Source organism: Opisthocomus hoazin, chromosome W, assembly GCF_030867145.1.
Source record: "Opisthocomus hoazin isolate bOpiHoa1 chromosome W, bOpiHoa1.hap1, whole genome shotgun sequence".
Classification (NCBI taxonomy): Eukaryota; Metazoa; Chordata; class Aves; order Opisthocomiformes; family Opisthocomidae; genus Opisthocomus; species Opisthocomus hoazin.
Genome location: NC_134453.1, coordinates 42,119,717 through 42,263,359, shown reverse-complemented (window position 1 = coordinate 42,263,359; position 143,643 = coordinate 42,119,717). Strand labels below are relative to the sequence as shown.

Below are 143,643 nucleotides of genomic sequence, written 5' to 3'. Positions count from 1 at the left end.
TCAGGCATCTCAACTGCACCACTCAGCTTGGTGTCATCTGCAAACTTGCTGAGGGTGCACTCAATACCACTGTCTATACCGTTGATGAAGATGTGTGGGGTCAAATTCTAATTTATTATCCTATTCAAAAGTTCAAAATCCTGCAATGTTAATGATGTTAACTATGGATCACATTAATGACGTTACCTTCAATCACAGAAAAAGTGAGCTGAACCTGAGCAGAAAGCTTGCAGAAGCCTTGACATACCTCTAACAATATGAGCTCTGAACATGCTGTTCAAGCCTATCTGAGGATGAGTTTCACCTTCATTAGGATCAGATTTTATTCCGTTACTGTTCTTTAACTGATATTTTGTAAAGAAGTTTCTCTTGCCTTTTAATGTTCTTTTCTTGTAACATTCTCTACATTTAACTGCTAATAAGATAACTGAGAGCTGAAAAGTTTCTCTTTGGGTATTCAGCCATGACTTCTCCATTTCTCCAGAATCCTCAGAAATTGTCACTTTGAAGGTTATGTCACTGGTATTCTAACAAACTGCTGGGAAATTGAGATTTTTCACAGCAGCCAAAGGGAAGTAGGTGCATAAATCTTCCTGAAATTCATTGGAAGCTGACAATTGCACTACAGCAAAAGTTAAAATGGAAACTTTGGTCAGGAGTTCTCATGATGGCTGTGGACTGTAATGATTACATAACCATGTGCTTCTTTTTGACTCGGATTATGACACTCTTTCTTTACTTACAAGTCTTATTCTTATTTTCAATCATGGTGCAAGCATCAGGGAGTCTGTTTATGGAACAAATATCTGACATGCCTTAAAACAAAATTGTTTTTTTATGTTCTTCTTATCAGTATTGTTGTTGTTACTGTTCGCTTCCTTTGCTGTTCTGTTAAACTGTCCTTATGCTGACCCATGAATTTTGCCTTTTTCTTCTGATACCCCTCCCCACTCACCCAGAGGGGGAGGGGCGATAGAGCGACGGCATGGTCCTTTTTTGCCGGCCAGGGCTAAACCACGACAGTACCAAACAGATCTGAACTGAGGTGTCCTTAACTTAAAGTGCCCATTTCTCTTCACACTCAACCGGTACATGCTCTTAGATGTTCAATTACATATAGCTAATAACCTATATGGCCTCTGTGGTGTGTATGGCAGGTCCTAGAGAATGAAGTAGGGCTGGTCCTTGTCCAAAATGTTGAGTGAAATCATGTAGCTGATGAGCAGCGATCACGGAACCTGGAAAATCATGAATTTCGTAAAAGTCCCGAAAAAGACCAAACTCCCAGCCAAGAGAGGCTTTGAACTCATGGAAAAGAGAAAGAGCTGAAAGATTCCTGCCCTCCGGCCAATCCAGTTCATAAACTGAGCATGACATTTATATATTCGATTGACCAGCTTGGGCTAGCTGTCTGGCTATGCTCCCTCCCACCTCCTGCACACCTGCTCATGAGCTGAATATGAGAAACTGGAAAAAAGTCCTTTATTTCATAGCAAAAACTGAAAACATCAGTGTTAGCAACATTCTTCTCATACTAAATCCAAAACACAGCAGCTACAGGGAGGAAAATTAACTCTATCCCAGCCGAAACCAGGACAATAGGTTGTTAGTCCCACCTATAGTCTAGAACCTGGAGACAAGTAGAAGTTGAGAGAGGCCCAATACATTGTATTTTGTAAAGGGAACGACAACTTTTGAAAGAACTCCTGTGGACGAAATTTTCTGGGAAAGAGCTGAGGGAAGTTGAGGTAAGAGCAAATCATGTAAGCACTTCTTGCAAAATGATTTTCCATTAGGCAGCAGCATGTCTTTCTTTTCCCTTTAAATATTGCATCATTCTTAAACAGTAGCTTTTTAACTCCGAAGGGAGTTCTCATGCTATGAAAGCTTTAATGTCAAGCTGTACTCTTAGTTCCAAATTGTTAGTCATTGTTAATTTGAAGTTATTTTTACTTTAGTAACCAAACCAACAAAGACAGGAAAGAAATGTAATTTTGTGTATCCTCCAAGACTGATCCTGCATGCTGTGTAAAAGTCTTCCTACCAGCACGCTGATTCATAGCTGTAGTGCTTGGAGGAAAAATGCTAGCAGGAGAGGATGTCATGTTACTATTGATATTAAACCTGAATCCTGCAGTGTATGGCACCTTTTTCCTTAAGAAGACATTCTTCTGTTTCAATAATAGTATCATGAACTAATACAAGAACTGGAAAGCAAGCAGAAAAAAGCTTATTCATTTGTATCCCCCAGAAAGGTGATTATTCCCATTTTAAAAAAAATGTTTTACCAGGACTTTGGGATATCCTATGCCTTTGTTACACGACAAAGACTTAACAATTTTCATGTGTTGAGATGTCACTGATGTATTTCTAAACACCTTGTAGTCCTTGATGCCTCCTACTTGGTCTCTTGAGGAAGCGAAGAATTATTATTTCCTTTTATGAATAAGGTAATAGAAGTGCAACAGTATTAAATGATTCATCCAGAATCTGTCACAGATGTGAGAATGGATTTGAGTCTCATTTCAGTGTTTGCTCAGTCTGCTATCCTTCCTTCTTTAGGTGTTCATGTGACTCTCTTAGTCATAACCATGGCCCATTATTTACTGGGAGAACATTAAATACAATGGTAAGCTTTCACTGCTGTGCTTGCAATCCTATCTGCAGCACTGAAAACCAAAGAATAAATTTAATTTGGAAAAGGCTGCAGAGAACAGTGGTACTGACTAGTCTCTTTTCATTAGCCAAGTGCCGAGTTTCAGCATCCATGCAGGGACAGGAATGACTCTCACACATTGATACAATGCACAGCCGATTCCTCTTTATTGGTCTGCTTGCATGGTTATATACATTTTTCATATCTGCACACGCGATCACGCTTATTCGGATAGGCTACAGACATAAATCACGCGCTGTTCACGCACCTCATATTCCCTTATGATTGGTAACTATGCACTAACGCCAATAGCAACAGACTGCCTCCATGTCCTTGAACACATCTTGTTTTGGCTAACCCACATCATGTTTATTCTTAGCTGTCCTTTCCAGCAGCCTGTCCAGCTATGCTAGCTGTTTTGCTTAAGCGGCCTAGTCATGCTAACTCTCAAGCTACATCAACCCCAACATCTCCCCCTTTTTCTTTTCAAAAAAAGCTAAGCAATCTTATCATTGCCTTAAAAACATTTGCTCAACTGGTGTTAGTTGCATCACAAAAATTTTCTTCACAGTTGTCTCTAGTGCCTTTTGTGTTATGCGTATTATACACAGAACCAATATAATCACTGCTTCCTCTACATCTCCCCCTTTTTTATTTAATGAACTTAAAGCAAGTGCTACATTGACACACCCAAGCATCACTATTAGCTTTATGGTCCAGTAACAGCCCCGCTACAGTGCAATACTAAAAACAAACAGAAGAACACAAATGCTAATAAAAAGATATATAGATGTGAAGTGCATACTATAACCTGTATTCATATTAATCACCTAGGCTAAAATCAATGTATCTAAGGGTATAACTCATTAACTATATACAATACCTGCAGAACTCACCAAACCAAAGACGCAAAGGCAGTTACTTAGTACAGACAAATCCATTAGATCGCAGAAACCAAATAAATCCATCAGAACACAGAAATACAAACACTATGACAACAAACACATAAAATCACACATTTATAGTCGCGACCGCACATGCACAAGCACACCAAGTTTTCAACTTAAATCCAAATATTGCAAAGACTTATGAACAGACAAGGACTTACAATAACATTCAACACTTAACAGACAAATTCCCAAGCCTCAGTTTCAGGAAGAGTACTCTCTTTTCAGTTCTGTTTTAGGAAGGGCACTTTCACTTCTCCCCAGGGATATAGCCCATTGCTGTGAAGCTTTCACTACAATTAGCAAGCAGGCAACAAAAAATAATACTGGAAGAATGCCTTTGTTTTATTAATAGTTCCTGCTCATAAACTTTTTGGTCCAGGGATCAGAGGTTCTCCCCCAGAATCCCTCGGTGCTGGATGGAGGTCCTGCAATCTCTCGGACCGTTGATGTTCAAGAGCAGCGTCCTACCTGGGTACCCAAAATCTATTACCAGAAAGCAGCAAAATAATTAACTCTCCTGTCCTGGGTTCGGCCAGGACAGGGTTAATTTTCACCAGAATCCAGGAAGGGGCACAGCTGGGTGGGCTGGCCCAACCCCAACCTGGCCAAACAGAGCAAGGTATTCCATACCATGTGCCGTCATGCTGGGTTCCGGTGGGGGGGGCGGCACGGCGGGAACTCACTCGCGGCTCGGGAGCGCGCGGCACCGGTCCTGTTCGGGAGAACGGCTCTGTGGGGTCGTGCGGTTCGTGTCGTGTTTTCTCCTTATCTGTATCGTTATTGTTCCTGTTCCCTTTTGTTTGCTGTTCTGTTAAAGTGCCCTTATCCCGACCCACCAGTTTTCTGCCTGTTTATTCCCATTCTCCTCCGCACCCCGCCGGGGGGAGGGGCGGCCGCGTGGCGCTTTTGTTGCCAGCGGCAGCCGAAACCAAAACATTAATTTGGCGCCCAGGCGTGGGGCGGGGATAACGGCAGGGCTGAGCAGAGGGTGTTAAAACTTCTTTCTTAGATTTTGTTAAATTTTGTTATATGCATTTTTCTGTGTTAGTTAAATAGTCGCTGGTAAAAATGTTTCTGACTTTGTTCAGATGGCTCTGGTATCTCAAACCTTACTTGCAGTATGTATTCACTGCTGTGCTGTTCATTACCTCGGGGAAAAGGATCAGGATGATGATTTTGCTGTACTGTATGATACCAACATATGACATGATAACATCACTGTGCATGAAATTAGGCTTGTATTTGCATGTGGCACTGCGGTCTTTTCCATACCTCGGATCCTATGTCTTAGAATTGGTTAATAATCAAACCCAATCTGTGGGGAAAACTGGAGGGGATACCTTCCCCCACTCTTTCGCCCCCCCCTCTCTTCTTCAGGCTGGTCCTAACGGCTGGGATGCTCAGGCCAGCACTCTCCTTTTGTTATGCCTCCTGAATGGGTTGCAGGTTTTGTTTAGGGTTAAACAAGTAGTTAAGAACATCGTGCAGAGACCTGCCCCAGGGCCGGATAGCTGTGAGTGGCTGGGTGTGTGGGACAGCATGGGCAGGTGTCTAGAGCTATGGGCACCCCCGGTGTGTTTTAAACTCACCCCTGAACAAATACAGAATCTGGACAATCTGGTAAAATATCTGCAAAAAAGTGTGCTGCCACTCTGGGAACTCCAGAGAGACACAAATCACCGCAATGTGCTGGGGTCTGGCCCATGCCTACCGAGCCATGTTCAACCTGATTCAGTGCCCTAAAGGGGAAAGGGGGGGGGATGAAGCGGCAGGCACTGTGACTGGCACTGCCCCCGCAGCCGGCCCTGCAGCCCCTCCAGCCCAGCAGGCAGTCACAGCCTCCCCCGACCGACACCACGGCTGCTGCAGCCACTGGCGTGGTCCCGGCTCCCCCGGCGGGCACGGCAGCAGCTCCAGCCCCAACTCCAGCCACAGGCACAGTGACTGAGCCCAATGACCAACCTGTGCCGGTAGCAGTCGCCCCTGTAAAACTAAAGAAAGATGCAAAGAGAGCAGATCGCTCCGGGAGGGATGACGATGAGCCAGGGTCATCGCAGGAGACAGTGACAGAGATCATCACCCGGTCCCTGTCCCTGGGCGAGCTGCGAGACATGCTCAAAGATTTCAGCCGCCACCCAGGCAAACACATTGTCACCTGGTTGCTGTGGTGCTGGGATAATGGGGCCAGCAGCTTGGAGTTAGAGGGCAAGGAAGTCAAGCAGCTGGGATCCCTAGCCAGGGTTGGGGGCATTGACAAGGCCATTGGGAAAAAGGAACAAGTCCTCAGCCTCTGGAGGAGACTTCTGTCAGGCGTGAGGGAGAGGTACCCCTTCAGTGAGGATGTTGTATGCTATCCTGGCAAGTAAACCAATATGGAAAGGGGTATTCAGTACTTGAGGGAATTAGCTGTGTGGGAGCTGGTTTATAATGAACCAGACGATGAGCAGTTACCCACAGACCCAGATGAAGTCCAGTGCACAGCATCTATGTGGAGGAAGTTTGTGCGGCGCGCACCCTCCTCATATGCCAACTCACTGGCAGTTGTAAACTGGAAAGGTAAAGAGGCACCAACAGTGGATGAGGTGGTTGTCCGACTCCGGCAATATGAGGAAAGTCTCTCTTCCTCCCTTGTCTCAGCTGTGGAGAAACTGGCCCGGGAGGTCCAGCAAATGTAAGATAGTAGGTCCTACTCCCCACCTGTACGGGCCATCATCTCAGCTATTAGGGGCAAGCATTTCTCTGCTCAGGAGAGAGAACACAGAGGCTACACACCACGGGGCACCCTGTGGTTCTACCTGCGTGACCACGGAGAGGACATGAGGAAGTGGGATGGAAAACCCACCTCAAGTCTAGAGGCATGAGTGTGTGAGTTGCGAGGTAAAATAGTCACCAAAGGGGATTCTCTTAGGAAAAATGCCACTCCAGTTTCCAGCAGCCAGCTCTGCAGACCAGGTAGACAGTTTGATCTTCATTCCGATCCTCTGGAAGGGACCTCCAAGTCATTCTTACAGCAAGTGAGCAGCAAATTCTCTGACCAGGATTAGAGGGGCCCTGCCTCCGGCCAGGTGGAGGAAAGGGACAACCGGGTTTATTGGACGGTGTGGATTCGGTGGCCTGGCACGTCAGATCCACAAGAGTATAAAGCTCTAGTGGACACTGGTGCACAGTGTACTTTAATGCCATCAGATTTCAAAGGGTCAGAGTCTGTTTGTATTTCGGGAGTGACAGGGGGGTCCCAAGAGCTGAGTGTACTGGAGGCTGAAGTGAGCCTCACTGGGCAGGAGTGGCAGAAGCACCCCATTGTAACTGGCCCCGAGGCTCCGTGCATCCTTGGGATAGACTATCTTAGGAGAGGGTATTTCAAGGACCCAAGGGGGTATCGGTGGGCTTTTGGCATAGCTGCTGTGGAGATGGAAGAAATTAAACAGCTGTCCATTTTGCCTGGTCTCTCGGAGGATCCTTCCGTTGTGGGGTTGCTGAGGGTTGAAGAACAACAGGTGCACATCGCAACCACAACAGTGCACCGGCGACAGTATCGTACCAACAGAGACTCCCTTCTCCCCATTCATCAGCTGATCCGCCAGCTGGAGAGTCAAGGAGTGATCAGCAAAACTCGCTCACCCTTTAATAGTCCCATATGGCCAGTGAGAAAATCTACTGGAGAGTGGAGACTGACAATAGACTACCGTGGCCTGAATGAAGTCACACCATCGCTGAGTGCTGCTGTGCCAGACATGCTAGAACTTCAATATCAACTGGAGTCAAAGGCAGCCAAGTGGTATGCTACAATTGACATGGCTAATGCATTCTTCTCCATCCCTTTGGCAGCAGAGTGCAGGCCACAGTTTGCTTTCACCTGGAGGGGCATCCAGTACACCTGGAATCGACTGCCCCAGGGGTGGAAACACAGTCCCACCATTTGCCATGGACTCATCCAGACTGCACTGGAAAAGGGTGAAGCTCCAGAACATCTGCAGTACATCGATGACATCACTGTATGGGGTGACAGAGCAGAGGAAGTTTTTGAGAAAGGGGAGAAAATAGTTCAGATCCTTCTGAAAGCCAGTTTCGCCATTAAGTGAAGTAAAGTCAAGGGACCTGTGCAAGAGATCCAGTTTTTGGGGATAAAATGGCAGGATGGGTGCCGTCAAATCCCAATGGATGTCATCAACAAAAGAGCAGCTATGTCTCCACCAACCAGCAAAAAGGAAGCACAGAACTTAGGTGTTGTGGGTTTTTGGAGGATGCACATCCCAAATTACAGCCAGATTGTAAGTCCTCTGCACCACGTGACCCGGAAGAAGAATGGTTTTGAATGGGGCCCTGAGCAACGACAGGCATTTGAACATTGAACAAATTAAACGGGAGATAGTTCATGCCGTAGCCCTTGGTCCAGTCCGGTCAGGGCAAGATGTTAAAATCATGCTCTACACCGCAGCTGGGGAGAATGGCCCAACCTGGAGTCTCTGGCAGAAAGCACCAGGGGAGACTCGAGGTCGACCCCTGGGGTTCTGGAGTCTGGGATACAAAGGATCCGAGGCCCGCTATACTCCCACTGAAAAAGAGACCATGGACACCATTGCACAGGTTATCCATGAATGTGAGACATGCGCTGCAATCAAGCAAGCCAAGCGGGTAAAGCCTCAGTGGTATGGAGGACGATGGCTAAAATATAAATATGGGGAGGCTTGGCAGATTGGCTGCATCACACTGCCACAAACCCGCCAAGGCAAGCGCTATGTGCTCACAATGGTGGAGGCAACCACCAGATGGCTGGAAACCTACCCTGTGCCCCATGCCGCTGCCCGGAATACCATCCTGGGCCTGGAAAATCAAGTCCTGTGGTGACATGGCACTCCCGAACGAATTGAGTCGGACAACGGGACTCATTTTCGTAACAGCCTCATAGACACCTGGGCCAAAGAACACGGTATCGAGTGGGTGTATCACATCCCCTACCATGCACCAGCCTCTGGAAAGATCGAGCGGTACAATGGGCTGTTCAAAACCACTTTGAGAGCAATGGGGGGTGGGACTTTCAAAAATTGGGATACCCATTTACCAAAGGCCACCTGGTTGGTTAACACCAGAGGGTCCACCAACCGGGCTGGTCCTGCCCAGTCAAAACCTCAGCGCCCTGTAGAAGGGGATAAAGTCCCCGTAGTGCACATGCGGAACATGTTAGGGAAGACAGTTTGGGTTAGTCCTGCCTCGGGCAAAGGCAAAGGCAAGCCCGTCCGCGGGATTACTTTTGCTCAAGGACCTGGGTGTACCTGGTGGGTAATGTGGAAGGATGGGGAAGCGCGATGTGTACCTCATGGGGATTTGATTTTGGGTGAGAATAGTCCATAAATAAATTGTATAAAGTTAATTGTTAAATATCCCTGTCACTGTCTGTTATCACTGTTATAATTGTTATGTGTTGTACCAGTAGTAGCATAGTAAGAATCGTCCAGATTAAAGAAGGATGGACTTTTTTGATGAACACCTAGCAGAGCACAGCGATGATGGAACTGGACCTGGTTTTCAACAACTGGCACCCAGCAACTTCATCAAGATCAACATCTCCTGCAGACTGTGAACTCCGGATGCGGCAAGTGACCGCCCATCACCACACATCACCTCTCCTGCCACGGAAGACCCTTACGACAGATGGAGCCTGAAGTCATGGATTAAATGAACTCAACGGACACTTTAGAGGGATGATCCATAGACTAAGGGAATGATATCTGGAGACAGGAGAAGTGGTGGTGATCACCTGGACAATGGGTGATCTGGGCATGACGTAGATGGTATGGAATAAGGGGTGGATAATGTCCTGGGTTTGGCCAGGACAGGGTTAATTTTCACCAGAATCCAGGAAGGGGCACAGCTGGGTGGGCTGGCCCAACCCCAACCTGGCCAAACAGAGCAGGGTATTCCATACCATGTGCCGTCATGCTGGGTTCCGGTGGGGGGAGGCGGCGCGGTGGGAACTCACTCGCGGCTCGGGAGCGTGCGGCACTGGTCCTGTTCGGGAGAACGGCTCTGTGGGGTCGTGCGTTTCGTGTCGTGTTTTCTCCTTATCTGTATCGTTATTGTTCCTGTTCCCTTTTGTTTGCTGTTCTGTTAAACTGCCCTTATCCCAACCCACCGGTTTGCTGCCTGTTTCTTTCCGTTCTCCTCCACACCCCCGCAGGGGGAGGGGCAGCCGCGTGTCGCTTTTGTTGCCGGCGGCAGCCGAAACCAAAACATCTCCAGAACTTAACCCCAGAGCCCTAGAAAGCAGGCACTCTCGAGAACTCATTAGCATACATTAATACCATAATCAGCTAGAACAGTTTGCAGCGATAAGGATACAAGGAATTCTACTGCAGTAATTGAATTATACACACTTTTTCCAACCAAGTCCTTGAATGCCAGGAAGATGGTTCTTGCCGCGCCGCTTCTGGGCTGGCTGGGACAGGCCGGCGCGCTGGGATTGGGGGTGGGGGCGGGGGCGGGGGGCTTCCGGGCTGTGCCGCGCCACCAGTAGCCCGGGGGGGGCCATGTGCCCCACCAGGTATAAGGTTCGCTGACCCGTCTGGTGTGGTGGTTGCTGGCGCTGCGGGCTGTGCTGTGTTGGAGGGACTGCGCGGTTTTATGCTGGAATTCACCCTGCTTTGATCCCAGGTCAGGTATGACAATTGCTGTAGAGGGACCCTGTTGTACACTTTCAGTGTGCTGGATTTTGCACCCCACTTCCCATTTCTCTGGATTTAAAGGATCGTCAGGTTCTGGCGGATTTACCTCCCGCATTTCTTGTGTTGGGTTAGGAATTTCATCGTATGTAGGGTTAAATTTCAAAAGACTGCAGCTCTGTCCTTGCTTTGGAGATAACAGTAGAGGAGTAGCAGCCGCTTCTAAGATAGTTTCTGCGAGTTTTAGAACATTTAAAGCTGTATGCACTGTTTTCCAAGTAATGATTTCCTCAGGGATTTTAAGCTGCAAGACTTTGTTCTTTCAAAATTCTCTGTAGAATCTTTTAATGGAGCTTTCATTCCTTTCAGCTGATCATGCTTTTGACAGCTCGAAAAACAGGGGCTAATAATCACTCCTCTTTGTTGCCGACCTGCACAGAGTCCTCGATTCTCTGCCACACAGCCAAGTCAAACAACCGATCTGTCTTTGCTATCAGATTTCATCGGCGGTACCACAATAATAGTCCCGATATCTCTCCTTCAGTTAACTTCACGTTGGCTCGATCTGCCAATTCCGGCAGGCTTTTCTGCGCCGCCTTTTCCAACACTGATTCCTTCAGTTAACTTCACGTTGGCTCAGTCCGCCAATTCTGGCAGGCTTTTCTGCTCCACCTTTTCCAACACTGATACAGTGGAACCCATACTGCCGATATTCACGCCCCCCCAGCGTGCCGTGGGTCCGCTACCGCCTCTCTCGGGCAGCCCAGCTTACCTCGCCGGTCGACAGTCCCCTGCCTTCTTCGGCTGCGGTATCACGTCGGGGTCACCACAATGCCGAGTTTCAGCATCCATGCAGGGACAGGAATGACTCTCACACATTGATACAATGCACAGCCGATTCCTCTTTATTGGTCTGCTTGCATGGTTATATACATTTTTCATATCTGCACACGCGATCACGCTTATTCGGATAGGCTACAGACATAAATCACGTGCTGTTCACACACCCCATATTCCCTTATGATTGGTAACTATGCACTAACGCCAATAGCAACAGACTGCCTCCATGTCCTTGAACACATCTTGTTTTGGCTAACCCACATCATGTTTATTCTTAGCTGTCCTTTCCAGCGGCCTGTCCAGCTATGCTAACTGTTTTGCTTAAGTGGCCTAGTCATGCTAACTCTCAAACTACATCGACCCGAACAGCCAAGAATAAACAGCACAAGAAAACCCCAAACAGACAAGATAATTAAGGAAATGTGAATTACCTTTTAAAAACCTTTCAATTCAATAATTTAGTGTATTGCAAGGAATATAAAAAAAAATAACTTTGTTTCTTTGAAAAATCTTTATTTATTTAAACCTGACACTAATTCTGATTTTTTTTCAGGCAGAAGATGTCGTCAATCCTAAAAGTAGGTGGCAAAAAGGCCTACAGGAGAGAATCAAAGCTTGTGAATTAGCACTGGAACTTTGCATTACTGAATTGTGGGAAAATCTGCAATGCTGGTGTGGCTTTATAAATGACATTATTTAGATTTTTTTTTTAATCTTAAGTTTTCATATTACATCCTATCACAATTGTACTTAGGTGACTTTTTTAGATTAGCTTTGTCTCTTCCCTATCTCAGAATTATCTCTTTAAACTTTTTTTTAGACTGAAGAGGGCATTGAAATAAATAACTTTGTGTCAAAAGCTGAACCTACATGGTTTGTTTGCATAACCGTGGCAGCCAGAAGCCTGAACCGGGATCCTGTTGTACTTGGTGCCATAAACCCCCAAAATAATCAGTTATCCTAGAGAAGTTACATACATTTTTTAAGTCTTTATGGGAGGTAATGAAATGCCTGACCTTTGAGAAAGAATATGTTTTGTGTTTGAAATTCTCCATCTGAGTGCTGTCCAAGAAAATAAATGTTTATTGCAGAAAGTTGAGCACAATGTCTTGTTTGCATCTTTTGCTTCTGCTTTAGCTGCAGCAATGTGCACAAGCAGGTTTTTAAGGCTGCATTTCTCCTGGATGAAATACAGAGCCCTGTCTATGGTATAAACCTTTTTAATATCTCATGTCATACCCAAGTCCAACAATCAATTGCTTTTTGTTAACTCAGTGCTACACAGTGCCGTGTTCCACCCACAGCTTCGAGAACTTTGCCTTTTCTCTTGCAGTCTTTATTGAGTACACAAAGGACACCAAGACATCCTGTAACTTCTGGATCACACTCAGCATGTTCCTGCATGGGTTTGCCTCCAGATCCTGGAAAGCGTGGTGTTCCCTAGCGAGCTTTGCGGCTGAGCTAGGGGAAGCCTGGCATGGTCTGCTGAGTAACCATCTAGGGATTTTAAAAGAAGCTGCAGCTTTTTGTACAGTGCTGAAAACAATCCCTTCTGCTTGTCTTGACAAACAGCTTCAGGCAGAAAAGAAGACACAGAACAGCCAGGTAGGGCAATTTCTTAATTTCTTCTTCTAGAAGAAAAGTGTAAAAATTTGTATAGGAGCCCAGATTTCAGCTTTTTCTTGTGCATTTTTTCCTTTTGCATGCTGGATTATTCTGTGTCTGTAAATGTTGATTCTCAATAATGGGTCTTGTGTCTAAGTTTTCTTTATGTAGTGCCAGCTTTACTGTGTCACTGACACACAAAGGTAGCGTGAATTGGGACCACTGCAGTGAGGCTTTAGCAAAGCTTTCCAAAGTCAGTGGGAAAGCACACATTCGTTTTACTGGCTTTGGATCTCAGTCTCTCTTCTCTCTCCATTTAAAATTTCTGAAGAGAGAGACAGGCTTCTCCTTCTCTGTGTGCTTAAATTTAAAAGTGTGGGAATCGGCTGGGCCGCGGGCGGCCTTGACGAGCTTGATGGATTAGAGCTATATCCTTGAGCTAATTATTTTGTGCACCTGTGGTTGAAAAACAGGAGGAGGAAAGGAACAAAGAAACAGGATGGGAAAATCCAACTCTTTGATAAGCATGAAGGTCCAGTGAACGGACGCATGATGACCAATCAGAAGAACAAAGGAGCTACATGCCAAAAGACTCTCACCAATGAGACTCTGGGGGGCGGGGGATAAGGGCATATAAAAATGTTATGATTGACCAATAAAGTGCTTCTGCTTCTGCTTGCTTTTGCTTGCTTTTTGACTGCCGTAACTTATTGTGGCGTGCTGCCACAAATGGTGCCCCGTGTGAGGCTGTCTCGCTGAGGCATTGACCGTGGATGGTAAGCAGTGATGGCAGAGCCCAATGAAAATGTTGGACGGATGAGAAGAGTCTGTAGTCGGCCGGCAATTTCGACACCTGGAGAGGTGAGCCGTTGGGAACGTGTGGGTGCAAATTACTGTAGAAGAAAGGTCTATCCTGAATATACTAATGTGTATACTCAAAAAGCGCGGCATTAAGTATGAAGAATGAGCGGTGCGCACACTTTTGCTATGGTGTAAGCCTAATGAGCTGCCAGCTACTGCTAAAAATGCCTTTGATATAGAGACATGGGAGGAAGCAGGAAAAAAACTGTTTGAGGCTGCTTCTAAAGGGGATCAGGTTGCAACCCAGTCTCTGATGACATAGCGATTGGTTAAAGACTCACTAGCTCAGCTGCGGGCACATAAAAAAGCAAAAGCTGCTGCTGCAAGTGCTACCGACCCCAAGCCTTGTCCTCGGCCAGTGGGGGGGGAAATAGCTGCTTATCCGGTTTATCGCGCCGACGGTGCAGCAGCAGAATGGGAACCTTTTCAGTGGGGAATCATCAAGGAATTGCGTTCAACGTGCGTGCAACATGGCTTAGGATCCCCGTATGCTCAGTCACAGAATCACAGAATCACAGAATGGTAGGGGTTGGAAGGGACCTCTGTGGGTCGTATAGTCCAACCCCCCTGCCGAAGCAGGGTCACCTACAGCAGGCTGCACAGGACCTTGTCCAGGCAGGTCTTGAATATCTCCAGAGAAGAAGACTCCACAACCTCCCTGGGCAGCCTGTTCCAGGGCTCCGTCACCCTCAGAGAGAAGAAGTTCTTCCTCATGTTCAGACAGAACTTTCTATGCTTCAGTTTGTGCCCATTGCCCCTTGTCCTGTCGCTGGGCACCACTGAAAACAGTCTGGCCCCATCCTCCTGACACCCACCCTTCAGATATTTATAAGCATTTATTAGGTCCCCTCGCACCCTTCTCTTCTTCAGGCTGAACAAGCCCAGATCCCTCAGCCTCTCCTCGTAGGAGAGATGCTCCAGTCCCCTCACCATCCTCGTAGCCCTCTGCTGGACTCTCTCCAGCAGCTCCTCATCTTTCTTGAAGTGGGGAGCCCAGAACTGGACACAGTACTCCAGATGGGGCCTCACTAGGTCAGTGTAGAGGGGGTGGAGAACCTCCCTCGACCTGCTGGCCACACTCTTCTTAATGCACCCCAGGATCCCATTAGCTTTCTTGGCAGCCAGGGCATACTGTTGGCTCATGGTCAACCTGTCGTCCACCAGCACTCCCAGGTCCCTCTCCGCAGAGCTGCACTCCAGCAGGTCCGCCCCTGTTGAACCTCATCAGGTTCCTCTCTGCCCAACTTTCCCTCCTGTCCAGGTCTCGCTGAATGGCATCACAGCCTTCTGGTGTATACACCACTCCTCCCAGCTTTGTGTCATCAGCTATTACGCTCAATTTTTACTGCTGAGCTCACACCACATGATTGCAAGGGTATTGCACAAACCATCTTAAGCAGATGCTGGAGCCGTGAGCAAGGGCTGGGTCCAACACACCCTGAGCAGGAATCGGGTCTGTCCCACCCCCAGCTCACTGAAGGATGGGACAGTCAGCTACAAAGGAGCAAAAGCTCCATCAAAAGCTTTTACAGAGAGTTTTGAAAGAACAAAGTCTTGCAGCTTAAAATCCTTGAGGACATCATTACTTGGAAAACAGTGCATACAGCTTTAAATGCTCTAAAACCCGCAGAAACTTAGAAGCGGCTGCTACTGCTCCTCTGTTATCTCAAAAGCAGGGACATACAGAGCCGCATTCATTTGAAATATTTAACCCTACATATGATGAAATTCCTAATCCAACACAAGAAATGCGGGAGGTAAATCCGCCAGAACCTGACGATCCTTTTAATCCAGATAAACGGGAAGTGGGGTGCAAAACCTGGCACCCCGAAAATGTACAACAGGGTCCCTCTGCAGCAATTAGCGTACCCGACCTGAGATCAAAGCATAGTGAATTCCAGTGTAAAGCCGTGCAGTCCCTCCGACACAGCCCAGCCGCAGCGCCTGGCCGGGTCTGGCCGCAGCCCCAGCGGTCATCGCGCCGGACGGGTCAGCGAACCAGACACTGCTGGGGCCTGGGGCCCCCCGGGCCGCGCCTGCCGCGCTCCGCCCCTTCCCGCCAGTGGGCTCCCCTCGCTCGGCAACCGGCGGCGGCCGGGCCCGGCCCCCCCGTCCCCGCCCCCAGTGCGTCTGCCCGGCCCGGCTCGACATAGAAGCAGTGCGGCCAGAACCGTTTTCCCTACATTCAAGCCCTTGGTTTTTACAATTCAATTACTGCAGTAGAACGCCTTGTGGACAAACAGCTGGCATTAGGTCACCTGGTACCATCTACTAGTCCTAGATTTGTCATTCCAAAAAAGTCTGGTAAATGGGGAGCATTACAAGATCTGCGGGCTATAAATGCAGTAATGAGCCCAATAGGGCCGCTACAGCCTGGTGTCCCTAACCCAGCTATGATCCCAGAAGATTGGCCTCTTTTTGTTATTGATTTAAAGGACTGGGTTTTTTACAATTTTTTTTGCACCCTGATGATTGTGCTCATTTTGCATTTTCTGTGCCTTCAATTAACAACAGCAAACCCATGCAGCGATACCATTGGGTCATTCTGCCACAAGGCACGATGAATAGCCCCACGATTTGCCAGATAGTCGTGGATGCAGCACTGGAAGAAGTGTGACAATCTTTTAAACAGATTTACTTCTATCACTATATGGACGACATCCTCCTTGCTGCTGAACCACAAAATGTGCTGCTCACTGCTTTCACTAAATTAGAATCATCATTAAAGACCTTTGGGTTACAGATAGCCCCGGAAAAGGTGCAGACAGAGCAGCCCTGGAAGTATCCAGGATGGAAACTTTTTACTTCACAAGTGTTCCCACTACCATTGGGTATTGTTGACCAGGCCACCACACTTCATGATCTACAAAAATTACTAGGAACAATTAATTAGGTACGACCCCTTTTGGGCATTACGACTGAAGAGTTGTCCCCTCTATTTACCTTGTTGAAAGGGACTCAGATTTGTTATCTTCCAGGAGATCGACGCCAGAAGTGAAAACTGTCTTGCAGAAAGTTTCGGATAAAATTGCAACTTCCTTTGCCTCCAGAATCAATGTCAAGTTACCAATAGATTTGTATATAATTTATCCTTTTTTCCAGCCCTATGCTCTTTTAGGTCAGTGGTGTGTTAACAAGCAGGAGTTGAAGACTCTGGAATGGCTCTTTTTGTCTCATACAGCCATGAAAACATTAACCACAAAGGTAGACATGGTAGTGTCCTTAATAGCACAAGGTTGGAATCGTTGTCAGCAATTGACAGGACATGATCCTGATGCTATTTACCTGCCACTGGCTAAAGATGACTTTGTGGTATTAACTAGAGAATCCTTATCGCTGCAAGCCACTCTAGCTGGTTATTATATTAATATATGCTAATGAGTTCTCGAGAGTGCCTGCTTTCTAGGGCTCTGGGGTTAAGTTTTGGAGAGTTAATTATTTTGCTGCTTTCTGGTAATAGCGTTTGGGTACCCAGGTAGGACTCTGCTCTTGAACATCAGTGGTCCGAGGGATCACAGGACCTCCAGCCGGCACTGAGGGATTCTCGGGGAGAACCTCTGATCCCTGGACCGAAAAGTTCTGAGCAAGGACCATTAATAAGGTAAAGGCATTCTTCTAGCACTGTTTCTTGTTGCCTGCCTGCTAGTCATAGTGGAAGCGTCACAGCATTGGGCTATATCCCTGGGGAGAAGGGAAAGTGCCCTTCCTAAAACAGAATTGAAAAGAGAGTACTCTTCCTGAAACCGAGGCTTGGGAATTTGTCTGTTAAATGTTGAATATTTTTGTAAGTCCTTGTCTGTTCATAAGTCTTTGTAATATTTGGATTTATGTTGAAAACTTGGTGTGCCTGTGTGTGTGTGGTTGCGACTATCATTGTGTGCTTTTATGTGTTTGCTGTCACAGTGTTTCTGTTTATGTGATCTGATGGATTTATTTCGTTTCTGTGATCTAACGGGTTTGTCTGGACTAAGTAACTGCTTTTGTGTCTTCCGGTTTGGTGAGTTCTGCAGGTATTTATTATTTCTGGTTTTTGACTTTGGACTGTTGTATTTGGACTCTGATTTATCGGGGCTGCGGAAGCATTTGATGCAGCAGGGAATAGATGTGGTGATGTTTGCAGCCTTATGCTTTTATGTACATTAATTTTAGCCTATATATGTTAATGAGTCATGTTTCTAGATACACTGATCTTAACCTAGGTGATTAATATGGTTAGCCAATACTGAATGTTATGGATATTTGTGTGTGTGATGAGTATACCTATAACTCAAGTGCAAATTTACTGAGTTCATATTATTGATACACCGTTATTTCGACGCCTGGCATGTGGAGATGCATCCCCTCCAATTGGCAATAATGATATGTTGTGGTCAGGTGGTGCTTGGATCCCACCATCCACGCAGGAAGAAAATTGGATGCAAGTTAATCAATCTACACCCATATGTTAGATAACAGATTTGCTATCAATATGTATCATTCTCAGGCTAATTTGACCCTTCTTTATACCCAGCAGGTTATGGTATGCACTTCACCTCTATATGTCTTTTCATTAGCATTTGTGTTCTTGTGTTTGTTTTTAGTGTTGCACTGTAGCGGGGCTGTTACTGGACCATAATGCCGATAGTGATGCTTACTCATGTCAATGTAGCGCTTGCTTTAAATTCATTAAATAAGAACGGGGGAGATGTAGAGGAACGGGACAAAAGCAGATTGCTGTAACAATGAGAAGAGAAAAATGCTGAAGTAAACAGGACTTGTGGATGTGCTGAAGGAGCCGAGTACATGATCAGAAGTTAAAAAACAGCGGTTGTGTACTGTCAGCCAGCGCATGGGCAGCGCGTGATCAGAAACCTCATCGGCTGACCTGGCGTGTGATACGGCTACAGATCGGAAAGAAGCAGAACAGAGAACCTCATGCAAATAGCTGCCTGATCGGGACAGAAAGTTCCCAGGAACTAATGTCCGGGTACATGATCGTCTGCACAAAGCCGTGTTCACCTGGAACCACCTAACACTTCCAGCGTCTCGAGAATCACCTGCTATCCTAACTCATTTTCTGTCTTTACAGAATGCTGACATACGGCCTAAGGCAAAGGTGCTGGCATGGGATTTGCAATCAGGAGCTTGGACAGTGCCATGGGAACTATTAATGTGGGGGCGCAGGTATGCTTGTATTTCCACAGATGTAGGACCTAAATGGTTCCCAACGAAGTGCATTAGGCCGGCGCTAGACAAGCAACAGGCAACCACAAAAGACCCTGAAGTGCCTGCTGAAGCATGAGAAGACATTTTGAGTGATAACACACTGTTTGATGGGAAGTGATTGGTTTGAGACTGTAAGGAGTGGTGTATCAGGCCTCACTAGGCTGCAGGTGTCTATATGTTTAGTCTGTAAGCGCTGTTGTGGATATATTATTGCACATTGTATATTTTGTAAAAGGTATTTGATTTATTTTAATGGTAATCAACGCATTTATCTGAATCGTACCTTAACACCATTGTGCATTTGCTGTAAAAGAATCAATACCGTAAGTGAGATCTATTCAATCCACTATTTTTGCTGTAACGCAGATCGGTATACAAGATGGAAATGATAACAATCCTCTTGGGCTTCATTGGGTGTATACAAGCAATATGGGTGCCGCCATAACCAAAAACGAATGTGTAGGTCACGCTAGTGAGTCTAACAGGACCAGATTCAATTTGCCTGTCCATTGCATCTCCAGGGAACCCTTTTTCAACATGCCTTGTTGGTGTCCCTGTGGATGCATGGCCCATGCCACCAGCACTGACCAGTGTGGTCCCCCCGAACAACGGCACAGTCACTGATATGTGGGACCTATGGACGGTTCAGCTGCCATTGACACAATTAGAGCCTCAGGAGATAAAGTTATTTGACTCCATACAAATGGACTTTTGTTTGTTTTTTAACTATACAGGGAGAAATCAAACACATGCATGGAGCGTTAATACATCGAACATTATATATCGCAATGCAAGTGCTTGGTGCAACTATACCACAAGCAACATATCTAAATCAATTAATCAACCACTTGCTTTACCTCATGGAGTATTTCTCATTTGTGGGGATCGTGCTTGGCCGGCCGGCCCATCCCATCTAAAGGGAGGTCCCTGTAGTCTAGGGAGATAAACGCTTTTAACACCAAATCAGACCATGATAATTGGCCACTGAAATACACGATACCGAGGGAAAAGAGCAATTCATGCTTTTACCTCAGATTGCAAAGGCAATATCGCATTTTGGAATAGTGGTGAAATAATCTCTACATCATTTTTAGCTCCCAGGATTGCAGCCTCTCAGGCTCTAGCTACCCTGAAGAAACTGGGATGTTGGCTAACCAAGCAAACTAATGCTACTTCTCAGGCCTTAAGTAGTTTGCTTTTAGATGTTGATTTGGTTAGACACATGACTTTGCAAAATCATGCACCAATTGATTTTTTACTTTTCGCACAAGGGCATGGGTGTGAAGAATTTGACAGTATGTGTTGTATGAATCTCTCCGATCACTCAGAATCTATTCACCGTAGCCTTCAACGACAGAAAGAGGAAGTTAAAAAGCTGCAAATTGAGGATGGATGGGGTTGGATAGAAAGTCTTTTTAGTGATTGGGGAATTAGTGGTTGGCTTAAAGGTTTGATGAAGATTGGGCTAATTCTATTTTGTGTTATCTGTGGCCTCCTACTCATCATTCTGTGTTTGCTATCCTGTCTGCAAAGGGCCCTGCAGAAGATGGTAAACACTGCATTTTTGGTAGAAAAACAAAAAGGGGGAGATGTGGGAATCGGCTGGGCCACGGGCAGCCTTGACAGTCTTGATGGATTAGAGCTATATCCTTGAGCTAATTATTTTGTGCACCTGTGGTTGAAAAACAGGAGGAAAGGAACAAAGAAACAGGATGGGAAAATCCAACTCTTTGATAAGCATGAAGGTCCAGTGAACGGACGCATGATGACCAATCAGAAGAACAAAGGAGCTACATGCCAGAAGACCCTCACCAATGAGACTCTGGGGGCGGGGGACAAGGGCACATAAGAATGCTATGATTGGCCAATAAAGTGCTTCTGCTTCTGCTTCATTTTGCTTGCTTTTGCTTGCTTTTTGACTGCCGTGACTTGTTGTGGCATGCTGCCATATAAAAGGTTCTCAGAGCTCTCCCTATCCTTGTTACTGGTGATTGCATTTTAATTTAATAGTAAAGGCATGAAACATGGGAATGTCTTGCCTCTATCATAAAGGGTTTTGCATCATAACTGACTGTCTCCATAGATGTGGTCTAGCTCAAACTGGTAGATGAGACAATTAATGAGTGTTGTTTTCTGGCCTGTTATATACCAAGTGATAAATGGTCTCACTGCCTTTAAAACTGGAGGGTGCGAGACTAGAATAGAGCATTTGCACCACTTGCTTAAGATCCTTCTATAGATATCACAGGCCATTAGGTTTCACCTGGATATGCTTTTACTTAGCATGGTTATTTTTGTTTCATTAAACTAGTATGTGTACACTGTGCACAGAGGCAAGGACAACTCCTGGATGCCCAAAGACTTTATGAAGGAGATTTGTTAAGTGGGGCTATGAGGGGAAGAACCCTCTTTGTTTTAGCTAAAGTTAACTTGCTGCACTAACCTTAATGTATACCTCCGCAAATGATAAATTAGTTCAAAAATATTATTGAAAAGAAAGGTTAAGGCCATACTATTGGTGATAGAAGCACTCTCTTTATCTCTTAGTGTTACTTGATTGAAAACCGTCAGAGCAAAATAACCTGCAGTTCACATTACAGAAACAACTGTTTACTTCCTTTCAAGTGAATGGCTTATTTTTCTTAGCCATAAAAACTCTCTGTGCATCTCTATTTAGTCAAATGTGTGACACTGCATTTTAGCTTTGGTTCTAGCTGTTAGCTTATTCATGACCTACATATAAACATTACTGAAAGTCACTATTCCAGGCTTAAGCAAAAAAAACAAATGGAAGGAAGGGAGCAGTGAAGTACACCAATTTGCTGATATCTAAGTCAATCATACTATTTGCTGGGAGTATGACTCTCTTCAAGTCAGTCTGGAAACCTGCTTCCAGTTTCATTGGGAATAGTTCGTCACCATCAGACAAGACAAATCCTCAGGGTGAGAACCAACCAGTTGATTGTTTGCATTAGAGAGACTACTGTATGCTCGCTGGTGACCCAGCTTCCATGCACTCAGCGTGGCAGTGTTTAGTGTGAACAGCCATCCAGCCCCTTACACTCATGGGTCCAGTCTAGGACCTGTAAATGTTTACTTGTGCTCAACATTAACTTCAGGAGGAACAAGATTAGATTCTTGCATGCATGCAAACTGATATAGAGGTGATGATGAAAAGCTACCTGAGTCCCCGAGACTCATACGGCAGGAAAGCTCGAAGAGGTGAATTCTGCTCTACTGTCTGTAGTTGTGTCCCGATCCGATATCGGGGAGGTTTCGATGCGATCCCAGGAGACGAGATTAAGATGCAAACGCAGTCATATGCCGTGCAACCTTGTAAACTTTATTTTCAGTGAACCGGGAATCGGAGGTCTGGCGGGGACGGCAGCGGGGGGGGGGGAGAAGATGAGACAGAAAAAAAAAGAGTAAAGTCAGAAAAACCCCAGCGGGCGAGGAAAAGAAGTGCGAGGGGGAGGGGATCAGTTACCACCACCACGGATTCGACGATGTCCCGCGATGTCCGGTCGGCTCAGTCTCTGTGCAGGCGTGGAGGCCTCGGCAAGGGCAGAGCCCAGCAGCGAGGCGGCGAGGAGGAGAGCAAGAGGGCGGCGAGGAGCATGTGCTGCCCTTTTATAGGGGCATTTGCGCATGCACAGAGCATGTCCGCGTATGTGCAGTTCATGCCATGCATGCTGCCCACTTAGACAAGTCTGTTCTTGCCCATCCACGCGCTATTCTGTGCGCAAGCGCTTTCCTGCAGGTCGTTGTGGCGGTTTCTTTCCATAGGCCAGCAAGAGATGACAATGGCAATGTCGAGACAAAACCAGTTTGTAGCGGTCTTCTACAAGTTGCTGTATATATTTAAACATAATTTTATATATTTAAACTGAATTTCCCACCTCAAAAGTTTAATTACGCAGTTTTATCAGTCTTTCCAATGCCATACCGTGGCAGCACGCCACAATAAGTTACGGCAGTCACAAAGCAAGCAAAAGCAAACAGAAGCAGCAGCAGAAGCACTTTAATGGTTAATCATAACATTTTTATATCCCCTTGTCCCCCACCCCCAGAGTCTCATTGGTGAGGGTCTTTTGGCATGTAGCTCCTTTGTTCTTCTGATTGATCATCATGTGTCCGTTCACATGACCTTTACGCTTATCAAAGAGTTGGATTTTCCCATCCTGTTTCTTTGTTCCTTTCCTCCTGTTTTTCAACCACAGGTGCACAAAATAATTAGCTCATAGATATGGCTCTATTCCATCAAGACTGTCAAGGCCGCCCGCGGCCCAGCCAATTCCCACACCATACCCCAAGCAGGAGCATTGGAAGGAGGAAATGCAGATAGATCACAGTCCATTAAAGACTTTGCTTTTCCCCATATACTCCAGTGACGTACAGCAGTGCAAGATGCTTAGACTGATGGTTGGGCAATACTATGGTGAATCCAAGGTCAAAGCTGGGTGCATGCCCTGTGGACAGGGCCGATAAGTGTAATCCATAGATGACTGAGATGCCTTTTCCCTTTCCCTGACTCGCTCCAGGGGCCTGTGCAACTCCCTGCCTGCCTCCATAGGTTATTCAGTGTAATGCTTTCATCCACTGCTTCCTTCCTACTCCATTATTCATGTGATCCTGAGTTTACTGGGACTTGTAGCTACTGAGGGTTGCAATTTCTGTGGCCATCTGAACTACCTACTAGTTTAACATTAAAACCTTCGCTTCTTTTTCCCCACCCTTTGTTAAGAGCTGTTGTGTGCAATTTATACTGTTCTCATCGGGAATATTGCTAACGGTTACCCCACTTGCCATTTCACTTGGACAAATAAGATTTAGTTTACTTTTCCATCTTAAATTTACAGCTTTGGCTTTACAACAGTACAAAAAATATTAATACAGGTGCTGGGGGATTGAGAACAATGGTTTTTCTTAATTTATGCTTAGATTTATGCTAAGATTCTTATATTTAAGATATTAAGATATTTAGATTGTTATGCTTTAGATTGCTGTCTTGCATCCTAATTAAGACTGGTCTCCCTAGTATTCTCTTCTAGACCCCTCTACACTTGGTGCGGTGTCCTTGTAGATTCGGAGGAAACAGTCTCTATCTCACACCCCTTCCCCCCACCCCTCCCTTCTTCCCAGGCTCAACTTCACTCCTGATTTTCTCTACCTCCTCCCCCCGAGGAATGTAGGGGGATGGGGAATGGGGGCTGCAGTCAGTTCATCACACATTGTCTCTGCCGCTCCTTCCTCCTCACTCAAGGAGAAATCATGCCTGACCAATCTAATAGCTTTCTACGATGACATGACTGGCTGGGTAGACGAAGGGAGAGCCGTGGATGCTGTCTACCTTGAGTTCAGCAAGGCTTTCGACACAGTCTCCCATGATATCCTCCTAGGGAAGCTGAGGAAGTGTGGGCTGGATGAGTGGTCGGTGAGGTGGATTGAGAACTGGCTGAATGGCAGAACTCAGAGGGTTGTCATCAGCGGCACTGAGTCTAGTTGGAGGCTGGTAACTAGTGGTGTCCCCCAGGGGTCAGTACTGGGCCCAGCCTTGTTTAACTTCTTCATCAACGACCTGGATGAAGAGTTAGAATGTACCCTCAGCAAGTTTGCTGATGACACCAAACCGGGAGGTGTGGTAGACACACCAGAAGGCTGTGCTGCCATTCAGCGTGACCTGGACAGGCTGGAAAGCTGGGCAGAGAGGAACCTGATGAGGTTCAACAAAGGCAAATGCAGGGTCCTGCACCTGGGGAGGAACAACCCCATGCACCAGTACAGGCTTGGGGTGGACCTGCTGGAGAGCAGCTCTGCGGAGAGGGACCTGGGTGTCCTGGTGGACAACAAGTTGACCATGAGCCAGCAGTGCGCCCTGGCTGCCAAGAAAGCCAATGGCATTCTGGGATGCATCAAGAAGAGTGTGGCCAGCAGGACGAGGGAGGTTCTCCTTCCCCTCTACACTGCCCTGGTGAGGCCTCATCTGGAGTACTCTGTCCAGTTCTGGGCTCCCCAGTTCAAGAAAGATGAAGAGCCACTGGAGAGAGTCCAGCGGAGGGCTACAAGGATGGTGAGGGGACTGGAACATCTCTCCTACGAGGAGAGGCTGAGGGATCTGGGCTTGTTCAGCCTGAAGAAGAGAAGGCTGCGAGGGGACCTTATAAATGCTTATAAATATCTGAAGGGTGGGTGTCAGGAGGATGGGGCCAAGCTCTTTTCAGTGGTGCCCAGTGACAGGACAAGGGGCAATGGGCACAAACTGAAGCAGAGGAAGTTCCGTCTGAACATGAGGAAGAACTTCTTCCCTCTGAGGGTGACAGAGCACTGGAACAGGCTGCCCAGGGGGGTTGTGGAGTCTCCTTCTCTGGAGATATTCAAGACCCGCCTGGACAAGGTCCTGTGCAGCCTGCTGTAGGTGACCTTGCTTCGGCAGGAGGGTTGGACTAGATGACCCACAGAGGTCCCTTCCAACCCCTACCATTCTGTGATTCTGTGATTCTGTGACTCTCTTCCTCCACTCCAGCATGAGAGCTCACCCATGGGAGACAGTCCTCCACAAACTTCTCCAGTGTGGGTCCTTCCCATAGGCTGCAGTTCTTCACAAACTACTCCAGCTTGGGTCCCTTCCATGTGGTGCAGTCCTTCAGGAACAGACTGCTCCATCATGGGTCTCCCATGGGGTCACAAGTCCTGCCAGCAAACCTGCTGCAGAGTGGGCTGCTCTCTCCACCGGGTCACAGGCCCTGCCAGGAGCTTGCTCCAGTGCAGGCTTCCCACAGGATCACAGCCTCCTTTGGGCACATGCACCTGCTCCGGTGCATAGAGCACCTCCTCCCCCTCCTTCTTCACTGACCTTGGTGTCTGCAGAGTTGTTTCTCTCACATATTCTCACTCCTTTCTTATGGCTACTGTTGCACAGTAGGTTTTTTGCCCTTCTGAAATACGTTACCACAGAGGCGCTACCAGTGTTGCTGCTGGGCTCAGCCTTGGCCAGCGGTGGGTCCATCTTGGAGACATCTGGCATTGGCTCTATTGGACATGGGGGAAACTTCTGGCATCTTCTCACAGAAGACACCCCTGTAGCCCTCCTGCTTCCAAAACCTTGCCATGCAAACCAAATACAGGCTTAAACAAATCCCAGTTCTCTTGAGTGACACTGTAGGGAATGCAGAAGCTCTCTGTTCCATGCAGATCCAGGGATTTCATCCTTTTTACACATACTTAGTGCAGAAAACTGTGGAAGTGGCAATGGGGGGCAGGGCTACATTACTGCAGTATGAAACTACCTGTCCAGTGGGGTGGACACTGCTCCTCAGTGTCCCCTATGATTACTGTCTGGAAAACTGAAGGGCAGATCCATTGCAGCCCTGTCCTCCTTTGCCTGCTGATCTCTCCCAGCACTTTCTCTCCCATGGCAGTGGAGTTTATAGAGGGAGTACACAGACTAAGCACAACCAGGACTAAAGCATCTCTAGGAGGCTACAGGAGATTAAGCACTGTATAGCCATTATATGGCCCTTTGGATCATGTTATACCGTGCCAAAAGTGCCATTTCTCCCATGAGTGCAGCCTATTTTTCCCATATGCACAGCTCGTGGGAAGACTGTAAAACGCCTAAGCTTTTTGTTGGCTCTGCATGGGTTGGATTTCCTCTATGTGTTCAGTCATGGGGTCCCACTGAGCGACGGGTCCATCTTAGAGCCAGCTGGCACTGGCTTTATCAGACATGGGGGAAGCTTCTCATAGCTTCTCACGGAAGCCACCCCTATAGACCCCCCGCTACCAAAACCTTGCCACACAAACCCATAACACCATGTTACAAAGGGCACTTTAATCTGAGGCTCTAACAAACTGAGCTGTTGTTTTGCCCTCAGCTAGTGATTTTTTTTATTCACATAGGCATGATTAGCTTTTAACGAGCCCTCCCAAGCATCCCCCTCCCCGCGATTCCACTTTGTTCACTGAAGATGATTAGGAAATATGTGCTAAAAGCTGTGTGGACACATCTGAGGTTTGCTGCAGCGGTTGATTACTATGTCATGCAGTTGGACACGTGCAGTGTCATAGGAAAATGAAGAGACACAGACTTATAGTCACAGAATCACAGAATCACAGAATGGTAGGGGTTGGAAGGGACCTCTGTGGGTCATCTAGTCCAACCCTCCTGCCGAAGCAGGGTCACCTACAGCAGGTCGCACAGGACCTTGTCCAGGCAGGTCTTGAATATCTCCAGAGAAGGAGACTCCACAACCTCCCTGGGCAGCCTGTTCCAGGGCTCCATCACCCTCAGAGGGAAGAAATTCTTCCTCATGTTCAGAGGGAACTTCCTGTGCCTCAGTTTGTGCCCATTGCCCCTTGTCCTGTCACTGGGCACCACTGAAAAGAGCCTGACCCCATCCTCCTGACACCCACCCTTAAGATATTTACAGGCATTTATAAGGTCCCCTCGCAGCCTTCTCTTCTTCAGGCTGAACAAGCCCAGCTCCCTCAGCCTTTTCTCGTCCAAGTATGTAATCCTGAGACAGGTGTATCTCCATCAACTCTCGCTGATTTCTGTGTGCATCAAATCACGTAATGCCTCACAGAATCACAGCAAGTGTTTCAGGTACTTGGGAGACTTTTCCCCTTTCAACAGCCCTTTCCCCACCAGGGCAATGAATTTTTTTGGCCAGAGAGGAGTTCGTAAACACAAGATCCCAAATCTGGTGGGAACTGGACCTGAGATGGGATGATCTTGGGCCTCGTTCCCTGTGGAACTGAGTGCAAGCTTTATCTTCCCTTCATTGTTATTTGAGCACCTGAATCCAGATGAATGCTCTTTGACCAAAAGGTTTTTGGCTCTGCTTCATCTCCTATGGGTTGCAAAGGGGGAGACTGAGAGACACAATTTTAATTTCTGTTTTAAAACATCAGAAGGTATCATATTTGCTGATGTTGGTGCCAGGAAGATGAGATCAAGTCACCAAAGCAAGTTGCTGCTTTCCTTTTAAAGGCAAGAGGCTGCACTTTTGTGGATTTCTTATGATTTTCCCCAGAAGATCATTGTTTGTTAAGGGCCTGGAGTACTGTGCAAGGGGCTCTGATGGAGAAAGACAATTTCTAGCCATGCACCTTTCTTTCCCTGCTGCAGGTAAGTGGCACTCCACCGAATCCTGTTGAGTTATGTTATTCTGTACACACCCACTGAAACTATTTTCTGACCATTTCCATTTGGCATGTATCTTACAGCACCATGTTGGATCCCAGCTGCTGGAATAACCAGTGAGGTATGGGAACATTTCTGTATGAACCTGCAGTGCTGAAGCTGCACACTTCAGTTCAAATTGCACCCAGGGAGCTGAATGCATACTGGTTGGAATCCAGAGCATCCCTTCAAATTGAATTACTTTGAATTTCTACCAATTTATCAGAACTTTTATCAGTTCCTTGGAGGAGCAGTTAAATAAATTTGGCTGAGTAGCTCCCAACAGGCAAGGACAGCCCTAGAGTAACTGGTCACTCATAACGTTGCCTTCCTGTGTCCATTTCATTTTCTTTCTGCTAGCAGACACAACCCACTCAGGCATAGCTCGTGCTCTTGACCCTGACAACAGGGATGTGTGTTCTCGTGGATGTCAGAGGAGTGCCAGAGTTGCATTCCCTTCCAGTAAGCTTGGTTTAAACCTGCAGATCTGGTAGCCTGAGTGCCCACTGTTCCCTCAGCTTCACATGACATCCTAGTGCATGCACAGCTCTTCTTGAATACTTGTCCATTGATATTTGTTGGAAACTTGAACATTGGTGAATTTTATTATCCCTGGGAGTTAATGAAAGTTTTGGCTGGGAATCAGTGAGTTCAGTTCCTATCGAAAACAAGGTCACTGTCAAATTCCTCTAATGTCTAGGCATTGGAAAGTGTGAAAATGGGTGACTTCTCCATTTCTATCTAGCCTCTGCTTGCTGACACAAACCCACATCTTGGATTTCACTGTGTAAGATATCTGAAAACTACATGCAGTAATCCAAGTAACAAATGGCAAGATGATGATGAAAATCCCACTACTCATTCCAATGATTCATTTCCAGGCCATTTAAAATTTAAATTACCCACTGAAATTGGCTATTTGTACTGAGTGCTGTGCCTCCAGACTGCCCTGACTCAGGCAGCAAAATGCAAAGGGCTCACTTGCTTGGGGAGACATGCTGGTCTCCTGCCAACTGGGTGCCAGGCAGCTCTTCCTGCTCCTGATACTTGCTGGAGCAGAGTCTTGTAGGTTGAAAGGCTGCTGCTCACACACCCACGGTGTTGCAGTGCCTGGACCCTGCTGCGCAGACTGGGGGGGGGGGGGGGGCTGTGCTCTTGCAGTAAGTGCTAAGTGTCAGCTTGTGCAGGTCAAAAGGATGACTCCCATCCTGGAAACTCTGAGCTCATCAGGGGTGGGGCGGGAGTCGGCATCATCCTCGCGAGCCACAGCTCGCATGACTGGCATGCTGTCATGGATGGGTACACACTCTTTAGGAAAGACAGGCCAACAAGGAGAGGTGGGGGAGTTGCTCTATATGTGAGGGGGCAACTGGAATGCATTGAGCTTGGCCTGGGGGCAAATGAAGAAGGAGTTGAGAGCTTATGGGTTAGAATTAAGGGACAGCCTCATATGGGTGATGTTATTGTGGGTGTGTACTATAGGCCACCTGACCAGGAGGAGGAAGTTGATGAGGCCTTCTACAGGCAGCTGCAAGCAGCCTCACAGTCACAGGCCCTGGTTCTCATGGGGGACTTCAACCACCCTGACATCAGCTGGGAAGACACCACAGCGAGGCACACGCAGTCCAGGAGGTTCCTACAGAGCACTGATGATAACTTTCTGATGCAAGTGGTGGAGGAACCAACAAGGAAAGGCGCTCTGCTGGACCTTGTACTAAAAAACAAGGAGGGACTGGTTGAGGATGAGAAGGTTAGAGGTAGCCTCTGAAGGAAGGGGTTAAAAGGGATTTTAGTAGAAGTAGCATTATCTAATAGTTGTGGTGCATTTAAAGAGAATTGATAGTGCCTATCTGTTGTCTAAATTAACCGAAGCAGAGAGTCTTGCACCTCCATACAAAGGGGTTAGTTCCTGATAGGGGCTGGGAGTCGCCTAGAACCAGTTAAGACCGACCCTGCTGTATGGATGGGAGTCAGGAGAGAACTGAGTTTGCGCAGAAACAAAGGTCAATCAGCGGACACCGTGATGAAGAGAATGGGCCTTCATCTTGGGACCCCCGACGACCACCACTAGGAGGCACTGTGCAAGCACAGCTGGGAGGAGACTATGGAAATTACTTCTTGGAACTAATTATAATATGGAAATTATTTCTCGAACTGGTTTTGATATGCAGTGAGGATAGATGCATATGTATAGGTGTATTGGGAAATCTAATGTATATGTAATATTTGATTGTACAAATTAAAGACACACGTTGCTGTTCGGCGCGCACGACTTCGGTAGGACTACCCCCCGGGTCGCCCGGCGCCGAATAAACATACCTATTTTACAATCTTACAGATTGTGGAGTCTGCTTTCTGCACATCACCTTGGTTGCAGCGACCATGAAATGCTCGAGTTCAGGATCCTGCGTGGAGGAAGCAGGGCGATAAGCAGGATCAAAACCTTGGACCTCAGGAAGGCTAAACTTGGACTCTTCAAGGAGCTACTGGGAGGAATCCCATGGGCCAGGGCCCTAGAAGGCAGGGGGGTGCAAGGGTGCTGGTCACTTTTTAAACGTCACCTCCTCCATGCTCAGGATTGATGCATCCCCCTGAGAAAAATCTAGCAAAGGAGGCAGGAGACCCGCATGGGTGAGCAAGGAGATTCTAGCAGAGATCAGGTGGAAGAGAAAGGTCCATGGAATGTGGAAAGAGGGGCAGGCCACTTGGGAAGAATACAGGAATGTTGTCAGAACATGCAGGGATACAACAAGGAAGGCCAAAGCCCACCTGGAATTGAATCTGGCAAGGAATGTCAAAAACAACAAGAAGGGCTTCTTCAACTACATCAGCAGCAAAAGGAAGGCTAGGGACAATGTGGGGCCGCTGCTGAATGAGGTGGGAGTCCTGGTGATGGAGGATGCAGAGAAGGCAGAGCTACTGAATGCCTTCTTTGCTTCAGTCTTCAGTGCCAAGGCTGGCCCTCAGGAATCCCAGGCCCCGGAGGTAAGAGAGAAAGCCTACAGAGAGGGTGACTTTCCCTTGGTCGAGGAGGACTGCGTGAGGGATCACTTAGGCAATCTGGACGTCCACAAATCCATGGGCCCCGATGGAATGCACCCACGAGTGCTGAGGGAGCTGGCAGATGTCATTGCTGAGCCACTCTCCATCATCTTTGAGAGGTCCTGGAGGACAGGAGAGGTGCCCGAGGACTGGAGAAAGGCCAATGTCACTCCAGTCTTCAAAAAGGGCAAGAAGGAGGACCCAGGGAACTACAGGCCGGTCAGCCTCACCTCCATCCCGGGAAAGGTGATGGAGCAGCTCATCCTGGAGGTCATCATCAAGCAAGTGGAGGAAAAGAAGGTTATCAGGAGTAGTCAACATGGATTCACCAAGGGGAAATCATGCTTGACCAATCTGATAGCTTTCTACGATGGCATGACTGGCTGGGTAGATGAGGGGAGAGCCGTGAATGTTGCCTACCTCGACTTCAGCAAGGCTTTCGACACTGTCTCCCATAACATCCTCCTAGGGAAGCTCAGGAAGTGTGGGCTGGATGAGTGGTCAGTGAGGTGGACTGAGAACTGGCTGAATGGCAGAACTCAGAGGGTTGTCATCAGCGGCGCAGTGTCTAGTTGGAGGCCAGTAACTAGTGGTGTCCCCCAGGGGTCAGTACTCAGCCCAGTCTTGTTTAACTTCTTCATCAATGACCTGGATGAAGAGTTAGAGTGTACCCTCAGCAAGTTTGCTGATGACACAAAACTGGGAGGAGTGGTAGATACACCAGAAGGCTGTGCTGCCATTCAGCGAGACCTGGATAGCCTGGAGAGTTGGGCACAGAGGAACCTGATGAGGTTCAACAAGGACAGGTGCAGGGTCCTGCACCTGGGGAGGAACAACCAGTAGAGGCTTGGCGCAGACCTGCTGGAAAGTAGCTCTGCGGAGAGGGACCTGGGAGTGCTGGTGGACGACAGGTTGACCATGAGCCAACAGTGTGCCCTGGCTGCCAAGAAGGCCAATGGGATCCTGGGGTGCATTAAGAAGAGTGTCGCCAGCAGGTCGAGGGAGGTTCTGCTCCCCCTCTACTCTGCCCTAGTGAGGCCCCATCTGGAGTACTCTGTCCAGTTCTGGGCTCCCCACTTCAAGAAAGATGAGGAGCTACTGGAGAGAGTCCAGCGGAGGGCTACGAGGATGATGAAGGGACTGGAGCATCTCTCCTACGAGGAGAGGCTGAGGGAGCTGGGCTTGTTCAGCCTGAAGAAGAGAAGGCTGAGTTTAGAGAGGTCCTTATAAATGCTTATAAATATCTCAAGGGTGGGTGTCAGGAGGATGGGGCCAGACTCTTTTCAGTGGTGCCCAGTGACAGGACAAGGGGCAATGGGCACAAACTGAAGCATAGGAAGTTCCGTCTGAACATGAGGAACAACTTCTTCCCTCTGAGGGTGACAGAGCACTGGAACAGGCTGCCCAGGGAGGTTGTGGAGTCTCCCTCTCTGGAGATATTCAAGACCTGCCTGGACAAGGTCCTGTGCAGCCTGCTGTAGGTGACCCTGCTTCGGCAGGGGGATTGGACCCACAGAGGTCCCTTCCAACCCCTACCATTCTGTGATTCTGTGATTCAGTGATCTGGGGGAGGCTCAGCAGTGCATTCCTCCATGACACACCATGCTTTGAGCTTCTGGCCATCTCTCCATGTCATAGTTTTACCCCAGCCAGCAACTAAGCACCAGACAGCTGTTGACTCACTCCTCATCAGTGGGATGGGGGACAGAATCAGAAGAGTAAAAGTGAGATAACTTGTGGGTTGAGATAAAGACAGTTTAATAGGGAAAGCAAAAGCTGCACACACAAACAAAGCAAAATAAGGAATTCATTCACTACTTCCCATCGGCAGGCAGGTGTTCAGCCATCTCCAGGAAAGCAGGGCTCCATCACACATAACAGTGACTTGGGAAGACAAAACATCTTCACTCTGAATGTCCCCCCCTTCCTTCTTCTTCTCCCAGCTTTATATGCTGAATGGAATGTTGTATGGAATAGAATATCCCTTTGGTCAGTTGGGGTCAGCTGTCGCAGCTGCTTCCCCTCCCAGCCTCCTGTGCGTTCCTCACCTTCTCGTTGGCCGGCCAGTATGACAAGCTGAAAAGTCCTTGATTACTTAGCAACAACTGAAAACATCAGTATGTTATCAACATTATTTTCATCCCAAATCCAAAACACAGCACTACACCAACTACCAGGAAGAAAATTAACTCCATCCCAGACGAAACCAGGACACTCCACTATGTTCCCCTCTGCTTGGGGCAGTGCCTGTGGAGTTGAATCTTTACATCACTTGTCTGTTGTCTTTTTCCTTTCTTGCTTTGGGAGAAGAGGGTGGAGAACACAGCCTTTTGAATTGTTTAAATTGGACTTCCACATTCCCCTGTGACAGGCAGTCACTGAAATCAGGAGCATGATGCCTCCAAGCAGGCATGTGTTGAAGGCCGGCATTTCTTTGATATAGAAATATTTTGGCGGGGAAACTGTAGGACCATTTGCTGTAGTACAGAAAGACATCTTTAGCTAATCAGGTTCTCGACCTGAGTGCTACTCTGAAAGTCACCTCAAGTGCCTGTACTCTCCTGTGATTCAGTAGCTTTCATGATCTCCCACTTACTTTGACTCATCAGTCTCTGTCATGAACAGCCCTGCAGGAGAGGGCCTTTTGTAAATGTAGGGAAGAGAGGGTGGCTATGATGGGCAGGCACTGGTGTACAGGCATGAGAGCTCCACAAATAATACCAAGCCATATTTTTGCAGAACACAGAGAAGGTTGATTTCTCATACAACCAGTTAGCTGACCCAAAGTTTGCCTTCTATCATCACAGCCTGGATGAAGCTGTGAAGCTGAGTGATGTCCCAATGCATAGGTCCTTCCAGCTGCTCTCACTTTCATAGAATCATAGAATCATAGAATCATAGAATCATTAAGGTTGGAAAAGACCTCTAAGATCATCAAGTCCAGCTGTCAACCCAACACCACCATGCCTGCTAAACCATGTCCTGAAGTGCCATATCTAAACTTTTTTCTAACACCTCCAGGGATGGTGACTCCACCACTTCCCTGGGCAGCCTGTTCCAATTTCCTCTCATCCTATCACTAGTTACTTGCGAGAAGAGGCCAACACCCGCCTCACTACAACCTCCTTTCAGGTAGTTGTAGAGAGCAATAAGGCCTCCCCTCAGCCTCCTCTTCTCCAGACTAAACAGCCCCAGTTCCCTCAGCTGCTCCTCATAAGACTTTGTCACACAGAGATGCCAGAAGAGAAGAAGGAAGGCGAGGACTGTTGAAGGCACCAGACTGTGTGGTTATGCTGCACCACAGTATGTCTTGTCTCCACAGAAGCTGTTATTTGTCCTTTTGGCCCCCTGGTGATTTTCCGTAGTATATGGCTACACATAAATGAGTGTCTTTGGAGATGCCACATGGGAAGAGAATGGACCAGGACCTCCACTCCCTGCGTGTGTTCCTGTGGTGAAGCTAACACTGCTGCAACCACCACATCTCTGGAGTGTGGACATTGCAGGTGCCACAGCTTCCATGAGATGGCAGATGCCTTGCCCCAGTCTTTCTCTACTTTGCACCAAGTCCCATAAAGCATAGAGCATATAGCACCTATCCACTGGAGACTCATTAGCTCTGCTCACCCAGTGTTCCTGCAGGTACTGGATCGGTCTCCTGAAATGGCTAGAACCATTAATGGACACATATAAAGTGAAAATATTGATGAGAAAAATGCATGCAGATGTAACTAGAATAGGTTAAACCCAATGAAGTTGCCCTCTCAGTGAGATCTGTTAGATTCCAAAGAGAGTGATAAAGGCCCCCAAAAGAGTCTAGGGGGCCTCTTGCACTGGCCTAGAAAATAAGGTGAATGTGACTTGATGGAGATGTGTGGACACAAGGCTCTTTTTAGTGCTGCACCTCTGCAGATAGACAGAAAAGTAAAGGTTTAACTGCTATATAATGTCTTTCATTTTGTGTTTGTTTAGCCACAGAAACAAGGCAGAAGCCACATTACTTTTTTTCTTGCATGTCAGGTAACTTGGTGTATCAGGCACAATCTCCTGATGAGGGAGCCCTCATCATTGCTACCAGAAACTTTGGATTTGTGTTCCCTGCTCACACATCGGAGACCATCACCACTGTGGAAATGGGAGAAAAAAAATTCTACAAAGTCATGGCTATTCTTAATTTCAACAATGTTTGCAAGCGACTGTCTGTTATTGATATGTTCCCTTTGCTCCCTTTTTTCCTTCCTGACTTTTCAGGTTCTAAAGTTGACCCTCATTCTGCTGTGATGCCTTTCCCTTTGCAACGCTTTCTGAATAACATTCAATTCTGAGCACTTGAGATGGGCCACCTTGACTTTTCAATTGCACAGCAATAGTGCTAAATAAATACTTAAATTAGGCAAGTTGGAGAACATTTTAACGTCTTGACCACAATGATGGAGCAGCTTCCTGAAGACATTAAGCTCTTTACATATCTTACCTCCTTCATGACAATGTAGGAAAGGCCTTCCTTCTAATCAGTTTCAAAATTGTCAGTGAAATCTGAGGAAGTGGGAAAGGAGAAAGCAAAGACGAGTAGAGAAGCCCACTTTCCGAAAAGGAAAATGGTGAAATAATTTTAAAAATCTCATGTAGCCTTTATTAACCCTCCAATGTCCTCAGATACTTCAGAAACTGGAATATGATAACTGTAGCAGGAGAATGGTAGTACCTTTACTGGTTAGGAGCAATTGTTCTTGACTTTTGAATGCCGATGTCCTGCCTGAAGTGCTGCTTGCAGGAACCACGTAGTCTAACAGAATTTCTGCTTAGACCAATGCAATCTGAGTACAGTTGCCTGTTCTGCTACCACCAAGGAAGAGAGTAGTTACATTATCTTTTGTTATAAGCAAAGCTAATCTTGATTCCTGGGAGTTTGTCAACACTTGGCCAAGTATTGGATGCCTCTAAAAACCTTTCTTTCTTTCGATGCAAGTGCTCTGAATCCGAAGTGCCCCAGTCTTGGATATGTATCATTTCTCTTCCTCTTCCTCGTAGTATGGAGTCCAGAAGGTGACTTGACTTTGTACTGCAGGGGGGCTGACACCATTCTTTATGAACTGCTTCATTCATCCTGTGATTCTCTCAAAGAGGACACCACAGAACACCTGAATGTGTTTCCTTCTGCATGACATCTCTGCATTTGATGGTTTCCTTTTCTCCACATATGTAAATATACTTTGCATTGAGACAAAACCCAGTTTCAGAAGCAGTTTTTTTTTTTATGTGGAATGGAGAGGGAAATTAATTTATAAAGCCTTAGGTTTCAAATCAGTTGCCTAAGCATGGGCACCAGGTGCCATTTGAATCACTGTAGTGATTGTGATCTGAGAGGTCTTGGCCAGAAGAAACTGAGCAGATGCTGGGACGTACTCTCATTTGCCTCCTCTTCTTCCAGAACATATAGGGGCATGTTGACTGAACAGCAAGGAAAAAGTATCACTCAAACTTGTGGCCTTTTATATTGTCGATGGTGTGCACTGGGAGGTGGTTACTCACAGAAGTGGATGTTTTGGCCAATATTTACTCCCCCTTGTGATGCCAGATCCTGCTGGTACAGTGCAGAGCACAACGGAATAGAAAGTTTTGCCAGAGGGGCTGTGTAATAGCACAAACATCTCTTCTCACTGCCTGGGGGAGCCAGAGAAAAAGTTGCTGGCAAAGGAGAGGGCAGAACAGAGGGAGATGGGCTGTGGATGTGCCCTGTTCCTGATGTACCTTTACTTCAAGCCTGGGGGAACACCTCAGTTTTCACAAAGGGATCTCTGTTATTCCACCAAACACTGGGATCCACACCGTTAATTACACATCTGCAGAAAGCACACATACAAGGACTTGCTGGGATGTCATGACTGATAGTTATATTTTGGCCGTGGCCGGCAACAAAAGGGCCATGTGGCCGCTCTGCCGCCCCTCCCCTCACTGGAGTGGGGAAGAGAATGGAAAGAAACAGGCAGAAACTGTTTGTTTATTTAGCATAGCTTTGAGGGTCCCGTGGACACTTTCAACAATGGCTTGTGCAGTAGAAGAATGTTGTATACCTGTAACATGTTGTATACTCCAGTCCTGTAGGAAAACAGAAATTGTCCGTGAAACATTCCTTTTCTCCCGTATATGCCGTGGCTACAAGAAATCCTGAGAAAGTATCCACATTAACATGTACACAACGCAGTCGACCAAATGTTGATATATGTGTAACATCACTTTGCCACAACTCATCAGCTCGTAAACCACGAGGGTTCCCTCCTGCACACGATGGTACGGGTGTAATACATTGACAATCAGGGCATGCATGAACATTTTTTGTGGCTTGCCCCTGGGGCAAAGCAAATTGTTTATGCAAGGAAGAGGCATTTTGATGAAAGAAGTCATGAGATAATCGGGCTTGCTTGAAACTGTGTGGCAGTACTGCTGCCATTGTCAATTTATCTGCTACAACTTTTTCTTCAGTTATTGGTTTTAGTAGAGTAGTATGTAACTATATATGCATTATAAAATATACACGTACACGATTTTCTAATTTCAATAGCAAGGAAAAAAAATTGTTATTGACTTCTCTTATCATTGCATCTGCAATGCGTTGAACAGTATTCACAACATATGCAGAATCTGCGACAACATTGAGTGGTTCAGTCGAAAACAATTCAAAGATGTGCAAGGCCGCTGATAGCTTAAAAATTTGTGTGGATCCTTCAACGACTAAAATAGATGATTGCTAATCTGATGAATTTGTTTGTTTCCGAAACACTGTTCGTGCTCCTTTAATAGGAACAGAAACACATCGTTTTTTTGGCTGCAATGAAATTTGAGAGAGGGAATGTAACAGCTTATGTTGTGGAAGGGTATAACGTATGTTATTTAAATAATCAGCTAGAGCGGCTTGCAGCGATAAGGATTCACTGTTTAATGCCACAAAGTCATCTTTAGCCAGCAGCAGGCAAATAGTATCAACTTGCTGACAGTGATTCCAACCTTGTGCTATTAAGGACACTATGATGTGTACCTTTGAAGTCAATGTTTTCATGGGCATATGAGACAAAAAGATTCATTCCAGAGTCTTCAACTTCTGCGTGTTAACACACCACTGATCGAAAAGAGGGTAAGGCTGTAAAACAAAACCTTCATAAATGATATACAAATTTGTTGGCAATTTGACATTAATTCTGAAGGTTAAGGCAATTGCAATTCTGTCTGAAAACTTTTGTAAAACAGTTTTTGTTTTTGTCATTGATCTTCAGGAAAATAATAAATCTGAGTCCTTTTTAACAAAGTAAATAGAGGGGACAAATCTTCAGCTGTAAAGTCAATATTTTCACCTTTCAGCAGAGTGAATAACATCATCTAGATAGACCATCTGAACCCTGGAAAGATAATAAAGTCCAGCTGTTTGTTCACAAGGAATTCTACTGCAGTAATTGAATTGTATACATTTTTTGTAACCAAGTCCTTGAATGTCAGAAAGATGGTTTTCACCGCGCCGCTTCTGGGCTGGCTGGGATGGGCCGGCACGCTGGGATCGAGGGAAGGGGGGGTGGGGGGGGTGGGGGAGGTGGGGGGGGGGGGGAACCGTGCCGCCGGTTGCCCGGGGGGAGCCATGTGCCCCACCAGGTGTAAGGTTTGCTGACCCGTTCGATGCGGTGACTGCTGGCACGGCGGCTGTACAGCGTCTGAGGGACTGTGCAGTTTTATGATGGAATTCACCTCGTTTTGATCTCAGGTCGGGTACGCCAATTGCTGTTGAGAGACCCTGTCGTGCACTTTCGGGATGCCGGATTTTTACACCCCACTTCCCATTTCTCTGGATTCAAAGGATCGTCAGGTTCTGGCAGATTCACTTCCCGCACTTCTCATGTTCGGTAGGAATTTCGTCTTACGTAGGGTTAAATTTCAACAGACTGCTGCTCTGTCCTTGCTTTTGAGATAAGGACAGAGGAGTAGCAGCTGCTTCTAAGATAGTCTCTGTAAGTTTTTGAGCATTTAAAGCTGTATGCACTGATTTCCAAGTAATGATTTTCTCAGGGATTTTAAACTGCAAGACTTTGTTCTTTCAAACTTCACTGTAAAAAATTCTTTAATGGAGCCTTCGCTCCTTTTCTCAGTGACTGTCCCATTCTCCAGCGAGCCGGGGGGGGGAAACAGACCTGATTCCTGCTCAGGGTCTGTCAGACCCAGCCCCTGCTCACGGCTTTCTTCAGGTGGTACATTTGCAACAAAAGGACTCTTCTGAAGGACAGTGGCCACCTTTTCCTCTGCTGTTATTTCATAATAAGAGACCAGATGTCGCATCGCCTCATCTACCGCCCGTTGTATCCACGCTGATCCCCACAACAAGAACTGAGTAGGAGTTAGCAACAATCGCATTAAATTCCGACAGTCATACGGGCACATCAAGTCAGCAGAAAAAATCCAGGTAACAATTTGTCGAGTGGCCTCAGTTTTCACCCCATATTGAGATATGGTATTACGGGCCTGTTGTAAAATTTTCCAGTCATGTGGTTCCCATTTGCTTTGATCATTAACCTGTACCACAGGACAGGCTAACGCTTGTGTACCTCCCATAGTGGTGGCAACGTTCCACTGCTAAACATTTCGGAGAGGAAGCCTCATTTTCCCGGTGGGGGGGGTTGGCAACGATTGACATATGCTGGAACTGCAAGCTCATGTCTTGAAGACGCTGCAAAACTGACTGCAAAAGATCGCACGCTGTTTTTCCTTGCAATTCGCTCTGGCCGCCATCAGAGGGCGTCGGGAGTGGAGACGCCTCGCTGGAGGTTGGCACCAGTGGATAGAGAGGAGGGGCCCATGTTGCAGGCCACGCCCCAGGAGGGGCCGATGTTGTAAGCTGCGCCCCTTCTCCCTCCCCCTCTGGGGGTGGTACTAGCCGCTCCTCCCCTCTTCCAGAAGACAGTCGCACTTCCGCGCCCGACTCCTCCCCTCTCCCTGGGGGCGGTCGTACTGCCGCGTCCGGCTCGCATTTCGACTTGATCTCTCTAGCGGCAACTTCCGGTGGGCCCCCCCCCCCCCCCCCCCCCATGCCCGGACCGGAATCACACTCCGCACTCGCCCGAACCTCGGCAATTGTGTTACAGGTGATCCCAGTCATCCCTCTAACGGCAGGTAGCCCGAAAACCCGTGCTAATGTCCCAGGCTTAGGCGCGTGATCTTTCCCGGGCTCCGGAGCTAGCATCTGAGCTGCAGCACACGCCACCTCTCGTTCAGCTTTCATGGCTTTTAAGGTCTGTAATACTGTTCGCCAGAGCTCGCGGACGGCTTTAATCTCCCTTTCTTCCTTTTCCTCCACAGTTATTGTCCTTTCCCACATAGTCTCTCCTAACTCTTGCCATTCCGAGACGGAAAACAGTAGCGGGGTATCCGCAAAGTGACCCCATCGCTGCCCCAGTTTAATCAACTTCATGAGTTGGTTCGCCGTTGCGTCTATTCCTCTCTTAGAGAGCATACCGACGAGCAACGTTGCCGCAGCATCCACCTCCATGCCTGCGACCACAGCCTCCACGTTCAAATTTAGCTGCGCCAGGCAGCCCCAGTGTGGCTCGATTAATTCCTGGGAGTCGGCCGTCCGTGTCTGCCCTGAGCCTCTACGCACAGGCAGGACCCTCCCAGCCGTTGTTCCCACGCCCCCCGTCTAGCTGCTCACCGCAGTCTTAGGGATTCCTGCAGGGAAACCGTCCATCCTCTGCTACCAAATGTAGGCATGGGTTACGGATCCGTTGTAACGATGTCACCCCAATATGAGTATGATCGTTCGACAAATTCATACAGCACATGCCTTCAAAATCCTCACAGCCATGTCCCTGGGCCAGCAGTAAAAAATCAATTGCGGCTCTATTTTGCAATACTGCATGTCGTAGACTACTCTGATCTTCTAGCAGGGATTACAAGACTTTTGTGGTAACACTGGCTTGCTTCTCTGCCCAGCGTTCCATGTTCGCCACTCTACTTCTGTAGCCGTGTTCCGTGTTCGCTACTTTCAAGGTCTATCTCCGTTACCAAGCCTGGGTTGCTCAACAGCACCAAACTATGTCCCCTCTCGTCCAGCCAGGACTCCACATTGTGCAGGTCCCCTGACTTTACTTCGCTTAATGGCGAAACCGGCTTTCAGAAGGATCTGAACTATTTTCTCCCCTTTCTCAAAAACTTCCTCCGCTGTGTCACCCCATACAATGATGTCATCGATGTACTGCAGATGTTCTGGAGCTTCACCCTTTTCCAGTGCAGTCTGGATTAGTCCATGGCAAATGGTGGGACTGTGTTTCCACCCCTGGGGCAGTCGATTCCAGGTGTACTGGATGCCCCTCCAGGTGAAAGCAAACTGTGGCCTGCACTCTGCTGCCAAAGGGATGGCGAAGAATGCATTAGCAATGTCAATTGTAGCGTACCACTTGGCTGCCTTTGACTCCAGCTGATACTGAAGTTCTAGCATCTTCACTAGCGAAGCTGGTGAAGGGTCTAGAGAACAAGTGTTATGAGGAGCGGCTGAGGGAACTGGGGTTGCTTAGTCTGGAGAAAAGGAGGCTCAGGGGAGATCTTATCACTCTCTACAACCACGTGAAAGGAGGTTGTAGCCACATGGGTGTTGGTGACTTTTCCCAAGTACCAAATGATAGGACAAGAGGAAACGGCCTCAAGTTGCACCAGGGGAGGTTTAGACAGGATATTAGGAAAAATTTCTTTAGTGAAAGAGTGGTGAGGCATTGGAATATGCTGCCCAGGGAAGTGGTGGACTCACCATCCCTGGAGGTATTTAAAAGACATGTAGATGTAGCGCTTAGGGATGTGGTTTAGTGGTAGACTTGGCAGTGTTAGGTTTACGGTTGGACTCGATGACCTTAAGGGTCTTTTCCAACCTAAATGATTCTATGATTCTATGAGCTCAGAGGGTTGTCATCAGCGGCGCTGAGTCTAGTTGGAGGCCTGTAACTAGTGGTGTCCCCCAGGGGTCAGTACTTGGTCCAGTCTTCTTTAACTTCTTCATCAATGACCTGGATGAAGAGTTAGAGTGTACCCTCAGCAAGTTTGCTGATGACACAAAACTGGGAGGAGTGGTAGACACACCGGAAGGCTGTGCTGCCATTCAGCGAGACCTGGAAAGCCTGGAGAGTTGGGCACAGAGGAACCTGATGAAATCCAACAAGGACAAGTGCAGGGTCCTGCACCTGGGGAGGAACAACCCCATGCATCAGTACAGGCTTGGGGTGCACCTGCTGGAGAGGAGCTCTGGGGAGAGGGACCTGGGTGTCCTGGTGGACGACAGGTTAACCATGAGCCAGCAGTGTGCCCTGGTTGCCAAGAAGGCCAATGGGATCCTGGGGTGCATTAAGAAGAGTGTGGCCGGTAGGCCGAGGGAGGTTCTCCTTCCCCTCTACTCTGCCCTAGTGAGGCCCCATCTGGAGTACTCTGTCCAGTTCTGGGCTCCCCACTTCAAGAAAGATGAGGAACTACTGGAGAGAGTCCAGCGGAGGGCTACGAGGATGATGAGGGGACTGGAGCCACTCCTTTCAGGAAAGGCTGAGGGAGCAGGGCTTGTTCAGCCTAAAGAAGAGAAGGCTGAGCGAGAGGGGATCTTATAAATGCTTATAAATATCTGAAGGATGGGTGTCAGGAGGATGGGGCCAGACTCTTTTCAGTGGTGCCCAGAAACAGGACAAGGGCACAAAATGAAGCACAGGAAGTTCTGTCTGAACATGATGAAGAAATTCCTCACTTTGAGGGTGACGGAGCCCTGGAACAGGCTGCCCAGGGAGGTTGTGGAGTCTCCTTCTCTGGAGATATTCAAGACCCGCCTGGACAAGTTCCTGTGCAGCCTGCTCTAGGTGACCCTGCTTTGTTGGCATGGGTTACGGATCCGTTGTAACAATGTCACCCCAATACGAGTATTGATCGTTCAACCTTTATTAGTCACCAAAACAAGGTTTATATAGCAAAGCAATTACAGCATCTGATTGGTTAGACCCCCTAACCATATATAGGCAAAACTACTGCAACTCGTTGTGATTAGAGCAGAGCTGCATCTCGATGCGGAAGCAGTGCTGTGGCAGGAAACGACAGCGTGGCAGGAAGTGACAGTACGGGAAATGACACTGTGGCAGGAAACGGCGACGTGACGGTCCCCCTGCTCCAGTGTCCCGAGCTCGTCACTCTACCTTCCCAACAGGGTTCCGTGTTCGCTGCTCTCAAGGCTCACCTCTGGATCGGAACCTGGGTTGCTCAACAGCACCAAACTATGTCCCCTCTCGTCCAGCTAGGACTCCACACTGCTTTGGCAGGGGGACTGGACTAGATGATCCCCAGAGGACCCTTCCAAACCCTCAAACTTGCTGAGGGTACACTCTAACTCTTCATCCAGGTCATTGATGAAGAAGTTGAACAAGACTGGGCCGAGTATCGACCCCTGGGGGACACCACTAGTTACCGGCCTCCAAATAGACTCTGTGCCACTGATGACAACCCTCTGAGTTCTGCCATTCAGCCAGTTCTCAATCCACCTCACCGACCACTCATCCAGCCCACACTTCCTCAGCTTCCCTAGGAGGATGTTATGGGAGACAGTGTCGAAAGCCTTGCTGAACTCGAGGTAGGCAACATTCACGGCTCTCCCCTCATCTACCCAGCCAGTCATGTCATCGTAGAAAGCTATCAGATTGGTCAGGCATGATTTCCCCTTGGTGAATCCATGTTGACTACTCCTGATAACCTTCTTTTCCTCCACTTGCTTGATGATGACCTCCAGGATGAGCTGCTCCATCACCTTTCCCGGGATGGAGGTGAGGCTGACCGGCCTGTAGTTCCCTGTGTCCTCCTTCTTGCCCTTTTTGAAGACTGGAGTGACACTGGCCTTTCTCCAGTCCTCGGGCACCTCTCCTGTCCTCCAGGACCTCTCAAAGATGATGGAGAGTGGCTCAGCAATGACATCTGCCACCTCCCTCAGCACTCGTGGGTGCATTCCATCGGGGTCCATGGATTTGTGGGTGTCCAGATTGCTTAAGCGATCCCTCACACAGTCCTCCTCGACCAAGGGAAAGTCATCCTCTCTGTGGGCTGCTTCTCTTACCTCCGGGGCCTGCGATTCCTGAGGGCCTGCCTTGGCACTGAAGACTGAAGCAAAGAAGGCATTCAGTAGCTCTGCCTTCTCTGCATCCTCCATCACCAGGACTCCCACCTCATTCAGCAGCGGCCCCACATTGTCCCTAGCCTTCCTTTTGCTGCTGATGTAGTTGAAGAAGCCCTTCTTGTTGTTTCTGACATCCCTTGCCAGCTTCAATTCCATGTGGGCTTTGGCCTTCCTCGTTGCATCCCTGCATGCTCTGACAACATTCCTGTACTCTTCCCAAGTGGCCTGCCCCTCTTTCCACATTCCATGGACCTTTCTCTTCCACCTGATCTCTGATAGAATCTCCTTGTTCAACCATGCAGGTCTCCTGCCTCCTTTGCTAGGTTTCTTTCTCAGGGGGATGCATCGATCCTGAGCGTGGAGAAGTGACGTTTAAACAGCGACCAGCACTCTTGGATCCCCCTGCCTTCGAGAGCCCTGGCCCACAGGATTCCTCCCAGTAGCTCCTTGAAGAGGCCAAAGTTAGCTCTCCTGAGGTCCAAGGTTCTGATCCTGCTTATCACCCTGCTTCCTCCACACGGGATCCTGAACTTCACCATTTCATGGTCACTGCAGCCGAGGCTACCTCCAACCTTCACATCCCCCACCAGGCCCTCCTTGTTTGTTAATATAAGATCCAGCAGCGCGCCTTTCCTTGTTGGTTCCTCCACCACTTGCATCAGAAAGTTATCATCGATGCTCTGTAGGAACCTCCTGGACTGTGCCTGCCTAGCTGTGTGGTCTTCCCAGCTGATGTCAGGGTGGTTGAAGTCCCCCATGAGAACCAGGGCCTGTGACTGTGAGGCTGCTTTCAGCTGTCTGTAGAAGGCCTCATCAACTTCCTCCTCCTGGTCAGGTGGCCTGTAGTACACACCCACCATAATGTCACCCATATGAGCCTGCCCCTTAATTCTAACCCATAAGCTCTCAACTCCTTCTTCATCTGCCCCCAGGCCAAGCACAATGCATTCCAGGTGCCCCCTCACATACAGAGCAACTCCACCACCTCTCCTTGTTGGCCTGTCTTTTCTAAAGTGTGTGTAGACATCCATGACAGCATGCCAGTCATGCGAGTTGTCCCACCACGTTTCTGTGATAGCGATCACTCTGTATTCTGTGATACATATATGTCAGTGCCAAGATGTCAAGGATGGGGCACTAGACCAGAGGAATTTTTGGTGTGACCTAGTATGGTCATTCTTATTACAAGAACTTGCTGAAACCGTGGGGTGAACATGAGCTGAATTGGTTTTGAGCACTTCTGGTCTAATGGCTGTCATGTTGGAATTATGCTGTGGTGGGTTGAGCCTGGCTGGATGCCAGGTGCCCACCAAAGCTGCTCTATCATTCCCCCTCCTCAGCTGGACAGGGGAGAGAAAATATAACAAAAGGCTTATGGGTGGAGATAAGGACAGGGAGAGATCACTCACCGATTACCGTCACAGACAAAACAGACTTGACTTGGGGAAAATCAATTTAATTTATTGCCAATCAAATAAGAATAGGGCAATGAGAAATAAAAACTAAATCTTAAAACACCTCCCCCCACCCCTCCCTTCTTCCCAGGCTCAATTTCACTCCTGATTTTCTGTACCTCCTCCCCCTGAGCGGTGCAGGGGGATGGGGAATGGGAGTTGCAGTCAGTTCATCATAGGTTTTCTCTGCCTCTCCTTCCTCCTCAGGGGGAGGACTCCTCACACTCTTCCGCTGCTCCAGCGTGAGGTCCCTCTCACGGGAGACAGTCCTCCACAAACTTCTCCAATGTGAGTCCGTCCCACGGGGTGCAGTCCTTCAGGAACAGGCTGCTCCAGCGTGGGTCCCCCATGTGGTCACAAGCCATGCCAGCAAACCTGCTCCAGTGTGGACTCCTTCCTCTCCACAGGTCCAGAGGTCCAGCCAGGAGACTGCTCCAGCGTGGGTTTCCCACCGGGTCACAGCCTCCTTCAGGCATATCCACCTGCTCCGGCGTGGGGTCCTCCACGGGGTACAGGTGGATATCTGCTCCACCGTGGACCTCCATGAGCTCCAGGTGGACAGCCTGCCTCACCATGGTCTTCATCACAGGCTGCAGGGGAATGAATCTCTGCTCCGGTGCATAGAGCACCTCCTCCCCCTCCGTCTTCACTGACCTTGGTGTCTGCAGGGCTGTTTCTCTCACATATTCTCACTCCTCTCTCTGCTCTTGTTCTTCTGCAGGTTTTTTTTTTCCCCTTCTTAAATATGTTATCACAGAGGCACCTCCACTGTCGCTGATTGACTCAGCTGTGGCCAGCAGCGGGTCTGTCTTGGAGCCAGCTGGCATTGGCTCTATCGGACATAGGGGAAGCTTCTAGCAACTTCTCACAGAAGCTACCCCTGTAGCCCCCCTGCTACCAAAACCTTACCATGAAAACCCAATGCATATGCACAGGTCACCATGGATTTTTCTTATATCTATTTTTAGCAAATAAGAAAGCATTTGCAGGAGAAAAAGACTGGTACAGGCACAGCCCTCCAGCTCAGTGTGCCAGACACTGTTGTGGTTGTTGCAGAGAGTATGCCAGCTCAATCACTACTGCCCAGCCAGCCAGGTGAGATGCCTGGCTTTAGCTGTCTGGTCCTATCTTTGCTTCCCCTTGGCTTCTGATTAGGGTCTGGTTTATGTCCTGATGGAACAAAACCTGGATTCTTAGAGCCTCTTCACATAACTGTGAGTGTTCTTGTTTTCCATCCAAATGTCTCATCCCATGGAGAGAGGAAAGAGTAGGCTATCGTGAATTCTATTGTGAATTCCTCAGTCTTTTCCTATGTTGCAATTTCCTTCACAGTCTAAATAGTGAAATGTCTCCAGTCTCCCTACACTGTGAACTGGGAAAGACTGGAACTGCACTGCTTAGAATAGTCTATTTGCTGATGGCAGAATGCCTTAGATGCTCATTATAGGAGCAATAGCAGGAACCACTGTTATTTGCTGTTCACGCCATTGAAAACTTAATAAACTAATTTTTTTTTTCATGGAAGCTGTCTGAGGCTGTAGCAAAAGCAACCAGACAGTAATGGGCATGTGATTTTTGTCTGCTGTTCAGTTTTCTGCAGGGATATTCTGAACTGCTTAAGCCTGAGCTTGGTATTGCAGCAGGACTGAGATTTTGGGAACACTGATCTTGGAATCCAGTCATAATTTTCCTCTGTCTCGTTCCTGTAATGAGCTGAACCCAAATCTATACACTCATGAGCTCTAATGTTTGTGCCTCTTTCAATGGGCTGTATAAAGAGTTTTAAAGCCCCTGTAGTGCTGCGCAGTTCCCTGCTCCCTGCAGAGAAAAAAAAAGTCTCCTGGCAGCCTCAAGGTTTTTTTAAATGAGACAAATGGCTGAGGTGCCTGCTAGAGGCTCCAGCTGGTACACCGAGTCCCTTTTTAGCATGCTTCTTGGCATGGCTATATCTGGCTCCAGTTCCTTGCTCTGGGAACATGACCTCATTGTTTTTTTGGTATTTCCAGTGATTCAGTCTGGTCTGGGGAAGGGAGGAGTCATTCCTGGTACAGGCTGATGGAGTGTTTGTGCATTACTGGAATTCCAGAGCAGTGCAGCCCCAGCCCTTCTGGTGCCTTGACAGCTCTAGCTGAGGCCCACTTGGTGCATTACATTCCTGCCTGGCAGATGGCCTGGATATAGCTGGTAGAGGGACCAAAGCTCCTGCTTTTGAGGATAATGGAGATCCCTGTCTTTGCAGCATGCCTGCCTTGGTGAGGATGAAGAAAGCTGAGTACAGTAGTTTGCATGTCTGGGAAAGCCACAAGGAGTCTGCTTTATGGGTGCAAAATCAATCTTGCAGAATTCTCATTACTATTTACAGACTGCCAGTATCCCATAATGAAGTTAACTTTACAACAGCTGCAGCAACTTGTTAAGTGTTATGATCCTTCTTTCACAGATGGGGAAAATGAGGCACTGAAAAGGGAGGTGGTTTACTTGAGGTTTTATGCAGCTAGAGCTAGAAAGGTAAATTCCCATGAAGTGATGCTGACTGTGCCCATCCTCTCCTGTAATGGCTGGATTCCTCCAGTGAATGATGAATGTGGGCAGTGGGTCAGACTGAGGTGGAGCATGCTTGTAGGGAAGAGCAGCTTCCAATGTGAGACAAGGCCAGGCTGTACAGATTGCTAAACCACATTTTCTGTGGGTATCACTTGCTTCCATCTTTCCAGCTGTGGTCAGAAAACACAGGGGAGATGGCTTAACCTCCATGGGCTGCAGGGGAATCTCTGCTCCGGTGCCTGGAGCACCTCCTCCCCCTCCTTTTTCACTGACCTTGGTGTCTACAGGGCTGTTTCTCTCACATATTCTCACTCCTCTCTCTGCTGTTGTTCTTCTGCAGGTTTTTTTTCCCCTTCTTAAATATGTTATCACAGAGATGCTACCACTGTCGCTGATTGACTCAGCTTTGGCCAGTGGTGGGTCTGTCTTGGAGCCAGATGGCATTGGCTCTGTCAGACATAGGGGAAGCTTCTAGCAACTTCTCACAGAAGCCACCCCTGTAGCTCCCCTGCTACCAAAACCTTGCCACGCACATCCAATACAGGAGCGCTTGTAGACAAGGTTCCCCAGACAAGGTCAATGCTCATGCCCCTGGCAGGCTGTGGATGATACAGGGCTGTCACTTGTGCCTTGGAAGAATTGCTGTTGCTGCACATGTGGTGAGCCTTATTGCAGCCTTGATCTAAACACATTCACTCTCAGCTGCCTTGTTTGAGTCTGGGTTGTTGTGATTGGTTTTTAAACCCTTTGGGATCATGTGGTGGTTAGCCATTTCATGGCTGAGACCAGTTTGGCTGCAGAAGCAGCTTGGATGAAGACATGGCTTCGGTGTTGTCTTGCTTACTAGTGAACCAGCCTGTCAGTGTAGAGTTGCTTCACCCCAGGAGAGACCTGTCTTGGTTTGTCACTATGCAGGAATAAGTCATGAAGGCTCATAATGTTTGGAGAAGCAGCCCTGTGTGGAGCCCTCTTGCTCATATTGATAAATACTTGGAGATGAAGTCATGTCCATATTTTGTCTCAGACAAATCTGGGGAGCTGCATCTGGCACGAGATTTACTGTTGTTACATTGGGAAGTTTTCCCTTTTTCTTGTGAAATGGTAGCCCAATGTCAGGAGAGTTATCTCATCCCAAGGCCAGGTGGGCTGGGCTGCGGTGGAGAATCTCTGCACCATGGAGGGAGAAAGCATAAACTACCTTCCTCACTGCAGTCACCGGCAGCCCAGGGAAAGGATATCAGCATGTGCAGGAACAGGGAGTTTTAACTCCAATAACCTGTCCTTTCCTAGATGTGTGGAGGCGTAGTGGCTATACCAGCAGTTTGCTGGAGAGAGGAGACAATAGATAATACAACCTGGCTGCTCTCATTAATAGGGAGAATTTCAGGATGTCTTAATGCCTGGCTGGCTTCACTCCTCTTGTAAGTATCACCAGGACATAGACCTGTTACTTTGAGGTCCCTGTGCTCTCCTTGAAGCTAGGATTTTAACAGCACTCACTGATGCAATTGGCCTATGATGTCAACTGTTTTCAACCTTTTTCTTTTGAGGCTAGGCATTAATTTTTCAAAGGAGGTCCCCCCCAAACTCTACAGAACAGACATCAGTTTCTACAGAGCCACATGAACTACTCATTCTTTGTCACCGGTTGTACCCAGAGGTCACTGGTGTAAGCTCTATGCCTGTCTGGCACCGGGCTTACTGAAAATAGTCTATGCCCACTGTGGTATACATACTGAAACAACTCCTCAGCCTCTTGCTGAGGCTGTTCAGTGCTAGTTTAATGGGCAGTAGATGAAACCTGCAAAAATCTTCTACTGCTGGTTCCAGCTGTGGGGACAACGAAGGTAAAGCACACAAAACATTTGACACATTGCTGCTTTGCTGAGCTAGTCCCTATCCTAGGGAAACATGGTGCCCATTTTTAAAAAAGGGTAGAAAGGAGGACCCTGGGAACTACTGACCTGTCAGCCTCACCTTTGTGCCTGGGATGATCATGGAACAGATCCTCCTAGAAGCTATGCTAAGGCACATGGAGGACAGGGAGGTGATTCGAGACAGCCAGCATGGCTTCACCAAGGGCAAGTCCTGCCTCACCAACCTAGTGGCCTTCTGTGATGGCATGACTAAATCAGTGGACAAGGGAAGAGTTATGGATGTGATTTATCTGGACTTCTGTAAAGCCTTCGACACAGTCCCTCACAACATCCTTCTCTCTAAAGTGGAGAAATATGGATTTGATGGGTGGACTGTTCAGTGGATGAGGAATTGGTTGGATGGTTGCATCCAGAGGTTAGTGGTCAACAGCTCAATGTCCAGATGGATGCCGGTGATAAATGGTGTCCCTCAGGGGTCCGTACTGGGACAGGTGCTGTTTAACATTTTCATCAGTGACATAGACAGCAAGATCGAGTGCACCCTCAGCAAGTTTGCAGATGACACCAAGCTGAGTGGTACAGTTGACACGTCAGAAGGAGGGGTTGCCATCCAGAGGGACCTGGACAAGCTGGAGAAGTGGGTCTGTGTGAACCTCATGAGGTTCAACAAGGCCAAGTGCAAGGTCCTGCACCTGGGTCGGGGCAACCCCCGGTATCAATACAGGCTGGGGGATGAAGGGATTGAGAGCAGCCCTATGGAGAAGGACTTGGGGGTACTGGTGGATGAAGAATTGGACATGAGCCACCAATGTGCACTCACAGCCCAGAAGACCAACCATATCCTGGGCTGCATCAAGAGAAGCATGTCCATCAGGTCCAGGGAGGTGATTCTGCCACTCTGCTCTGGTGAGACCCCACCTGGAGTCCTGCATCCAGCTCTGGAACCCTCAGCACAAGAAGGACATGGACCTGTTGGAGCGAGTCCAGAGGAGGGCAACAAAGATGATCCGAGGGCTGGAGCACCTCTCCTATGAGGATGGGTTGAGAGAGTTGGGGCTGTTTAGCCTGGAGAAGAGAAGGCTGTGGGGAGAACTTGCAATCTTTCAGTACTTAAAGGGGGCTTACAAGAAAGATGGGGAAAATATTTTTAACAAGGCCTGTTGTGACAGGACAAGGAATAATAGTTTTAAACTAAGGGACGGTAGATTTAGACTGGATATACAGAAGAAATTTTTTACCACGAGGGTGGTGAAACACTGGAACAGGTTGCCCAGAGTGGTAGTGGAGGCCCCATCCCTAGAAAGGGAGAGGTAATGGAGGCCCTATCCCTAGAAATGTTCATGGTCAGGTTGGACGGGACTCTGAGCCACCTGATCTAGTTGAAGATGTCCCTGCTCACTGCAGGGGGGTTGGGCTAGATGACCTCTAAAGGTCCCTTCCAACCCAAAGCCTTATACGATTAGGCTACGCAGCATCAGAGGAGCTGAGTTGGAGATAGATACATGGTTGCAGAACCATGCTCCTGTGGAGGCCACCAATGAGAATGAGGCACCTTTGACCCTGGTGACCTGCAAAAGCAGGACTCAGCTCCAGCCTCCACTCTCCAGCCTAACTACCAAAAAAAAAAAAGAAACTTTAACAACTATAGATACCCAGGAGCAAGATCTGCAAGAGAAATCTACGCCAGCAGCACACAGCAGGTACTGTAAAAAGAAATGACGGGTACTCGTGGTGGTTGACTCCCTGTTAAGGGGCACTGAGGCACGCATCTGCCGACCTGACAGGGAGGCACACAAGGTGTGCTGCCTTCCAGGAGCTAAGGTCCGAGATGTGACTGAGAGGGTGCCACAACTTGTAAAGAGCACAGACTACTATCCACTGTTACTCTTTCATGTAGGCACAAATGACACTGCAAGTCAGAACCTTGGCACAGTTAAGGAACATTTCAAGGGGAAGGGGATCATCTAGAAACAGATGCATTATGACTATCAACTCCTGGCTTCATGGCTGGTGCCGCTGTCAGGGTTTTGGGTTTTGTGATGATGGGACTTTCTTCAACGATTATAACCTGTTAGAGAGGGATGGGACCCACCTGTCTAGAAAAGGCAAGGGGATCTTTGGCAACAGGCTAACCAACCTGGTGTGGAGGGCTTTAAACTGAAGGACTTGGGGGGTGAGGGGCAAAGTCAAAATGCTTAAGCCATCCTGTCTGGCTGGGGATTAAGTGTGGCTAATCAGAGCAGTGGCAAAAGTTCCTCAGCTGTGTCCCAAGCTGAGAAGCAAAAGACCAACCATCTTAAGGGTGGGCATGGACACAGCAGATCCTCTTGCACTCCTCCAGGGAAACCAGGATACTCGAGTTCCTCCCTGAAATGTCTGTACACCAATGCATGCAGTATGGGCAATAAGCAGCAAGAACTAGAGATCTGTGCGCGGTCGCAGGGCCATGATCTCGTTGCAATCACAGAGACATGGTGGGACAGCTTGCATGACTGGAATGCTGTCATAGATGGCTACACACTCTTAAGGAAAGACAGGCCAACAAGGAGAGGTGGTGGAGTTGCTCTATATGTGAGGGGGCACCTGGAATGCATTGAGCTCTGCCTGGGGGCAGATGAAGAATGACTCGAGCGCTTATGCATTAGAATTAAGGGGCAGGCTCATATGGGTGACATTATGGTGGGTGTGTACTACAGGCCACCTGACCAGGAGGAGGAAGTTGATGAGGCCTTCTACAGACAGTTGAAAGTAGCCACACAGTCACAGGCCCTGGTTCTCATGGGGGACATCAACCACCCTGACATCAGCTGGGAAGACACCACAGCCAGGCAGGCGCAGTCCTGGAGGTTCCTGCAGAGCATCGATGATAACTTTCTGATGCAAGTGGTGGAGGAGCCGACGAGGAGAGGAGTGCTGCTGGATCTTGTACTAACGAACAAAGAGGGACTGGTTGAGGATGTGAAGGCTGGAAGTAGCCTCAGCTGCCAGTGACCATGAAATGGTGGACTTCAGGATCCTGCGTGGAGGAAGCAGGGCGATAAGTAGGATCAAAACCTTGGACTTCAGGAGAGCTAACTTTGGCCTCTTCAAGGAACTACTTGGAGGAATCCTGTGGGTCAGAGCTCTAGAAGGCAGGGGGGTACAAGAGATCTGGTTGTTGTTTAAACATCACTTCCTCCATGCTCAGGATCGGTGCATCCCCCTGAGAAAGAAATCTAGCAAAGGAGGCAGGAGACCCGCATGGGTGAGCAAGGAGTTTCTAGTGGAGATCAGGTGGAAGAGAAAGGTCCATGGAATGTGGAAAGAGGGACAGGCCACTTGGGAAGAATACAGGAATGTGGTCAGAGCATGCAGGGATGCAACGAGGAAGGCTCAGGTCCACATGGAATTGAAGCTGGCAAGGGATGTCAAAAACAACAAGAAGGGCTTCTTCAAGTACATCAGCAGCAAAAGGAAGGCTAGGGACAATGTGGGGCCGCTGCTGAATGAGGTGGGTGTCCTGGTGACGGCGGATGCAGAAAAGGCAGAGTTACTGAATGCCTTCTTTGCTTTAGTCTTCAGTGCCAAGGCAGGCCCTCAGGAATCGCAGGCCCCGGAGGTAAGAGAAGCAGCCCACAGAGAGGATGACTTTCCCTTAGTCGAGGAGTATTGCGTGAGGGATCGCTTAAGCAATCTGGACACCCACAAATCTATGGGCCCCGATGGAATGCACCCACGAGTGCTGAGGGAGGTGGCAGATGTCATTGCTGAGCCACTCTCCATCATCTTTGAGAGGTCCTGGAGGACAGGAGGGGTGCCCGAGGACTGGAGAAAGGCCAATGTCACTCCAATCTTCAAAAAGGGCAAGAAGGAGGACCCAGGGAACTACAGGCCGGTCAGCCTCACCTCCATCCCGGGAAAGGTGATGGAGCAGCTCATCCTGGAGGTCATCATCAAGCAAGTGGAGGAAAAGAAGGTTATCAGGAGTAGTCAACATGGATTCACCAAGGGGGAATCATGCCTGACCAATCTGATAGCTTTCTACGATGACATGACTGGCTGGGTAGATGAGGGGAGAGCCGTGGATGTTGTCTTCCTCGACTTCAGCAAGGCTTTCGACACTGTCTCCCATAACATCCTCCTAGGGAAGCTGAGGAAGTGTGGGCTGGATGAGTGGTCAGTGAGGTGGATTGAGAACTGGCTGAATGGCAGAACTCAGACTGTTGTCATCAGCGGCGCTGAGTCTAGTTGGAGGCCAGTAACTAGTGGTGTCCCCCAGGGGTCAGTACTCAGCCCAGTCTTGTTCAACTTCTTCATCAATGACCTGGATGAAGAGTTAGAATGTACCCTCAGCAAGTTTGCTGACGACACAAAACTGTGAGGAGTGGTAGATACACCAGAAGGCTGTGCTGCCATTCAGCGTGACCTGGACAGGCTGGAAAGTTGGGCAGAGAGGAACCTGTTTAAGTTCAACAAGGGCAAGTGTGGGGTCAGTGGGCACACACCGAAGCATAGGAATTTCCGTCTGAACATGAGGAGGAACTTCTTCCCTCTGAGGCTGACGGAGCACTTGAACAGTCTGCCCAGGGAGGTTGTGCAGTCTCCTTCTCTGGAGATATTCAAGACCCTCCTGGACAAGGTCCTGTGCAGCCTGCTGTAGGCGACCCTGCTTCGGCAGTGGGGTTTAACTAGATGATCCCCAGAGGTCCCATCCAACCCCTACCATTCTGTGATTCTGTGATTCTATGGGGCTGCTGCTGAATGAGGTGGGTGCCCTGGTAAGGGAGGATACAGCGAAGGCAGAATTACTCAATGCCTTCTTTGTTTCAGTCTTCGGTGCCAAGGCTAGACTTCAGGCATCCCAGTCCCTGGAGGTAAGAGAGGAAGCCTGGCAAAAGGATGACCTTCCCTTGGTCGAGGAGGATTGTGTGAGGGATCGTTGAAGCAATCCGGATGCCCACAAATCCATGGGCCCCGATGGAATGTACCCACGAGTGCTGAGGGAGCTGGTGGACATCACCGAATCACAGCATCACAGAATGGTAGGGGTTGGAAGGAACCTCTGGGGATCATCTAATCCAACCCACCCTGCCAAAGCAGGGTCACCTAGAACAGGCTGCACAGGACCTTGTCCAGGCGAGTCTTGAATATCTCCAGAGAAGGAGATTCAATAACCCCTCTGGGCAGCCTGTTCCAGTGCTCTGTCACCCTCAGAGGGAAGAAGTTCTTCCTCATATTCAGGTGGAACTTCTCAAAAGATTTTGTAAGTAGCCTGGAATAAAAGGTGAAGATGAAGGAAGATGTCTTCCCTAAAGTTTGGCCCTCTGAGGACAAAAACATAAAAAGTGTAATTATTTATATTTTCCAGTAGATGTCTCATGAAGTACAGAGTTCAAGCCACCGCTGCTGCGCCACCCACTGCCACTGAATACAGATAAAAAATCAGTCCCACAACCAATGTTTTTATCAAACCATAAGCCAGTGCCACACAGCTCAGCAAAGTGATACTCTTAATCCAACGCCCAGAGGTGATAAATCACGCATAAACAGTGCCAAACAAGAATGTACAGCAAGTAAGGTGCTATACAACACAATTCTGAGAACAGCTCTGAGAGAAAATAAGACAACATTATGACTAGTGACGACCAAACCAACGTAATGGATGCTTATCACAAATTTGTTTGAACATGCTCTGGTCAGATCTGTCATTGTCTCGACCCTTCAAGCCCCACGTTGGTCTCCAAAAACAACTGTTGTTGTTTAACCCATCAGCCAGCAGTTAAGCACCAGATAGCCACTCGCTCACTGCCCCTCCCCCCCCCAGTGGAATGGGGAGGAGAATGGACAAAAAGTAAAACTCATGGGTTGAGATAAAGACAGTTTAATAAGACAACAAAGGAAGAAAGAATAATAACAATAACAATAAAGAATATGCAAAACAAGCTGTACACAATACAGTTTTTCTCACCACCCAACAACCGCTTGCGCAGCCTGTCCCCACGCAGCAATCATGGAATTTGCAGAATATGCGGAACTCACGGATTCCTGCCCCCTCCCCCCCAGTCAACTCTCATTTATATACTATGATGTCTATGGTGTGGAATATTTCCGTTGGCCAGCTTGGGTTAGCTGCCTGGTTATGCTCCCTCCCAGCATGTGTACACCTGCTGTCACACCCCAATAATAATGAGAGTGATTAAATGTCCCACTTCATTAATGAGAGTGACTCAGATTCACCAGTCCCCTCACTTGGGTTAAGGTGAAACGACAACAGAGATCCTGTATCACTTTACAAGGTTTATTCACGATTATGATAAATAAACTTATTGAGGCACGATTATGACAAGCAAACTACTGAGGCACGATTATGATAAGCAAATTATGGTAGTTCAATTATGACAAGCAAACTATGGTGGTACGATTATGATAAGCCTTGCTTTTATAGTTTCAAAGGAGAAGGAAAAGAACATAAGGGAGGACAGAAAATGAAAGATAGAGAGGAAAAGAAGAAGAAGAAATAAAAAGATATCACTAGTCCTGGGTCCAGCATTGATCTGGCCAGCGGAGGAGAGGGAGTCCAGGTCCTGGGGGCACCACCTTTACAACAATTTTTCTCAGCTTTTGTAGGTAGTTAGCCCCCTCCCCTTAGCTAGTTTCTGTCTTCTCATGCTAATTAATTAGTTGGTGATAACCACCTTTTCTGTTATAGGCTGTTAGCCTCGCTTTCCATGTAAATTAGCACTCATGCTCCTTACAGGTGTGGGGGGCAAGTCTTTTCGGTCTTGAACTGAGTCAGTGGTCACAATCTCCCCCTACCACAGTTACCTCTGTTTGACCTCTTCCAGGTGCAGGACTCTTAGCTTGTTATGGGTAAAAAGGGAGTTGGGTATGGAGGCAATTAAAAGTGGTCTGCTTAGCTTTACCAGAGTAGCATCGGGCTGCAAGAGTCTCTCCCTTAGTCTAGATGTCACTTGGTTGAGTTAGTGCCAGACCGGCAGGCACCAGGATGAGTAGGCCCTTTGCTCAGGCCCAGCATTATCGGCACAAGATAAGTACAATGCTCCTGTGTCCAACACTCACAGGCTTTGTCCTTCACATTAGCACCTTAGATGAATGTTTGAGACATTTAACCTCATATCGTCCAGACCCTTACAACACCCCGTGGCTCAAACAGTCGCCTGTGTTAGATCTTGGTAGAGATAATCTTCTTCTGTCGCCGTAATCTTCACATAGCGGACAGAAGGAGAAAAGAGAGAAGTAGAAGAAAGCAAGCAGCTAATCATACATCGTACTATAGCAAGGCCTAACATTAAAAACAAAAACCCAACTAATAAAATAAATCCCATATTTACAAGTCATTTTCCCCACCCTGTGAGTCCCAAAGATCATAGTATGGACTGCAACCAGGAACCAGGAGTCCCACCTTATCTCTAATACTCTTGAATTACTTTTTTCAATAATACTTTAACTACCTTTCTAGCCTGATTGGTGTGACAGGGAAAGGCTTCTAGTCATCCAGACAAAGTATCTATAATACCAATAAATACCGATACCCATTTAGCCTGGGAAGTTCTGAGAAGTTTATTTGCCAATAATCATCAGGAGTATAACATTATCTGTAAGAGCCCCTACTCCCCAATGTATCCCTATGCGTTCCTTGTGATGAAAGGAGGCCCCTTTCTGCTCGCTTCTTCGGGCGATGCAGACAACTCACTCAAGCTTCCTGTAGTGACCTGCCCAAGTGCTCCGAGATCTCCGACCTGCCCTCCTGAGAGTTTATGGGGGCAGTCAGTCACCATGTGCATGATGCTCTGACAGTATTGGCACTTCTTTGGCTGCAGATGTAGACTACATTCTTTGGCATGGTGGTCAAGGCCACCACAGTTGTAACATCTATCTCTCTTTGGATTTCTTTTTTGTACTGTCTTCCCTTTGGATCGTATTTCACTTCCTAAACAGGGCCTGTTGCCCACCAGGGCCTGTTACCGGTGTTGATTCAAGGCCTTTGGAAGATTTCTTAAAAGTAAATTCCACTGGTTCTCCTTCTAAATCCTTTCATGTAAAGCTTGCTTTGGTGTACAAAGACATCAGCCAGAAGACTCCAAGAGGTTTCCCTCTCGGTTATGGAGATGAATCCGAATCCCACTCTCACATTGAATCATTTGCAATGGCCGGTTCCATGCAAAAGTTTGGATTCCTCCTCTTCTTCCTGCTCTGGCAACTTCCCGGGCTCATCTCCACCTTTACTTGCCCCTTCAGCCATGCTGCCTCACGGGCCCTCTGCTCTCAGAATGTTCTGGTATCCCAGAGACCCATCATCCAATACTTCTTCCAGAATTATTTCAGGTTCCAGTTTACTTCTTCCTGTAACATGAACACTTGCGCTTCCAGGGTTTTCTCTTCTGGTATCTGTAGCTGTATGTTTCCTTTGTTTTGAAAACAATTTAGTTTGCTAAGTAAATCTCTCCCCAATAAAGGCATTGGGTAACCAGGTATGTATAGAAATTTATGAGTAAAAACTCAGTTTCCAATTCCGCATGTAATCATTTGGAAGAAAGGCCTTACTTCCTTTTTCGCTGTGGCCCCAACAATAGGGGTAGTTTGTTTACTCAAGTTACCTTTAAACATGTGTTTAACACTGAACAAGTTGCACCTGTAATGGGCTAGAATTATTACAGTGCGAATCTTCAGGACAAGGGGATACTGGTGATATAAATGGAGTTTCCGGTATGGGAGTTACCGGGTCACTCACATTCCATCTAGAACATATTTTGTTCCAAATATTAGTCCAATTTCCTGGGGGAATTTGGTAAAATGAATCCTGCCCCACGCTTCAGGCTCCACCAAGAGTGAGAGCGACACCATATTGGCTCTCAAACAGAGCTTTCACTCTGCCCCAAGTACAGTGGTACAGTTTTTTGTGATTATATTCAACTTACTTCTCAATGACTTGGAGAAATTAAGATTAATGGTAGAAAAGCTAATACCTTCTCCTGAAGATTTGGGAAATTGAACACAAAGCCCTTAGTCAGTGTGGTTCCACAAATTTTCCCAGGTGGAATTACTTGGGAGTTGATACAAAGCCCTTGGGTGTTCATTCCAGGTCCCATTCTTTTTCCATGGTTGACCCTCCTTCTGATCAAGAAAAGGAGACTCAGCTGTTCCCCATGTGGCATTTCCCCCTGTAATTTAAATCCTTCTGATGCAGAACCAGGGATAGCAACACATATCCCTTGGTTTGTTTGATATCAAATATGCATAAATCCTTGTATCAACTCCCAAGCCAAGTTATTTCCAGATGATTGAGACAAAGTTATACATGTACCAAGAATGAATATATACTTCTCCCACACCATTTTTCTTGTGTAAAATATAGGAATACAAGTAACATCAAAAAGCCAACAAAAGTGCATTTTATCCAAACAGAGGTTGTTAACATCTGTTCACCAGCTTCAGTTTCCTGTAATCATAGAATCATAGAAAGTTTTGGGTTGGAAGGGACCCCTAGAGGTCATCTAGTCCAACCCCCCCGCAGTGAGCAGGGACACCGCTAACTAGATCAGGTTGCTCAGAGCCCTGTCCAACCTGGTCTTGAATGTTTCCAGGGATGGGGCCTCCACTACCTCTCTGGGCAACCCGTTCCAGTGTTTCACCACCCTCATGGTAAAGAATTTCTTCCTTATATCTAGCCTAAACCTACCCTGTTTTAGTTTAAAACCACTACCCCTCGTCCTGTCACTGCTGTCTCTACTAAAAAGATTGTCCCCATCTTTCCTATAGGCTCCCTTTAAGTACTGAAAGGCTGCAATCAGGTCTCCCCGCAGCCTTCTCTTCTCCAGGCTGAACAAGCCCAACTCTCTCAGCCTGTCCTCATAGGAGAGGTGCTCCAGCCCTCGGATCATTTTTGTAGCCCTCCTTTGGACCTGCTCCAACAGGTCCATGTCCTTCTTGTGCTGAGGGCTCCAGAGCTGAACGCGGTACTCCAGGTGAGGTCTCACCAGAGCAGAGTAGAGGGGCAGAATCACCTCTCTCGACCTGCTGGCCACGCTTCTCTTGATGCAGCCCAGGACACGGCTGGCCCTCTGGGCTGCCAGCGCACATTGCCGGCTCATGTCCAGCCTTTCGTCTGTCAGTACCCCCAAGTCCCTCTCAGCAGGGCTGCTCTCGATCCTTTCATCCCCCAGCCTGTATTGATAGTGGGGATTACCCCGACCCAGGTGTAGGACCTTGCACTTGGCCTTGTTGAACCTCATGAGGTTCACACAGGCCCACCTCTCCAGCTTGTCCAGGTCCCTCTGGATGGCATCCCCTCCTTCTGGTGTATCAACTGTACCACTCAGCTTGGTGTCATCTGCAAACTTGCTGAGGGTACACTCGATGTCGCTGTCCATGTCATTGATAAATATATTGAACAGCACCGGTCCCAGTACGGACCCCTGAGGGACTCCACTCGTCACTGGTCTCCATCCGGACATTGAGCCATTGGCCACTACCCTTTGGCTGCGACCATCCAACCAATTCCTTATCCACCGAACGGTCCACCCATCAAATCCATGGCTCTCCAATTTGGAGAGAACGATGTTGTGGGGGACCGTGTCAAAGGCTTTACAAAAATCCAGGTAGATGACATCCATTGGTTTTCCCTTGTCCACTCTTGTTGTTACACCATCACAGAAGGCCACTAGGTTGGTGAGGCAGGTCTTGCCCTTGGTGAAGCCATGCTGGCTGTCTCGAATCACCTCCCTGGCCTCCATGTGCCTTAGCGTATCTTCTAGGAGGATCTGTTCCATGATCTTCCCAGGCACAGAGGTGAGGCTGACAGGTCAGTAGTTCCCAGGGTCTTCCTTTCTACCCTTTTTGAAAAGGGGCACAATGTTTCCCTTTTTCCAGTCACTGGGGACTTCCCCTGACTGCCATGACTTCTCAAATATCATGGAGAGTGGCTTGGCAACTACATCAGCCAGTTCCCTCAGGACTCTGGGATGCATCTCATCAGGTCCCATGGACTTCTGTACGTTTAGGTTCCTCAGGAGGTCCCGAACCTGGTCTTCACTTACAGCTGGAGGGATTTTACCCTCCTGGTCTCCTTCATGCCATCCATCGACTCAGGAGGGGTGAGGAGAGAGGTTGCCAGTGAAGACTGAGGCAAAAAAGTTGTGGAGTACCTCAGCTTTCTCTTCATCTGCTGTTACCAGTTTGCCGGTCTCGCTCATGAGCAAGGGTACGCTTTCTTTGACCTTCTTTTTCCGGCTGACATACCTGTAGAAGCCCTTCTTGTTATTTTTCGCATCCCTTGCCAAGTTCAGCTCCAGCTGTGCCTTGGTCTTCCTGACCCCATCCCTACACAACCGGGCAGCTTCCCTATACTCTTCCCAGGAAGCCCGTCCCTGCTTCCACTGCCTGGGCAGTTCCCTCTTCTTCCTTAGTGTGACCAGCATCTCTTGCCTCAGCCATGCCGGTCTCTTCCCTTCTCTGCCCGACTTCTTACACTTGGGGATTGAGAGCTCTTGTGCTCTCTGGAATACATCCTTAAAGACTGATAAGGAGACTTTACAACATTAATAGAAGGGACACAGAACAATAACAAAACAGGTGTTAAAAGAATGGCAATTGTGAAAAAATAGACCTTCCAATTAATTTTTCTCTAGTACAATACAAAAATATTCCTAGTAAGATTAAACAAGCTATATAGATAACTATTCACTGTGTAGTTGTGAACATAAGTCCCATGATGGGTTGCTCACAACCTGTAATATAAATGCGCACAAAACAGAAAATAATTAGAAGGAGGGGACAATTCACCGAGTATGTATTTGATGGTCCTTTCCATGGGCATCTGTAGCCACCCACGTATATACATTGATGGGAGTCTTCAGGGACAGGGGTACTTGCCCCACAGTGGGTAAGTCCACCAAAATGGGTTGCCCGGGATAATGGAGTGGGTTGTTTGGATCTTTGTCTTCCCTTTACCAGGCAGAGTGGATGGGGGCTTAGGGCAAAATGTGGTGAGTCGGGGGGCAACTGTTAATTCCCCAACCTTAGTTACTGCATCGGGTACCCATTGTGCCCATCCAGGATCACGGGGCTTTAGGGCTCGTTTTAAGAGTCTGTTGGTGTGCTCCACAATGCCATTCCCTTGAGGGTAATATGGCGTATGGAAGACCCATTGTATCCCCTCACTTTGTGCACACTCCTGGACCACCCTGGCAGTGAAGTGTGTCCTGTTATCTGATTTAATTGATTTGGATATGGGCAAGTAACCGACCCATAATTTTAGACCTTTTACTGTATTATCCCCTGTTGCTCACCGTACTGCTACAGCTTGGGTTAATCCTGATACTACTTCAACCCCTACCAATACATATTGCTTTCCTTCCAAAAGTCAAAAAGGGCCGATATAGTCTACCTGCCAAGTGTCCCATAACCCTTTGTTGTCCCTTAAATGCAGAAGTTGGTCCTTTAGAGGACTGTGTTCTCCTAATCGTGTGTGGCATAAACTACACGCCAAAACGATGGTGTTGCACAATACTTAAGTTACAGGCCATCCTCTACTAGCTGCTTCCTTATACAAATCTCCGCTTCCTGTATGGCCTCTTTTTACATGTGTCCTGGGTTTGGCCAGGACAGGGTTAATTTTCAGCAGAAGCCAGGAGTGGACACGGCCAGGCGGGCTGACTCAAACTGGCCAAACAGAACAGGGTATTCGATACCATGTGCCATCATGCTGGGTTCCGGGTGGGGCAGCTGGCCAGAGGGAAGGCAGTTGCGGCTCGGGAGTGCATGGGGCACCGGGCTGTGAGAGTTGCTCTGTCCATTTCTCTGTTTGTTTTGTATATTCTCCTTATCTGTATTGTTGTTGTTACTGTTCGCTTTGTTTGCTGTTCTGTTAAACTACCCTTATCCCAACCCACGAGTTTTTTGCCTTTTTCTTTCCTTTCTCCTCCCCACCCCAGCAAGGGGGAGATGCGACAGAGCGACTACATGGCCCTTTGTTGCTGGCCACGGCCAAACTGCAACAACATGCAACCATTCCAGCAGGTGTTCCCATTTTTCCTCCTCCTCACCCTCCATGGCCAGTCCTGCTAGACAAGTCATTGAGTCCACCTGATTATTCAGCAGATGGGCTGGTTGATCTCCTGCCTGGTGTGCTGCAACCCACCCTACAAAAAGGGGTTTCTCTTTTGCCACATTTAGGATTTCTTCCCATTTTTCATGCTGCCACACCAGCACCCGGTTTACCTCCTACTGGTTTTGTTCCCAAAATGGGAGCCATTTGGTACATCCCTTAAACACGGCATAAGAGTCTGTGTAAATAAACACTTCTACAGTCTCAGCTTCTTTGGTAATCACACTCCATACTACTACCAATTCTCCTACCTGAGCGCTTTCCTCACCCTCGGTTACAATTCAATCCCCAGAATCAACGTGCAAGGCAACTGCTCGATATTTCCATACTTTCCCCTCTCGTCTAGAGGATGCATCAGTGAACCAGACATTCTTCATTTCGGATTCAAATGGAGGGGCAGACTTAATGTAAGAGGGAGGGGGTTCCTGTTCCGGGTGATCAGAGGTTGGATCTTGTATGCTCAGGACCTTCGGTGCCCCTTCTTCTATCTGGTGGGTATGACTATAATGATCTAGTTGAGCATACCACTTTCTTACTGTTTCACACTGGGCTACCCCCACAGGGGGTGGAGTCCTGGCCAATACTGGTTTCAAGACTTTAAAAGGCCCTCTCAAAATTATTAGTTGTTCTCATATAATCCTTTCAGCTTCCTGTAATGCAAGACTGATTACAAAAAGGCCCTTTACCCAAACTGAATAATGTTTTTCTGCATCTTTAAAACCGCATGAGTAAAAGCCAAGAGGACGAGTCAGACCCTCTGGCCCACACTGCCACATATGTATAGATAGTCCATGAATTGCAAAACTCCGTTCTATGTGGAGTGGATCTGTGGGGTGTATTGGCCCCAAGGCCTGCTATACCCCAGCCTTCAAAAACTAACAGCTCCAGGGCCTCCTCATGGACAGGAATCCAATCCCAAGCAGTCCTTTTACATGTCAAGTCATGTAAAGGGCGAGCTATAATGGAAAAGTCTGGAATGAAGCAGCCTTGCACCTGCTCATTAGCTGGACATGGGAAACGGAAAAAAGGTCCAGGATTTCTTAGCAACAACTAAAAACATCAGTGTGTTATCAACACTCTTCTCATACTAAATCCAAAACACAGCAGCTACTGGGAAGAAAATTAACTCTATCCCAGCCGAAACCAGGACAAAGGTTTTCTGTACAGCTTTATGAGCTTTGTTTGTCAGATTGAAGCTGAGACTTAGGTATGATTCAGGAGCTGCTCTGTTGTTCCTGTCCTGATTTCCCTCTGCCTAAATGTGTTCAGCTATTTCTTTGTGCTCCTGCTTGGACAGTAATAAGTATTAAAACTAAACATGGGCACTTGGGTTCTAGGATAGGTTCTCCCTTTCCCACAGACTTCCAAGTGGTTTAAACGTCCTTGTTGCCTCAGCGTCCTGCCTGTAAAATGTCGATAGCAGCACTTTCCTAGAAAAACAGTGCAAACATACTGGAATCCTGGACTGGAAGGGACTGGAGACAGACAGCTGGTTGTGGGCTGGGTTTGGTTTTCCCATAAACATCTCAGTATTGTAGAGGTATGTAAAACTCAGCCCAGCCCTGTGTCACAGACAGAGTGATGCACTTCACTGGTAAGAAAGAAGCAACAATGTATTTATTGATATAAAACAGTGAGTTAACAAAATTTGATAGTAAATGCAACAGTGATTTAACAAGATGTTTTGGTTTGGCCTGGATAAATGCCAAGTGCCCACCAAAACCGCTCTATCACTCCCCCTCCTCAGCTGGACAGGGGAGAGGAAATATGATGAAAGGCTCGAGGGTCAAGATAAGGACAGGGAGAGATCACTCACCAATTACTGTCACGGACGAAACAGACTGAACTTGGGGAGAAAAGGGAGTTTAATTCATCACCAATCAAATCAGAGGACGATAGTGAGAAATAAATCCAGATCTCAAAACACCTTCCCCCCACCCCTCCCTTCTTCCCGGGCTCAACTTCATTCCTGTTCCTCTGTCTCCTCCCCCCGAGTGGCGCAGGGGGACGAAGAATGGGGGATACAGTCAGTTCATCACACATTGTCTCTGCCGCTCTTTCCTCCTCAGGGGGAGGAACCCTCACACTCTCCCCTGCTCCAGTGTGAGGTCCCTCTCATGGGAGACAGTTCTCCACAAACTTCTCCAACGTGAGTCCTTCCCACGGGGTGCAGTCCTTCAGGAACAGGCTGCTCCAGCGTGGGTCCCCCACGGGGTCACAAGGCCTGCCAGCAAACCTGCTCTGGTGTGGGCTCCTCTCTCCACAGGTCCGCAGGTCCTGCCAGGAGCCTGCTCCAGCGCGGGCTCCCCACCGGGTCACAGCTTCCTTCAGGCATCCACCTGCTCCAGCATGGGGTCCCTTCCACGGGCTACAGGTGGAGATCTGCTCCACTGTGGACCTCCATGGGCTGCAGGGGGACAACCTGCTTCACCATGGTCTTCATCACGAGCTGCAAGGGAAGACTCTCTGCTCCGGTGTCTCGAGCACCTCCTCCCCCCTCCTTCTTCACTGACCTTGGTGTCTGCAGAGTTGTTTCTCTCACATCATCTCACTCCTCTCTCTTCACTGCTGTTTTCACCACAGGCTTTTTCCTTCCCTTTCTTAAATATGTTATCACAGAGGCACTACCACTGTCACTGATTGGCTTGGCCTTGGCTAGTGGCGGGTCCGTCTTAGAGCCAGCTGGCACTGGCTTTATCAGATATGGGGGAAGCTTCTCGCAACTTCTCACAGAATTCACCTCTATAGCACCCCCGCTACCAAAACCTTGCCACAAAAACCCATAACACAAGATTCAATGGCAAGGTACACTGGATTATTTACTGCATAGAGGACAGGGTCAGACAAAACTTTCAGGGAGACCCTCCCGTTGAGTTGTTGTCTCACAAATGGAGTTCGTTACCCAGTGTGCAGCATACAATACGCATACAGAGCTGAGATATCAGTTTATTTATTTCATGTCTGCGCAGAGATGGGTGCTAGATGGTAACTCTACAAAGCTAGCACACTTTGGCTAACATGCGGTAAACATACATTTTGAGCAACAGTTATCAGTACTTTTACAGTTAAGCTTAATCACCCTCTTTCCCCATTGGTCCTTACATATCTCACCTCCACTCAAAGTCACAGTATCCTCCCTTTGTACTGCACATGCTCAGTAAATAAGGGTCTCTGCTTGGGCTGGGGTCTCCAACTCAAGGGGTGTGATTTTTAGTATTATAATGAGGATAGTTCGTTTAAGGGCACTCTTTATCATTCTTCTGCTTTTAGTTCCAAACTGTTCAAAAACATTTTAGCTTACATATTTTTCAAAGATATACTTTGTTCCCAAGGACAGTAGTTCCTGATAAGATGTTATTGTATCAACCACTCTTGTCAACATCTTGGCCTTCTGTTAACCCTAGAGTACGTATTCTAGCTAAATAATTAGGTCAGACTGACCTTCTGTGCATACTTGTATAATGCTGAGTTCAACCAACTATAGAGTCATGAGGTTCTGAGAGGACCCCCTTGCTTTCTAAACTCCTCTTCAGGGAGGAGTCTAGGTGTGACTGGGTACAGACTTAGCCCAGACTTGATCAAAGGTTTATGTCTAAAGGATTATATGGGCACATTCAATCCTTTATATCACTTAGCTAAGATTTTCAAAGTTTCAGGGCCCTTATTAGTCACTTAACGAGAACCTGTTGCAACAAGGAATCTATTAACCTCGAGGAGTAACCTTGAGCAGCGTCCCTAAACTCAAGGGGACATCCTGGTGTGCAGCCCACTGTAGGGTTTCTGGAGAAACAGGGACATATTGTGAGCAACCCAGACACTTTGAATATGGACTCGATCAGTTTGTAGTAGCACAGGTTTCAAGCAGCACAAGCCTCAAAGCTTTTCTCAGGCTGGTTGTGGGAAAGCAAACCTTTCCCAAGCTGGCTGCAGGAAAACAGGCCTTTCTCAGGCCAGCTGCAGGTAAACAGTCGTACTGGTTGTGAGAAAGCAAACCTTTCCCAGGCTGGCTGTGGGAAAGACAATCGTTCTCAGGCCAGCTGCAGGTAAACAGTCGTTCTATGAATACTGACCAATCATAGTTTGAGTATTGATTATGTAACTGGGGTGTTTTGCTGATTGTTTTGCTGACAGATGTTTTCACGTATAGTAACCAATCACAGCTGAGTGTTGCACCGAGTGTTTATGTATAGTAACTAACCACAATTAAGTGCTGTCTATATAATCTAAATTCTTTACTAATAAAGTTGACTGTTATGGATCATATTGGTTGAGTCCTAGATCCCGCCGCAACAGCCCACTGCCGTGCAGGAGAGCTCAAAGGGATCTTGGGCTGCTCACTATTTATGAGGTAAGATGATTGACTCATAGTCATATCTGCATACTGACTACAGCTTCCAAATTTGGCTTGAGTTGGACATTGACCAGCACTATGGTTAGATGGGCACATTACCATAAATTAGCCCTTGGCTATTGTGCTGTTATCTGTCTCCTCCGAATTGTCTTCGAGCCAGCTGCAGCCATCATGACCAGACGCATCCATCACGACCAACACCAGTGGTTATCACTCGAACAGGGTTAGGGAAAATGTCAGTTTGAGAAGAGGCAGGAGGAGCACACCATCACGCCCTGTGGGGAGCCTTGCCAGAACTAGACCTATCTGGCAGTTGTGACTTTTTATGGAGCTTGTAAAACTTCTGTTCCCAGGCAGTGATGATATTGGACAGAAATATTCAGAGCATAGTGATGCTTAGGTTGTAATGATACAGGGCAGAAATGCTTAGGTCATAGTGACACTGTTTCATTTAGGCCTGACTACTTTGTATAAACAATGCATGCCTTAATAAAAATCATGCCCTTGAAGAGCAGCTAACAGACTGATAAAAGGGAACATCCAGCCCAGAAGGTGCCGAAAGCTGGACGAATATTGAAGGAGCATGAAGTGAACAAAGATCTAGGATAACTAGGAAAAAGGTAAAGGCGGCAGGGGGAGATCGTGACCACTGACTCAATTCAGAACCAAAAATACTGCACCCCCCCCCCCAGCTTGCAAGCATGTGTAGTTGAGTAAGGAAGAAGTACACTTCTAAGATAAGCGTGTCATGTGCTGAACCAATCAGAATGTAACAAGTAATTTCTTTGTTTTTGTAAGAGTATATAGTCATTGTGAGTCTGCTAAGCGGTGTGCTAGCTTTGTGGAATTATCACCTAGCACTCATATCTGCACAAATATGCAATAAAAATACCTCTGCTCTGTGTGTATATTGGCGTACTGCACACCGGGTAAACAATACCACTTTCAGGACAACAGTGATGCATCAGCCGCTAGCAGTAGGAAGGATGTGACCTTAATACAGGAAGATGGAAATCAAGAGAGTGATTGGGGTGAAGGATCCACCTTGCCCAGTATTATTTTTCCAAAAGTGGTTGCAGGTGATCAGCTAAGGAAGAATGGGAGCAGGGCAAGCAGATATCATATCTTAATAATTTCTTTTTCCAGGGGATTCTCTAAGTCTGTTATACTTTAACTGTTTAGCAACCTGAAATGGACCTTTAAAGTGCTTGTCCTGCCTCCCCTTGAACCCATGTGGACTTCTTCGATCCGTAACACCCTTTGAGAAGTAAGGGACAGCAAACAGACTAGAGGAAGATAACAGGAATGTTGAAAGAGGAACTACTGGTCTGAAGGGAAGTTGTTAGTAGAGAGTAGCCTAGAAATGGAAGCTATTCAATGCGTCAAATAATGCTCTGAGCATTAAAAAATAAGATTTTGCTAATTCAGCAGGAAGAGTTTGGATGTCTTTAAGAAATAATACAAATGGGAATTGGATAGTTCAAAATTGCATGACTGAGTGCATGAAAAATAAGCAAAAAGTTCACCTCCAGCTGGGAGCTCATTGGGGAAAGTGGGAGAGATGGGGGAAACCGCACGGTGACATGAAGGCCGACTGAGCAACTAGTATGACGCAGCCATGAAAAAGAAAAATGTCATCCAATGTGACATGTTGCATAAAATATTTGTAGCAGAGATGGGGAAATAATAGTGTATTAACGCATGGTAAAATCTTGCGTGGAAGATCCTTTTGGAGGAGGTGGCAGGCAGCTTCCTATGCTGGGTTACAGCCATGAGCTGCGATGGAGAGGCAGAAGCCCTGAGGCTGTCAGGCTGTTTCGAGAGGGGGCAAATTGTGCACCATGCCTGATGGTGAGGTGTGATTAGTCTGTTCCTGCCTGGTGCTTGGTGTTAGAGCTACAGCCCAGGCAGCCAACTGGGATTTAGGGCTCAGCAATTTCCAGTTCACAGATCACTAGAGCACAGAATCACAGAACGGTGGGGGTTGGAAGGGACCTCTGTGGGTCATCTAGTCCAACCCTCCTCCCGATGCAGGGTCGCCTACAGTAGGCTGCACAGGACCTTGTCCAGGCGGGTCATGAATATCTCCAGAGAAGGAGACTCCACAACCTCCCTGGGCAGCCTGTTCCAGGGCTCCGTCACCCTCAGAGGGAAGAAGTTCTTCCTCATGTTCAGAGGGAACTTCCTATGCTTCAGTTTATGCCCATTGCCCCTTGTCCTGTTGCTGGGCACCACTGAAAAGAGTTTGGCCCCATCCTCCTGACACCCACCCTTCAGATATTTGTAAGCATTTATTAGGTCCCCTCTCAGCCTTCTCTTCTTCAGGCTGAACAAGCCCAGCTCCCTCAGCCTCTCCTCGTAGGAGAGATGCTCCAGGCCCCTCACCATCCTCATAGCCCTCCGCTGGAAACTCCCCAGCAGCTCCTCATCTTTCTTGAACTGGGGAGCCCAGAACTGGACACAGTACTCCAGATGGGGCCTCACTAGGGCAGAGTAGAGGGGGAGGAGAACCTCCCGTGGCCTACCGGCCACACTCCTCCTAATGCATCCCAGGATCCCATTAGCTTTCTTGGCAGCCAGGGTGCACTGCTGGCTCATGGTCAACCTGTTCTCCACCAGGACACCCAGGTCCCTCTCCCCAGAGCTCCTCTCCAGCAGGTCCACCCCAAGCCTATAGTGGTGCACGGAGTTGTTCCTCCCCAGGTGCACGACCCAGCACTTGCCCTTGTTGAACCTCATCAGGTTCCTCTCTGCCCAGCTTTCCAGCCTATCCAGGTCACGCTGAATGGCAGCACAGCCTTCTGGTGTATCCACCACACCTCACAGTTTTGTGTCGTCAGCAAACTTGCTGAGGGTACATTCTAACTCTTCATCCAGGTCGTTGATGAAGAAGTTAAACAAGACTGGGCCGAGTACTGACCCCTGGGGGACACCACTAGTTACAGGCCTCCAACTAGACTCAGCGCCGCTGATGACAACCCTCTGAGTTCTGCCATTCAGCCAGTTCTCAATCCACTTCACCGACCACTCATCCAGCCCACACTTCCTCAGCTTCCCTAGGAGGATGTTATGGGAGACAGTGTCGAAAGCCTTGCTGAAGTCGAGGTAGACAACATCCACTGCTCTCCCTTCGTCTACCCAGCCAGTCATGCCATTGTAGAAAGCTATCAGATTGGTCAGGCATGATTTCCCCTTGGTGAATCCATGCTGACTACTCCTGATAACCTTCTTTTCCTCCACTTGCTTGATGATGACCTCCAGGATGAGCTGCTCCATCACCTTTCCCAGGATGGAGGTGAGGCTGACCGGCCTGTAGTTCCCTGGGTCCTCCTTCTTGCCCTTTTTGAAGACTGGAGTGACATTGGCGTTTCTCCAGTCCTCGGGCACCTCTCCTGTCCTCCAGGACCTCTCAAAGATGATGGAGAGTGGCTCAGCAATGACATCTGCCACCTCCCTCAGCACTCGTGGGTGCATTCCATTGGGGCCCATGGATTTGTGGGTGTCCACATTGCTTAAATGATCTCTCACACAGTCCTCCTCGACCAAGGGAAAGTCATCCTCTCTGTAGGCTTCCTCTCTTACCTCCAGAGCCTGGGATTCCTGAGGGCCTGCCTTAGCACTGAAGACTGAAGCAAAGAAGGCATTCAGTAACTCTGCCTTCTCTGTATCCTCCGTCACCAGGACTCCCACCTCATTCAGCAGCGGCCCCACATTGTCCCTAGCCTTTCTTTTGCTGCTGATGTAGTTGAAGAAGCCCTTCTTGTTATTTTTGACATCCCTTGCCAGCTTCAATTCCAGGTGTGCTTTGGCCTTCCTCGTTGCATCCCTGCATGCTCTGACCACATTCCTGTATTCTTCCCAAGTGGCCTGTCCCTCCTTCCACATTCCATAGACCTTTCTCTTCCACCTGAGCTCCGCTAGAAGCTACTTGCTCACCCATGCGGGTCTCCTGCCTCCTTTGCTAGATTTCTTTCTCAGGGGGATGCACCGATCCTGAGCATGGAGGAAGTGATGTTTAAACAGCGACCAGCACTCATGGACCCCCCTGCCTTCGAGAGCCCTGGCCCACGGGATTCCTCCAAGTAGCTCCTTGAAGAGGCCAAAGTTAGCTCTCCTGAGGTCCAAGGTTTTGATCCTGCTTATCGCCCTGCTTCCTCCACGCAGGATCCTAAACTCGACCATTTCATGGTCACTGCAGCCGAGGCTACTTCCAGCCTTCACATCCTCCACCAGGCCCTCCTTGTTTGTTAGTACAAGGTCCAGCAGAGTGCCTTTCCTTGTTGGTTCCTCCACCACTTGCATCAGAAAGTTATCATCGATGCTCTGTAGGAACCTCCTGGACTGCGCCTGCCTAGCTGTGTGGTCTTCCCAGCTGATGTCAGGGTGGTTGAAGTCCCCCATGAGAACCAGGGCCTGTGACTGTGAGGCTGCTTTCAGCTGTCTGTAGAAGGCCTCATCAACTTCCTCCTCCTGGTCAGGTGGCCTGTAGTACACACCTACAATAATGTTGCGGCGGGCTCTACGACTCGACCAATATGATCCATAACAGTCAACTTTATTAGCAGAGAATCTGGATTGTATAGACAGCACTTGGTTATGATTAGTCACTATACATAAACACTCTGTACAGCACTCAGTTATGATTGGTCAATATGCATAAAACATCTATCAATAAAACACCCAGGTTACATAAGCAGTACTCAAACTATGATTGGTCATTATTCATAGAACGACTGTTTACCTGCAGCTGGTCTTAGAAATGTCTGTTTACCCGCAGCTGGCCTGAGAATGGCCTTGAGGCCTGTGCTGCTGCAAGCCTGTGTTGCTAAAAACTGATCAAGTCCATAACAGAGAGTCTGGGTTGCTCACAGTATGTCCCTGTTCTTCCAGAAACCCCACAAATAACATAACCCATATGAAGCTGTCCCTTAATTCTAACCCATAAGCTCTCAACTCCTTCTTCAGCTGCCCCCAGGCAAAGCTCAGTGCATTCCAGTTGCTCCTTCACATATAGAGCAACTCCACCACCTCTCCTTGTTGGTCTGTCTTTCCTAAAGAGTCTGTAGCCATTCATGACAGCATGCCAGTCATGCGAGTTGTCCCACCATGTTTCTGTGATGGCGACCAAGTCGTAGCCGTCCTGCTGTATAATGGCTTCCAGCTCCTCCTGTTTATTGCCCATGCTACGTGTGTTGGTATAGACACACTTGAGCTGGGCTGTCAATCTCACCCCTGACCCTGGCATGCCAAGCCTGGGCTCATCCGTAGTGAGCTGGGCTATGACCCCTTCCCCCTTCGAACCTAGTTTAAAGCCCTCTCAATGAGCCCTGCCAGCTCATGGCCAAGAATCCTTTTTCCCCTTTGAGATAGCTGCGATCTGCCTGTCGCCAGCAGGCCCAGTGCTGTGTACAAATCCCCGTGATCAAAGAAGCCAAAATTCGACTGATGGCACCAGTCTCTGAGCCACCTGTTAACCAGGTGATTTTTCCTGCCCCTTTCAGTGCTCTTCCCTGCCACTGATGGGATGGAGGAAAACACCACCTGCGCCCCTGATCCCTCAACCTGTTGCCCCAGTGCCCTGAAGTCCCTTTTGATGGCCTTGGGACTTCTCTCTGCGATCTCGTCCCCGCCAACCTGCATTACCAAGAGGGGGTAGTAATCAGAAGGCCGCACCAGACCATGGAGTTCCTTAGCAACATCCCTAACCCGGGCCCCAGGGAGGGAGCAGACTTCCCTGTGGGATGGGTCCGGTCGGCAGATCGGGCCTTCTGTTCCCCTCAGAAGGGAATCACCTATGGCAATTACCCCCCTTTTTTTATTAGCTGAGGCAGTTGTAATATGTGGGGCTGACTGACTCATCCTAATCAACCCCCTGGATGGACGTTCACCCCCATCCTCATTTGCTGGGCCGTCACATTCCAGAGCCCCGTATCTGTTGCTTAAGGGCAAATGGGGAGGTGAGGGAGGCCGGGAGTGGATTTGCTTGCCACCCCAAGCAGGGACCCGTTTCCATTCCCCCCCATCTCTTAGGTCCCCTCTTTCTGCTCGGTGGCAAGAGGGTAGGGGGTTCTCTGCTTTCTGTGGAGCCGCCTCCTGCTGCCTCGGCCTCATGGAGGGCAGGGTGCGGCTCCACCAGTCGATCTCGCTCTCACACTCCTGGATGCTCCTAAACCTCTCCACTTCCTCTTTCAGCTCTGCCACCAGGCTGAGCAGGTCATTCACCTGCTCGCACCGAACACAGCTGTTGTCTCTGCTGTCCTCCGGTACGAGTGCCAGGCTCAGGCACTCCCTGCAGCCAGAGACCTGGACACCCGCGTTCTTGCGTGGGGCCTCCGTCTGGGTCCCCATACTCCTTCTAGCAACAGCTTTCCCGCGGGTAGTAACCATAGTTAGAATATCTCCTGGATGGGCGATGCCCACTACTTGAGTAGCCAGGATGGGGGGCTGCACCCTGCCTGCTCGCCTTCCCCGCTCAAACTGCCGCGCAAACTGCTGCGCCGGCTCTGTTCACCCGCGCTCCTGGTCGCCCGCGCTCCCTGGGAGCTGCTCTTATCCGTGAGGGGGTTTGGCCGCTGTCACACTCGACTCCGCCCCCGCTGAGTCAGAGCTGCCGCTCGCTGGCAACTCCCGCTTTCCCGCTCGGGGGGGGGCTGGGGTCTCCTCTCGGCGCTTTTGCCGCCTCGCCGCTGCGGTTTTGCCACTGGAGAAAGGGTCCCTCGGCGCGAGCCTCTGCTCCAGAGCCCTTCGCCTTCAGTGGCTTCGCCGAAATGGCGGGCACACCGACTTTTAAACTGCAGATTTTAAACTGCAGATTTGCAGCAAACAAACTTTGCACACTGACTCATCTCTGTTATCAAAGAGAAGTCATTTCCTAGAAGACAGTACCCAAGAAAGAGCTTTCTTCTTCCTCATTAGCACCTCTAATCTCTTACTACCTACAAAGCTTTGGGACAGCCCATCAGTTTATACCACTGTTGCCGAGAGGGGCAGATCCCAGGGAGGTTGTGGAGTCTCCCTCTCTGGAGATATTCAAGACCCGCCTGGACAAGGTCACAGAATCACAGAATCACAGAATAGTAGGGGTTGGAAGGGACCTCTGTGGGTCATCTAGTCCAACCCCCCTGCTGAAGCAGGGTCACCTACAGTAGGCTGCACAAGATCTTGTCCAGGCGGGTCTTGAATATCTCCAGAGAAGGAGACTCCACAACCTCCCTGGGCAGCCTGTTCCAGTGCTCCGTCACCCTCAGAGGGAAGAAGTTCTTCCTCATGTTCAGACGGAACTTCCTCTGCTTCAATTTGTGCCCATTGCCCCTTGTCCTGTCACTGGGCACCACTGAAAAGAGCTTGGCCCCATCCTCCTGACACCCACCCTTCAGATATTTGTAGGCATTTATAAGGTCCCCTCGCAGCCTTCTCTTCTTCAGGCTGAACAAGCCCAGTTCCCTCAACCTCTCCTCGTAGTGGAGATGCTCCAGTCCCCTCACCATCCTTGTAGCCCTCCGCTGGACTCTCTCCAGTAGCTCTTCATCCTTCTTGAACTGGGGAGCCCAGAACTGGACACAGTACTCCAGATGAGGCCTCACCAGGGCAGTGTAGAGGGGAAGGAGAACCTCCCTCGTCCTGCTGGCCACACTCTTCTTGATGCACCCCAGGATCCCATTGGCTTTCTTGGCAGCCAGGGCACACTGCTGGCTCATGGTTAACCTGTCGTCCACCAGGACACCCAGGTCCCTCTCCGCAGAGCTGCTCTCCAGCAGGTCCACCCCAAGCCTGTACTGGTGCATGAGGTTGTTCCTCCCCAGGTGCAGGACCCTGCACTTGCCCTTGTTGAACCTCATCAGGTTCCTCTCTGCCCAGGTCCTGTGCATCCTGCTGTAGGCGACCCTGCTTCAGCAGGGGGATTGGACTGGGTGACCCACAGAGGTCCCTTCCAACCCCTACCATCCTGTGATTCTGTGATTCTGCAACATGCAGCAAAGGGGTGCTTGCTGCAGAGATGCAAGGCCACGTGAGCTTCGGATGGGGGGAAGGTGATGAACAACTGTTTTGTGGAGGAAAATACAAATGTTTATGTTGAGAACAGATATGTAAATAGGTATGTTTCTGAGGGAGCCCCTTTTCTGCTGCATTGCTCTGTTTTTTAATAAAACAGCTCCCTGACTCCATCTGCTCTGGTGTGCACATCTCCTGCACAAGGGAGGCATTGCTGTCAGTGAATTGGTTAATGCCAGTGTCCTGTGGCAGGGACAAGGATGCAGGCATGCACTCAGCCTGCCAGCATTTATACCTCTCAGCGTCAGCATTGGCAATGCTTGTGGAGGACTGGGGAGGGCACCAAAATAGTTTCCATTCTCCTGTCTGCTGTAGGAACGAGTCTCCTGGGTAACAAACACTCCTTGTTCTGCATAAAGCTCTGCAGCTGAGACTGTCTCCTTCCTCACTGCTGCTCCCTGACTGTCCTAGCTGAACTGGATGGAGACATCTGCTTGAGCCTGCCTTAATTAATGCTGACAACACAATGGGACTGGCTGTATGGGGGTCTGGGGGCTGCATTCTAATGGGAGTACGCTGTTGCAGCTGCTAATGTAACCAAGGTGATGGAATCAGTTGACCATAAACATGAACAATGCTGCTATGTTCCTGGTACAGCCCTACCCACCTGGACATTAGGGCTGGGAACAGAGGGTCCAGTCTCTAGGTAACCATTAACGCTAACCATAGTGGGTAATTGTGTTTTTGTCAAGAGAAATGATGGAGTGTGGTTCTGTGAAGCGGACTGAAGAAACTGACCGGGATTGCCAAGATTGCGAGCCGAGTAGGTAAAAGGTAATTCCGGCAGGGGGAGATCACGACCACCCACTCACAGACCCCCTACTCAAGTAATACCACCTACTCAAAAAGGAACGATGGAAGAGGGTGACTGAGTCTGCGCAACCATTTATGTAAGAAGCGAGAAAAGTTTACACCAATCGCCAAAGAGAATAATATTGAATATGCATGAATAAAATAAATACGTATATTTTCGATCTATATAAACTGCACGGAAAAGGTATGAGGTATGCACGTTCGGTGGAATTATCCCCCATGCATCCAGCGCTGCAATAAAGAATGCCTGCCTTTTAACACTACATTGGTGTTACGAGGTTTTATTCCTGGATTTTCGGTGACACTAATAGTTTCATTTACTGCAGCTTGGATGGAGCAGAGCCGGACAGGGCTAGCTTTCTGCTTGCTGTAATGGCCAGGCGTGGAGGTACATCCCTCGCTCCTGCATTGTCCCTAGGGCTTGTCCCTGCTGCTTGAACTGGAAAAGGTTGTGGTGTGGGTCCCAAGCATCCAAGGAAAGGCAAGCAGTGGGCTGAGGAGTGTGAAGTACCGCAGATGGGGCATGTGCATTGGCCTCTCTGGAAGGATCTGAAGAGCCTGAGCTTTGTGGTGGGCTGATGGATTGTTTCCAGTGTTTCAGAGGTGAGTAGCAGAGATGTGTCTGTGATGCTGGCTCCAGTACGTTGCGAATGGGCAGTGCAGCCCATGGCCCTTTCTCTTTTCTCACTGTAAGGGTCTTTGTGCTGGGGGGAGTCCATCCTGGATTCCTGCCTCTGGAGCCCTTGGTAGCTCTTGGTGGGCGCTACCTACCAGTCACTGGGTTTTCAGTCAGAAATCTGATTTGAATGTTACCCGAAGAGATATTTTAAAGGTTTCTAGTGGTCTGGGATCCGAGACAATTGGCAGCCGCTTCTGGTAATGAGTCTAATGTTTTTCTGTCAGCTTTTTATGTTGGCCTCTCCAGAGGCAGAAGCTTCTGCAAAGTGTTGTGTTGTCCAGGCTGTTGTATTTGTTTTATTTGGTTGCTGCTTTGAGTGTATCATGGCATAGAGCAAAATGTACTCAGGCATGTGACGGTTCTTCATTTCTTTGAACTGTGTGTTTGTATGACATTTCTACATGTTCTCTGACTTGACTGCTCCCCACGGAGCCTCGGTTTAGAAGATGGGGTTTGATTCAGGCTTGTAGGGATTGCCAGCATAGACCTTTTTCCAATGTGGACACTCTGTTTTCTGAGTTCTGTTTAGCTCAGAGCAGGGTGGTGGCTGTAGGAGCAGTGATGGCACCTCAGCCCTCCGAGCAGGGTTAGATGGCAAAGTGCAATAATGTGAATGGTCCCTCCAGGATGGTTGTCTCAAGGGAGCTGCTCTAGTGCTAGGAACATCTCCCCCAGCACAGCCTGGAGCACAGTTGAGTTTCTGGGATGTGCAGTCATGCTCAGACTGTGACAGAAAACCAAAAGTAGCCACATGTGTCCCTTGGCAAAGCTACGTGTGCCCTGTTGATACCTGTGAATGTAGCAAATGTAACAGATGTAGTGGATGTAGATAAAAGTTATCACTTTAGGTCTCAGAATCATTGCACAACCAAAGCAAGTCTTGGTTCTTTGTGAATAATTGGGAAGGTTGTAAGACAAAAGACTCCTGAATAATCCCACTTAGCTCGGCCTTGGGAGAGCAGATGTGCAAACTACAGAGATAAGGAGGCTGCAAAACGACCATAAGACTGGAACAAAGCAACCTTGAAGGACATGGTAGACATGATCTTAGAACTGAGTTTGTGCAGAAGCAAAGGTCAACCAGCGGACACTGTGATGAAGAGTATGAGCCTTCATCTGAAGACCCACAATGACCACCAAGAGGCGTAAACAAACATGCGCCAAATACATTAACATATGCTAATGAGTTATCGGAAAAAACATGAATATGATAAGCATTTCTCAGAAATGTAATGAATATGTATGTTAACATAGCATAAATACCTAGTAGTTGTGTCTTTTTGGCACGCACATTTGGGCGGAGCTATCCACTGTGCATCCAGCGCTGCAATAAAGAATGCCTGCTTTCTAAAACTCCAAACTTAAGTTTTAGAGAGTGAATTATTTTGCCGCTTTCCAGTAACACTGTGAGGAACTGCACTGACTTGCCTGTGGAGCAGGTTGCAGCTGCCTCTGGTGAAAAGGGAGTGATGGAAAAATCCTTTCACATGGCCCCAGGATAGCAAGAGAGCCTGGACTTTTGCAGGTGGTGATCCCTTGTTTCAGAAAGGAAGATCTGACATGGATTGCTTTGTGGAGATGCCTATGTTGTGGGCAGCAGCTCTGTTTTATGGCACAGGCTTTATTTTTATATTTTCTCCTGATTTCCCAATTCCTGTAAGAATCAACCCTCCATCTTCCAGTTTGACTTGTTATCTCCCCTCCTCTCCTTCTCTGCTCCCTCCCATCCCCTGCCTTGTCTGAGGTCCAGCAGGGACTGATTGCAAGCTGGAGCAGCGATGCTGTGGGCATGCTTGCTCCTTCACATGCAGCGACGTCAACAACAGCAGGAGCATTGGAATGTGATTGCGCAGACCCTCTGCATTGCCAGGGATGCAGCTGTGAAAAAAAATTGACTGTGTTTCCCAGAGCATCCTGGTGAGAGAGCATGGAGCCAGCTGGAATCTGAGTGCTCAGCAGTGCCGGAGCAGAGCATGTTCAGTGAGAGGAGACAGGGAACAGAGGATCTTTGGAAAGGTGAGATGGAGAAATGATCCGGGTGGGGGTTAGTCATACTGATGTTTTTCAGGCCATTCATTGTCCTGCAAAGTGACTGGTTTGTTTTTGTAGGGATTGCCAGCTACCCAATGAAGCTTAAAGATTTTAAGATTGCTTTGTCTCTTCAGAAGCTGTGTTGCTTTGGAGCTGTTGTGATTATAATTGATGGAAGAGAGTAAGAAGGCTGGTATTTTTGCGCAGATTGCATGTTTGTCCATTGTAGCTATGAAATGGTGGCTGTCATGTCTGGGGCTGGTTGTGCAGAGGTGAACTGTGCTTTGCCCCGATAATGCAGTTGTATAGCTCTCCATTGTGTCTGCCATGACAGCCAAGCCCACATGGATTGTTTTGGTCCCATGAGCTACCATGTTGTCTGTGCATCCCTGACGGTGATGCTGCTGTGCAGCTCAAAAGCTATTTTGACAGACATTGCTTCGTGAAAAGCCAGAAACAAAAGACACAGAGGAAAGGCTGCTGTCAGTGTGACTTGTAGCTCTTTTTTTTCTTTTTTTTTTTTTTAAATACTGGTAAATCAATTGCTCAAAAGGTGTTCAGATAAAATAGTGTGGCAGGTAAAACCCTGCTCTTCTGCTGACAGATACACTGGAATCTGTGCAGGCTGAAGTCCTTTGTGTTGCCCAGGGTGTGTCTGTGCTGGCTGTGTAAATGAATGCTTTCTCCCTGCCTCTTTTTCACAGATCAGACGAGAAAGGTTATCTAGGAATGGAGGAATTATTACTTTTAATTACTGAGATGAGTGGTCCAGGCTGGGTACCAGTTACTAGATCTTAATTACATGGTCTTTTTATAGCCAAATCCCTCTTTTCCCTCTCCGCCTTCCTTCTTCTCTCCTCCACCCTCTGCACAAATCCTTCCATCAAATTACATCTGCAAACACAAAGGGAGAAGGGCTTGAATAAAGAGAAGGATATATGTAGGATAGGGATATAGGTGCTGGAGAGGCAATGTTCAGGATGGTAGTCAGTGAGAACAATAAGACAAAGGTATAGAAGAATGAGATTTTGGTATGTGTGATACAATGATGTGGCTGTAGGGGAATGTACACATGGGAATGTAGTAACAAAAGGAGATAATCAAATAGCAGATGCAATCTTTTGGGGTTATGGAAAATGCTGAGCATGTGAGGTTGCAATTGCAGATTTTTTGGGGGAATGTGGTGTTAATGGGAGTTGTATTAGCATTGACTGTTGAGGAACAGATCATACAGGGACAACTGAGTGTTGCAAAGGTGTATGGAATATGGGGGAAATCGAGATCTGCTTCTTTACCTCCAGACATCTAGAGCCTTGTATACTGGTGTTGCTAATGAGCGAGCTTGGAAGGTCTAACCTATTCACAAAAATTTTCTGCAGTTTGCTAATGACCCAAGAATAATTCAGATAAAGCATCTTTAGGCCTGTCAGGAACAACAGAATGGTAGGGAAAATGTAGATAAAATGGTAAATGTTTGGCAGAGCTGTAGAGGAACTTTGGAGCAGAAGAGGCAGGTGTGAGGGGCACTGAAGAGCTAGAGGAACAGGGGGCTGTGGGTCAGAGACCAGCAGTAGAGGGCACAGGGGAGGGAAATCAGGGTCGTCATTGTCAGGGAATGTAAATGTATCTTTTGTACTGTCATTCTTCAGCCTCTCACTGTGTTCCCTGGGATGGTCAGTGCTCCGTGCAGCCCCAAGAAGTTTGTGGAGGTAGGAGTGATTCTCAGCACAGCCTTTTCTGCAGCAGTTTTCTGAAGGAATCATTTTGCTGCTGCAGATTCTCAGACAGTTGCTCCTTCTCCATCCTTATGCAGTGGCAAGGCTCTCCGGACTTTACACCTGGTGAAGAAGAGAAACCAAGAGTTTCAGTGCAGGTGCTAGGTGGGAAGGACAGGGCTTCCAGAAAAATCACAGAGCAGAGTGCATTCTGCTTGCAGCTCTGTAACAATGTCCTGGAAACACCATAGGGCTTCCTGAACTGCAGCTCCTTCTCATCCCTATCTCGCCCTGGTACCTGGGAACCCTCTCCATGTCTCCAGGTCTCTGTCCCATTCAGCCCAGTGGGAGCAAGGAGCAGGATATGCTTCTGTAGGTGTGAGAAGAAGGGACTGTACAGTGAGAGGCATGCTACCAGACTGCATTTTGTGGTGCTGCTGTAGAACAGGCTCCTACAGGAGGTTAGTGGGGGGGTAGGAACAACATGTGTGCGTTTGTAGGCGCATCGTGGGCTGGAGGACAGGACATGCAATAGTACATATCTATGAAGCGTACGCATATTTGTATCGGGGTGTGGAAGAAAACTTGCATATAGTTTGTGTGTACAATGCTTGCCTAAAGGAATGAAAAGAAAGTGATGCAGCCTGCTTCACTGCGTGTGTTGGGAATGCTCCCCAGAACATACAGGCTGTGCCTAGCTAGTAGGTGCCACTCTTAAACAGCATCTGTTAAGCAGTGAGAGCTCATAGATAATCTCTGCCCTGAGATGCTTAAAAGATGGGCAAGAGCTTCTGGCAACTGGAGCTGACTGAAATGATTCACAGGAAGGAGACAAAATTGCTGCCATGTGTCTTCTTCGCTGCATCGATGCAGAATGCTGCGGATAAAGTGCAGCTGGATCTCTGGATCCAAGGGACCCTGGATCTGCATTGTAGAAAGTGCAGGTGGCCCAGGAGAACATGCCATTGACTTGGAAATGGCCTGCTCATGGCTCCATTATCACTTCTCAGGTGTCTGAGGCTGTAACAGCAAAAAAACCCCCGAGTTCTCTGTCCCAGAGATCTTAATTTTCTTCCAGTCTGATGCTCCTGGTGAGTCAAGATCTCACTCTGGTATTATTCCTGATAGCCAGATAGTAACCCACCTTTAACAACCTCATGCTGTGTTTTGCCCTATTTATTTTTCATTTATTTCCCAGTCACCTTATTCTTTTCCAATGTTTTGTATTGTATGTAGTATTAAGGGCAGGTCAATAGATCTAATATGGGTCACTTCCCTTCCTCTTTCAGAAGAGGTACAGGTTTACCTTTATTATTTGGCAGCCACACGTCTTCCCCTCCTTCCTCTCTTTTTCCTCGTAGATATTTTTGTCAAAAGCCCTGTTGTCAGCTGCAATCATGTGACTATTCTTTCATTGTTCTGGAATCAAGAACATCTTGTCCCTCTGACTTGAGTGCATTCATCTTCTTGAATTTGTTTCCATTTCAAATGCTCATTTCCTTTTCTGCACCCTCTTTCCCCTGTATTGTCTAACCTGTCATCGCCACAGCTTCCATATTCTTCTTCTTGCTGAAACAGTATCAAAGATGCTGTTTCTACTTACCTCTAATATCCTTCTTGGTGTGGTTATTCATTCAGGTTTGTCAGGAGCCCTGATCTTCTAATTTCCTCACCTTGCCTGATGATTCCAGGTTTTTTTCTTACTTATGATGTATATTCAAAGTTTTTTTTGCAGTACTTCTCCAAGCTCTTTGTTCTTGTTGGCTTTATAACTGTTTTCCCTGATATGCCAGAGATATGCTCTTTAAAAACTAAAAAGGTTTCATTACAGAGCTGTTTGCTTTTTGCCCTTCTGATTTATATAGACTGGGTCAGTTTGAGATATTCAGTCCAAAGCCACTTCTATATCGTATATGCTGGGTGATAACTCATCTCAGTAGGCATGGTTCTGATGGACCTGAGTGCTGGTTAAACCCAAGAAAAGCAAACAAAAAGTGAGAGATGCGGAGATCTGTGCAGCTGGGTGAGACATGGAGGTTTGGAGATGGAGGTGCCTTCCTGTCAGCTGTGGAATTGCAGGACAGTACTGAACGAGAAGATTTTGTTCCAGTGTTTGTGGAAGCCATAAAAATCCAACAAGTAGTGGGAAAGCTCACTTGTCTGCTACCTTTGCTATTTTGTGGGAAGAGTCCTGATGTGGATAAAGTGCTTCTGGCAGTCCAGTCTGTAAGTCCAAAAGAGCCAGAAGCTTACCCCATTCCAGAGTTATGCAAAAGGCTGCAGGATAAGGCTGGAAGGAGCTGAGGGAGCTTGGCTGGCAGGGGGTGAAATCCATAGCAATGATCAATGACAGCTGCGTTGGTAACTAGCCTTAGCAGGGATTTGTCATATTATCTGCTGAGCAGGTTCCCTGCATGCCTTAGCATTCATCTGAAAATTGGTTACTCTCCAAAGAGAAAGTAACAGGCTGTCAAAATGGCTCTAGTCCCTGATTCTGCTCCAATTTTCTCTCTTGGTGAAAATTATTTTAATGTTCATTTTCTGAAAGAAGTGGGTCAAAGCAGGGACATACCTGTTGAGTGCAAGAGCAGGCCTGTGAACAAAGTCTTCCTCTCCATCCAAACTATTCCTCCACAGTTGTGTTTCAGTCTCAGGGATGTGTAGACAATGGGGGTTTTTCTACCCATCAAACACATGCAAATATTCATTACTGGGCAAGGCTTCTGGTGATTCTATTAGCAGACAGGGAAATAAAGGACTGCAGTTGTTAACTCTTGTAAATGGGAGGCAGAGCCACCCAGGTAGAACTGTATTGTAGGTGAGCGACTATAATGTAAGTGACAGCAGCTTCTGGCTCAGGCTCACCATCTGAGTTTAAACTATTGGGAAAGAGACCGTGTGTTGGTGTTTGTGCAGTGCTGAGGGTGTGGGGCTGGCAGTACCACTGAGTGATAAAAAATAAGACTCCTAGAATGCATTGAGGATAACTTTTAAAGCCAGGTAATTGACACCCTACCCAAGGGGATGCAATACTGGACCTGATGCTCACCAATGCAAGTGAGCTCATTGGTGACATCAAGACTGGAGGCAGCCTGGGCTGCAGTGATCATGCATTAGTGGAGTTCACACTCCTGAGGGATATGGGAACAGTGAGGAGTATAGTCAGGACCCTGAATTTAAGGAAAGCCAACTTCCAGCTCTTGAAGGAGTTAGTCAGTAGGACCCCCTGGGAAACGGTCCTCAGGGACAGGGGAGCAGAACAGAGCTGGCAGATCTTTAAGGACACTTTCCATAGAGCGCAGGAGCTCTCAGTCCCCAGGTGTAAGAAGTCAGGCAAGGGAGGAAAGAGACCAGCAAGGCTGAGTCGAGACCTGCTGGTCAAACTAAAGGGCAAGAGGGAACTGCACAGGCAGTGGAAGCAGGGACAGGTATCTTGGGAAGAGTATAGGGATGCTGCCCGGTTGTGTAGGGATGGGGTCAGGAGGGCCAAGGTGCAGCTGGAACTGAACTTGGCAAGGGATGCAAAGAATAACAAGAAAGGCTTCTACAGGTATGTCAGCCGGAAAAAGAAGGTCAAAGAAAGCATGCCCCGCTCAGTGAACAAGAATGGCAACCTCGTATCAACAGATGAGGAGAAGGCTGAGGTACTCCACAACTTTTTTGCCTCAGTCTTCACTGGCAACCTCTCTCCTCGCCCCTCCCGAGTCTATGAATTGCAAGATGGGGTCCAGCGGGGCAAAGCCCCTCCCACTGTAAGGGAAGGCCAGGTTTGGGACCACCTGAGGAACCTGAACATACATAAGTCTATAGGACCTGACGAGATGCATCCCAGAGTCCTGAGGGAATTGGCTGATGTCATTCCCAAGCCACTCTCCATAATATTTGAAAGGTCATGGCAGTCAGGTAAAGTCCCTGGTGACTGGAGGAAGGGAAACAGTGCGCCCATTTTTAAAAAGGGTAGGAAGGAGGACCCTGGGAACTACTGACCTGTCAGCCTCACCTCTGTGCCTGGGATGATCATGGAACAGATCCTCCTAGAAGCTATTCTAAAGGCACATGGAGGCCAGGGAGGTGATTCGAGACAGCCAGCATGGCTGCACCAAGGGCAGGTCCTGCCTCACCAACCTAGTGGCCTTCTGTGATGGCATGACTAAATCAGTGGACAAGGGAAGAGTTATGGATGTGATTTATCTGGACTTCTGTAAAGCCTTCGACACAGTCCCTCACAACATCCTTCTCTCTAAAGTGGAGAAATATGGATTTGATGGGTGGACTGTTCAGTGGATGAGGAATTGGTTGGATGGTTGCATCCAGAGGTTAGTGGTCAACAGCTCAATGTCCAGATGGATGCCGGTGATGAGTGGTGTCCCTCAGGAGTCCATATTGGGACCAGTGCTGTTTAACATCTTTGTCAGTGACAAAAAAAGTGAGATCAAGTGCACCCTCAGCAAGTTTGCAGATGACACCAAGCTGAGTGGTGCAGTTGACACGCCAGAAGGACGGGATGCCATCCAGAGGGACCTGGACAAGCTGGAGAAGTGGGTCTGTGTGAACCTCATGAGGTTCAACAAGGCCAAGTGCAAGGTCCTGCACCTGGGTCAGGGCAACCCCCGCTATCAATACAGGCTAGGGGATGAAAGGATTGAGAGCAGCCCTGCCGAGAAGGACTTGGGGGTACTGGTGGATGAAAAGCTGGACATGAGCCAACAATGCGCACACGCAGCCCAGAAGGCCAACCGTGTCCTGGGCTGCATCAAAAGCAGCATGTCCAGCAGGTCGAGGGAGGGGATTCTGCCCCTCTGCTCCGCTCCGGTGAGACCTCACCTGGAGTCCTGCGTCCAGCTCTGGAGCCCCCAGCACAAGAAGGACATGGAACTGTTGGAGCAGGTCCAGAGAAGGGCCACAAAGATGATCCGAGGGCTGGAGCACCTCTCCTATGAGGACAGGTTGAGAGAGTTGGGGCTGTTCAGCCTGGAGAAGAGGAGGCTGTGGGGAGACCTTGTTGCGGCCTTTCAGTACCTGAAGGAGGCCTATAGGAAAGATGGGGAAAATATTTTCAGCAGGGCTTGTTGTGATAGGACAAGGAGTAATGGCTTTAAACTAAGGGAGGGTAGGTTTAGACTGGATATAAGGAAGAAATTTTTTACCATGAGGGTGGTGAAACACTGGAATGGGTTGCCCAGAGTGGTAGTGGATGCCCCATCCCTGGAAACATTCAAGGCCAGGTTGGATGGGGCTCTGAGCAACCTGGTGTAGTTGAAGATGTCCCTGCTCACTGCAGTGGGGTTGGGCTAAATGCATTCTATGATTCTATGATTCCATCATAAATATTTGAGTGATGGCAGCAATGCTTTGTACTGACACTTGGCAAGTGATGGGAAACTGGCACTATCACCAAACCATCCCCTTCTCTGCTCCAGCAGAAGATGTTCTCTGGAAGCAGAGACCGAGTGTCATTGCCCTGTTGACATGCTTTTTGGGCCAGTGGCACAGATATCTCAGAGTGATGAGAGCTAGCTAGCTATATCTGGTCCCAAGATATTGTTGGCCCACACAGTGTATCTTCCCTGGCTTTGCCTAATTCATTCGAATGATCGATACCTGGAGTGACACATCTGCCCTTGGGTTTGGCTTACTGTGGTTGCTCTCTCCCTCACCACTTGTTAGTATGGGAGTAGTTGTAGTCACTTCTAAGCGATTTCTTGCCTGAATGTGGCTTACCGCGAGCTTGACCCTTCAGAAGAACAGCAAGTAGATTTCAGCATGCATCTGCACTTAGCCAATTTCTGTTGGCAACAAACCATTCTCTCTTGTCCACAGTCAGTGGCATCTAACTTAACCTATTGCTGAGAATTATCCTCCAGCTGCAAGTCATAGTGCTTGAAATGGCTGTTGAGGAGAGCATCTTCCTCACCTATACGTCTCTTCCTGTCTTCAGCTCCGTGTCATATGCCTCATTTTCATTTCTGCAGACACTTGATATTTATAATTATTGTATTTATAAAGTACTCTGAAGGTGGTGACTACTTCTTATTACAGTAAGTCTGACAGCCTTTTCGTTCCCATGTGCTTCCCTTCCATTTCCTCTTAGACTGGCTGTTTTTGGGAAGGACTGGAAGAGAGGAAAGATGATGCTGCATGGAGCACAGAGGGACCTTGGACATCCCTGGAGGTCTCTAGATCCTAGTACAGTAGGGCTAGCCAGTTCATGGCACAATAACAGAGGAGGAGAGGAGGAACTGCCAGAAACAGGTATGTCCTAGCACTGACAAGCAGTGGGCATGAGGGTGATTAACACACAAAGGTGGCAATGCTCTAGTCACACATCATTGTTTATGTTTGACCATATCTTTTTGAGACACTGATAGTAGTCATTGATCCATTGGGGTTTATATTCTCTGTGCTTCTGTTGGTGACTTTGCACAACCTTTAGAGATCCCAAGGAATCTCTCCATCTCCATACCTCTGACCTCTCCCAGGCTTTGTGCTGCTGACATGATTTAGTATTTCAGGGTGGAGAAACACCCCAAACTGAAGCAATGCATTTGTGTTTGTCCTGGAGGCACTGAGGGGTGATTCCCTTCTGTACCAGAGTATGTTCCACAGCCAGTATTTTGGTCTACTACCTTGTTGTCTGCTTTCCCCTTGGCACAAGTTGAGGTTGAAAAGAAAAACCACAACCTCCTGTCCTGCCCATCAAAATGAAAGGGGAATCTTCTTTCATGGAGGCAAGCCACCAGACCTCACTGATTTAATGAGGCAAATTCACCAGGGAAAATATCCTTCCACCCACACCTTAGTTAGACATTGAGGACCCTCTTATCTCTTGAGGGACCACAAATAGAATTTGCATGGGGACAGGAAAAACTTCTCCCCACATCCCTACTCCAAGAATTTGTGCAACTTGAGAATTTGTGCAAAACCCCCCAAAAACACACTCTACAGACAATGAAAAGAAACGCCTCTCCTCAGTGAACAGATATGTAAGAAAAATACTCTGGTTTCTTCTAGGCTAGTCTTGTTGCAAACCTTGAGTTTTTGAGCCTGATGCTATGTTAAGTAAATGTGTGTAACAGTGTAACAGAGGATAGTCACAAAAGTACATTTTGTCAAGTTCCAAATCATTAAACTGATTAAATTGTTAAATTGATTCCAACTCATTAAACTGATGTAATTAAACTGCAAAAAATGCCTGGATGTCACCCTGGTCATAAGGAAGTTTACTTGGTGAACATCTACATATGAATGTTAGGGTACATAAGAAATGGAATGGAAAGTTATGGTACAGAGTCTTCTAATGTTGACACAGAAAGCAGGGAACATCCCACTATTGATTGGGAAACTGTGCTCAATTAGTCACCACAGCTCAGAAGTATGACTGCAGAGTTGGAGGGAATTAAGAAACTGCTCAGGAAACTGCACAAAGTCCTGGAAAACTCTCACAAGAGGAGAGACTGAAGAAATGGGAATTATTTGTGTTAAATGGGAAACTGTAGGGTTCATGATATGAAATAATGAACAGTCTAGAGAAATATAATAATGATTTATGTGCTGCCCTGCTTGTAACATGGAAGTATTCCAGGAAATCAAGGAGGATTATTTTAAACTGATAATAGGAGTAATTTTCACATACTGTGATTAATTAGTCCACAAATCTTGCTGTTAAACTTCAAAGCCCAGCAATATTCCCAAATGGCTTGGCATTTGTGTGAATAAGACTACACTACCCAGTGTATTTATCGTACACGTTCAGAGCAGAAGTTGCAGAGCTTTGAAACCTCCTGGTTGAGTTGAGGCCCATCTCAGTGCAAGGGCTGAAGAGAGCAAATTCTTCCTCGGTACTTGTTCTTTTCTCTGAGACATCTGGTATAGAAAGAACACAACAGCTTCAAGAAAGAAGGTGTCCAAATGCGAGTGTGCCCTAGCTGGGAAGACCTGGGAGCCTACAGTCTTAAGGTATCTCCTCAGCCCTCTTGAGCGCCCTTGAAGTGATTAAAAGCAGAGTGGTCATCCTGAGGGCCCAGTGGAAGTGATTAATGATCTCTCATTGAGAGGTCTTTCCAAAATATAGCAATTCTAGGGATGATTCAGATCCCCAGCAACCCCTGAAATCTCCAGTGCTATTGGGAATATCTCCATCCATCCAAAGCATCTGTGCCCTCTCCACTTCTTGCTATGATCTCAAGAGCCTTCGCCACTGCAGCTTTGCCATCTTGTATGCCTGCAGGCGCAGGTCAGAGAGACTTTGATGCCTGACTCCCTCAGCCCTGCTGTGACTGTTGTGGAGGAGAGTTTTGAGCTCACAACTCCCAGATGTAGAATTTGGTGGGAAAACCTTCAGTCCACACTTCTGCTGGCTTTGACTCTGGTTCACCCATAACTGCTGACTGTATTTTTGTCACTGCTCAACTGCAGCCTCTGGTTCCCAGGGTCCTCAGTTGGGCATATTCATGAGGCAGCCAGCTGACAGTCACAGCCCTGCTTCATGGCTAAGCCCTGGCCAAAACCGTGCAGCTAAGGAGGAGTTAAGCTTGACATCTTTAGCTACTGATTCTGCCCAGCTATTTCATTTGCTTATAGGATTTTTTTCCTCATCTGTGTGGGTTCTTGAGTACTCTGGGAATCATGCAGGAGCCAGGCTCCAGCACCCAGACAGATCCATGTTTGAGAAAGGAATTGTGTAATTTCTTCTCTTGTAAGATCTTCAGTATGCTTTCAGAGCGCTCAGGCAGAAAGATATTATAGAAGTTCATAGCCCTCCTCCTGCTGCTGCTACTAGAATGTCTGTGATGATAAGAAAGCATTTACTGTGTCTGCAGTTTAATTCATCAGCAATTTCAGTGTGATATTAACAGCTAGAAACATCAGAGGTTTTTTCTCATCTGGATTTGCATATGGTAATTAAGAGCATATGGAGTGGGGCCTGGGGCAGACAAGCCGATTCCAACCCAGATCACCTCAGCCCCAATGCCCCTGAGTCACCATGTATAAGTGGCTCCTGTCACATGCCAGATGATGAGTCATGGAGCAAGAGAAGAACAGAAATGGGAAAAACTGGTTCAGTCAATGTCTGGCTCCTGTGTTAGCTGGTATAGATCTGCTGCTTGAGCTATTTCTGATGTTGTCTTTAACTCAAAATGCCCAAAGCAGCTGGGGCTTCTTTTCCTCTGACTGGGAGGCAGTACCTGCCTCATTCTAGTTGTATCATTGGCAGGAATACACGTACTGCTACTTATTTTCATCTCACTCAGCCTATCATCTCTGCTGGCTAGCTCCTCATCCCTGACCTGAGCAGCTCCTTGCTGTCGTGTGCGCAAGAGCTATGATTGATCATTACATGTGCATTTTGAACACATCATAATCCTATATAGTTCTGGGATGTAATGATACATTAATAATGGACCTAATCAGGCTGTCCTGGAAACCACTGGAAAAAGCTCTGGCCGAGGCAGCACCTTGCTGTGGAAAGAAAAGGGAAGTGGTCTTTTCAGGAATCACTGTTTGTTCAAGACCACAAGAGGAACTAACCTGAGGTGAGGCAGAAATTTAGTCTTTCTGTCTTGTGGCAGCCCCCTTTAAACACTGGGTGCTGGAATATTCACCCTGGGACCAGACCACCCTCACTATGCTCCCTGTTCCCAAGGCAGTGAAGGAGAACTGGAGGTTCTGGATGCTTTACTGAAGTGCTGGATGATTTACTAAAGCATATAATGAAGGCATGAATTTGGCAGAGATGTATTAGCTAGTGAGAAATGAATGAATGTCCAAACAAATACCACTAGCTAGTCCCATCCTACAACAATTTACAGGCTTCCTGAGTCCTCACATCCATCCTCTTCTTACTCACTCAGATGGTTCAGTCCCATCCCCAGGCCACTCATCCTGTGCCCCTCGCCCCATCCTCTTCCCTCACGCTGTTCCCTGAATGCCCTCCAGCTTGATGGAATTTTCCCACTGAGTTTTTTTTAAAACCATTCAGTACTTTCTGACAATTTTTGGAGTGGCAAAGCTGGGGCAGGGATGAACTGCATTACTGGGATGCTGGAAACTGGTGCTAGAACCAGTGAGCCTTGAGATACCTCATGTTGCCTGTCCTGTTGAATGTCTGAAGAATGGCTTTCAGTTTGGATTCTTCTTCCAGCCCTTTTGCATGGAGATAGACTTGCAGGGAGTAAACTGAATGTATCTCTCCCTGTGGAGCAAAGAGATGTCTGTATTGTGCCCATGTCTGCAAGCTCACACAAACTGTTGCTTTTTTGCAGCATTTCTGTTCATGCTTGATTTGTAGAGCTGTGTTGGTTTCTTTAAGCATGTTAATACAAATGCTCCGTAGGAGTCAGGGATTTACATGGAACAACCCTCAAAGAACAAGCAGCTCTAATACAAAAGGATTTTTGCTGATTCATCTATGAAACTGAATGCCCAGCTTTTAACTCTGTTCTTCCATCTTTCACCTTTGAGTGACTTGATGGATCTTATCCCTGCTCACTGCAGGGGGGTTGGGCTAGACGACCTCTAAAGGTCCCTTCCAACCCAAAGCATTCTATGATTCTATTTTATGATCTTGGTCCATCTGAGAAAGATGATGATGACAGTGAAACCATAGGCATTCAGAAAGAGGCAGCAAGAATCCTCACAGTTAAAGGTTTACATCAGGCATTCAATTTCATAGATGAAGTGATGGAGATTTGTAGAAACAGTAATTTCTTCAGAAAAGCCACCCTCCAAAAAGCCAGCATCACCTCCAGCTGGAAGATCTGATGATCTTGCTCCTGCCTCTCTGTTCTCCATGCTGTATGTGCAATCTTTTTGTATTTAAATCACATTTATTTCTTAAATCTCTACATGCCGCCCCCACTATTGCATTACATTTTATGAGGAAACTTGTGTCACTGTGTGTTGAACCCAGTCGCCCCATGTATGCAACTGAGAGCGCTGAGCAGAGCAGGGTATTAAGCAATCAGCAATGGACCTCCAAACGCATGGCCACAGTGGTAACAGCAGTGTATGCCTGGCAGTATGTGACCACCACACCTAATGCATCAGCACTTGGAGGCAAGGCTGGTGTTTGCACCTGCCCCCTCTTAACTGAAGCAGAGCCTTGCAGGCCAGTTTGGAGTCGGCTCTGATAGCTTCTGCGTCTTCACAGCACTGTTGCAGAGGCAGGAGCTTGTACTCCAGAAGCCATGGAGCTGCACCGACCACCCTTAAATCAGCATGTCCTCAGTCTTTGAGGGTAGGACAGAGGAGGGATTTGGGGGCCTCTATGTAGTGCTCAGCAAGGACTTACAAGGCATGAGGTGCAGATCACGAAAGGCTCAGCCCTGCAAGGTGCTGCATGCCCCTGTTATCTGCAGCATGCTGCCTCCTTTCTAAAGACATGGCTTGGCAGGCAGCTCTCAGATCAGTGCTGCACCATCCTTTGTTGGTCAGCACTCCTCTCCCACTATTTACCTAGAGCTTTGCTGCAGCTAAGGAGTTTTTGCCGTGTGTGTGTGTATGTATACACATGGGAGTGTAAGCATTGATAAGCAATACCACACCACATCATAGTTTTCTCACAAAACCCCATCCTTCTCTGTTCTGTATTGTCTTGGCTGGAGTGAAGCATCCACAGGTAATGACATGTCTAGCCCTCACCTTCTCCAGGTAACCCTTAGCACCTCAAGAGCAAGCTGACTGAATAAACAATCCATATCTCCCATGTAGCAGCAGATGGTGTCAGTATGGAGAAGGTAAAGAATTTTGACATTTGCAAACAAAATGGCTGTTGTACTGATACGTCTAGAGTCATTGTGCTCCCTGTGTGCCTCCCTGCCTTGCACTGCCACAACACACTTTTCTGGGCAGGGATCATTGCTGGATGCTACATTTGCTGATGTTTGTGTAGGATTGAGCAGGATTCAGCACACTGCGGGCTTGTGCTATTGCAAATGATAAATAAGAAGAATGAACTGATTTGGCAAAAAGTGTTCAGGCACAGACTGCCCATTCCCACATCTGGAAACTTCCCCTTGCAGAGGGGTGTGAAGGCTTTACAAGGAGCTGGTCAAAGCCAGCAGAATCTGAAACTACTCTGCTTGCTGGATTTTATGTCCCAGTGTCAATCCCAGCCTACCAGACACTAAACAGAAGAGGGAGGATCCTTTTACAGTCTTCCAAAATCTGGGAGAGAGAGCCAAGGGACACTATGGCAAGGGAGGGTGCTCTGGTGTTGGGAACTGAATAATCCCTGTGCTGGCAGTGCCACTGCCTAACCTCCCTGCATCCCTGAGAAAGGAGGAAGCCAAGAGAGGTGTCCCAAAGGAGAAAGAGGTATCTAAGGCAGAAAAAGTGTCATGCATATCCCTAGGGAAGCTATCAGAATGACTCCTGGCAGGAGCTGGCTGTGTGCCTCCTGTGATATTGGACCTCAGAGCCTTGTGCTGGGAGCAGGCTGTGGGTGCAGGCAGAGTAGGCATCCATCTGCTGCAGCGTCTGTGATATCCAGTGAATCACAATCCAACTGGGGAGCCTGTGCTGCCACTGAAACCAAATAACTGGGCAGAGTTGCACGTTGCAGCCAAAGCTCTGGAGAGACAGCTGGGAAATGGCTGTGCATCAGCTCTCTTGACATTTTGCTGTCAAATGTCCAAGTGTGCCTGTGCAAAGCTTGTCCTCCCACAGCAGCATCTTCACCAACGTGAAATGCGTGTTGCTCAGCAGGACCTGTCAACAGATCAGTGCTGGTGCTGGAAGCCAGCTCCAAGCAGCCATTTCCCAGAGGCAGCGGAGAGAGCGGGAGCTGCTGTTACCCACAGTGGTTCTTGAACAATGTGATCTTGGGAATCCCTGATGTAAAAGATCTTCTCCCAGGAACTGGGCTGAGGACTGACTCATTCTTTTCAGCCTCTGCAGCAGAAGCTGTGGGAAAGGAGCCAGAGACTTGTAAAACAGAGGAGTCACTGAAAGGGGAGTGAAGAGTGATATAGGCATTAGGGAGACTATAGGTTGGAGGGGAGTTTAGGGTGACACAATAGTCCAGCTGGATGTGGTCCAGATGGACCAGGTGACCTCTCTACTTTAGAGCCTAATCCTGAGTGAAACATCCCAGCAGAAGCAGGCATGAGAGTGTGTGTGCCCCCCCATGTAGGTCTCATGATGATCTCTGGTAGAGTCTACTACAAGGCTTGTCTGCTCACTAGCGCTGGTGTTAACATAAACTTTGGGTGTTTACTGTAAACACCAGGTCCATTTCCATCTTTCTATTTTTTTTTTCTGCCAGCATTATCCTGTTTCTGTGAGAAGCATTATTATGCATGGGAGGAAAGTACTTCTTTTGATCACTTTTCTTTTAGCATCTTTTAATTGCTATTCTTATGCCATGAAGCTGGAAGAACTGAAGTTCCTGATCTTTCTGTGGAGCTGTCTCATTGCTTACACTGTTGTTCTGACTTCACTTATCCCACATTTCTTAATTTCCCTTCTGGGCTCCCATGTCCCTTTGCAGCTCTGCTCCTGGAGGTGCTTGCAGGTTGAACCTCTGGGTTAGATAGGGAAGGAGGAATGAACATGTTCTCTGCTCTCCCATATCAAATGCTGGTGAACATCTTCCTCCAGCTTTATGATAACCTGCTATTTACTGAATACTGAGGGAGTTGGGATCCTAGTGCCCTGCCTGTACAACTCCTGGGACTGTGGGCTGTGGCAGTGGTACTGTTGTGAAGTGCAGCAGGTAATAAGATAAACAGATAAGTGCTATAGATAATGTGACAGAGTGTCAGGGAACTGTGAACCAGGCACCCAGGACAAGAGGAACCAGCCTGAATGAGGCTGAATCATCAGCAAAAGGTTAGCAGAAGGCAATGTGCTGTATGGGACCTATTTAACCGTCAGCAGTAGCTCCCCATGGCGTTACTGAAGTAATCCGCTCCTTTTCACAAGAGGCCCTTGTGTGCATAAGTAGTTGCATACTTTGGTTTGCTCCCCTGGCACCATTAGAAGAGCTCAGGACCTCGTGGGGACTCCTGAGTTTTGGAGAAGAATGGTTGTTGCTGCTTTCCTGTTCCAGTCTGTTCCTGCTTTCCAGTCTCTGTCTGGACTTGTGTCTCTCCAATGTTGCAAGGTCTGGTAGTACAGTTAAGTGTTTGGTTTTTAAAGAAAGTTCAAGGTACCTAAAGGCAGGCAAAGTTATTGAATCCAGTGTGAGAAGATGGACTGCTCTCATCAGAGTGCAGCACTTCATTTCAGACCCTGTGCTGTCTGCATGTTTTCCTATGAGCGTACAGTGCCATCAGCAGCGAGGTCTTCATTTGACCCAAAGCCTGTGCAGCCCTTTGGCCATTTGAGTGAAATCAATTACTCGCTTCAGGTAAGATTGAGAAGGGTCAGTTGGAAACACAGTTGTTGTCTGCAGGGAGGGGGGACGTGCTTGTCTTACATTGTGGTGCTTTCCCTGAAGAAGGCGAACTCAGGACCTTGTGCTCAGGTACTTGTGCTAATAAGGACCAGTCTGTTTAGTTCATGAAGTCTTCAGTCAAACCAAGGATGCTTTAAATAGTCACTGCCTTTCCTGAGAGGTGACTTCCATTGTGTTTTTGTCTCTCTCTAGGTATCTGAATTCTCCCATGAGAAGTGTCCTCCCAGCCTCTCATGCACACTCCTACCTGTCCATGGGTAGCACCAGTTTAGCTGATGTCCTGAAAAGCATTCCTCACCATGGATAGTTCACCCAAACTGATTGGTGAGACACTGATTGTCCATCACATTCCCCTGGTGCATTGCCAGGTCCCTGATAGACAATGCTGCTCCGTGAGCAAAAGGACCAACCCCTTCTGCCAGCCAGAGTTAAGCATTAAACAGACCTCTGCCCTTCTGGACAGAGACCTTTCACAAACTGACTCTTTAGTGTACAGCAGCTTTCTCCAGGCCTATGAAACCTCAGCAGAGGCCTCAGACAACAAAGAAGGCAAAGCAAGGGACTTGATTGTCCATAGTGTCAGTAAGCAACGCAACCCTTTCCTGCTGAATGAGGGTGAAGACAGCATCTTTGGGGATGACTTGGGTCAAAAATCTTTCCACCTTCACAACTCCCTTGTGGCTGGCAAACCTCCCTTTCATCTGCATGAGCTGGCCTTGCCCCCTTTCCACCTCCATGATTCCAACCACACTGTGAAATCCTGGAACATGGCCAGCTGGTCCGGTGTGGTAGACGGGCAAGAAGACAAAATCAGCGGTGACGACGTCCAGAAGAGGAACAATGCGAGCCAGTGCCACCAGGCCTCAGAACGCATGGAGCTGGATGAATGCAGCTGCCATTGTGGCAGCTCCTCCAGCTTCTCTTTCAATGGTGGCTACCAGGAGTGGAACCAGAACATGGGTGAATCACTGAGGAATAGGGATCTCCTGCACAGACGGACATGCAGTTGTTCCAGCTCAGAGCTCCAGCACTGTCGCTGTTACAGTTCATCAAGTCAGTCTGAAGTGATTGACCAACAGATGGGCTACATAAGTGACTCTTCCTGCAACAGCTCCGATGGGGTGCTGGTTAACTTCAGTGCTCTCTACAACAAAATGAATGGCCATTCTCGATCTAACCTAAATTCAGTCAACCTATCCTGTAACTCTCCCTTCTGCAGCCACTCAGACACAGGAGCTTTTTACCTGGATTTGCATTCATCACCCACAGAATCCAAGATGTCTTGTGAGTCACATCACCCAGAGAGTTCGGGGAAGGTGTATGGGTGTCAACACTCCTCCTCACCTGTCTTTGATGCTAACTGTAACTCCTACCACCTCCACTGTGAGCCTTGCACTTCGGAGAGCTCAGATCTCACTGCCTGCTTCCAGAGCCAAGTACGGCTTGTTGTGGCTACTCAGAATTATTATAAGTTAGTCACATGTGACTTGTCTTCCCAGTCATCCCCCAGCCTGGCAGGATCTTCCATAACTAGCTGCTCAGAAGACCATACCAAAGGTACCCCAGCCCAGCCCACTGAATACTATCTGTTTAGAAGGCCTGACCTGAGACAAGAACAAAGGAATGTGGAGTGCAGTGAAGAGAAAGCAAAGGGAGAAGCCATCCAGGACATGACTGAGAGTCAGGTCTACATGAATGTGTCACCACCTAACCTCAACACAAGCCGGCAACACTCCAGGAGCTATGATCAGAACCTGGACAGGAGTGCTAGCAGCAGGCTGGGTTCTCTGGAGCGCATGGTGAGCTGTCCGGTCAAGCTGAGTGAAAGTCCAGCAATACCCATCCAGAGTTCCCCCCCGAAGCGAGTGACATCTTTTGCTGAACTGGCTAAAGGCAGGAAGAAGAATGGCACCTCCCCACCGCTCCAGTCCAGTGGTGATTCCTCCTTGGAGTTCTCCCCTATCCCTGAGACACAGCGGGATTGCCCAACCTTCCTTGAAGAAAGAGCTCGCCACAACCAGAGTCTTCCACCCATGCCCTTTGTCCACAGCCTGAACCGGAGCTGTGACGGATTCTGCTTGAATCACGCTTTTGGGGACAGCCAGGCTTTGTGTTCCACCAAAGACTCAGGCTCCAGTGAGACTGTCCCCAGTGGGCATGGGGAAGGTGAGTAAGCCTCTCTCTCCCTGCTGATGGAGGCAGATGCCAGCTTCACAGTTAGCTCTGCCAGTGGCCACAGACAAAGAGATGTTAGAGCCCGAGCAGATGGTAAGGAGCCAAACTAGGCAGAATGGAGATGTAAAAAGAAAGGCTGCTTTTTGGGACATGAGGGGAACAGCAGAGGAACCTCCACGGTGATGGAAGACCAGTGCCTGTACAGTTTTGTTTCCTAGTCTACCACTCCTTGGGACAAGGCCCTCCTGTGCTTATTTCATACCCAGATCAGTGCAAGTGTCTTGTCCTTGTATTTCTAAAGCCTTTTGAGGTTTTGTATAAACCTCTCATATCGTGTAAGAGAGGACATGGCATTAGCATTTAGGGTCTGTGCAGCTTGGAGGATTGTCTCTCTTCCAGGGTATTGTACTCCCCTAGTCCATGAGAACCACCTGCCTTTAGCTCCCAAGACAGAGATTTGAAGATGCTCAGCAGAGCCATGTTCCCATCAGACAAAGGGAAGGGAACCATTGAGGAGTTTTTAGCCTTTCTTCTTTGGAGCCACATGGGGTAGAGGTGGGGAGGGAAGAGGCACAGCCATCAGTCTCCTCTCAATGCAGGGTCAGGGAGATCACACAGTCTCTGCCAGGGCTTAAAACAGTCCTGCAGAGATTAGAGAAGCTGTGTGTCTCTGCTGGAACATCCTAGCCATATCCTCCACAGTGCATTGGATTGCAGCAAAGGTTCCTCTGAAGGGTAATTGTTCCAGCTCCCTCTACAGGAAAGTCTGTAATACATAAATTGCTTACCACCTTGATATTGCCGTTACATGTCCTGGTGAGGAAGCTGCGTGACAGTCCCATCAGAGGTATGGCCATTTCTCCAGTATGGCAGGAGATCTCCATCTCTGCCCTAGACAGTTTTTGTACCTGTTTCAGCTCTGTCTAAAATAGGGCTCTGATCAGACTGCTGCGGTAAATAATCCCCAACATGCCAAGGACCTGACTGTCTCCATGTAATGCCCTGAAAATTTCTGGCAGGAGATAGGAAGAACACGTCATTCATTGTCATGGCAGGTGTGGGAGAGATTTTGGCCTTTGGAGCAAGAGTTTTTTTGTGTATTGTCCTGTTTGTTTATTGAGCCTTGAACGTGCACTCAGTGTGGGAAGGCAGGTCTCTGCTGGGAGAAAGCCGTGGGAGCAGCTCTCTTGGTTTACAGAGAGAGTGCTTGGAAGGAGCAAGAGCTGCTCAGGGAGTGGAAGAAGGGGGCAGATAGGAGCTCTCAGGGCAATATATCCCAGCAGTTCCTGCATCCCCTGCTACGGTCCCTTCCTCTGCACTGTGACAGCAACACAGGCATTAGCACTGTGTGGAAAGCTCCTGCCTGCAGCTAGAGGTAGAGGCAGAGCTGCCTCATGCCAGCTGAAAGCAGCATGCAAGCCTAGAGGGTCTGAGAAGGGCCTAGAGGGAAAGCAAGCCTTGCTAAAGGCTAGCTATAGGGAGAGAGGCCTGGCACACCCCACAGGCAGCAAATAACATCGGGGCTCTGCTTGGGGTGGGTCCTTTGTGCCAGGATTTACTGTGGGCTGGAGGAGTGGTGGGGAAGGCAAGCCAGAAACTGCCACGCCACACTGGGATACAGTGTGGTGATCAGGGATCCCAGTCAGCCCCATGTGTGCATCTAGTGCTGTGTGTATTGTGCACTGTGTGCACAGCATGTCACGCTTCAGCTGTGTCCCTCAGGATATTGTGGCCCTACCAGGAGCTGCAGGCATGCACATGTAGGAGATCAGCCCAGCACATACCCTTATGAAATCCCTATCAGTCATTTGCTGAAGCAGATCTGCCTTTTCCAGGGTTGGAAGCTCTTCTTATTCTGCTGTGGGCCTGATTCAGTTGGGAAGGTCCTGCTTGGGTCTGATACAGGCAGGGGGAGGAAGGGAGCTGTGTGTTCAGAGGGGGAACAGTTACAGGAGAAAGAGGAGGGAGGGATAAGGGGAAGCAAGAGGCCTTTCCGACAGCACTGAGTGCAATGTGTGATGCAGAGCTGCGGTGCTATTGCATTTAATGCTTTTGCTCAGTTGGGTGAGTCGGGATAAGAAATCTTGCTGTACCACAGTGCATTGGGCCATGTCTTTGTGGTACTGCCTGGATGGAGGCAGGCCAAGGGCAGGTGCTTGGGACCTTGGCTTGTGCTATCCTGAGAGCAAAGGATGTGGAAGGGATGGGAATCTGGTGAACCTACCAGGAGAGAGAAGCTCCCAGTGCAGCACCCTACTCTTCCAGACAGCTGTCAACAGCTGGAAACTGCATTTGGGGCCACATGCCTTTACCCTGCCAGCTCACGATGTGTGTAACCAGTTCATACTTGAACCACTCTGCTTGTGTTACTGGCCTCTAGCTCATCCTCTTCCCACAGCTGAGAGCAGGGTCCCTTTTGCCTGTGATCTGCCAGACTGACAATGACTGTCCCTCTGCCCATCCTCACACTCTGTCCCCCTTTCTCTCCCCGAAGGTGGTGGCACAGACAGCAAACCTGTGGTACACTACAGCAAGGACCAACGTCCCACAACTCTGCCCATCCAGCCCTTTGTTTTCCAGCACCGTTTCAGCAAGCCACTCAAGGCCCATGCTCTGCACAGCCATTTTGCCTCCAGCCTTTCCCAACTCCACAGCTTGTCCAGCAACTGGCCTGTCAGCCATCAGATCTCCTCCAATTCCCAGTCCTCAGCCTCAGCCACCTCAGCAGAGAAGTCAGCGGCAGTGGGGAGCCAAGTCCACAGCACACTCCTGACCCAGCGCTCAGTGGATGGAGCTGCCTCCCACAATGATGGTTGCATTAAGAAGCCTGCCCCTGAGACAACCCTTCTGCCCCCCCTGGGGAGTTACTCTCCTGTACGATGCAACATACCTTTCTTTCAAAGCATAGACTCCTCTTCCTCACCCACCACAGAGAGGACTGGAGAGACCCAGCCTCCCAGGAGCAGATCCTGCCCCATCTCTGCCAGCCTGCTTCCCATGAAGTCTTCCCCTGCTATCAGTGCTATGCAGCCCTCCCAAGCCACCAAAGCTGATGCCCTGAGGCAAAAGGAAAACCCCAAGCCTGTTCCCAAGAAGAAGGCATCGCTGGAGCCAAGCCCACTGCTCTCCGAGTATCAGCTCCACAGTGGGACTTTCCTGCCCCTCTCGGTGGACAGTATGCCCGTGAGCAGAGGGGGACGCCATGCAGATCTTCACTGGAGGAGTGGCGGTGAGATCAGCAGCTCTGGTCCCCTGAGCAGCATGGGAATGTGGTCCCTCAATGGTAGGTTCCCATCCACCAGGACGTGCTAGTCTGGAACATCTCCAGCTCTCTGGCTACTGCTCCCTATAGTACCACCCTCCCTTATAGCTGCAGCCCAAGGACAAAATTGCATCTGGGTGCTGCAGCACCCAACAGCCCCCATGATCACTCTGCCTGCAAAAGAAAGTCATATGCTAAGAGCATGTCTGTCCAGTCCTGACTTCTGCACTGCGTCTCTGGAGAGGGCAGCATGGGGCTGCTGATCTTACAGCACCCCACATCAGGTGCTTGCACCCCAAATCTGCCCCCTCTTTGCCTGAAGCCATGAGGCCACACAGGCTCCTGGCCTGCTCTGCCAGGCTGTGGCCTCCACCTCCCTTCATGTATGTATGCTAATGTCCTGAAATGCTGCTGGACTTTTAACTAACTTTCTGTCTCTCTTTCTCTGTCCTTCCTCTTTCTCATCCTCTTTCTCCTTGTTTCCCCTCCATGTCCTCCCGTCTGCTCATATCCTCCTGTCTGGTGCTCACTGCCTGCGATGTTCTAGCAAACCACCTCTCCCCCCAAGTGCTGAAGTGGCAGGAGTACAGGAGGAGGAACCCCCCGGGTCTGGACCACATTTTGGGGCTGCCTGGCTTCACAGGCAGCCTAGACAAGAGGCAGCAAGAGCCCCGGCTGAACCAGGGGAACCCCATCTTTGAGCTCCCTGGCACTCTCAACACCAGCCATTTCCACTGCAAGCTGAACAGTGCGCACCACCTTTCTGCTGGGGAGGGTCTTGGGAGGTGACCTTGGGGCTCAGGTTCAGTATCCCAGCTATGCCTGGCCTCATCACTGCTCTGCCTGCTTTGAGCAGGAGGGATGCATCTGCTCACAGTGGGGCTGAGGGGTACAAGATGAAGGTGAAAATTGCCTCACTGATGGGTACACTCTGTGTGGGGACTCCCTTCTTCTCCACAAGGTGAGAGCAGTCAGGTCCAGCTCTGGGCTGGCTCAAAGGGGAAAGTGAATGGCCAAGAGCCAGCTCAGACCTCAGCAAGTGCTCCTGAACTGTGTCCAGCTTGTAGTTCATATCTCATACAGGAGTTGTGGCCCTTGGAGATCTCATGTCTGTGCCCCATGATGTCTGCCCATCTGCCCCAACCCTGGCAGCATGCTAGGCTGTAGCTCTCATGGGGCAGCTGGCAATACCGTAGGGCTCCATGGGGCTCTGTCTTCTCCATGCTCTGCCCTTAAGGTCTTCTCTGTCCTCCAAAACCTGTTTAGGAAGGGCTGAGAGTGGCAGGCTGCTTTTGGCTGAACTTTTGAGAGTCCTCCAGGAGGAGCAGAGGGGTCTGTCTGTGGGAGGGAGGGCATTCTTGAGGCCAGCCCCAAGTCATGGAGTGAATTCCCCAAAGTTCTACAGCTCATTGCCAACCCAAACAGTTTCTTCATCCCTCCTTCATGGGAAGATGCCTAGCCCAGAGCTGGGGAATCAACCAGATGAAAATCGAGCACATGAAAGAGCTCCTGCAAAAGTCACCCCTTGAAAACAGAGACCATCTCAGGGGACAGGCAGACGGCATGTAGTTTGTTGCCTGTGTGTGACAAGTAGGGATTCTCTCTGTGGTCTAATTTTGACCCCACTTGCTGGGGCTATCCACACAGCAGCCCTAAGTCTGGTGCAGTGAGGTTTTCCTTAACACCAGCTCATGAGGGTGAACCTCCTATAGCATCTTCCAGTGCCCATGGGCCCCCAGTCAAGCTGGAGCTAGACATTGGGTGGGCTGTGGGGTTGAACTCTACAAGCTCATGTTGCAAACCATTGCTGGAAGAGTAACAAGCCTGTAGCCTTGCTGTCTTGGACTGGCTGGTGTGAAGACTCCTGCTGGTGCAGGTTGCTTCTGGGAAAAGCAAACAATGTGGGAGATGCTTTGATATAAGGGCTTGGGGCTGATCCTTCTCCTCCCTGTCTTGGCCCTGCAGAGCAGTCTATGAGGCAACTCCAGCTTACCTACACTGACTTCTTCCCTGACTACTTCTCACTAGCAGAGAAACCTCCCACTGAGTTCCGCCTCTCCCCAGATGGCAACATAGAGTCCATCTCCATCGACCTGCTGCAGAAGAAGGGTGAGTCCATGCATCTCATGTCAGTGGAGGAGGGTGTGGTATAGCACAGCATAAGGCAAATAGTGCTTCTCTCTTTCTCATCTCGTCTCTGTAGACATAATGGTTTCTTTCCCTGCCCTTCTCTACTGTAGCATCATAACTACATGCCCCCCTGGACTGATGGCTGTTTCCACAGCAGGTTCTTGTGTTCTCTGCATCATGCCACGTGCAACGTGCCATGTTTGAGCTGCTTGGCCTGGGAAGTCTCATTCGAAAGGATCTTAAGTCCACAAGAAAGAGCAGAGAGAACAAGCAGGCACAGGAGTACGACCCTAAGGCAGGCCATGCTGCCACCCCATCTCAGTATACAAGGGTAGACCTGTGAATCTGTGTGATGTTGCAGATGTGCTAGCCTGAGATTTTGTAATTTAGGTAAAAGGTCCGTTGGGTCCTACATGGTAAAGTGTTTATGTAAAAGAGAGGGAGAAAGGATTCCAAAGCACGACAAGATATGGCTGTGATGAGACCCATGGTAGAGGAAAGCTTTGGGGACTTGGTTGTTGACAGCTGCCTCGGTATCGTGTCAGAGACAAGGAATGTGCAGAAAGGTTCCCATACCTTTGCCAGTTATGTGTTGGTGATTACCAGATGGCAGCCTTCCCCTCTATTCCACTTCTGTTCTTGCATCATACTGATGCAGATGTCACATTACCCACCACTGGCTTCTTACTGAAAGCTATTACATAACTTGCCAAATGCATGGCTTCTGCCCTGCCACCCTGTAAGACAAAAGCAGCAAAAGACTTATTGCCTCAGACCCCATCTGTGCTCTCTCGAGGGATGGTGCATGGTGGTGATGGTTCATGTCCCTTGGGAACATTGGCAGGGTGTCTTATGCTTCAGCCACTTCTAAAGGTTGTCATACTGTTGGGCTGATACATGAGTGTTGGAACCAGCAGGGATAGATTTGGTGAGGAGTTAGGAGGGGTTCTGCATGTTTGTGGCAGAGACCTGACATGAGCTGATCATGTCGCCAGAGAGGGCATGTGTTGCTGACATGGGCTTGAAATGCCCCTGTCTGATTTCTTCATTGAGTGTTTGGTCAGGGTCTGACCTAGAAGCCCCTCAAGCAGCTCACTGACTCTCTCTTTCCCTCTAGGTCTGGTGAAGGCAATCAACGCTGCTGTTGACCTGATTGTAGCTCACTTTGGAACCAGCAGAGATCTGGGGGTGAAGGTAAGTCTTGCTTTCAGTATGGTTTTTCAACATCATGAGTGACATGAAGAGGATGGAGAAAGATTGTCTCTCCATTCTCTTCCAGTTAAAAAACTACCTGGTATCCAATGAAGCTAGTAGTACCAAGAACAAACCAAACAAAGGAGATGCCACATCATGCAGCAGATGATAGTAAATCTGTGACAATTCTTGCTGTATGATGCTGGGGGTGCTAAAAGGTTATGTGGATTTAAGGGAAGATTGAAAAATACAGGGAAGAGAAACTCATTGAGTATACTAAACACACAGGAATCATATCCAGCTTAGGTAGTCTCTAAGTTGAAAGTAGTTGTAGGCTGGGAGAGTATTAAGGGGAAATAATATATATATGTTACATATGTTTGCTCTGGTTGACACTTTCTTATGGACTTACTCATGGCTCTTTATAAGAGAGAATATTAGGCCAGATGGAGTTCTGGTCTGATGCAGTACACCAGCTCTTTTTTCTCATATAGTGGAGAGCTGTGTTTCTCTCCTCCACCCATCCAGCGATTCTGTTCTGGCACTGATGCCAGGGCACAGTGCAGTGTCCCCAGTCCCTTGATGTCTCACAGGGCTCTGTAATGATAAAATAGTGCATCAGTCATTGCCCATCTGGGGCAGCTGAGCTTCCCCTATAGCCCTTACCATTAACCCACTAGCTTCAGAGTTCATTTAGGTTGCCCATGGGGCTGGCTGTCTTTGGCTTGTGCTCCCCTCATTTCACATTTCTGGAATAACACAGGCAGAGCAAGCTCACTTCTGTTTGTACCGGTCAGTGTTTGCAGTCCTGTGACACTGAGCATCTTTGTGGTGCCTCCTCTCAGAGTATTCATGCCCTGCTTCAGTTGCAGCAATGACATTCTGGGGCAGCAATATGATACTGTTTTGTCATGACAACTGCCCCGGAGTGCCATCCCCAAGGAGAAACCCGACTGGGACAGATTCCAAACCCATTCAATCTTATCTCAGAGCCAAGGGTAATTTGCCCCTAATTACAATTGTTGCTGATGCAGAGATTACTGTGCAGCATAACTGGAGCTGTTTGGAGTTCCACAGCTTTTGAAAGCTTCACTGTGAATTTCCTGTTCTTACAGTGTTGGTTTGGGGAATAATCACAACATTCCCCCATTACTTTACTTGCCAGACAACACTGTGGTTTTGATCTGGGGTTTCATTATGCGTCAGTGTGCCAAGGGCTGAGCATTCACCTGTCAAAAGGCAGCACCTGTCCCTGATGCTCCCATGCTCAATGGATCTGGCGGGATTATTCCTGACCCAGAAGTTCTGTCTCAGTTCAGGACCTTTATGGACCTATGCCAACTGGCCAGTGTAATTACAGCTCAGCTGGTAAAATCTGTGCCTTGAACACAACTGCCTGGGACTACTGACATGATGTGCAAGGCCTGGGTCTGACCCCTTTGGATAGACCCCTTGGCAGCTCAAGGACTGTATGCAGCAGAATATGTCCCTGCTCTGCTGATGCTGGGTTCTTACATGCTTCCTCACCTCAGCCTGGGCTCTATCCATCCATTTTGCCCTCGTCCTGTTTATAGTAATCCCTAGGAAATACAGCTCAGCATGTCACTGAGTTAAGTGTTCCTTAGCCCTTCAGTACTGGAAGTTCCTATGTCACTTGCTGCTTCCTACTTCAAAAATAGCAACGAGAAAATCTACAGCAGCAGCAAAAGCCCCTATTTTCTTCTTCCTCAAGCAGGACAGCCTTGTTATACCCATAGGGAGAACTGGGAATCCCTTCTAACTGGGATTTCCTCTTCTCAAGCTGGGATATTCTCATCCCAAGCTGTTGCCTCATCCCAGCCTGGGGCAGACCTTGCAGGGAGCAACCCAGAATTGGTGTATGAGGCAGCAAGGGTGAAGGGGAAGAGCCTGCCTGTTCAAGGAGCTGCTGAGCATCATCGTAGCCTGGATATTGCCTGCTGGGTGTCTGTACTAGGCAAGTGGGACTGGACTGTTCGCATGTGTCTGTACCTTGTTGCCTGTTCTCCCTTAGGCCAAACTTGGGAATAGCTCCATGAGCCCCAACGTGGGACATCTCATCCTGAAATACCTGTGCCCTGCTGTCCGGGACATCCTGAGTGATGGGCTCAAGGCTTATGTCCTGGACATGATCATTGGCCAGAGGAGGAACATCCCCTGGAGCATGGTGGAGGCATCCACCCAGCTAGGTATGGAGAGTGTACAGAGATGCCCATCGCTCTGCAGTACTCCTGTGTTGTGGCTGGGAGGTGCTGGGAAGGTTAACTATAAGGATGTGGATGCAGGATAATACCTGGCTCCCTGAACAGAACAAGGTGCACCTTGACCTTTTCTTGCAAGGTGGGAGAGTCATTGCTCCATTCTGTCCAAATATTTATTGTAATTTTCCCTGAAATTTCTAAATTCTCCTATAACAGCTCCTAGCAATCGAAAAAAAAAAAGCAAGGAAAAAACTTAAAAGTATGCCCTTTTCCCTCCTCTAAGTTTCCAGGGTGTTTCTAGACCTTCATCTTTAGCCCTGTACAGCTACTGTATAAGGCACAGCTGTGCTCTGTCCTGGTCTGTAAGAAAATTTGCACACACAGCTCATTTGGCTCAAGCATGCCCACAGCACCTGTACCTTCTGCTAGTACCAGTCTGCACCCTGGATTGTGGCAGTGGCTACCATCCAGGAGAACTCCTTTCTGAGGTTACAGATGGCAGGGCCACACTGATTTCTGCATCATGAAGAATTTATATCCAGGGCTGGGAAGCCTCCTAGCCTGTTTGTGGCAAATCTCCAGCTCTGGGGTTATCTCTGTGACTGCAGATACCCCAAATTATAACCACCCACCATAGTATTCTGTTTACCTGCTGATTCTGAGCTGAGGGCCTGAAGTGTGGGAGACAGGTCCCTGGGGTACTTTCATCCACTGAAACTCTCCTAAAGTTTTGGAGTGACAGTCTGGGACAGACCACAACTTCACAACTTGTGAAGTCTAACTGTTGGGATGGAACGAGCTCATCTTGATGATCGGTGGAGGGGCAATGCACATACAGGCGTGGGCACCCAGCCAACTTCTATCTTTGCCATGATGCTTCTTCCCGTGATGCCATTTTGGCTTTGCTGACCATAACTAATCTCAACATTTTTCTTCTCTCCATAGGCCCCTCTACCAAGTTGCTGCACAGCCTCTATAGCAAGATCAGCCAGTACACGGAGCTCACCAACCACACCATGAGGTTTAATGCATTCATCTTTGGCCTCCTCAAGTAAGCAGACTCCCTGGACTGACTGCATGTCGTTGTCCAGGGCTGGTGGTATGTGCTAGTCCTTGACTGAAAGCAGGAACAGTTGCCAATGAAAAGACTTAAGAAACCTGGGAAGTCACTCCACAGCTGTAGGTGAGGGAAGGAAAAATCTGTGAGCCTCAGGGAACTCCAGAAGGATCAAAAACTATCCTCCCTACCAGGCCAGAACTGAGAAGTGATGGCTGTAGCCCGCTGAAGAACACTGTCAGCTTGTTTTAGCCCCAAAACATTATGTGGGAAGAATCTGTTTGTCAGGGTTCATATAGGGATAGACATAACATACGCATCAATTACTCCTGAAAATCCCTGCTTGAATCACTGCTTCCTGGAGCTACAGTGAATCCCAGTGCATGAGGCTTTGAAGGAGAAATTGCCCTGGTTCAGGACTCAAGGCTGACGCAGACTGAATAAGCAGTGTGCATACTACACTCTGTGTTAGACAGAAGGCGGCCGCAGTAAAGGGATGAGTGCTGTTAGGATATTTCCCTGCTCCTCTCCAGTGATCAGCAACAGCTCTGACAGTGGCAACAGAGTCCCCAAGATCTCAAAATGTTGGGGAACCCCTACAAGCAGGAGCAATCTCTGCCCTGCTCTCCCCACCCAGGATGGCCCAGCTCTCCCCTGCTGGCACAGGATGCCAGCATATTTTGGGCAAGCCTGCAGCAATGTTCTCATGTTTGTAGATGATTTACCTCTTTCACATGAGCCCTTCTCAGCAAAGCTAAAGCTAAGCTCTGCCAAGGACACAGGAGCTAAATGGTGAGGAAACTTGCTGGAAACATGGTTGTTAGGGGTTACGGTTGCACGATGCATAAGGCATTGCATAAGGTTGCACAATGCATAAGGTAAAATAAACTGGCTCTGTGACAGGCTGGGTGGCTGTGATCAGTGCATGTTGATGGGAGTGAGCCACTGTCCTTTCACTAGATCTTGAGGTTCACAGGACTATGCTGTGTAAATGCCCTTTTCCAGCCAAACTTCTTGTAGAACAGCTAGGATAAAGGAAGTGAATTGATTTTCTCTTTTTCACAGAATCACAGAATCACAGAATCACAGAATCACAGAATGGTAGGGGTTGGAAGGGACCTCTGTGGGTCATCTAGTCCAACCCTCCTGCCGAAGCAGGGTCACCTACAGTAGGCTGCACAGAACCTTGTCCAGGCGGGTTTTGAATATCTCCAGAGAAGGAGACTCCACAAGCCCCCTGGGCAGCCTGTTCCAGGACTCCGTCACCCTCAGAGGGAAGAAGTTCTTCCTCATGTTCAGACGGAACTTCCTGTGCTTCAATTTGTGCCCATTGCCCCTTGTCCTGTCGCTGGGCACCACTGAAAAGAGCTTGGCCCCATCCTCCTGACACCCACCCTTCAGACATTTCTAAGCATTTATTAGGTCCCCTCGCAGCCTTCTCTTCTTCAGGCTGAACAAGCACAGCTCCCTCAGCCTCTCCTCGTAGGAGAGATGCTCCAGTCCCCTCACCATCCTTGTAGCCCTCCGCTGGACTCTCTCCAGTAGCTCCTCAACTTTCTTGAACTGGGGAGCCCAGAACTGGACACAGTACTCCAGATGGGGCCTCACCAGGGCAGTGTAGAGGGGAAGGACAACCTCCCTCGACCTGCTGGCCACACTCCTCCTAATGCATCCCAGGATCCCATTAGCTTTCCTGGCAGCCAGGGCACACTGCTGGCTCATGGTCAACCTGTTGACCACCAGGACACCCAGGTCCCTCTCCACAGCGCTGCTCTCCAGCAGGTCCGCCCCTAGTCTGTACTGATGCATGGGGTTGTTCCTCCCCAGGTGCAGGACCCTGCATTTGCCTTTGTTGAACCTCATCAGGTTCCTCTCTGCCCAACTCTCCAGGCTATCCAGGTCTCGCTGAATGGCAGCACAGCCTTCTGGTGTATCCACCACTCCTCCCAGTTTGGTGTCATCAGCAAACTTGCTGAGGGTACATTCTAACTCTTCATCCAGGTCGTTGATGAAGAAGTTAAACAAGACTGGGCCAAGTACTGACCCCTGGGGGACACCACTAGTTACTGGCCTCCAACTAGACTCTGTGCCGCTGATGACAACCCTCTGAGGTCTGCCATTCAGCCAGTTCTCAATCCACCTCACCGACCACTCATCCAGCCCACACTTCCTGAGCTTCCCTAGGAGGATGTTATGGGAGACAGTGTTGAAAGCCTTGCTGAAGTCGAGGTAGACAACATCCACAGCTCTCCCTTCGTCTACCCAGCCAGTCATGTCATCGTAGAAAGCTATCAGATTGCTCAGGCATGATTTCCCCTTAGTGAATCCATGCTGACTGCTCCTGATAACCTTCTTTTCCTCCACTTGCTTGTTGATGACCTCCAGGATGAGCTGCTCCATCACCTTTCCCAGGATGGAGGTGAGGCTGACCGGCCTGTAGTTCCCTGGGTTCTCCTTCTTGCCCTTTTTGAAGACTGGAGTGACACTGGCCTTTCTCCAGTCCTCGGGCACCTCTCCTGTCCTCCAGGACCTCTCAAAGATGATGGAGAGTGGCTCAGCAATGACATCTGCCAGCTCCCTCAGCACTCGTGGGTGCACTCCATCGGGGCCCATGGATTTGTGGGTGTCCAGATCGCTTAAGCGATCCCTCACACAGTCCTCCTCGACCAAGGGAAGGTCATGCTCTCTGTGGGCTTCCTCTCTTACCTCCGGGGCCTGGGATTCCTGAGGGCCTGCCTTGGCACTGAAGACTGAAGCAAAGAAGGCATTCAGTAGCTCTGCCTTCTCTGTATCCTCCGTCACCAGGACTCCCACCTCATTCAGCAGCGGCCCCACATTGTCCCTAGCCTTCCTTTTGCTGCTGATGTAGTTGAAGAAGCCCTTCTTGTTGTTTTTGACATCCCTTGCCAGCTTCAATTCCAGGTGGGCTTTGGCCTTCCTCGTTGCATCCCTGCATGCTCTGACAACATTCCTGTATTCTTCCCAAGTGGCCTGCCCCTCTTTCCACATTCCATGGACCTTTCTCTTCCACCTGAGCTCTGCTAGAAGCTCCTTATTCAACCATGCAGGTCTCCTGCCTCCTTTGCTCGATTTCTTTCTCAGGGAGATGCACCGCTCCTGAGCATGGAGGAAGTGATGTTTAAACAGCGACCAGCACTCATGGACCCCCCTGCCTTCGAGAGCCCTGGCCCACGGGATTCCTCCCAGTAGCTCCTTGAAGAGGCCAAAGTTAGCCTTCCTGAGGTCCAAGGTTTTGATCTTGCTTATCGCCCTGCTTCCTCCACGCAGGATCCTGAACTCAACCATTTCATGGTCACTGGCAGCCGAGGCTACCTCCAACCTTCACATCCTCCACCAGGCCCTCCTTGTTTGTTAGTACAAGGTCCAGCAGAGCGCCTTTCCTTGTTGGTTCCTCCACCACTTGCATCAGAAAGTTATCATCGATGCTCTGTAGGAACCTCCTGGATTGCGCGTGCCTAGCTGTATGGTCTTCCCAGCTGATGTCAGGGTGAACCATGTCTTTCTTTCTCTGCTTGTTTTCCCTTTCTGCAGTATCCGGTCCTTGGAGTTCTGGTTCAACCACCTCTACAACCATGAAGGTAAGAGCTTGAGGGCCGTGGGCTGCAGTGGGGGCCAAATTCTGCACAATGTAGAGCACAGATCTCACCTCTGGGGAACGCATATCTCTTGGTCTCTCAGCCTAGACTGCTCCCCTCTGCTCTGAGCTGAAGAACTATACTATACACAGTCCCAGTGTACGTGTTGCTGGAGGGCTGCTCAGCTAAAGAGTGCAAGGTAGAAGTCAAAGCTCCACACAGCTCCCTCCACCTGAGCTGTGGAAAAGCTGGCCAACCATGTCCTTCCCAGCTGCAGCTAGTACCCAAGATTATAATTTCCAAAGCAAATTTTACTGGATGTATCTGTTTTTTCAACCAAAAATGTTTCTGGAGTGTACAGATAACTCAGCAGCAATGACCAAGCTGCCAGATGCTTAGAAGCAGTATGACTAAGTGCTAAGTGCACAGTGAGACAGACACCCTCGACCTGCTGGACCCCTGAGAGTGCTGCTGACTCAGCCCATGCTCAGCCCAGGGCCCCGTGCACTGCAAGTCCAGCCCAGTATCTTCTGGCAGGTTTGGGGACTGACAACAGACATTTCTCTGGTCTGTGTGTTCAGTCAGCACTTCTCTCTGGAGCAGACAGGAAAAGATACTTGCCTTTGTACTGAGCAGTGTGGCAAGAGAAAGTACCCTTTTTTTCTGGAGCAGAAGACGACCATCTGTTTCAAGCCATCATTAAGAGATGGAAATGTGAGCAACAGCTAGGGCTGTCAGGACACAGAAGGCTAGGAAAAGACGTTGGAGATAAGGTGCAAGTCCTGACTATGGCGTAAGATTGTTATCTCACTGGAGCCAAACTGCCACAAATTCTGTTCCCATCCATCTCTCTCCCTAGGAGTGAGACTTGACAACAAAGTGGGGGGGGGGGGGGGGGGCGGGCACTGCAGATGTGGTCCAAAAGATGAATGCTGCAGGTAGAAATGCTAGTTCATTTTGTTAGGATCCACAGTTCAGTCCAGCCAGATCCCTGGAAAGACTGTATTCAGCTGTCCCCGACACCTCTCTCTCCACAGGGGACTGGTACTGGCAAGATCTGACAGGCAGGTCCTGGCTGCAGGTGTGACTGGAAGCAGGACCTGGGCCAGTTTTCCCAGAGCTCACAGAGCATGTGGTGCTCCCTGACCCAGTGCTGAGCCTCACACTGCAGCCACAGCTGTGACCAAAAACTAGTGTCCAACTCCTTTCCCCATAGCTTCAGCAACTTCTTGGTGGCTTGACAAAGGTGGCAAGGGCCTCTCATTTAATTAGATGTCTCTTACCCTACAGATATCATCCTGGCACACTATCAGCCGGTAGGCTTCTTGTGCCTGTCTCATAGTGTGTGCCAGCCTCTTTTTGAGGAGCTCCTGCTCCTGCTCCAGCCTCTCTCCCTGCTACCCTTCAACCTAGACCTCCTTTTTGAGCATCACCTGATGCAGATGGGCAAAGAGCAGCAGCAGCAAAAGGAGCTGCTGCGTGTGAAGCAGGACCTGTTACTTTCCACACACTCCATCCTGCAGCTGATGCAGATGCGGAGCAGCAGTAGGGATCCTTATGACTGCAGCACTGCCCCTGAAGCATGCAAAGTGGGTGCCAGAGATGATGACATCTCACCAGGCTGCAGCCCCCAGGAAGTTTCGAGTGAGAAGGTCAAGGGAGTGGGGGCCTCCTGCGGAGATGGCAACGAGGAGGAAGAGCGGAGGAAGGTGCGAGAGAGCACGTGGGAGGGGAAGAAGGACAAGCAGGCGAGCTGGTGGTACCAGCTCATGCAGAGCTCTCAGATTTACATCGAGGGCTCGGCTGAAGGCTCGAAGTTCATCCGCTGTGAGAAGGCGGCGGCAGATTTGAATGCTGTACCCAGGTCAGCGGAGACGCACAAGGTACCACCCCCCCGCGAAGGGGTGGTGGAAGGTGCAGAGGCTGAGGGTACCTTGGAGGAGAGGTCCAAGGCTGCCAGCAAGCTAAGTCCTGAAGCTGTGGAAGAGCCCTTGGAAAAGCCCCAGCAGGTACCGGTCGGCGAAGAGGTGAAGGAATGGAGCTGGCCCTTCTGGATGGGCAGCCCCCCAGACTCGGTGCTTACAGAGCTGAAGCACAGCAAGGAAAAGGAGACTGGGACTCGGCAAAGAGTGGGAGTAGCAGTAGCAGCCCCCCAAGAGGAGAGCAGCATCAGTGCATCACAGGGCAGCCAGCCCATCAAGTGGGGACACTTGTTTGGGTCCAGGAAGGTGCAAAAAGAGCCCAGGCAGCCTCACAGGTAGGGATAAGGCTGGGGAGGGCTGGTTAACCTGGGGTTGCAGCAGTGCAGGTGGAAGTCAGGTCAATAGCCGACTACTGGGCTGCACCATGGTGGTACATCAGAGGCAGTGTGTGAACGGAGAGGTCTGTCACCCCTGCCCAGCCCTGCATGCCCACACCACTGTTTCCCTCCTCAGCTCCTACCCTTGCTCAGTCTTCTGCCTGAGCTCTACCACTGCCTCGGCTCCTAAGCCCCCTCTCCTCAGGAAGGGCACCTGCTACACCGCCCCCATCATCACCTCATTCCTCCCAAAAACATGTACTAAGTGAGAGCAAAACATGGAGCCATCCCTGTTGCTCACAACGGGTGAGGAGGAGGCAAGAAGTTGCCCCATGTAGCTGGGCCCTCCCCACATTGCCACTCCATCTGCACCCTTCTTGCTTCTATGGCCACTGGAAATGTCCTTCCCAGTCTAGGCCATGATGTGTCTGGAGGATGTTGAGCCCTCTCCGCCAGCAGGCAGCCTGGGGACTACAGTGCACTTTGTGCATTGAGCCAGACCTCTAAGGCATGGCCTTGCCATGAGAGCAGCTGTTCCTTGCCCCTGGGTACACTTCTCTGACACTACCTGCTTCTATCTCCTTTTTGCAGGTTGCCCTCCAACTGGCTGAACTTGGACAAATCCATGTTCCAGCTGGTGGCCCAGACAGTCAGGGCAAGCATGTGGCAAGAAGCAGCCCCTGAGCTGGAGACCCCCCAGCCAGAGCCACCTGAAGTGCCCCCTGAGGCATGGCCAACCTGGGGGTTGTCTTCCCACCCTCCCTGGTGAGCAACACCACGTGGCCGTCCTGCAAGTATTGGGACAAGGTGGGCTGGGGTTGGCACGGCTCTGCCTGTTTTGGTTCACCTGGCCCCCTTTGTACTCATGGACCAGGGGACGGATCAGGGCAGTGACACAGCTTGTGCATCTGTCCACCCTAATTCTGCAATCTGCAGGTGATGGGGAGCTGGGGGGCAGCTGAGAGCCTGGCTGGAGAGGGAGACAGGGAGTGTTTTCCTCGCTCCTCTATGCCCAAGGTGGTCCCTGGGCTTCAATGGAGTGAGTGTGCTGTGGCAAGTTAATCCTTCCTCCCCTCCCTGCAGTGAGGTGAAAGCTCTTTGCCATCACATTGCCACCAAGGCAGGACAGCTGATCTTCAACAAGGGGGACATCCTGCACATCATCTCCAAGGTGGACGGTAACTGGCTGCAGTGCAGCCTCAGCTCTGAGAAGGGACTGGTGTCCATCATGTACGTCACTCACCCGGAGGATGAGGGCTACTGACATGGCTGGGAGGCCAAGCACAGTACTGTAGGCTACTGAGGCTCCTCTGAGGAAATGCACCCTGCCAGAGGAACAGACACAGCTTCTTGCTAGTTTCTTACCATTACAGAATACAGTAACTGTAGGTGGTTCCTTCTTGCTCCCCCTCATGCAGCTTCCAAAGGCTGACTCGGCCCCTGGGGCCTTCTGCGAGCTGCACCTCATATTGCCAGGTATCACCGTGCATGCAGCCACACCAGGGACTGTCTGAGCCCCCTCCATCCCACTCCATCTCCAGCACCCATAGGCGATGGACTGCCAGGGCAGTGCTGCCCCACTGCATGGCTCGGTTTCACGCTGGAGGGTGCAGGATGCTAGCAGTCCTCTCCCCAGGGGTGACAGTGCAGTCTACAGCCTTCAGCATCCCTGGCATCATCAGCTGCAGGAATGGGTGCACCCTGTGTTGGCAAGGTCTCTGCAAGGCTGGGCTGATGGGCTGCGTTGCAGCTTGAAGGGAGACTGCAAGGTAGGCTCCCCCACACTGGAGCAGCCCTGTTCTAATGTGTAATAGCAGTGCCTGGTGGGTTGTACCGGGCCAAGTGGCCTGGCACTGCCATGCTGCAGAGCCTGGGGCTGTGCCTGGCCACAGCCAGGAGAGGGGGACAGGGTACGCATGTGCATGCGGAGCAAAGGGGTGCATGGAATCATGAGGAAAGAGTGTGGATGTTCAGTGCTACATAGGTCCAGCATGAGTAGAGCTACCCTGTGTGGAGATGGGTGCTTTAGGGGGTCGCCTTGTGCCCTCCATGCTGAGCAGGGAGCCAGTGCCTAGGATGACCTGGGATGCTTAGTGGAGAGGGGGTAGGAGGGGAAGGGGAGAGGGCAGGGTCCTTGACTGGGCTAGGGAGGCTCTTTGCATTTGGGGGCAGTGCTCCCAGCAGGTAGAGCAGCGGGGGCTCCCAGAGAGAGCTGGGGAGATAGGGAGGGAGGAGTGGTGCTTCCCTTGGCACAGGGTTTCTGGTCTTGCTGAGCAGTGCCGTGGGGAGGGGGCAAGTGTTGTGTACAAGCACAAGGGGCTGCTGGGGGTCCTGGGGTCCTCAGTAGAGGCAATGCCAGTCAACCCCTTCCTTCCCATGTTCATGCTGCCCACTGCGCATCAGGTAGGGAACAGTGTTAATGAAATGCCGTGCCAGTATTTGGTGCCTTGGCCAGGTTGACGCTGCTCGCAGCATCGTGCCTTGGCTGGCTTCCCCACGGCAAGGGGCCCTGGTCTTGCAAGGTTACCTTCTGCTTGTACATCGCTTAGCAGACATTGCACCATATTTAATTTGCATTTCCCCATTAGAACAAGGTGTCTTGCCTTTATTTCTTTATTTATAATGCATATTAATAAAAACAGTGCTGATTGAGCTCCTGCTACACAGCCTTGTGATTTCAGCCCCTCAGGAAGGGCCTGAGGGGTACCTGTGCTGGGACACTGCACTGCAGGCTTTGTCCTGCCTCTGGCCACAGCCAACACCAGAGCTTCAGAAGGAGATAGGTTGTCCCTAACTATCTTTGGCTCATGGCAGACCAGGGGAGAAGGGAGGAGATGATAGACCCCACATGGCCAAGAGTAGTTGATTCAGTCCCTGTACAGTCCAGATGAAGTACAGGACCAGACATCCTTTCCTCATCCCTCTGGTGTATTCCCAGCCCCAGGCTGGATGTGGCTGCCCCTGCCTGGGTATGTTTTTTCTCTGCTGTCCTGCATGAGCCCATGTTGTTTTGACCCTTTCCAGCTCTGGCAGTAGTTGGCCAGTGGTGCCACACAGGCTCAGAGGCTCTTCCAAGACTTGGGGCAGGCAAGAAGGAGCTGGCCATTAGGGGCACCACTCCTGAGCATTTCATAAACCTGTCCCATCTTTTGTTCTTGCTGAAAATGGGTTGCTTTGACCTGTCAGTTCAGACTGAGGGGGGGAGGGGGGCTACATCACATAATCAGATGATGGCATGTCTCAAGGAGGCAGCGTTGTTCGGAGTTCCTTGTCTTTATTCCTTGTGCATGCTCGTGGGGGCCGAAGCAGGTTTCAGACAAGAGTATACACCATTTCAGTCTGGCATCTACTTCTCCAGGGTGCTCAGTGTTGTGAGTAAGGTAGCCATAGGTGTGGTGTAGTGGGTTGACCTTGGCTGGACACCAGGTGTCCACCAAGCCACTCTTCACTCCACCTCCTCAACTGGACAAGGGGTAAGAAAATAAGATGAAAAAAACCTCGTGGGTCGAGATAAAGGCAGTTTAATAAAGAAAAGCAAAGGCTGCACATGGAAGCAAAGGAAAAAAATTATTCTCTACTTCGCATCAGCAGGTAATGTCCAGCCACTTCCTGGGAAGTAAGATCTCAGTGCACATAGTTGTTGCTCCAGAAGGCAAACACTTTAATAACAAATGCTCCCCACCCCTCCTCCTTTCTCTTAGCTTTTATTGCTGAGCACAACTATGGAATATCTCTTTGGTCAGTTTGGGTCAACTGTTCTGGCTATGTCCCCTCTCAACCTCTTGCCCACCTCCAGCCTGCTGGCCTTTGGGGGTGGGAGGGGGTTGGAGAGACTGCCTTGATTCTGTGGGAACACTGCTCAGCAATAGCCAAAACATTCGTGTGTTATGAACACCTTTCTAGCTAATAATACAAAGCACAGCACTATGGGGGCTGCTATGGGGAAAGTTAACTCCATCCCAGCCAGACCAAATACATGTGACTAAACTGGAACTTGTAACCTGCAGGCAGCAGGAGGAAGTCCTGAGTAGCAGGGGAAGGAGACAGTGAAGGATGGGTTGTGGGTCTGGGACCCAGAGCCTGGGACAATATGGCCATGAGGCTCAGTGGCTGCAGATCACTAACAAGGAGGGGCTCCGGGACTTTTAAACTTAGACTAGCATGAGTATTGGATCTCCAAGTCCAGCAGGAATGAGCCCCAAGAGCCCACCCATTCCCTTCACACCTCGGTAGCCCCCAGGAGAAGGGAAAAGCTCTGCTTGAGGCTCCAGCCTTTGCTGCAAGGACACCGCACTGGATCTTGTTGCATCCATGTGGACAAATGGTCTGCAGTGGTGGAGTGAGTCAAAACAGTTAAAAAAAAATCCAGAAATTAAGCAGCGTAAGCCCCTGTCCTGGCTTAGAGAGGCACAGAGCAGCCAGGGCTTGCACATGGGCTGCTTTAATAAACCTCTCAGAGGGGATGGTGGTCAGGGCTGTTTACAAATTGCACGGGGCCAGGCTGTTCTCCCCATGTGTGCAGGCTGGATCAAATGGGGAAGGGGACTGTGTGCTGCCAAACTGCCCCATGGGGTGCTGAGTCAGCCCCAGGGCAGAAGAGGGGATTTCTAGCCACCTGTGCTGCTGGCACTGACACTGAGTGGCTCTCAGCTGAGTTCAGCCACAGGGATAGTGCTCACTGCCAGGGCATCCTTGGATGTAGAGGAGGTTGTAGGAGGGCGATTACGGTGTGAGAAGCTGGATTTGGGGTCACCGCTACGGGATTTGAAGCTGCTGAAGTCTTCTTCAGGGTCATCTGGCTAAACTCAAGCAGAGTCCAGTTGGTGGTTATCAAATAGCCTGTCCCGATCAGGAACTGGGCATGGAGCATGAAGCCCGTGAAGCCTGCATGGCTGGAAGGCATGTGGAAATGTGTATGGGGCAGTGGCTGCCAGTACTGCTGCTGTGACTTGGGTGGCCCTGACAGTGGCCTGGCCCCAGAGGGTCAGCTGCAGAATCGTGATGGGGACATGGGGTCGTGAGTACCACCAGGGGCAGGCTGAGCAAGGAGAGGAGCTGCCAGGTACTGCCATGCCCTGGAGCTGACCCTGGTCTGAGAAGGGCAGCTCAGCCAGCCCCCAGCACAGGGAGCTCAGCATCCCTCGGCACCCCTTTGGCTGGGACATGGCAGCAGAATGGTGGGTGCTGTGGGGTGTGGGTGGTGATGGAGAAAGGGATGGGTGCTGGCCCACAGCCTTGTGAGCACCTCCAGAGCAGACGGGAGCAGGTAAGATGGTCATGCTGTGTGCATGACCCCTCCTCGGCGCTTCCCTGAACCCAAACTCAGCAACCCTTCACTCTAGCAAACAGTACAGGTCCTTGGCCTCATTACTGCACCAGTCAAAGTCCCTTCCCAACCTCCTGGTGGCAGGCTTCCTGCCAGGGCCAGCCCCACATCCCCCTGCCCTCTGTGGGCACATGGCAGAGCAGTTACCAGCCCCAGCACCAATGCCCACCCCAGCACCAGTGCCCACCTCACATGCCCTGAGGCACAGAGCTAGGCCAGGGGCAGCTCCAGACCAGCAGTGAGATGCACACTCAGTCCTGCCCATCTCCCATCACTCTCCTGTGCGGAGTCCTAGAGCAGTGGCCATGTCCTCCACTCCTACTCCTTGCAGGCAGCTCTCAGACACTGCTCGGTGAAGTTGCTCCTGGCCTCGTTGCAAATCTTGGAGTAGGTCTTAACAAAGAAGTGCTGGGGTCTGGAGATGAACCCTGGGAGAAGATCATCTGGCATGCGGGAAGCAAAGAGGAGCCCAGCTTCATGGTATGGGGGGGTCTGCTCTAGGGTGATGGGGGGGGTCTTTGGGGCCCGGCAGTGGGGGAGATAAAGACATGGGGTGATAGTGTGACTGGGAGGGGATTAAGGGTGCACTGGGAGTCCAAATGCACACGACAACCTGAGGGTTGCCTGCTGGTGCCAAGTGCTAGGGAGTCCTGACAGGTCCCCTTAGACTTTCTCTGCCCAGGTTGTCAGGACCTGGCTCATCATCAGGGCAAAGGCTGTGTCCATGGCCCCTGGATGCTTGCCAATGCTGAAGCAATACTGGCAGCTCTCAGAGGCTTCTGTAGGAGACTGGAAAGGGAGGAGGCACCTGAGTACCAGCAAACTGCCAAGCTGCCTTGGGGACAGGCTGGGAGAACTGAGGTGGGAATGCACATTTGGGCAAGACAGGCAGGGAGAGGTGGGACAGGGATGTACATGGAGTCAGGACAGTCAAGGAGAGGTAGGATGGGGATGTACACAGGGCAGGACAAGTGGCCCCAGGGGTGAGCACAAGGCCCTGGGAGTCTGCAGCCACAGCAAGCTGATAGAGAGCTGTCATTGAAGGGGAGAACCCTACAGCTGAGACAGAATGTCATGAATAGTTTCTGAGGACAGACCTGCAAACCATGCCAACCAGCACAACTCACAGGAAAGCAGAGGGTATCTTGTTGAACAGACTCAGTAGCAGCCAGTATCAGGACTGGCAAAGGAGTGTGACTGTCATGTCACTGTGACTGGGTGGCATCTGATGGAGAACAAAGAAGGTACCCCATTAGCATGGCAGCTTTTCAAGGCACTAAAGGCTCTAAAACCTGAGCAAGTGGGGATGTGTCAGAGTGGTGGGAAACACAGGCTCATGTGCTGCTGGGATCAACCCTTCTCTTGCAAGGGCTGCAGACAGCACAGAGCTCGAGGGCAGCAGAGGGGTGGATGTCTGCTCAAGGGAGCATGGGGCAGACACCTATGTGTCCACAGGAAAGGCCCACATGTCGGGGGGACGCCTTTCCCTCCTGTGCCCCTCCTGGCAGCCAGACCTGGTGCTCACCCTGCCAGCATCCATCAGGTGGGGACACATCCCCAAATCCCATGAGGCTCCATGCAGCAGTCACGTCATACAGGGCAGGGGCTGCCAGGCTGGGGATGGGCATGCAGGTGACTGACACTTCTTCAACCACTGCTTTGGGGACATCAAGCCATGTATGAGCTCATATTAACCCCTGAGAGCTTTGTGCGTGCTGAATACAGCTGAACATCCAGCTTTCAGGCTAGCCCAGATGGAGCATAGCACGGGGACATGCCAGGTCCCTGCATGGTGGCAGGTCACAGGAGCTGCTTCCCAGGTCCCTGGTCAGTGTGACCCCCGCTTGTGGCAGTAGCCCAGGAGTGCTGAGGCAGGACCAGATGTTGGGGCACAGCCCGGTTCCCTTTCAGCCAGCAGCACCGTCCTGGAACTCAGCACTGAAATCAGTATCTGCCATGCAGACTTCACTTCCTTCCTCAGCCCCTTTGCTGACTCTGCCTCAGTGCCCCCATCTATACAATGAAACCCAGGAGGTTTCCTCTGAACAAATTTTAGTGGCAGCATTGCCCATGAGTGGCTTTCACAGCCCAGCACCCTCGCTGTGGTGCTCATGGGGACACACTTGCTGCAAGGCAAGAGCCAGTCTCTGCACACCAGCAGCTGTGCGTGGTCCATGGATGACAGCACAGGGGATTTTTAGGTGAGAATTGGTAAGCCAGGTGCTACTCCTGTAGAGCATTGTGCAGGGCAGTAGCACGCGTGGTTGCAAGCACTGATTTCCAGACGAGGGCAGGAGCCCTGCCTCCAAGGTGTGGCCCCAGCAACGGGGTCCCTACTTTAGAAGATGGATGCAGACCCCTTTGCACCACAGATACACCTTTGGGAACAGGGATCCCAACCAAAAGAAAGAGACAGGGAGTAGCACTACTGCTGTTGGTCTTCAAGCACCCCAATGGCTGGTTTGCAATACCAGGCAGAGGGAAGCAAGGTGTCGGTGTGTGGCTCCTCCATGCGCGCCACAAGTCCAGGGAGGAAGATGAGGAACTGAGTTCTGTGCAGGACTGGGGAGAGAACATTCTCAGCAAAGGGCTGCCTGCTGTTGACAGTCACAATATGCTTCATTTCCATGACCCTGTGTAGTCACCAAAGACTAAAAAGTCCAGGGGCATCATGTTCAGCTTCACAAGGTGGAAATGCATGAAATGAGGAAACTTGGATAAAATGAAGCTGAAAGAAACAGCATGGTCACGCAGTGTCCAGCAAGCCTGCAAAGATTTAAGGCAGCTTTTCAGGGTTCCTGCTATCAAAAGGCAGAGAGGAATCAGCAGGGCTAACTGTCAGGGCCAGAGGTTATTCAAAACAGAGAGGCCCCCTTCAAAGAGCTGAAGTCATGTCTAGATGACAACAAATAGTATCAATCAGGCAGGTAAGATGACAGAATCTCAAAATGGTATCAGTTGGAAGGGACCTCTGGGGATCATCTAGTCCACCCGTTTCAACCAGGGGACACTGTTTATATATGGACCTGGAAAGATGAACCATTGAAAGAGAACTGGAAAGGACCCTATACCGTGTTATTAAAGACTTGTACTGCGTTCAAGGAAGAGGGAATTGATTCTTGAATTCATTATACGCAGGTAAAATAAGCACCGAAACCTGACAGAATCACAGAATGTTAGGGATTGTAAGGGACCTCTGTGGGTCATCTAGTCCATTCGCCCTGCCGAAGCAGGGTCATCTACAGCAGGCTGCACAGGACCTCGTCCAGGCGGGTCTTGAATATCTCCAGAGAAGAAGACTCCACAACCTCCCTGGGCAGCCTGTTCCAGGGCTCTGTCACCCTCAGAGGGAAGAAGCTCTTCCTCATGTTCAGACGGAACTTCCTGTGCCTCAGTTTGTGCCCATTGCCCCTTGTCCTGTCGCTGGGCACCACTGAAAAGAGTCTGGCCCCATCCTCCTGACACCCACCCTTCAGATATTTATAATCATTTATAAGGTCCTCTCTCAACTCAGCCTTCTCTTCTACAGGTTAAACAAGCCCAGCTCCCTCAGCTTCTCCTCGTAGCAGAGATGCTCCAGTCCCCTCATCACCCTCGTAGCCCTCCGCTGGACTCTCTCCAATAGCTCCTCATCTTTCTTGAACTGGGGAGCCCAGAACTGGACACAGTACTCCAGATGGGGCCTCACCAGGGCAGAGTAGAGGGGGAGGAGAACCTCCCTCGACCTGCTGGCCACACTCTTCCTAATGCACCCCAGGATCCCATTGGCCTTCTTGGCAGCCAGGGCACACTGCTGGCTCATGGTTAACCTGTCGTCCACTAGGACACCCAGGTCCCTCTCCGCAGAGCTGCTCTCCAGCAGGTCCGCCCCAAGCCTGTACTGATGCATGGGGTTGTTCCTCCCCAGGTGCAGGACCCTGAACTTGCCCTTGTTGAACTTCATCAGGTTCCTCTGCGCCCAGCTCTCCAGCCTGTCTAGGTACACTCTGTCCCTTCATCCAGGTCACTGATGAAGAAGTTAAACAAGACTGGGCCAAGTACTGACCCCTGGGGAACGCCACTAGTTACAGGCCTCCAACTAGATTATGCACCGCTGATGACAATTCAGTCAGATCTCAATCCACCTCACTGTCCACTCATCCAGCCGACACTTACTGAGCTTCCATAGGAGGATGTTATGGGAGACAGTGTTGAAAGCCTTGCTGAACTCGAGGTAGACAACATCCACTGCTCTCCCCTCATCTACCCAGCCAGTCATGTCGTGGTTTAGCCCTGGCCAGCAACAAAGGATCATGCGGTCGCTCTACCGCCCCTCTCCCCTCTGGTGTGGGGAGGAAAATGGAAAGAAAAAGGAAAAACTCGTCGTTCGGGATAAGGACAATTTAACAAAACAGTAAAGGAAGCAGTGACAATGGCAATACCGATAAGAAGAATATACAAAACCAAGGGAATACACAGAGCAACTCTCTCTCACCACCCAATGCCCAGCACATTCCTGAGCCCCGATTAACCTTCCCCCCGGCCAGCTCTCCCACTCAGAACTGAGCGTGATGTTACATAGTATCGAATAACCCATTTGTTTGTCCGTTTTGGGTTAGCTGGCCTGGCTGTGTCCCCTCCTGGCTTCTGGTGAAAATTAACCCTATCCTGGCCAAACCCAGGACATTATCCACCCTTTATTCTATACCATCTACATCAGACCACATGGCGAAGGGCTCCGGAGCGAGAGATCGTGCCGAGGGAACCTTTTCTAAGCAGCAGAACTGCCGAGACAGGCACCCAGGGAGAGAGAGGGTGCCCCCCCACCACCAAGTGCAGTAAGTGCTGAGCCCTGAGGAGCAGCAGCTCTGACTCAGTGTGGGCGGGGTCAAGAGCAATGGTGGCACCCTCCCCCTCACAAAAGCATCTCCTGGGGAGGGCAAGCAACCCAGAGCGCAGCGAACAGGATGGGCAAACAGGGCATGGCACATCAGCCAGGGCGTGGCACGGCAGTTTGCGTGGCTGTTCGCACAAGCAGGCAGGGCCCCGAGGCTCGGCCAGCTCCCCGGGTAAATTCAACTGGTGGTCATTGCTGGCTCAGCTAGGAGATATCAAGCTATGGTCTCCACTTGCCCGAAAGCCGTCACCAGGCAGAATGTGGCAACCCAGACAGAGCTCCCGTATAAACAGGCAGCTGTGCAGGTCTCTGGCTGCAAGGAGTGCCTGATCCTGTCACTGGTATCGGAGGGCAGCAGGCAGAACGCCTGTGTGTGCTGTGACCAGGTGGATGACCTGCTCAGCCTGGTGGCAGAGCTCAAAGAGGAGGTAGAAAGGTTAAGGAGCATCAGGGAGTATGAGAGGGAGATAGACTGGTGGAGCCACACCTTGCCATCCCCGAAACAAACACAGAGGATGGACACTCCACGAGAAGCAGAAGATCCCCTGCCCTCTCGCCACCAGGCAGAAGGAGAGGACCCGAGAGACAGCGGGGAATGGAAATGGGTCCCTGCTCGGGGCGGCAGGCAAATCCCCTCCCAGCCTCCCTCTCCACCCCAGGTGCCCTTACACAACAGGTATGAGGCTCTGGAACCGGAGGGCCAGGCAAATGATGAGGCAGACGAAGGCCCATGCATGGGGTTGCCCAGAGCTAGGCAGTCAGCCCTGCGCATCATGACTGCCTCCACGAAGGAAAAAAGAAGGGTCATTGTCATAGACGACTCCCTTCTGAAGGGAACAGAGGGCCCGATATGCTGACCAGACCCATCCCACAGGGAAGTCTGCTGCCTCCCTGGGGCCCGGGTGAGAGATATCGCTAGGAAACTCCCTGGTCTGGTATAGCCCTCTGACTATTACCCGCTCTTAGTTGTTCAGGTTGGCAGTGATGAGGTTAGGGACAAAAGTACACGGGCAATCAAAAGGGACTTCGGGGCTCTGGGGCGACAGGTTAAGGGATCAGGAGCACAAGTGGCATTCTCCTCTATCCCTCCAGTTGCAGGGGAAGATGAGGGAAGAAATAGGAGGAGTCAACAGATCAATACCTGGCTCCAAGCCTGGTGTCATAGGCAAAATTTGGGGTTCTTTGATCATGGGTCAGTTTACATGGCACCAGGCCTGCTAGCAACAGATGGGGTACACCTGTCGCAAAAGGGGAAGAGGATCCTAGCTCAGGAGTTAGCAGGGCTCATTGATAGGGCTTTAAACTAGATTGGAAGGGGGAAGGGGATAAAGCCAGGCTAGCTAGTGAAAAGCCTGGGGGTGGCAACTCAGCTGTTAGTGGACGGTGTGATAGTGAGAACCTTCACTCTGCTGTGTCAGTGAAGGTATGGAACAGGGAGCTGTGTGGCAGCAACGGTGCAGCTTCATCGGGGGCTCAGCTCAAATGCCTTTATGCAAATGCACGTAGCATGGGGAATAAACAAGAGGAGCTAGAGATGTGCGCACATCTGCGGGGCTATGAGATCATCGGCATCACGGAGACATGGTGGGACAGCTCCTATGACTGGAGTATTGGAATGGGAGGATACAGGCTCTTTAGGAAAGACAGGCAGGGGAGACGAGGAGGAGGTGTTGTCCTCTATGTCAAAGAGCAGCTGGAGTGCATGGAGCTCCGCCTGGGATTGGATGAGGAGCCCACAGAGAGCTTATGGGTCAGGATTAAAGGCAGGACAGGGACTGGTGACATTACAGTGGGAGTCTGCTACAGGCCACCAGACCAGGACGAGCGAGCGGATGAGGCCCTCTATAGGCAGATAGGAGAAGCCTCACGTTCACAAGACCTGGTCCTCATAGGGGACTTCAACCACCCCGACATCTGTTGGCGGGACAACAGAGCAGGGCACAGTCAAGCCAGGAGGTTCCTGGAATGCGTTGATGGCAACTTCCTCCTCCAAGTGATAGAGGAGCCCATGAGGAGAGGTGCAATGCTGGACCTTGTTCTCACTAACAAGGAGGGGCTGGTGGGGAATGTGAAAGTCAAGGACAGCCTTGGCTGCAGGGACCATGAAAGGGTGGAGTTCAAGATCCTTAGAGCAACGAGGAGGGTACACAGCAAGCTCGCTACCCTGGACTTCAGGAGAGCAGACTTTGGCCTCCTCAGGGATCTGCTTGGTAGAACACCACGGGATAAAGCCCTAGAGGGAAGAGGGACCCAAGAAAGCTGGCCAGTATTCAAGGATTTCCTCCTCCAAGCTCAGGAGAGATGCATCCCGACCAAGAGGAAATAAGGCAGAAACGCCAGGAGGCCTGCATGGATGAACAGGGAGCTCCTGGCCAAACTCAAGCAGAAAAAGGAGGCCTACAGAGGATGGAAGCAAGGACAAGTAGCTTGGGAGGAATACAGAGAAATCATCCAAGCAGCCAGGGAGCAAGTTAGGAAAGCTAAAGACCTGACAGAATTAAATCTGGCCAGGGATGTCAAAGGGAACAAGAAAGCCTTCTATAGGTATGTCAGTGATAGAAGGCAGGCTAGGGAAAATGTGGGCCCTCTCCAGAAGGAAGCTGGAGACCTGGTTATCCGGGATGTGGAGAAAGCTGAGGTGCTTAAGAACTTTTTTGCTTCAGTCTTCAACAGCAAGTGCTCTAGCCACACCGCCCAAGATGCAGAAGGCAAAGGCAGGGACTGGGAGAATGAACCGCCCACTGTAGGAGAAGACTAGGTTCGAGACTGCCTAAGGAACCTGAAGGTGCACAAGTCTGTGGGGCCTGATGGGATGCACCTGCAGGTCCTGAGGGAACTGGTGGATGAAGTTGCCAAACCACTCTCCATCATATTTGAGAGGTCGTGGCGGTCTGGGGAGGTCCCCAACGACTGGAGAAGGGGCAACATCACCCCCATTTTTAAAAAGGGAAAAAAGGAAGACCCGGGGAACTACAGGCCAGTCAGCCTCACCTCTGTGCCTGGCAAGATCCTGGAGCAGATCCTCCTCGAAACCATGCTAAGGCACATGGATAACAAGGAGGTGATTTGGGACAGCCAACATGGCTTCACCAAGGGCAAATCGTGCCTGACCAACTTGGTAGCCTTCTATGATGGGGTTACAGCATTGGTTGGACAAAGGGCGGGCAACTGACATCATCTACTTGGACTTGTGCAAGGCATTCGACACTATCCTGCATGATGTCCTTGTCTCTAAATTGGAAGGACATGGAGTTGACAGATGGACCACTTGTTGGATAAGGAACTGGCTCGATGGACACACTCAAAGAGTTGCAGTCAATGGCTCGATGTCCAGGTGGAGACCAGTGACGAGTGGTGTGCCTCAGGGGTCGGTACTGGGACCGGTGCTGTTTAATATCTTTGTCGGCAACATGGACAGTGGGACTGAGTGCACCCTCAGCAAGTTTGCTGACGAAATCAAGGTGTGTGGTGTGGTTGACACGCTGGAGGGAAGGGATGCCATTCAGAGGGACCTTGACAGGCTGGAGACGTGGGCCTGCATGAACCACATGAAGTTCAACAAGGTCAAGTGCAAGGTCCTGCACCTGGGTCGGGGCAATCCCAAACACAAGTACAGGCTGGGCGCAGAGTGGCTCGAGAGCAGCCCTGAGGAGAAGGACTTGGGAGTACTGGGGGATGAGAAGCTCAACATGAGCCGGCAATGTGCACTTGCAGCCCAGAAAGCCAACCGTATCCTGGGCTGCATCAAGAGAAGCATGGCCAGCAGGTCCAGGGAGGGGATTCTGCCCCTCTACTCCGCTCTCGTGAGACCCCACCTGGAGTACTGCATCCAGCTCTGGAGCCCCCAGCACAAGAAGGACATGGATGTGTTGGAGTGGGTCCAGAGGAGGGCCACGAAGATGATCCAAAGGCTGGAGTACTTCTCCTATGAGGACAGGCTGAGGGAGTTGGGGTTGTTCAGCCTGGAGAAGAGAAGGCTCCGGGGTGACCTTATAGCAGCCTTCCAGTACCTGAAGGGGGCCTACAGGAAGGATGGAGAGGGGCTTTTCACAAGGGTGTGTAGTGATAGGACAAGGGAGAATGGCTGTAAACTAAAAGAGGGCAGATTTAGACTGGATATAAGGAAGACATTCTTCACCATGAGGGTGGTGAAACACTGGAACAGGTTGCCCAGAGAAGTTGTGGAGGCCCCCTCCCTGGAAGTGTTCAAGGCCAGGTTGGATGGAGCTCTGAGCAACCTGGTCTAGTGGAAGATGTCCCTGCTCATGGCAGAGGGGTTGGAACCGGATGATCTTTAAGGTCCCTTCCAACCCTTACCATTCTGTGATTCTATGATCATTTGGGGAATTGTGAAAGATGGCCTGAAAATGAATCCTTAAAATGCTTTGGGTTTTGATTTTGTTTTTGCTTTGTTTGTTCTGCAAGGGGATGCTTCTGGCAATGGGTTGTTGCAGTTTAATATTGTATTGCAGTTGATGTTGTTTTGTCGTCAACTTGGAAAATGTTGATGCTTTTGTATATTGATGCTTTTGTGACTTTGTATAGAAAGCCAAGTGTTCAGAAAAAGTGTAAATGAGAAGGAGATGTGTTGATGCCATATATTGAAGAGATATGCAAAGGCGTATGTCAGCAGTGGCAGCCTGCTTCTAAGAATGCTTTAACTTTGTCTCTTCAGCTGTTTTGATTTAGTTAAGCCAGGGAAGGTAAAGCATGATAAGAGTATATCGGGTAAGTTACTGCTCATCGCTGCCACGGTAATTTGATCAGTAGTCTGTCTTTACTTTTACGGTCTGGTCCAAGGAATCTGAATCACACAGATGTTTTTTGTTTTCTCCTAAGAGTAAACTTCAGTTTTGTTCTCTTGCTGCTTGTTTTGGGGAAGAGGGAATTAGTCTGTGGTGTTTGTACTCTGTGTACAGTAACAGAGGTGGGCCTTAAAGATTTGCAGCAGAGCTTTCTTTCAGTTTAGACCTTTGGTAGGAAAGTTGTGCAGTTTGTCCACAAGGCACCTCCTGGATAAATTTGGCATTTCTGTGCTGGGGGGGGGGGGAAAGGAAGAGGGGGGAAGAGAGAAAAAAAACCCAAGTGTCTGTATGCTGTGCAGGGAAGAAGCAGGAGAAAGAAATTACAAAAAAAGTGGATGGAGTAGGAGGAATGTCTATATCTCAGCTGATAGAAATAGCTTAATTGGGATGAAACAGAGAAAACGAAAAACAAAAGGAGAAATTAAAAGATAGAAAGCTACAGGCTCCATTACTAGCCGCAGCAATTGCAGGGAACTTGGCAAGAGGCAGAGGTCGGAGCTGGAACCCTGGGTCTATGCCTGTTGTAAATCACCCATTAGGATTAAATCAGTGTGCATACTGTAGGGAGGGAGGAAGGACACTGGAAAAATGAATGCTCAAAGAAGAAATTAATTACCCAAGGGGGGGGCCTATACAGGAGGCTGATCTGATTATACTGGGAATTTCAGATTTGGACTGACGGGTACTGGGGGAGAAGATTAAAATTCCCCAGCCGATCCCCTGGTTCCAGTTCAGGGAACGAAATTATAGATTTTCTGATAGACACGGGGGGGGGAAGCATCCATTCTGTAGTGACTAGTTGTTGGTATGGAATAGCCCAGAAGAAGGTGAGTGACATTATATGCAAAGCACACCTTGGTGTATTGAGTGAACCAGGGAGGGAAGACCGAATCAAAAAGATATTAAACTATTGGCAAATATAACAGCAACAAGAGTTAAGAAATCACAATATTTTACATGGAACTGCACGCGAGTTTTCAATTGTTTCACAGTCGATTATGGGATTCAACAGTTAGTTTTGGTTGCACGAGCCCTGCAATTCGGATGTCTTTGTAGGAATTATCCTATGTACATCAATGATACTTGGACCGGTACTATAATCAAAAGCAAATCTATTAATTGCAATAAGGAAACAGTACCCCCTATGGGTCATACAGTATGGGTCAGAGATGACGGCATTTGGATGACACAATTGCCTCTAGGAGGGAAACAACAACAACATACATTAAGCATGTTAACTGTATGCCCTCTGTGGATAAATAAGATGGCTGAATAAAATGCTTGGATTCTCCCTTACTGGATGGTTGGCAAATTTACTCGAAACTGTAATCGCAATCATAGTCATCATAATCATAATTTCTATTGCCTTGAGCTGTATCAAAAGGTTAGTTATATTAATGACCACAGGAAAATATATAATGTTGGTGAAAAGAAATGGTGAGACATATGAGACACATAAGTAAAGGTCTCATAGTCTCAAAGGAGGGAAATGATATCGGGCAGAAATATTTAGGGCATAATAATGCTTAGGTCATAATGACATTGTTTAATTTTGGCCTGACTACTTTGTATAAACAATGCATGCCTTAATAACAATCATGCCCTTGAAGAGGAGTTAACAGACTGATAAAAGGGGAACATCCAGCCCAGAAGGTGCCAAAAGCTGGATGATTGACAAAGAAGCATGAAGTGAACAAAACTCTAGGGTAACCAGGAAAAAGGTAAAGGTGGCAGGCGGAGATTGCGACCACTGACTCAATTCAGAACCAAAAATACTGCACTCCCCCCAGCGTGTGAGCATGTGTAGTTAAATAAGGAAGGAGTATACATCTAAGATAAGCATGTAACACGCTGAACCAATCAGAATGTAACAAGTAATTTCTTTGTTTTTGTAAGACTATATAGTCATTGTGAGTCTGCTAAGCGGTGTGCTAGCTTTGTGGAATTATCACCTAGCACCCATATCTGCGCAAATATGCAATAAAGACAGTACCTCTGCTCTGTGTGTATATTGGCATACTGGACACCGGCTAAATAATCCCACTGTTGGGACAACAGTCAGGGTCCTCCGGTGGTGGGTGCACGCCAAGGAGCTTGCCCACTCTCCTTTTCATTTATTTCAGAGTTGCGCAAGCCTAGGTGCTTGGTGATTTCCCACAAATCAAGCACACTTTGGCTAACATGCGGTAAACATTTATATATTTCGAGCAACAGTTATCAGTACTTTTAGAGTTACACTTAATCACTCTCTTTCCCCATTGGTCCTTACACGTCTCACCTCCATTTAAAGCCACAGTATCCTCCCTTTTTACTGCACATGCTTGGTGAATAAATTTCTTTGCTTGGGCTGAGGTCTCCAACTCAAGGGGTGTGATTTCTAGTATTATAATGAGGGTAGTTCAACTAAGGATACATGAATTCTCAGTTCTGCTGCCAAGTTGGCAGCAGACAGAAAACATTCTGATTAACCGTCCTTCTCAAGGTGCAGTTGCTCCAGCACATCCTTGGTTAAAGATACTGTCGCTGAAAATCCGGGAATAAACCTCGTAACACCAATGGAGTGTTAAAAGGCAGGCATTCTTTATTGCGACGTCGGATGCACGGGGGATAATTCCACGGAACGTGCATACCCCATACCCCTTCTGTGCAGTTTATATAGATCAAAATATACATATTCATCTGATTACATAAGCCCTTCCTTTCATAGTCAAATCAGTCCATTTTCATACACTCCTCCCACCCGCGCTTGCGCAGTGCCTCCTAGTGGTGGTCGTCGGGGGTCCCAAGATGAAGGCTTATCCTCTTCATCACAGTTTCTGCGCAAACTCAGTCCTCTTCTGGCTCTTGTCCCTGTGGCACGGGTCGTCTTGACCAGTTCTAGGCACCTGCTAGTTTTAATTAAAACTAACTTCTTTGGGGGGAGATGTATGACTTTTTGCTTCAATTAATTCACACAATAGATAGGTACCACAAATACACCTGCAACTATTTGGTAACGCTATTTCTATTAAAAATCCCCCTTCACCATTATTGTTTAACATTAATGATTACCTAGGGACTAAACCCTCTGTTCCCAGACCTAATGTCCAGATGGGCAGGGCTGTACAAGGGACATAGCAGCATTGTTCGTGCTTTATGATTAACTAATTCCATCACCTTGGTTACAATACCACCCTGAAGAAGAGAAGGCTGAGAGGGGACCTTATAAATGTTTATAAATATCTCAAGGGTGGGTGTCAGGAGGATGGGGCCAAGCTCTTTTCAGTGGTGTCCAGTGACAGGACAAGGGGCAATGGGCACAAACTGAAGCAGAGGAAGTTCCCTCTGAACATGAGGAAGAACTTCTTCCCTCTGAGGGTGATGGAGCACTGGAACAGGCTGCCCAGGGAGGTTGTGGAGTCTCCTTCTCTGGAGATATTCAAGACCCGCCTGGACAAGGTCCTGTGCAGCCTGCTATAGGTGACCCTGCTTCGGCAGGGGGAATGGACTAGATGACCCACAGAGGTCCCTTCCAACCCCTACCATTCTGTGATTCTGTGATTCTGTGATTCTGTTTGTTCTTCTGACAGGGGGTGATTCGGTGTCATTGGTTGAGCAGGTCTGTAACCATGAGATGATTCTTATCTGGAACACTGGCTACTATTCAACAACAATTAATCAGCTAAGTTTCAGAGTTTGCTTAATTCGAGCATCTCTGTCTCTGTTTCTCAAGACGGAGATTTGAAACAGTCGTTCATTTTGTTCTGGGGCCTTACACCAACCCAATGTCTTCCCTGGTAGCCCAATAAGTCTGCACTGGAAGTCCGATTCTGGCAACTGAAAGACTGGCCCATGCAGCAGCATTTTGCCCCACACCCTGCCACCATTGTCAGCCTGCTAGGGAAGGTGGAGACACACCAGCGGCAGAACCAACATGGGCATATCCTCATCACCTGCTGGCAAGCAATGTCTCTCAGAGGAGCAGCCGTGGCATAGAGCTGGCTCCATCTCAGCTCAGGTGAAGGGTGGATATATGGAAATGAATTCAGATGTGTTCAGGGAGGAAGGCTTCCTGTGGAGACTGGCTTGGTGCAGGATCTATGGACAAGAACATCCTGAGAGTCTGCGTGGCTAGTGGGACACCTCTGAGGCTCAGCACTGCCAGGTAATACTTGTGAGCGAATCAAGGTGAGAGAAAGTGTCTCTCCCCTTGCTCTCTTCCACAGGGATGGTGCCAGCCAGAGCGGGATCATCTGTGCTGCCAGTTTCCTGCGTGAGCAGATCCAAAGCAAGGGGCTGATGGATGTATCCCAGGCTATGAGGATGCTGAAGGGGTGGTGGAGACAGCTGATTAAAAATGTGGTAGGTGCTGACTTCAAACCCAGCTGGGATGGCAACACTGGAGCAAGAGCCATAGCCTGGACTGTCCCGCAGCTACCTTGGCACCTATGTGCTCAGATCGTCCCGGGGGCAGCAGGGGCAGATGATGCCTCTGAAAACCCTGTTTTCTGCTGCTGGGACATACCTGCTCGCTCAGGGACAGGTTCTGCAGAACCAGATGGGCGCTGAGCCATCCTGTGGGCTAAGTTGCCCCTTTCTGGTCCACCTGGCCTGCTCAGAAGGGGGCTGCACTGGTGGGTCCTCAGGTGCCTACCCTGCACCCACCTCACCACCCAGTCTGGGTGTTAGAGGCCATCACAGGGTGAGCATCCTGGATGGGAGTGAGCAACACATGCTTCATGCCATGGATGCTGGCCCTCCTCCCGAGACCAGCTGGCTCCAGCATTGGGAGTAGCCCAGCTCTCAGCTACTGGACCACATGTCTGTGATTCCTCAGCGGGGGAAGGTGGGCTGCAAGTGGAAGGAGGACAGTGTACCTGTGCCTGGTTTGCTCAGGGAGCTGTTGGCAACCAAGGCTGGCCTTCCATTGCAGGTGTTCATGTACCAGGTACTCATGTGCATCGTTTTGTCAACAGGAGCAGTATGGGCTCTGCTACGAACTAGTCCTCAGTTACTTAAATCCATTTGAAACCTATGGGAATTTCAAGTAGAGGAATGGCCACAGCCCATCTCTGTCCAGGACTTCAGCTCTCTTGACAGCCCTCTATCAGTAACAGCGGAAACCGGGGGAGATGAGAGGGGTGTGCACAGCCTCAAGATGCTTTACTCCCCTGAAAAGCCACTCCAAGAATCCTCTGTGGCTGGAGAGCACAGGCTGGACTTTCTCCAAATTGTGGTCAGGCTTTGAAGCAGGAACTTGACCCTTTGCCCAGAGTTTGCACAGGAACTTACCTGGCACCACAGCCTGAGTATGCAGACCAGAGCAGAGGCACCAGGATTTGGTTTGTCTGTGCCAGGGATGAAGAGAACCAGTTGTGCCATCCAGGGTCCTCTGTCCCTTCATACAGCCCCAGGGAAAGTGTGGTAGCTCCACCAACATCCAAACTCTGTTTGGCCAGGGGAGCATCAAATTGCTTTAAGATCCACAGGGCTCGGGAGCACAATCTATCTGTCCTACTTTGGGAGAAGCATGAAGCTCAAGGTCAACAAGAGCCAAGGGAGGGACAAGCCACAGTCCCATAGGGCTAGCCTGATCCTTCCCACCCCACACAATCCCCTCCTGGAGCTCCATCTTCCTGATGTTGATCCAGGTGCCACAGCTGTGCCAGCTCCAGAGAGGCCCCCTTACCAACCTGTCTGGCTCCACCATGGCAATCCCAGGTTTCAGTGTCTCAACTCAGATACCTTGGATGATGTTCCTGCAGGTTACTGCCCAGGAGGGGATGTTGCATCGCAGAGACCAACTCTGCCTTTGCTGCTCAAGAGCAAGTGGCCTCAGAGCCCGGACTGACCCGATGGCTCTGTTCTGTGTCCCACCAATAAAGGCTCTGTACTGGCCATGGTGGTGGTGACATCTGATCTTCACATTTCTTCCAGGTTTGACCTGACACAGGGGCTGCAAAGGAGCTGAGAGCACACAGATCCCTCAGCTCTGGCCACAGCATGGGCACAGGACACACTCCTGCTCAAGATGTGCTTTGAGGGGCAGCACCCTTCACTGATTCCCACCATGCATCCTGTCCAAACTCATGTGAGAGCTGTCTAGCACAGCCTTGGGGGTCAGGAAGGCTGTCAGGCACTGCTCAGGGACACGGGGTCACAGCAGCCCTGCTCATGGCCTCCCCTCAACAAGGTGTAGTTTGCTCCCTGCAGGGGGATGTGACACCATAAGGGCAGTGAGGGGACCAGGCAGGAGCTGTAGTGGGGCGGGAAGCCCCCTCCAAACCACAATTCTTTACTGGTTGTCTGGACAGAGCAGGCAGAGTCATGAAGGCAGCCCAGTCAGGCCAAGCTCTAGCAGAGCCCTGGGTTTGGCTGAATATCAGCAGATGGAGGAGGGACAGTGTGGGAATCGGCTGGGCTGCGGGTGGCCTTGACAGTCTTGATGGAATAGAGTCATATCTATGAGCTAATTATTTTGTGCACCTGTGGTTGAAAAACAGGAGGAAAGGAACAAAGAAACAGGATGGGAAAATCCAACTCTTTGATAAGTGTGAAGGTTGTGTGAATGGATGCATGATGACCCATCAGAAGAACAAAGGAGCTACATCAATGACGTATACTCGAAAAGTGCGACATTAAGTATGAAGAACGAGCTGTGCGCACACTTTTGCTATGGTGTAAGTGTAATGAGCTGCCTGCTGCTGCTAAAACTGCCTTTGATATAGAGACATGGGAGAAAGCAGGAAAAAAGTGTTTGAGGCTGCTTCTAAAGGGGATCAGGTTGCAACTCAGTCTCTGAGGACATGGCGATTGGTTAAAGACTCACTAGCTCAGCTGTGAGCGGATAAAAAAGCAAAAGCTGCTGCTGCAAGTGCTACGGACCCTGAGCCTTCTCCTCAGCCAGTGTCACCTTCCACCTTCCCCATGCCCACGGCACCACAACTCCCCCCTACTGAAGGGGCTCAACAGACTGCAGGAAAATCGGTCGATGCTGCATCAATACCTCTCCCTGAGTCTCGTTATTTCCCATTACCTGAGCCTCTGCTGATTGACTTGTCTGATACGGGGGGTACTGGGATGTGACGTACATGTTGTGTTGATAGCACTGGGGCACCTGAGTCTTCTGTTGTTACTGAGCTGTGTAGTGTTTCCCCCGCGTGTATAACTATCGCTGGTCCTGATCCAGCTAAGTTCTGGAAACACCTATGCCAGCAGGCTTGAGATGATGGCGATGTTGAAACAGCTAAGGCAATGAGGGGGGGAAATAGCCGCTTATCCGGTTTATCAGGCCGACAGTGCAGCAGTAGAATGGGAACCTTTTCAGTGGGGAGTCATCAAGGAATTGCGTTCGACATGCATGCAACATGGCTTAGGATCCCCGTATGCTCAGTCACTATTAGGCTCAATTTTTACTGCTGAGCTCACACCACATGATTGCAAGGGTATTGCACAAACCATCTTAACCAGGGGCCGGAGCTGTGAGCAGGGGCTGGGTCCAACAGACCCTGAGCAAGAATCGGGTCTGTCTCCCCCCCGGCTCGCTGAAGGATGGGACAGTCAGTTACAAAGGAGCGAAAGCTCCATTAAAAGATTTTACAGAGAATTTTGAAAGAACAAAGTCTTGCAGCTTAAAATCCCTGAGGAAATCATTACTTGGAAATCAGTGCATACTGCTTTAAATGCTCTAAACCCTGCAGAAACTATCTTAGAAGTGGCTGCTACTCCTCCACTGTTATCTCAAAAGCAGGGACAGAGCCGCAGTCTTTTGAAATATTTAACCCCACATACGATGAAATTCCTAACCCAACGCGAGAAATGCGGGAGGTAAATCCGCCAGAACCTGACAATCCAGAGAAACGGGAAGTGGGGTGCGAAACCGGGCACCCCGAAAGTGTACAACAGGGTCCCTCTGCAGCAATTGGCGTACCCGACCCAGGATCAGAGCATGGTGAACTCCAGTGTAAAGCCGTGCAACCCCTCCGACACAGCCCAGCCGCAGCGCCGGGCCGGGTCTGGCCGCAGCCCCAGCGGTCACCGCGCCGGACGGGTCAGCGAACCGGACACTGCTGGGGCCTGGGGCCCCCCCACGGGCTGCGCCTGCCGCGCTCCGCCTCTTCCCGCCGGCGGGCTCCCCTCGCTCGGCAACCGGCGGCGCGGCCCGACCCGACCCCCCCTCCGCCCCCCCGCCTCCGTCGCGCCCGCCCGGCCCGGCCTGTCACAGCAGCGGCGCGGCAAGAACCGTCTTCCTTGCATTCAAGGCCTTGGTTGGAAAAAGTGTGTACAGCTCCGTTACTGCAGCAGAACTCCTTGTGGACAAACAGCTGGCATTAGGTCACCTGGTGCCATCTGCTGGCCCACGGAACACCCCTAGATTTGTCATTCCAAAAAAGTCCGGTAAATGGAGAGTATTACAAGATCTGTGGGCTATAAATGCAGTAACGAGCCCAATGGGGCCGCTACAGCCTGGTGTCCCTAACCCAGCTATGATCCCAGAAGATTGGCCTCTTTTTGTTATTGATTTAAAGGACTGGGTTTTTACAATTTTTTTACACCCTGATGATTGTGCCCATTCTGCATTTTCTGTGCCTTCAATTAACAACAGCAAACCCATGCAGTGATACCATTGGGTCGTTCTGCCACAAGGCACGATGAATAGCCCCACGATTTGCCAGATAGTCGTGGATGCAGCACTGGAAGAAGTGCGGCAATCTTTTAAACAGATTTACTTCTATCACTATATGGACGACATCCTCCTTGCTGCTGAACCACAAAATGTGCTGCTCACTGCTTTCACTAAATTAGAATCGTCATTAAAGACCTTTGGGTTATAGATAGCCCCGGAAAAGGTGCAGACAGAGCAGCCATGGAAGTATCTAGGATGGAAACTTTTTACTTCACAAGTGTTCCCACAAGCACTGCATACTGTTGACCAGGCCACCACTCTTCATGATTTACAGAAATTATTAGGAACAATTAATTGGGTACGACCCCTTTTGGGCATTACGACTGAAGAGTTGTCCCCTCTATTTACCTTGTTGAAAGGGACTCAGATTTGTTATCTTCCAGGAGTTTGATGCCAGAAGCGAAAACGGTCTTGCAGAGAGTTTCAGATAAAATTGCAACTGCTTTTACCTCCAGAATTAATGTCAATTTACCAACAAATTTGCATATATTTGGGGGGGGGGGGGGGGGGTTCCAGCCCTATGCTCTTTTAGGTCAGTGGTGTGTTAACAAGCAGGAGTTGAAGACTCTGGAATGGCTCTTTTTGTCTCATACGCCCATGAAAACATTAACCACAAAGGTAGACATGGTAGTGTCCTTAATAGCACAAGGTCGGAATTGCTGTCAGCAATTGACAGGATGTGATCCTGATGCTATTTACTTGCTGCTGGCTACAGATGACTTTGTAGTTTTAACTAGAGAATCCTTATCCCTGCAAGCTGCTCTAGCTGGTTATGATATTAATATATGCTAATGAGTTCTCGAGAGTGCCTGCTTTCTAGGGCTCCGGTGTTAAGTTTTGGAGAGTTAATTATTTTGCTGCTTTCTGGTAATAGCGTTTGGGTACCCAGGTAGGACCCTGCTCTTGAACATCAATGGTCCGAGGGATCGCAGGACCTCCAGCCGGCACCGAGGGGTTCTCGGGGAGAACCTCTGATCCCTGGACCGAAAAGTTCTGAGCAGGGACCAATAATAAGGTAAAGGCATTCTTCTAGCACTGTTTCTTGTTGCCTGCCTGTTAGTTGTAGTGAAAGCTTCACAGCATTGGGCTATATCCCTGGGGAGAAGGGAAAGTGCCCTTCCTAAAACAGAATTGAAAAGAGAGTACTCTTCCTGAAACCAAGCCTCGGGGATTTGTCTGTTAAATGTTGAATATTATTGTAAGTCCTTGTCTGTTCATAAGTCTTTGCGATATTTGGATTTATGTTGAAAACTTGGTGTGCCTGTGTGTGTGTGTGTGGTCGCGACTATAATTGTGTGGTTTTATGTGTTTGTTGTCATAGTGTTTGTATTTATGTGATCTGATGGATTTATTTGGTTTCTGCGATCTAATGGATTTGTCTGGACTAAGTAACTGTTTTGTGTCTTCCGGTGTGGTAAGTTCTGCAGGTACTGATTATTTCTGGTTTTTGACTTTGGACTGTTGTATTTGGACTCTGATTTATCAGGACTTTGGAAGCATTTGATGCAACAGGGAATAGATGTGGTGATGTTTGCAGCTTTATGCTTTTATGTACATTAATTTTAGCCTATATATGTTAATGAGTCATAGTTCTAGATACATTGATCTTAACCTAGGTGATTAATATGGTTAGCCAATACTGAATGTTATGGATGCTTGTATATATGATGAGTATACCTATAACCCAAGTGCAAATTTACTGAGTTCATATCATTGATACACCGTTATTTCGACGCCTGACACGGTGGGATGCATCCCCTTCAATTGGCAATAATGATATGTTGTGGTCAGGCGGTGCTTGGGTCCCACCATCCACACAGGAAGAAAATTGGATGCAAGTTAATCAATCTACACCCATATGTTAGGTTACAGATTTGCCATCAATATGTATCATTCTCAGGCTAATTTGACCCTTCTTTACACCCGGCAGGTTATGGTATGCACTTCACCTCTGTATGTCTTTTCATTAGCATTTGTGTTCTTGTGTTTGTTTTTAGTGTTGCACTGTAGCGGGGCTGTTACTGGACCATAATGCTGATAGTGATGCTTACGCATGTCAATGTAGCGCTTGCTTTAAATTCATTAAATAAAAATTGGGGAGATGTAGAGGAATGGGACAAAAGCAGATTGCTGTAACAATGAGAAGAGAAAAATGCTGAAGTAAACAGGACTTGTGGATGTGCTGAAGGAGCCGAGTACATGATAAGGAGTTAAAAAACAGCGGTTGTGTACTGCCAGCCAGCGCATGGGCAGCGCGTGATCAGCAACCTCATCGGCTGACCTGGCATGTGATATGGCTACAGATTGGACAGAAGTAGAACAGAGACCCTCATGCAAATAACTGCCTGATCGGGATAGAAAGTTCCAAGAGAACTAATGTCCGGGTACATGATCGTCTGCACAAAACCGTGTTCAGCTGGAACCACCTAACGCTTCCAGCGTCTCGAGAATCGCCTCCTATCCTAACTCATTTTCTGTCTTTACAGAATGCTGACATACGGCCTAAGGCAAAGGTGCTGGCACGGGATTTGCAATCAGGAGCTTGGACAGTGCCATGGGAACTATTAATGTGGGGGCGCGGGTATGCTTGTATTTCCACAGATGTAGGACCTAAATGGTTCCCAACGAAGTGCATTAGGCCGGCGCTAGACAAGCAACAGGCAACCACAAAAGACCCTGAAGTGCCTGCTGAAGCATGAGAAGACATTTTGAGTGATAACACACTGTTTGATGGGAAGTGATTGGTTTGAGACTGTAAGGAGTGGTGTATCAGGCCTCACTAGGCTGCAGGTGTCTGTATGTTTAGTCTGTAAGCGCTGTTGTGGGTATATTATTGCACATTGTATATTTTGTAAAAGGTATTTGATTTATTTTAATGGTAATCAACACATTTATCTGAATCGTACCTTAACACCATTGTGCATTTGCTGTAAAAGAATCAATACCGTAAGTGAGATCTATTCAATCCACTATTTTTGCTGTAACACAGATTGGTATATAGGATGGAAATGATAACGATCCTCTTAAGCTTGATTGGGTGTATGCAAGCAATACGGGTGCCACTGTAACCACGCTAGCAGACCTGACAAGACCAGATTCAGTTTGCCTGTCCATTGCATCTCCAGGGAACCCCCTTTCCCACATGCCTTGTTGGTGTCCCTTTGGATGCATGGCCCATGCCACCAGCACTGACCAGTGTGGTCCCCCCGAACAACGGCACAGTCACTGATATGTGGGACCTATGGACGGTTCAGCTGCCATTGACACAATTAGAGCCTCAGGAGAAAGAGTTACTTGGCTCCATACGAATGGATTTTTGTTTGTTTTTTAGCTATACAGGGAGAAATCAAACACATGCATGGAGCGTTAATACATCGAACATTATATATCGCAATGCAAGTGCTTGGTGCAACTATACCACAAGCAACATATCTAAATCAATTAATCAACCACTTGCTTTACCCCATGGAGTATTTGTCATTTGTAGGGACCATGCTTAGCCGTCCATCCCATCCCATGTAAAGGGAGGTCCCTGTAATGTAGGGAGATTATTGCTTTTAACACCAAATCAGACCATGATAATTGGCCACCGAAATACATGATACCGAGGGAAAAGAACAATTCATGCTTTTACCTCAGATTGCAAAGGCAATATCAGATTTTGGAATAGTGGTGAAATAATCTCTACATCATTTTTAGCTCCCAGGATTGCAGCCTCTCAGGCTCTAGCTACCCTGAAGAAACTGGGATGTTGGCTAGCCAAGCAGACTAATGCTACTTCTCAGGCCTTAAGTAGTTTGCTTTTAGATGTTGATTTGGTTAGACACATGACTTTGCAAAATCATGCACCAATTGATTTTTTACTTTTAGCACAAGGGCATGGGTGTGAAGAATTTGACAGTATGTGTTGTATGAATCTCTCCGATCACTCAGAATCTATTCACCGTAGCCTTCAACGACAGAAAGGAAATTAAAAAGCTGCAGATTGATGATGGATGGGGTTGGACTGAAAGTCTTTTTAGTGATTGGGGAATTAGTGGTTGGCTTAAAGGTTTTATGAAGATTGGGCTAATTCTATTTTGTGTTATCTGTGGCCTCCTTCTCATCATTCCATGTTTGCTATCCTGTCTGCAAAGGGCCCTGCAGAAGATGGTAAAAAATGCATTTTTGGTAGAAAAACAAAAAGGGGGAGATGTGGGAATCGGCTGGGCCACGGGCGGCCTTGATGGTCTTGATGGAATAGAGCCATATGTATGAGCTAATTATTTTGCGCACCTGTGGTTGAAAAACAGGAGGAAAGGAACAAAGAAACAGGATGGGAAAATCCAACTCTTTGATAAGCATGAAGGTCGTGTGAATGGATGCATGATGACCAATCAGAAGAACAAAGGAGCTACATGCCAAAATCCCTCACCAATGAGACTCTGGGGGTGGGGGACAAGGGGGTATAAAAATGTTATGTTTAACCATCAAAGTGCTTCTGCTGCTTGCTTTTGCTTGCTTTGTGACTGCCGTGACTTACTGTGGCGTGCTGCCACAGGACAGGGATTGGGAACCCAGGACATAGTGGGAGCATGGACCATCCCTCAGCCTGAGCCCATGTGTGTCAGGGACTGGGAAATCTGGCATACAGTTCCTGCTTCCAGGAAAGCAAAAATGAAAGCAAAGCCTAAAAAAAAAGGAACTACAGAAAGTCTCATTCAAAGGCTTTACAACGGTAAGCGAAAGCTGGGAGGTGAAGGGGGTGAGGAAATAAAAAGCTCATGCCCTCCTTGGCCTCCTGTTTTCCTCTTGCTCTGCTGAATTTGATGGGACCCCCAGTGCTGGCCGCAGTCACAGGAGAGCCAGATGGCCTGGCAGCCATTAGTACTGAGCTGGGGTCATCCTCTTCATCTTTTCTGCTCCCTCACTGCTCTGACTGTCTCCTGTGGTCCTGGGCAGGGGCTGCAGTGACTGATCTCCAGCCTGGCCACCTTTACCTGGGGAGACCAACAGCACCCAGGGCAGAGGTTGCTGCATGCCCTTGGCAGAGCGGGGAGCTCATGCCACCAAAGTCGCCTGCACATGCGAGGATCTGAGACAGGTTGGAGCATGTGGCAGAGCCTGCCAAAGCCTGACTCCTGCGTGCCAGCTGGAGGTGCCTGCGGGTGCCCAGGCAAGAGCAGCAGTCCCCCAGCTTGTCCCTCCTGCGACTCGTCCCAGCAGATCTCTCCCCTGGGGAGTGACTCCCCTGTGGCCCAGCCCCACAGCCATGGGTCCCTCAAAGGGCTGAGCCATGAGCCACCCCTTGGGATGCTCGTCTTTGCTTGTCCCTGCCCCTGTTCCAGGCTGGGAGCACTGCCTGGAGCCATGATGTGCTGTTGCATGAGGCTCAGCAGGCAGAGCCATCCTGGTCACCCATGGCACCACAGGGCTGGGGCAAATGGGAAGACATGTTGTAATCGATGGCCTTGCTTTTGCCCTGCCTGCACAGGCTGAGAAGACACAAGGAGCAGAGCTCTGTGATCCCCGAGACCCTGAGGCAATGCTTTTGGCCACCTCTGTCACGCATGCCTGTCTGACCTCCAGCGCTGTAGTCCCTCCCCCCTCGACATATGCTCCTTCCAGAAGACCTCAGGGAGCCCCATGTCACCTCCACCAGGAACCTCCCACCCATTCATGAATTGCAAGCTGGAGCCCTGCATGCTAGGCACTCTTCCCTGGCCTGGCATGGGCAGCTCTGACCACTGCCCCTGTGCTGGTTTTGGCTGGGGTAAAGTTAATTTTCTTCATAGTAGCTGCTATGAGGCTGTGCTTTGGATTTGTGCTGAAAAAAGTGTTGATAATACAGGGATGTTTCAGTTATTGCTGAGCAGTGCTTACACAGAGTCAAGGCGTTTTCTGCTCCTCATACTGCCCAACCAGCGAGTAGGCTGGGGGCGCACAAAAAGCTGGGAGGAGACACATTCAGGACATGTGGCCCCAACTGACCAAAGAGATATTCCATACCATATGACATCATGCTCAGCAATAAAACTAGAGAATGTTCTTATCTCAACTCACAAGTTTTCTCACTTTCACCCTTCCAATTCTCTTCCCCCCCTATCCTGCTGGGGGGGGAAAGGAGAAAGTGACTGTGTGGTGCTTAGTTGCCAGCTGCTGGGTTAAACAACAACAGTCCTTTTCGGCACCCTATGTAGGGCTTAGAATCATAGAACAGAATCATAGAATCATTAAGGTTGGAAAAGACCTCTAAGATTATCAAGTCCAACTGTCAACCCAACACCACCATGTCTGCTAAACCATGTTCTGAAGGGCCACATCTACAAGTTTTTTGAACACCTCCAGGGATGGGGACTCCACTACTTCCCTGGGCAGCCTATTCCAATGCCTGACCACTCTTTCAGTCGTTATGGTTTGGCTGCAGCCGGCAACAAAAGCACCATGCGGCCGCCCCTCCCCCCACCTGGGTGCGGAGGAGAATGGAAAGAAACAGGCAGAAACTGGTGGGTCGGGATAAGGGCAGTTTAACAGAACAGCAAACAAAGGGAACAGTAACAACAACGATACAGATAAGGAGAAAACACAACACAAACTGCACGACCCACAGAGCCGCTCTCCCAGACCGGTGCCGCGCGCTCCCGAGCCGTGAGTGAGTTCCTGCCGCCCCGCTCCCCCCCACCGGAACCCAGCATGACGGCACATGGTATGGAATACCCTGATCTGTTTGGTCAGGTTGGGTCAGCTCGTCCGGCTGTGTCCCTTCCTGAATTCCGGTGAAAAATAAACCTGTCCTGGCCGAACCCAGGACATCAGTAAAGACATTTTTCCTAATATCCCATCTAAACCTCCCCTGATGCAACTTGAGGCCATTGCC

At 49.0% G+C, this 143,643-nt stretch overlaps 1 protein-coding gene and 1 pseudogene across 8 annotated transcripts; one reads left to right on the top strand and one right to left on the bottom strand.

Moving 5' to 3' along the window:
* Positions 1 to 57,664: 57,664 nt before the first annotated feature.
* Positions 57,665 to 58,281, bottom strand: LOC142365515 (protein lin-28 homolog B pseudogene; annotated as a pseudogene).
* Positions 58,282 to 78,825: 20,544 nt separating this feature from the next.
* Positions 78,826 to 136,247, top strand: LOC142365615 (AP-4 complex accessory subunit RUSC2-like). Of its 8 annotated transcripts, none has more exons than XM_075446567.1 (13): positions 78,826 to 79,055; positions 95,376 to 97,349; positions 99,853 to 100,641; positions 101,168 to 101,368; positions 102,586 to 102,729; positions 103,868 to 103,944; positions 105,977 to 106,151; positions 107,109 to 107,214; positions 110,773 to 110,819; positions 112,107 to 113,073; positions 113,707 to 113,880; positions 132,328 to 132,463; positions 134,605 to 136,247. In XM_075446567.1, exons 2-13 carry the CDS (start codon positions 95,483 to 95,485, stop codon positions 134,647 to 134,649), a joined length of 4,728 nt encoding a protein of 1,575 aa, XP_075302682.1. In that variant the 5' UTR covers positions 78,826 to 79,055; positions 95,376 to 95,482; the 3' UTR covers positions 134,650 to 136,247. The 8 variants fall into 8 exon arrangements, with proteins under 8 accessions (XP_075302682.1, XP_075302680.1, XP_075302679.1 ...); XM_075446565.1 differs by having other exon boundaries at positions 133,078 to 136,247; XM_075446564.1 differs by lacking the exon at positions 134,605 to 136,247 and adding an exon at positions 86,877 to 87,037 and having other exon boundaries at positions 132,328 to 133,065.
* Positions 136,248 to 143,643: the final 7,396 nt, after the last annotated feature.

What these genes read in the sequence shown, in the direction of transcription:
- LOC142365615 (XM_075446563.1), top strand. Translation starts at nt 95,483, where the DNA reads ATGGATAGTTCACCCAAACTGATTGGTGAGACACTGATTGTCCATCAC. An exon ending in GGGAATGTGGTCCCTCAATG is followed by an intron (nt 100,642 to 101,167) that starts GTAGGTTCCCAT and finishes GCGATGTTCTAG; the next exon opens with CAAACCACCTCTCCCCCCAA. An exon ending in TTTCCACTGCAAGCTGAACA is followed by an intron (nt 101,369 to 102,585) that starts GTGCGCACCACC and finishes TTGGCCCTGCAG; the next exon opens with AGCAGTCTATGAGGCAACTC.